Source organism: Theropithecus gelada, chromosome 15 (genome assembly GCF_003255815.1).
Source record: "Theropithecus gelada isolate Dixy chromosome 15, Tgel_1.0, whole genome shotgun sequence".
NCBI classification, from domain to species: Eukaryota; Metazoa; Chordata; class Mammalia; order Primates; family Cercopithecidae; genus Theropithecus; species Theropithecus gelada.
This window is the reverse complement of record NC_037683.1, coordinates 88,380,278-88,524,456: the sequence shown is the minus strand read 5'-3', so window position 1 is coordinate 88,524,456 and position 144,179 is coordinate 88,380,278. Positions and strand designations below refer to the sequence as shown.

The window sequence follows — 144,179 nt, the reverse complement described above, 5'->3', positions numbered from 1 at the left end:
GTGAGCCGTGCTTGCGCCACTGCACTCCAGCCTGGGTGACAGAGCAAGACCCTGTCTCAAAAATGAAAAAAAAAAAAAAAGATAAAGAAATAGAGACTAGGCTGGTTGTGGTGGCTCGTACCTGTAATTCCAGGGTTTGGGAGGCTGGGGTGGGAGGATCACTTGAGGCTAGGAGTTTGAGACTAGCCTGGCAATATAGTGAGACCCCATCCCTACAAAACAATTAAAAATTAGCCACCCATGCTACCTCGTGTCTGTAGTCCTAGCTACATGGGAGGCTGAGGCAGGAGGATCACTGGAGCCCAGGAATTTGAGGCTGCAGTGAGGTACAATTGCACCATTGCACTCCAGCCTGGGTGACAGTGACCTTGTCTCTGAAAAAAAAATGAGAAACTAAAACTCATACAAAGAAGTCCTATTGACTCTTCCTGTCAAGCTCGCACAAGCAGATTCCTGGAACTTCCTGCATATAGCAGTGTTTTCCCAACCTTAGCATGTGTCAGCATCACTTGGAGAGCTTGTTAAAACGTAGATTGCTAGTCCCCAATGCCAATGCCAGAGTTTCTGATTCAGTACGTTCGGGATAGGGCCCTAAAATTTGCATTTCTAGCATGTTTCTAGGTGATGCTGATATTGATTACCCAGGGACCACACTTTCAGAATTCCGGCTCTATAGTGGACAAATAGCAGCTTCCAGGCCCTGAAGGGCCCACACTGAATTGTTATTTGGATACTAAAAGCCTGAAATTATCAGTATTATCAGCCCCTAAAATATTGCAGAATCGCTCTTATACCAGTTATTGATTTTACTGACATTTAGTTCCAAATTCTCCCCTTTTGCCTCATCTGTGAAAATGAATCCGGGCCCTTTTGCCAAGTGGCATAATGTTGAGCATTGTCAGTAGAAGGCACTGGAGAGACACTGCAGGAGGGAAAGGTTTTGACTTTTGTTTCCTGTGTGCTGGCTTGCCAGGTGACTGCAGCAAGCATGACTTCCCCAGTTTTCAGTTCCTGCAGTGCAGGGCAGAGAGCAGCACCCCAGGGCCAGCCGCTGCAGTGGAGCCCCTATAGAGAAACACCTCCCCGTGAGCAGCCTGTCCATGGCACCCCAGAGGGCAGATTTCCCCAAAATTCCAGAGAATAGATTTCCAGCAAATTATGCCAACATGGCACCAGAGCTACTTTCTTTTTTTTTTTTTTTTTTTTTTAGTAGAGACAGGGTTTCACCGTGTTAGCCAGGATGGTCTTGATCTTCTGACCTCGTGATCCGCCCGTCTCGGCCTCCCAAAGTGCTGGGATTACAGGCTTGAGCCACCGCGCCCGGCCCAGAGCTACTTTCTTTAGTGCCCTCTCTAACAAGGTCTGGCTCTCCTTCCTACCAAGGCTCTTCTTTCGGTGGCTGTTACTTTTATTTTGGAGACAGAGTCTTCACTCTGTCACCCGGGCTGGAGTGCAGTAGCACAATCTTCACTCACTGCAATCTCCGCCTCCCAGGTTCAAGCGATTCTCCTGCCTCAACCTCCCAAGTAGCTGGGATTACAGACATGCGCCACCACACCCGGCTAATTTTGGTATGTTTAGTAGAGACAAGGTTTCACCATGTTGACTAGGCTGGTCTTGAACTCCTGACCTCGGGTAATCCACCCGCCTCAACCTCCCAAAGTGCTAGGATTACAGGCGTGAGCCACTGCACTCGGCCAGCTGTTCTTTTATCTCTTCTTAGAGTTCCCTCTTTACTTCTTACTAGCCAATCCTTTGTTTATATTTTATATAATATTTAATTATATTTATTTATTAAATTGTTTATGTGTATCTATATATTGTATTTTTGTTATATATTTTCTACAGCCCTTTTTAATGCATGAATGTTTTATATTTTATCTATTTAAGTAGATTTAAATAAATCTACTTAAAATATATTTTACACATGTATATATAATTTATCTGTTTATTATTAAATTTATATAGACTATATTTTAAAAAATAATTACATTTATTTTATAGAAAGATTTTATATACTTCTTTTTGTTGTTGTTTGGTTTTTTGACACAGAGTCTCCCTCTTGTCACTCAGGCTGGAGTGTGTTGGCACAATCTCAGCTCACTGCAACCTCTACCTCTCGGGCTCAAGTGATTCTCATGTCTCAGCCCCCTGAGTAGCTGGGATTACAGGTGTGCACCACCACACATGACTAATTTTTGTGTTTTAAGTAGAGACGGGGTTTTGCCATGTTGGCCAGGCTGGCCTCAAACTCCTGACCTCAAGTGATCCACCCACCTCGGCCTTCCAAAGTGCTGGGATTACCGGCATGAGCCACCATACCCGGCCTATATAATTCTTTATATTAAACTTCCAGTTCACATCATTATTGACTGGCTTTTCTCTCCTGATTGGACCCAGACTAATACACCTATTTGGTGAATTATCCAACTGAATTATAGAAGATGGATTTGGGCAACTGTATGGCTCTCCTTTCCTTTAAAAAAATAAAAATAAATAAAATAAAAAAACTTTTGCCACCTTTTACTTCTCAGATTCAATGCACATACCATTTGCTCATAGAATAAAAACGTTTTTGCCAGTCACAAGTGCCACAGACTACAGTCCTGAAATTTTACCTTACCATACTTGTTCTACATCAGTCAACGGGTTTCCTAAGGATACGCTGGATATCCTCAATTTGAGGGTACAGTTTCTCAGGCAGAAAGAGAGGCTTGGATTTTTTGAGTCCAGGATTTCAAGATAATTTTAAAATATGGCTTGCTTTTTAGACATGATCTACCATCTGTTTGTCTGAAGGTTATACTGAAGGACTTTCTTAAAACCTCAAAGTTACTATGATGGAATAATCTAACAAAAATAATTTCCAACAGTGCTACGGCCACTGTAGTGCACTTCACAGACTCAAGTCTAATAATGTGCTTATCTTATTGAATGGAAATTTGGCCTTCTACCTAGTGGCCTGTAAATTTACAATAATAACTAATATTTACTCAGCACCTATCATGGACTAGGTACTGTGTCGAATGCTGTAGGAAAATTTTCTAAAACTTGGGGTCTGGCGTGGTGGCTTACGCCTGTAATCCCAGCACTTTGGGAGGCCAAGGCAGGCAGATCACTTGAGGTGAGGAGTTCAAGACAAGCCTGGCGGACAGGAGAAACCCCATCTCTACTAAAAATACAAAAAAAGAAAATTAGCTGGGTGTGGTGGTGGGCACCTGTAATCCTAGGTACTCAGAAGGCTGAGGCAGGAGAATCTCTTGAACCCAGGAGGCAGAGGTTGCAGTGAGCTGAGATAGTGCCACGGTACTTCAGCCTGGGTGACAGAGCAAGACTCCATCACACACACACAAAAAAAAAAATTCTAAAACTTGGAAATAAGCAAAAGAGGTCCTTTCAGGGTTATCTGAGCATTGTCTAACCAACTCACCCAATGGTTATCAAATTCTTCATAAGTGTATACCTTTCACTTGGAGTTTTCTCTTAATTAGCATATTTTAAATCTCATAAAGGTAGATATTAACTTGCAGAAGCTGACAGCCTGGGTTTCTCAACCTCAGTACTGTTGGCTGGATAGTTCTTTTGTGGGAGGCTGTCCTGTGCATCAAAGGATGTTTAGTATCATCCTTGTTCTCTACCAACTACTACCACTAGATGCTAGTAGCACTCACCTCCCCCAACTCCAACACAGTTGTGACAATCAAAAATACCTTCAAACATTGCCAAGTGTCCCCTGGAGGGCAAAATCATCTCCACTTGAGAACTGCTGATTGTGATACAAATTAAATTTGTCCACTAGAGATGCAAATGATTTTTTTGGTAGAAAATATCATTCTAAAAGTTACTGTTTTATTGCTCTATACCTTAACCAGTTTTATATCAAATTAACGATCTTATTCAAACACTCTTCTTTCTGCCACCACGGATACTTTGCTGTCTCCAATTATCTTTGAACAAGATTTGCCATCTTGCCAGGTTAAATGAATGAATCTTTGAGTCATGTTCTCTTTATATTGGTATGAGAGTCATATTTTCAACTTTTGAAAAGTATATTTTGACAATACTTTACGTACATTATTTAACCATTATAACAACCATATCAACATGAGGCTTTGAGTGGTAAAGTAACTACCCAAAGTCTCATGGCTTACAAGTTTTAGAGCCAGATTTGGAACCCAAGTTTGCATGGCCCAAATAGTGAGTTCTTAACCACCCTGCTATACTGTATTATGAAGTTAGCCCCAAAACTCTATGACCCAGCCTGCGACTATCATGCATGTAGCTTGCAATTACACCTCTGTCATCTTGGCTGCCCACACTATATTCTATGAAGAGGCTTCATAGTTCAGAATCCAAGAACCAATCAGAGAAGCCCTTTAACTTTGGAACATGCTGTGCTCACTTAATTGTATTATCACAGGAGGCTGATTGAGGAGTACCTGGAATCTGTAGCTAGTCAATTCAAGACACTCCTTGAACTTATCTCCACGAGTGAGTTGCTGCTTTCTCCAGGCAAAAGAGAGACCCAGCAGGAACTCTGCAGATGCTCACTTATTCTGATACTGACTTTTTTGTCCCTCTTCCTATTTTACAAAAGGTGGATGGATAGAGTAGTGTAAAGCACAAAGGCATCAAAGATTGATGATATCAGTACTTAAAGATATTTCGTTTAGGTCTATGCTGATCTTCATGTCTTCTCTATCTAAGTTTTTTTTTTTTTTTTTTTTTTTGAGACAGTGTCACTCTGTTGCCCAGGCTGGAGTGCAATGGCCCAATCTCAGCTCCCTGCAACCTCTGACTCCTGGGTTCAAGCGATTCTTGTGCCTAAGTAGCTGGGACTACAGGCTTATGCCACCACTCCCGGCTAACTTTTGTATTTTTAGTAGAGATGGGGTTTTGCCATGTTGGCCAGGCTGGTCTTGAAGTCCCGGCCTCGAGTGATCTACCCGCCTCAGCCTCCCAAAGTTCTAGGATTACAGGCGTAAGCCACCACACCTGGCCTGTGAATGCTTATTAGACTTTCTACTTAAACAGCCATTTACCTGAGTCTTGAAGTTCTGAGGAGGTAACTCAGATTATACTTCAAGTAGCTGTATCTCAGGTTATACCTCAAATAGCTATAACCTGTAGAGTGCTTATCACATACCATTCTAAGCACCCTACATAGATCTCATTTAATACTCATAAAATTCTATTAGGATTGTGCCACTGCACTCCAGCCTGAGTGACAGAGCGAGACTCCATCTCAAAACAAAACAAAACAAATAAAACAAAAACTCTATTGGGAGATACTATTATTTTTCAGATGAGGAAAATGAGGCACAAAGATGTTAAGTAACTTGACCAAGGCCACATAAGTATTGGCAGAGCCAAATTCAAATTTGACTTCAGAGTCCATGCTCTTAACCACTGGACCCTACCGGTGGAAGTGGTTGTCTACCAGATTGGCAGGAGTACAATGAGAGGGTCAGAAGAAGAAGATTTTGTCGTGAGTGAAAGCCAACTATGGGGTTGGTGGTGTGGGTAGTAAGAAGAATTTACCAAGACAGTTGTAGATAAAGAAAGGTAGATGTATTAGAGAAAGTATGAAAGTTATGTTGCAAGGAAGTAATGGGCAAGTCAGCAAGAAAGGAGCTGACTACAAGGAGACAAAGACTTGCTGGGGATTTTATAGGACAGCGCTTGTGCTGGAGAGAGCTATGTGCAGTACTGGTAATGCCAAGGCTGAAGTGAGCTAACTTGCATTTTTCTATCAGCCAAGGGTCTGGTGATAGCTGGGCACAGGAAGATTGTGAGTTATTTGCATAGGAGGGCTATGTGTCCTGGACTGCGAAGAAAGGCAGACTTAGAGCTTATCTGCTTTTTCTTTTTGCTTTCCTCTGCTCCCACTAGCTTGACTCCTTTTCCCTAATTAGGGCTCCGCAGACTTCACTGAGGATATGACTGGCTGAGTGTTTGGGAGTCCCAGATAGGTGGAGCATGTAAGGTGACGGCTCTTCCAGACCTCTATTTTTATGTGGTCCTTACTGTCCTGCAGAGGTGCTGCAAGGCTCAGAAGAGAAGGTCCCCTGTTCTCGCCTATGATCACCCTGATAATACTAGATTTAGGACGTGTTGTTCAGCTGGTCTACAGCTGCTAGAAATAGCAGATTCATTTGGTGGGAAAGTTGACATCTATATTGGATAATCTCAGGTATTATTATTATTAATCTTTTTTTTTTTGAGTTGGAGTTTCACTCTGTTGCCCAGGCTGGAGTGAAGTGGTGTGATCTCAGCTCACTGCAACCTCCACCTCCCAGGCTCAAGAGATTTTTGTGCCTCAGCCTCCCGAGTAGCTGGGGACTATAGGTACTCGCCACCACCCCCAGCTAATTTTGTATTTTTAGTAGGGATGGGGTTTCACCATGTTGGCCAGGCTGGTCTCAAACTCCTAACCTCAACTGATTCACCCACCTTGGCCTCCCAAAATGCTGGCATTACAGGTGTGAGCCACCATGCCCAGCTATTACTATTATTGCTTTTAGTAAGCCGCAAACCATGTGAAGAAGTAATGTTTACTTCTTGCAGTTGGAAACTTTGACTCAAATCACATTTAAGCATATTTGTAAGGTAAAAGAGTGATTAAAAAGCTTGAGACATTAGTAATAGAGATGATATATGCTGCCTGAAAATGATTTATTTCACCCAAATACCTATAGGAATACAAAGTGCTTTCCACCATTCATGCCACCTATTCTACTATATCCATGAAAGGTAGGGCAACCCTGAGAAGTGTTACTATACTTGACAACAAAGGAAAATGAAGCACCAACATGTTATTTGAGGCCACTCAAGTAGTCAGTGTTAGAGCTAGACTTGTTGGGTTTATTTCAGTATAAACTGTGAACTACTTATCCTTTCCAATCCAATATACTTCCTTCTGTCTCTCTCTCTCTCTTTTTTTTTTCTTTCCAATAGGCTTGCAATAAAGCAGTCACCAAAACAAAAGGAAAAAAAAATTGTTTAGGGCATAATAAGTGTGGACCTGTCTGGAGGCCAAAGCAATTCCATCTTCAATGCCTAATCCACCATGTTGGCTTCTGATTAACCCCAGGTCTGAGAAGGCCTCTAAGATTTTCAGTTTATCTACTGTCCCTACGTAAGACCAGGTACGTACTATAAATCCTGCCCTTAGATCGAACAATCTTGGTGTTATCATACTTCAATTGTACTACATGTCCCTTCTGAACCACTCTTTCCCTAGGGAATATGAGCTGTGGATCTGGAGAGTAACTGCCCAGGGATCCACCATCTTGTTTTGCCACAGCCCAAGACACAGACAAGGCTTCTGTTCCTAAGTCCTTATTAAATACTTTTTTCTTTTTTCTTTTTTTTTTTTTTTTTGAGATGAATTTTGCTCTTGTTGCCCAGGCTGGAGTGCAATGATGCGATCTCAGCTCACTGCAACCTCTGCCTCTGGGTTCAAGCAATTCTACTGCCTCAGCCTCCTGAGTAGCTGGGATTACAGGCTCCCCCCACCACGCCCAGCTAATTTTCTGTATTTTCAATTGAAACGAGGTTTCACCATGTTGACCAGGCTGGCCTTGAACTCCTGACCTCAGGTGATCCACCCACCTCAGTCTCCCAAAGTGCTGGGATTACAGGCGTGAGCCATGGCGCCCGGCCTAGATGTTTTTTTTCTAAGAAACGAAATTCGTCAGGCTATTCCTTTGGCCTCTCAGCTTCCTTGGACTTTGGCGGCAAACTTGCATAGACGTGCCCACCATGGAACGGTCTACGTTTTTAGGGTCCTCTGTCTTTTAGGGAGTCCTTTGCTGCCAGAAGAGGAAGAGGAAGTCAGGGATGGAGCGTAAGGGAAGTGACAGCAATGACTGGTCATGCTGAAAAATGAAGCAGCTGAGTTGAAAGCACATGGGACTGGGAAAGCTGGGTTCTCAGTCCGACTCTGATGCTTGGCCATGAGCATGTCATTTAACCTCCCCAAGCCTAAGGAAGCTGAGCCTCCCTCAAAATTAAAATTATTCATTTCTACCTCTTGGTATTTTATTTAAAGAGTTCATGAATATAAAGCATCTAGCCAAGTGTCTGGTACCTGGTGGGTGTTCACTATTATTAGCTCCATCTTTCAATCCCAACTCTCCTCATTCCATCCTACAAACCTAAGATTTGTTCTTAAATTCAAATAACAAGTTATGAAATCACCTGAGAAACTCTAAAGGATTCTGCAAATATTAAAGATGTTAAAGATTAAAAGACAGAGCTAAGCCTATCACCACGGCTAAAGGCAGTCATTCATAACCCTTGGAGTTTTAAAAATTATTATTCTTTCCTCTTCAAGGCTTCCCTTGATATTCATTTTAATTATTTAATAATTTTCACCTTATTAAAAAACAAATGGGTACAGTGGAACATGTATATTTTCTTTTAGTACCTAAAACTCCATATAAGGGTGGCCCTCAGCCTTTGCAACATTAGATCATCCAACCTATGCATACCACCCACCTTTTCCTATGCAAGGACTCCTGAATCCCAGCTGTAAAACTGGATTGAGCTGCTCTGCCTTGCTCTCTTGGATTGCTTGCTCTGGGAAAAACCAGCCAACCCATTGTGAGAATACTCAAGCTATTCTGTGCAAAAACCCATATGGCAAAACAGCAGGACCACCTGCCAACAGCCAGCACCAGCTTGCCAGCCATGTGACAGGCACCATCTCAAAAGTAGGTCCTCCAACGCCAGTCAAGCCTTCAGATGACTGAAGCTCAGCTGACACCTTGATTTCAACTTTGTGAGAGACCCAGAGGTAGAATCGCCAGCTAAGTCACTCCCAAACTCCTTCTGTACTGCTCTTAGAACTTTCCTAAAGTCCTAAATTATTTCACAAAGTGATGGAAAAGAGAGCAGGAAAAAAAAAAAAAAGCATATCCCATTGCATCAAATTCTAATCAACTACATAGGCTTAGAGGAAAGAGAGAGAGAGTAAGAAAGAGAGACAGATAGAGGGGCGGGGAGCGTTGGAGAGAATATGAACGCATACCTAGCAGGTACATGAGATGAGAAGTGAATTTACAAGACAAACCATCAGCTCCCCCAAATGCACATATAGTATGAACATCCCACTGTGCTAAATGTGGTTTGACTCTTGAGAGAATGTGATGCCTAATTGCAAGTCAGTTACTTTATCTGGCACTCAACTGAAGAAACAGTGGTCTGTTCCAGCACGACAGTAAAAAATGATTGTGCTAATTTATTGGATGTGGCAGAGAAGCCCTCACAATTTCCATCAGCCCTTTCTTCTTTAGCAATAGAAACCCTAGTTTTCAGATTAGAACATTGTCACCCTGCAAAAAGAAATTTCAGTATTTCTCTATGTGTTTGGAAAAGAGTATAATGTAATAATAAAATGCAGAACTTTGGTGTCCATCATTTAGAACAGAATCAAATCTAGCTGTGTGATTTCAAGAAGCTAAGTCTTGAGACTTAGTCACCTTGTCTGTAAAACAGAGATAATGACAAACTTGCTTTATAAAGTTGCTTTGAAGATTAGACTTTTTAACCTACGCTTTACATTTATCACAGTAATCTGGCACAGGACACATGGCCTTTATATATTAGTTATTATTATCTAAAGATGTAAACAAAAAGTCTAAAGTTTGTAGCAGTGGAACGCTAAGGGTAAGACATTCAAGTACAGCTGTTGGCTTATAGTTCTTCGGATATTGAGCTAATGTGTGCTCCAGTAATCCAGTAATCAATAGTTTTGAAATTGTGAGCTGGTACTCAGCTTTCTTTTTTCATTGTAGACTTTACTTCTTTGCTCGCTCTTACATTCTCTACTTTCTATCTACCAAATCATCTAATCACTTTAGTTTCCTAAAATGAAGAATCTATCCTTCTGATTTAGTGCCCGGAGAAGGGAAACTAGGAAAGAAAGATGAATATCTTTGTCTGAGTGCCAATGCCAGCTCTCTCCCAGTCTAGAGACATCTTTACCTGATAGACTTTTCATCTTTCATTTTCTCTCTCTTTTCTTCCTTCTGCCTATATATAATTGATATCCCTATCAAATAGTTTAATTACTAAAATTAGGTAGATATATGTGTGTGGGGGGGTGGGCAGGCTGTCACTCTGTCGCCCAGGCTGGAGTGCAGTGGTGTGATCTCAGCTCTCTGCAACCTCCAGCTACCAGGTTCAAGCGATTCTCCTGCCTCAGCCTCCCTAGTAGCCGGGATTACAGATAAGCACCGCCACGCCTGGCTAATTTTTGTATTTTTGGTAGAGATGGGATTTCACCAAGTTGACCAAACTGGTCTTGAACTCCTGACCTCAAGTGATCTACTCACCTCAGCCTCCCAAAGTGCTGGGATTACAGGCGTGAACCACTGCACTCGACCTAGATAGATACACTGGTTTTTTTTGTTTGTTTTTTTTTTGTTTTTTTTTTTGAGACAAGAGTCTTGCTCTGTTGCCAGGCTGGAGTGCAGTAGCACGATCTCAGCACACTGCAACCTCCTCCTCCTGGGTTCAAGTGTCTTTTCTTTGAAAATATTATCTGGATTTTTGCTTTAATCTCTTCCCTTTGCTATTATTGTCTAGCCTAAACCTTTATCATGCCATTTCAGGATTCTTTAAACAATTTTCTCATCTACTGATGACAGTTAATCCCCTGGTTCTTGTCTAATGAATCATTCCATAATACTACTTTCATCATAGGACTCTAGTGCTTTAGAATCTAAAAAACAATCTCCATTGCTTAGTGATTTATCCAAACTTTTGGTCTGACTTGTAAAGTTCCTAATAGTTTTATACCACCTGAATTATTGAATATGATTTCTCCTGCTTCTTCACATGGTTTATAATCAGACAGGTCTTTGCTTTCCTTTCCTCCTTGCTCATATTGTTATTCTTCCACTACACCAAAGATGGTTGTATTTTGCTGTGCAGAATCAGTTTTACCTTTTGGTAATATTTCTCAGAATTTTGGGGGGAACCATCAGACCCTTACTTAGAGTCCATAAATTTGGAAATGGCTGACTCCGCAGCCAGCTCTAGGGTAGCATGTGACCCAAACCTGGCCAATCAGAGCACCTCAGCCTTTGGTTATAGCACTTGAGTCAGTGAAGGGCACAAGATCCAACTTGGTCCAATTTGGCCCCACCTAGAGCTTCTGTTAGAATTTTTAGAAAAGAACAGTGTTTGGGAAAGCCAAGAAATAGCAAGGGACAAGTTCCTGATGATGATATAATTTGAGCCTCTAGATCTACCTATGCCTGATCTTTTTAGTTACAAACAATAAATCCTTTTGCCTTTTGGCTTAAACCAACTTGAATTGGTTTGCAAGGAGTACTCCTACCTCTTTGCTTCTTTGAGTTAAGTTTACTCTTCGAGATCTAGCTGTCACGCCACTTTCAAACTGTTCTTTCCTTTTTTTAATTCCCATTACATCCTGCTTAACCCATACTGTTTTAACACTAAATTGTCTCAACTGTTTAACATTTTCCAGTTTTGCTTTCCCAATGGGCCATAAGTTTACTGAGGGCTTGGACCATGAATTACATTTCTCTTAGTTCTCAACACTTAAGAATGTTTCATACTTGAGATGCAGATTGATAAATTCTTAAGATAAGTTATCAGCAGTAAGAATCTCAAAAACAAATGAAAACTGGGCAAATTATTGCTAATCAGGACCTAGATAATTAGGTAATTCTGTTCCATCTTCTTGATTTCAAAAGAAACACATCAGGAGTGAAGGGAAAAATGGTATCTGTTGGGCCTTTGGTGGAGCCCAGTAACAACAGCTTGTTTTAAAATGTAGATGTTATTATTTAGGTATGGTGAGGCCAGCAGATGATGAGATGACTGCCACTGAAGAGATGGCTTGTGACTCACAGTTCCCAAGAGGGAGGGGGCACAACATGCCACACAGGGCCACACGGGGAAGCACCAGTGTTGGTCAGGAGGCAGAAGAAGCAAGAGGAAACCACGGGCATGAGCCTTTATCATCGTTTCTACAGGACAGAGAAGAGGAGGGGAGGGCAAGGGAGGAGAGGGAAGGGGAGGGGAGGGCAAGGGAGGAGAGGGAAGGGAAGGGGAAGGGAGGGAAGAGGAAGGGAAGGGAGGGAAGAGGAGGGGAAGGGAGGGGAGGAGAGGGGAAGGGAGGGGCAAGGCAAGGAAGGAGCAAGGCAAGAAAAAAGGCAAGGCAAGGCAGATGTAGGATTGGTTAGTTTTAATAATTTCAGCTGTCTCTGGGGTGTAGGGACTACCCTGAGTTGCGTGGTACCTGGCCCTAGGTTGATTAGGGCAGGGGAAAGTTGGCTTGTATATAAAAGTTCGATAAAGGAGGTGGTTGGGAGATATGAGTTCTGCACTGTTCAGTTTGCAAATGAAAAGCACAGAGGAGTTGTTGACTATCTCTAGGAACTAGCTAGTCCTGGGAGAGTCAATCTCTCCCTGGACAGTGAGGCTGCAGATGCCAGGATATCAAGAATACCGAATGTAAGAAGGTATCTTTATACACTCCCTTCTTTCCCACTGGGCTCAGAAGAGATTAAACAATAAGACAAAGAACAAACTGATGGTGGCCAAAATGTCTGCTTAATCATAGGCAATAAAGCTAAGCTGGAAGAAATATGTTAATGTGAGAGTAAAAGGAGCCTCCTAACTCTATCCAGAAATAGTCAGACTTACATCATGATAGGCAGCACTAAATGAGGACAAGTAGGAAGAATTTTATGGAATGAGTAACAGAGAAGAAATTGCGCTTGATGTAAGCAAATGTAATCCTAGGAGGAAAAAATAAGGTCAGGGGCTGAGCCAAGCAAGCCCAGTTTATTCTTTCCAGATGTACCAATCAGACGATTTGCTCTACCTTTCCCAAACAGGATGAGTAAAGAATAGAAGACAAGGACAGTTGCTTGATTGAACTCCCTTTCTGTAGATAGAAACCTCAAACATGAGAAAGAAACATCACTACCCCCCAACACACACACACCAGGAAACATTGACTTTTCTAGAGATTTTAGGAAGATAAAATTCTGACACATTCCTAGTTATGGTTCCAGCTTCAACGTTTTACATTTTAAATCCAGAGTTTTAGCTAATTGACGTTCAGAAGAGAAATGATTCAACCCACATAGAGGTCCATAGGTGGGTTCCTACACTATAAAATTTAGGGTGAACTTTCAGACTCTCTGGTATGTGGGAAATATCCTGCTGTGGCTGTTGGTTTTATACTTTCCCTATTTAGACTTTTTTGAAAGAGCCAGGGGAAGGGCCAATAGGCCCAGACACTGGGGAACTATCATCTGGCAGATATGTTAGTAATGAATGACCCAGACATGATGTTTGAGGCCTAGAAAGGCCTCAAGGTGGTATGGGAAAACAGGAGAAAGTCATTTACAGTAGCATTCATGTTTACTGTCAACATTTATTCATCTGTGTTAGGGTCAGCAAATTATGTCCTATTGGCCAAATTCAACCAGTCACCTGTTTTGTTTTGTTTTTTAAGTTCTATTAGCCGGGCACTATGATTCATGCCTGTAATTCCAGCACTTTGGGAGGCAAAGGCGAGCAGATCACTTGAGTCCAAGAGTTCAAGACCAGCCTTGGCAACCTGGCAAAACCCCGTCTTTATAAAAAATATGCAAAATTAGCTGGGCATGGTGGTGTATGCCTGTGGTCCCTGCTACTCACGAGGTTGAGTGGGAGGATTGCCTGGGCCTGGGAGGTTGAGGCTGCAGTAAGCCAGTATCATGCCATTGTACTCCAGCCTGGGTAACACAGTGAGACCCTATCAAAAAAAAAAAAAAAGTTTTGTTGAAACGCAGTCATATCACTCCTTTTTGTGTTCTCTGTGATTGTCTGCATGCTATAACAGCAGAGTTGAGTAGTTGTAAGAGGTCTCATGGCCTGCAAAATTGAAAATGTTTATGCACTGATTCTCTGTAGAACAGTGGCCACCAAGTTTTTGGCATCAGGGACTCGTTTCATGAAAGACAATTTTCCCCACAGACCCCGGGTTGCAGGGGGATGGTTTTGGGATGATTCAAGTGCATTACATTTATTGTGCACTTTATTTCTATTATTATTACATTGTAATATATAATGAAATAATTATACAGCTCACCATAATGTAGAATCAATGGGACTCCTGAGCTTGTTTTCCTGCAACTAGACGGCCCCATCTGGGGGTGATGGGAGACAGTGGCAGATCATCAGGAATTAGATTCTCATAATGAGCACACAACTTAGATCCCTCGCATGCGCAGTACACAATAGGGTCCATGCTCCTATGAGAATGTAATGCCAAAGCCGATCTGAGAGGAGGTGGAGCTCAGGAGGCAATGTGAACGATGAGAAGTGGCTGTAAATTCAGATGAAGCTTCACTTGCTTGCCTACCACTCACCTCCTGTGTGGCCTGTTTCCTAACAGGTCACCGAATGATATTGGTCCATGGCCTGGGGGTTGCGGACCCCTGCTATAGAAGTTCGTCAATGCCTGCTCTATACATGTTCATTGTATGTTTACAGGTTGCCCTCACTGTGCAAGGCACAGTGCTGACCAAGGACAACCTATGCCTTAAATGAGTTCACATTCTACTGGGGAACCAGATATTTTAGCAGTGTGAGAAACTTAGTAACTGAGGAGTGACTCTTTGGGGGATGATAAGGTAAGGGGTTGAGAGGGAAGTCATGGGATTGACTGGAAAGATGGCCCGTGGCCCACATGGGAAGGACGTTATATGTTATGTCAGGGAACTTAAGACTCTGCCCAATAAACAGTGGAACACCATGGAGGGATTTGAATCAGAAGAGTAACATAATCAATTCACATTGGACAAAAAAGTTATTTATTGAAAAAAGAATAATCTGGAGTCACTCTATATCTAGTGGCACTGGAGGAAAGTCTGGAGGCTGGCAGATTAGTTAAAAAGTGTTGGCCCAATGACTGGACTATACTAAGCCCTGACCCAAATAATTTTTATGCAATGTATTTATTAGCAAGTAAAGCACACACCAGCATTTCATTGGGCATAGAGCATAGAACACAAAAAAGTAAACCAGGCCGGGCGCTGTGGCTCAAGCCTGTAATCCCAGCACTTTGGGAGGCCGAGACTGGCGGATCACAAGGTCAAGAGATCGAGACTATCCTGGCTAACAAGGTGAAACCCCATCTCTACTAAAAAAAATACAAAAAAACTAGCCGGGCGAGGTGGCAGTCGCCTGTAGTCCCAGGTACTCGGGAGGCTGAGGCAGGAGAATGGTGTAAACCCAGGAGGTGGAGCTTGCAGTGAGCTGAGATCGCGTCACTGCACTGCAGCCTGGGCGACAACGCGAGACTCCGTCTCAAAAAAAAAAAAAAAAAAAGTAAACCAAAGCCAAACATTAATTAAATATACATATTTAGTTAATTATGCTTATAGTGTGGGTATATATTAAATCAGAGAGAACTCATTCCTTGAAGAAGATTTAGTTGGTTTTTTTTTTCTGTTTAAACACGAAGATAAAGTTATTTTCACTTGTCTTCTTAGAAGCAAACTCTCCCATCTCTACCCCACTGTTTGCCTTTCTTCTTTCATGCTTTAATTTTTTATTAAAGACAGGGTCTCTCTCTGTTGCCCAGGTTGGAGTACAGTGGTACAATCATAGCTCACTGCACCCTTGAACTCTTGGGCTCAGGTAATCCTCCTGCCTCAAGCCTCCCGAGTAGTTAGGGCTAATTTTTCAATTTCTTGCATGTTGCCCAGGCTGGTCTCAAACTGTTGACCCCAAGCAATCCTCCCACCTCAGACTTCCAAAGTGCTAGGATTACAGGTGTGAGACACTGTGCCCAACCCACCCTTCTTCTTGATAAGAGATGAGAGAGATTTGATTGGATTAGGTATCAGGTATCATGTGTTTCAGAACCATGAAGATGATATTTAGTCTAAGCCAGATAAGGTAATTCTATATTTTTTGTTTATTATTTAGAACGTGATACACTTCTGGGAAATCTGCTGGGGGCCTTCCAAGAAAAGTATCCCTACAGAAGAAGAGACATATGGAGGAGGAAACACACCTTCTTCTTTGCTGGATTTGCTGTATCTGGGTGTGATGCCTGGAACTGTGGCAACCATGTTTTGATCATGGGAGACTAAACTAACATGCTAAAAATACCAGAGCAAAAGCCTGAGAAAAACTGGGTCCTTGATGGTACTGATGACCCAGCCTAGGGTTATTACAGCTTGAAACTTCATTTTATTTTACATAGTAAATGTCTATATTGTTTAAGCTGGTTTTAGTTGGGTATTCTGTTCATATTGTTTAGAGCATCCTGACATAGGTTCCCAGAGAAAACAATACATATGAGGGTTCTTTTTTGTTTGTTTGTTTTTGACAAAGTCTCACTCTATTGGCCAAGTTGTAGTGCAGTGGTGCAATCTTGGCTCACTGCAACCTCCACCTCCAGGGTTCAAGCGATTCTCCTGCCTCAGCCTCCCAAGTGGCTGGGATTACAGGCCAGCGCCACCATGCCTGGCTAATTTTTGTATTTTTAGTAGAGACAATGTTTCACTATGTTGGCCAGGCTGGTCTTGAACTTCTGACCTCAGGTGATATGCCTGCCTTGGCCTTCCAAAGTGCTGAGATTACAGGCATGAGCCACCATGCCTGGCCATATATGAGGTTTTAATCTATCATATATGGACCGAGATGTATATGTTCTGAGATGTATATGGACTGAGATGTATATGTTCTGCTGGAGCAGTGCTTTTCAAAACTTTAACGTGCCTGTGAATCACCTCGGGATCTTGTTTAAATGCCAATTCAGATTCAGTAGGGGAGGTGTGAGATACTGCATTCCTAAGAGTATCCCAGGAGATATAAATGAGCTGGTGCAGGGTTCATACTTTGAAGTAGCAAAGGTGGACTGCAGGTATCACTCATTAAGCGTTGGGTAGAGGGGAACCTTCCAGAGACTGAAAGGATTTTAAATAGAGAGATAGGAGTCATGATAGGGTGTTAGAGTGATTCTGCTAATTCAAATAGGATAGCCCACTCTTACCTTTTATTAATAATTTCAGAAAAGGTCAGGTCCAGATCATAAAACCAGGCCAAGATCTTGGAGACTGGCTTTGCAGTGAAGAAGGAAGTAGAAAGTGCCTTTCTTACTTGTATGAGGGCCTCAGACAAAACACAAATCTGTGCTTCTGGCAGAGCTTTCAGATGAATTTTATAGGGCTTTTGCCCTGGACATCCTGTGGTACATCTTTGCCACTAAAAGTAATTTAAAAAAACAAAAATAATCTGTAAGATAAATATAAGGAAGTCCAACCAAATTCTGACATTTTCCCCCATGATTATTATTTTGATGCTTCTTGGGGAAGTAAATTCATAATTCAGCCGAGCACAGTGGCTCACACCTTTAATCTCAGCATTTTGGGAGGCTAAGGTAGGAGGTTCACTTGAATCCAGGAATTGGAGACCAGCCTGGGCAACATAGTGAGACCTCGCCTCTACAAAAAATAAACAAAATTAGCAGGGCATCGTGTTGCATGCCTGTGGTCCCAGCTACTTGAGAGGCTGAGGATGGAGGATGGCTTGAACAAAGGAGGTCCAGGGTGCAGTGAGCCATATTCATGCCACTGCACTCCAGGCTGGGCAACAGAGCAAGACCTGGTCTCAAATACATACATACATACATGCCCAAAATGTTTTATTAGGGTGCAGTTGCTTGGCTAATACCCTAAGCATGCACGGGAAAGCATTGAATAATGTCAGTTCAGAGTATTCTTTTAACTTGAAATGTTCCCCAACAACAAAAAGATGTAAAGGTTATGGGATGTAAAGATATCTTTGTAGGGACCACTGTAGGACCCCTAGAGAGACTTATTCCTGACAGTACATACCCTATGATGTTTCTCTGTGAACTCACTTAGCACTAATCAGTTACATAAGATCCATTTCACTTCACTTTTTAACCATCCCCTCGAAAATTAACAAAAATAATAGAATTTTCATTCCAAGTTTGAGAATAACCACTGAGCGCGTTAAAACTACGTGCATACAAAAACTGCAACTGGATTCTGGTTCCTGTGATTAAGAAAGAATATAAAAATTCACTAAAGGTGTTCTATGAGTCACCAGGAGTAATAAGACAAAAAACAATTTAATTATTGTATAAAATATTTAAATGGAAAAACTCACTAAAGGCACAAGGTGACTATTTACAGGAATCATATCCCTAGCTCCATAGTGGAGAGCATTCTTATTATTTTAAGAGCAAATTACAATATCCTTCGTGTGGATCCAGGGACAAGAACAAAGAATACAAAGGCAAAACTAGCTAGTTCTCAGTCAAAGACAGTTTTGCATAAAGAACAGAATTAATAGAGGAATCCCAGGAGTAAAAATAATAAATCCTAGAATGATGATGAGAATTGTAAGGGAGCCCTTGTATTAAGTGAAAAAAGCCCCTACTTGCCTTTGCCTTTTTCCTTGAGGTTCTAGATCAACAGCAGTTTGAGTCATTGTTGATATATAAACTAGATTTTTAACATAAAGCGTAAGAAATTGTTTATTTTCTCTGTAAACAGACTCCGTGGGCAATCTAGTCTTTCAGTTTTGGTCAGAAAAATATGTATTTTCTTACCCAACTAAAATGCTAAATCACTACAAACAACAATTATTTACAAATTAATAAGATTTCCAGAAGTAAAACAACTTAATGAAACTTATTTAAAGATAGACAAGACCAACTTTAGCAGAGGCAGTAGATCCAGTAATCATTTCTTGGGCTTGCTTTCAAATTGAGGCTTTGCTTATTAATCAAATGACTTTGAGCAAGGTACTTAATTATAGTGTGCTCATTGGTTTTTTAAAAAGTGTGTGTCGGGGGCTCCCAGCTATTCCAACCCGGGCAACACAACAAGTCCCGGTTTAAAAACAAACAAACAAACAAAAAACCAAAAAAGATGATACCATTGCATTAAGTTATATGCAATGATACATTACAGGGTTTAGTGCAGCGTCTGGCACTTGTAAATTCATTTATTCATTTCAAAAAGTGGTTATAGAAAAATCTCACTTTGCTAGATTCTGGAGATACAAGCACGGACAAAACAGATGTGCCTCCTGCCCTCAGACATATAGTCTACAAGGCAAGGCAGTTAAAAGGTCAGCTAAAACCAACATAATACATATTACAAACTTTCAATGAGGCATTTAACCGAGAAATGTGAGGCTAATAAAAATATATTTAGTAGCTGCTAAACGTTGATGTTTAAAAATATGTATATATACTTAGGATTAATAGATGAGTAGACTTGCACATTTCAAAACCCTTACTTACAAACATTTATTGATTATGAACCATCCTTGAAAATAATGATGGAGTAACTTCATTGGTATGACTGGGAAAACAAGTTGAGTCTTCCTGGTTCAGACAATAGAGCATGGAGTTTAGTGAGTTAACACTGATATAATTAATGGACCTTATTTGAATTCACCAGATGGATGAATCTGTGTGTGGTGTTCATTTGTATGTGAGTTGGTGTGTATATTAATTTTAAAATTTTATTTTATATTTTGTGAGGCGGTCTCCTGAGCCAAAGTGGACTGAGAGAAACGCCTTCATTTTCATGCAATTGTATCTCGTGTATAGATTTCTGTGACCACTGCTGTAGCCAAGATACAGGACAGTTCTACTACAAGTTTCCTGTGAGTTACCCTTTCATAAACACAGACACTGCCCTTATTCCCCACCACCCCCAACCCCCAGTGACTAATCATGTTTTTCATCTCTATAATTTTGTCATTTTGAAAATGCTATATAAATGTAATCATATTACTTGAAGCCAGGAGTTCGAAACAAGCCTGGGCAACCAAGCAAGGCTCCATCTCACAAAAGAAAAAAAAATCAGCCCGATGTGGTGGCACACATCCATAGTCCCAGCTACTCACAGAGGCTGAGGCAGGAACATCGCTTGAACCACGAGCTCAAGACTGCACTGGGCCACTGTCACACCACTGCATTCCAGCCTGGGTGAAAGAGTGAGACCCTATATCTAAAAAAATAAAAATAAAATAAAATAAATGCAATCATACAGTATGTAACCCTTTGAGACTGCTTTTTTTTTTTTTCCCATTCAGCATCATCCCTTTGAGATTCTTCCAAGTTATTACATATGTCAAGAGTTCATTACTTTTCATTGCTGAGTAGTATTCCACGGTACGGATATGCTACAGTTTGTTTAACCATTCATCTGCTGAAGGACACGTGGGTTGTTTACAATTTCTGGCTTTTACAAATAAAGCTGCTATGGACTTTTATGTACAGGTTTTTGTGGGTACATGTCTTCATTTCTCTGAGATAAATCTCTAAGAGTGCAATTGCTGGGTTGTATGGTAAGTGTACATTCAGTTTTGCAAAAAAAATCACTATACTTTTTGCATGACAGTTCACAGCGGACTTGGACTGATCGAATTCTCCCCAGTTTCTCACTTGTATTAATAGTTCTCAAGAATAACTGTAGAATGTGCTAGGAATGCAATATCCTGAGATGAGGTACTGGCTAAAACATCCCAGGCTCTGTTCCAGTCCCTCCTAGAAACAGGATGTCCTTCATCATTTTAGTCCAGCATGTCATGTTGCCTCCAGAATGTAAAATCCAAGATGGTCTGCTTTCCAGGGTCACTCAGCTGTGGTACCAATGGGGTACACACAAATGAGACTCCATCCTCCTGGGGCAGCTTTCCTGAGTCTTGGGAGATTGGCCCACAATGAATCCTATGCTTCTGTTGTCCCTTGTTGCCTAGCTGTAAATAATAAATTCACTTCGTGTAACTTGTACACATGGGTGTTCTGTCTCACCAGACTCAGCTGGTAACCAATGCACAGCAAACCTGCTTTGCACTCTTTTCCAGAGTGGCTGCACCATGTTACGTTCCTAGCAGCAGCATACAAATGCATGTAAGCAGTTTAAGTGCTTAGCCAACAGTTCTTCAGAATAACTAACAAAAGTATAATGCTGCTTTTTACTTATTAATTCCTAGAGATTAATTAGTCTCCTCCTGATAAAAAACATTCCAAATCTTGCAGCTCAAATCACTCTACAGTTTGGGAAGATATTAATGGAAGAAACTCACTACAAAGAACTTAGGTCAAGGAAGTCCTAAGAAAAGTGTTTTAAAACAAGGCTAAAACTTTATTCTAAAGACAACTGAGAGCAGGGAAGGTAACTAACATTTATTGAGCCTATATACCAGGCATTTTTCAGTCTTTATCTCATTTATTCCTCCCAATGACCCTGTAAAAAGGGTAATATGTCTATTTTATAAATTTTACAATTGGCGGGCTTGGTGGCCCATACCTGTAATCCTAATACTTTGGAGGCCAAGGCAGAAATATTGCTTGAGCTCAGGAGTTCAAAACCAGCCTAGGCAAAATAATGAAACCTCATCTCTATTAACAATTTAAAAAAACATTAGCCAGGAGTGGTGACGCATGCCTGTTGTCCCAGATACTCAAAAGGCTGAGGTGGAGGGATCACTTGAGGCCAGGAGATCGAGGCTTCAGTAAGCCATGATCACATCACTGCCCTCCAGCCTGGGTGACAGAGCCAGACTCTGTCCTCCCCACCTCCCCCAAACAAATAAACACAAAAAAGAAAGAAAAGAAAAAGGAATATAAGAAACATTGCAATTGAGGCTTTACATAATGTTTCATACAGGTCATGGAGTTACTAGGTGGCGAAGTGAGAATGAGAGGCCCATACTTCCAGCTTCTGCTGCCTTCAGCTCTGGGCAAAGAAACACAGAAGGCAATCAATACATTTGTTGAAAAAAAGAAAAAAGAATAAATGAATGAATGAGTTAACTTCAGCCCTGCTATTTATGTGTCCCTGGGCAGGAAAATTAATTTCTTTGAGTCGATTTCTTCATTTCTTATAGCAAGATAATAATGACATCTAGTTCACAGAGCTAAGGGACAAATAAGGTGATAAACTGGGAAAACAATTTGAAAAATATTAAATAAACGAATGTTAGCTTGCATAATATTTAAAAAGTACAGTCACAGTCCTAAACAAATACTGATAAAATATAGGTATGAGACATGGGTGGGTGTATGAAGATCACTTAATATCTCTGATTCCCTGGTTTCGCCACCTGTAAGATCACAATTGAGTTTAAAGTTGAGCACCTTCATGACACAGACTCTAAGACTTAACAAGTTAGGAAACAGAGTCAAGCAAGCCTCTGCACATGACATCAATTTGAAAATGTTTATTGTACCTCCGAGGATATTGCAAAGTATGGAGCTGATTATCTTCATCCATGACATTCCGGCCTTTATCAATTAGGTCATTGAGACCTATATCAATACATGTAACGAATTACATGTATAACTTGCGTGCACGTGTATATGAGAACAGTATTAGAAAGTTACTACTATTAGTGTTTGGAAAAATAGACATTAGATAGAAAATCTGGAAGAATCGACAAAGAATTGGTATATTGTGTCTGGAGAGGAACATAGTTGGCTAGGGACGAGGTAAAGCAATTATTCACATTTGGCCGAGCGTGGTGGCTCATGCCTGTAATCCCAGCACTTTGGGAAGCCCAGGTAGGTGGATTGCCTGAGTTCAGGGAGAGCAGCCTGGGCAACATGGTGAAACCCCATCTCTACTTTAGTATTTTTTTTTTTTTTGAGACGGAGTCTCGCTGTGTCGCCCAGGCTGGAGTGCAGTGACGCGATCTCGGCTCACTGCAAGCTCTGCCTCCCGGGTTCAGGCCATTCTCCTGCCTCAGCCTCCCGAGTAGCTGGGACTACAGGTGCCCGCCACCACACCCGGCTAATTTTTTGTATTTTTTAGTAGAGACAGGGGTTTCACTGTGTTAGCCAGGATGGTCTCGATCTCCTGCCCTCGTGATCTGCCCGCCTCGGCCTCCCAAAGTGCTGGGGTTACAGGCGTGAGCCACCACGCCTGGCCAGTACAAAAATTAGCCAGGTGTGGTGGCGCATTCCTGTAATACCAGCTACTCGGGATGCTGAGGCAGGAGAATCGCTTGAGCCTGGAAGTCGGGGAGGTTGCAGTGAGCTGAGATGGTGCCACTGCACTCCAGCCTGGGCAACAGAGCGAGATTGTCTCCAATTCATATTTGTAATCCTTTGCACTTTTTTGAATTTTGAAACATGTATTACTGCATTACTATTAATAGACTCACATTTTAGAAAACTTTTATATAAAAATGTTAATATAAGTCATTTTGAGGGTTACTTTTATTTCAACTATTAATTTAAATTATGAAAATATGAAGCCACTTCACTTTCAATATGGCTGTAACTTTTTAACAAACTTTGTGGTCACTGGGCATATTTAACCCTTTGAATAAAGCAATCTTTCCCTTTTATCATTATTTTGTAAGACTCATTTGCCAGGTGGTGGATTAAATTGAATAGAATAAGTTATTTCTTAAGAATAACTTAGTTATTTCCCAAGAGCCACCCTTAGATGCTGGTAGGTGTCACGGTCTTCCCAAGACCAGCAGCTGGATAGAAAGTCCTCGCATTTTTCTCATCTGCTGCTATCCTCAGTAAGGGAGGAATTAGGACTGTCGCAAGCCCCTAAAGACTGGAAAGATGGGACGGGAGCGATGGCTCACGTCTGTAATCCCAGCGATTTGGGAGGCCAAGGGGGGTGGATCACCTGAGGCCAGGAGTTCCAGACCAGCCTGGCCAACGTGGTGACACCCCATCTCTACTAAAAATACAAAAATTAGCCGGGCGTGGTGGCGCGCACCTGTAATCCCAACCACTCGGGAGGCTGAGGCAGGAGAATCGCTTGAACCCAGGAAGCAGAGAGGTTGCAGGGAGCCGAGATCGCACCACTCACTGCACTCCAGCCTGGGCGGGAGAGGGGGGGGGGGGGGGGGGAGAAGAAAAAAAGAATGAAAAGATGGCGCTCACTCCCCACCCCCTTAATTAAAAATAGGAATTTATTTAGGAAGCGAATTAAAATTTAAATTAGGATGGATACAAGAGGTTCCTTCTAGACTTTCTGAAATAAAAATTCCTAATAAATTCATCAAAGCCGAACTTTTCCTTTTTGCCTTTCCCTTCTTTACTAGTGCCTGGGCCTGCGTTCAGCTTCCCGCTCCGCAATCCGGCACTCGCAGGCTCTTAAGGCCCACCCACGCGGCCGCGCACAGGTAACTGCGGCGCCAGCCCCACCCCACCTACGAGCTCCACCTACGAGCTCCTCCTCCGTCCACCGCCCTAGGGCCTCGGCCCCGCCCTTGGAAGCGTGGTCGTGACGTCAGCGCGCTGTCTCCGAAGCCCGGCAGCAAATGAGCGCAGACCGCACGGGCCCTCCGCGTACCGCGGCACACGCATGCGCGTTGGTTCTGGGAGCCCTGAAGACCTGGCGGAGCCCAGCGCGGATGGAGGCCTGAGGGTGGCGGGGGCGGAGCGCGCCGCCAGCTGGGGGCATGTCCGCGGCGGGCGCCGTCTAGAGGAAGGCCAAGCAGCCGCCACCACGCTGTCGGTCGCGGCGAGACGCAAGCGAGCCAGGCCGAGGGCCGCGGCGGCGATGCAGCGACGGCGGCGCCCTCCGCCACCCACCTCCCGGCTGCCCGAGGGCTGCGGGGGAGGCGGCGGTGGGAGCGAGGAGGTGGAAGTGCAGTTTTCCGCTGGGCGTTGGGGCTCGGCCGCGGCGGTTTCGGCGGCGGCGGCGGCGGCCACGCGCAGCACCGAGGAGGAGGAGGAGAGGCTTGAGCGTGAGCACTTCTGGAAGATCATTAATGCCTTCCGCTACTACGGGTAAGGAGCCCGTGGCGGACCCCGGCCCAGACCGTCGGGGCGCCCACTGGTGGCGGCGGACCCGCCGGAACGGGGGCGCTCGCCGTCCCGCCGCCACGCCTCCGAGGCGTCGGGACCCGGCTGCTGCAGCTGACCTCCGGGCCCCGAGTCACCTCGCACCACCCCAGCCCCTCCCGGCCCTGCACACCCGCGTGTCCGCCGCGCCGTCTGCTGCACAGCCTCGTGTCTTCTGACCTCAGGATCAGATTAGCTCTCCTGCCTCCGTCCTCTTAAAGGTTTGGCTTTGAGGCCGGTGGGGGTGACCGGAGAAGCGCTGTAACAATTTCAGATACAAGACGATGGTGGTAGAATCGTCCACTGCTGGGCTGATTGGTGTGTGTGGTCGATGTCCTTCAAACTGAACACATGGAGAGCCCAAGTTCACCTACGCGTGGGATGCTGTAGGACATATTTTCCCAAACTGTTACCAGTGCTTGTAAGAGCAGTTTAAGATTTCCACCCACCCCTTCTTTGGCGCTGTGAACGCACTTGCACATTTGTGTGAGCGATTGAATGATGCTGCTCAGTGTCTTTGGTGGGTGATTAAGGGCGGAAGTGGTCCTGATATTCTAAAATTTGCTAATTATTAGGAGAGAAATGAGAGAAGTCACTATGAGAGCTGCCTTTACGTTCTTTTTTCCTGCAAAAATGTGTCTAATTCTCCCTGGTGTGCTAGGCACTGTGGTAGGACCTTTTAAGTACGCTCCTCATTCATAAAACCAGCTCCCTAACTTCCACGTTTCTTCTAGATAGATGTAAAAGTAGTTTAATCACAAAATTATAATTCCAAGAGCTGAAAGGGACTTAACTGGATTTTCAGGTGAAGATAACACTTTTATTCACGTAAGAGATATGAGTCCACCGGTGACTATGTTCTGAGTCTGCAATTGGAATCAGACAGACATGACCTCCTACGCAGGTAAACCTGTTGCCATAAGTGGGTTCCTGCTGTGCTTTATGCAAACTTTTAAAATATTGTTCATCTCATGTATTATATTTGTTTATATAAATCTCTTGCTTTGCTGTGACCTCCTCAAGGGCAGGGGCTGATTCTTATTTATTTTTATGTCACTAGTGCTTGGCATATGTTGTTTAAGCTCTATTTTTAACAAAACAAATGGTAGCAAAGAAATACATTTCTCATTCCCAAATAGTCTGTCAAGTTTTTGACGGATAGTTAAATTAGTTTACTAGTCTGAATTTAGAAGCTTGCTTAATGAAAGCTTAAAGTTATTTGGAATCTGATTGTACATGTGATAGGAACTTTTGAACTTCGAAGATCTTGATGAAATAATTTACTGATTAAATCCAGAAATAGGGACCAGGGACAGCATTACTTTACAGAGCCCAAAAGAGTAGTTTGGATATTTTATTTCTCCGGATTTAGTAGTAACAGAGGGAGCAAGGCAGACCATCAGAGAATTGAATTTGATGCAGGAATTGTGACTGAAATAACCATGCAGTTAGGGAACATCAGATAGCTAACATCAGCTAACATCAGATAGCTAAGACTGGGAGATACAGAAAAGTCTGGTACATTTTGCTCTTGAAAAATCTAGAAAGAATATTGGGAAATGTTTTGGGAATATAGTGGACCCATTTAGTTAAGTGTGTAGTCGTACTTACTTTTAATATATTAGGACCAATTTAAAATTGATGTTTGTGGGTAAGTATGGGATGGGACTTTATTGGGGTAGGGGTTGATCAGGAACAGAAGTGTGGCAATATAGAGAAGAGTTCTTGTGTGAATATTCTAGTGTTTGTGATACTATTTCCTATACTCAATTCTTTACTGGTGTAATGTTGGATTCAGGGCATCTCATTTTTTAAAAAAATCGTTTTTATTTGTATAGACTCTCTTGAAACACTTCATATACTTGGACTGAAAATAGTATAACATCAAAAATATGCTTTTTAAAATCTCACTTAAAGGCTAGGGGTACAGAAAACGTTATGTAGCAGAAAACAGTGGATTGTTACATTCTAATATTTTGTGATCTTCTAGACTTAAACTGCTTGTAGCCACTAATCATATCTGGATAAATTTAAGCTAAAATTAATCAGTATTTAATAAACTTTAAAATCTAGTTGCTCAGTTTTACTACCCACATTTCAGGTGCTCAATAGCTACATGTAGCTAGAGTCTGTTGTATTGGACAGTGCAAATAAAAGCTTTTCCATTATCGAAGTAGATTGTGATGGACAATCCGGTTCTACACATTTAGCAAGTACAGCTGACCCTTAAACAATATGGATCTGACTGCACGGGTCCATTTATACACAAATTTTTTCAAATAAACATTGGAAAATTGTTTTGAGATTTGCAAGAATTTGAAAAACAGCAAACTTGCATAGCCTAGAAATATTGAAAAAATTAAGAAAAAGTTATGCCATGAATGCATATGTGTAGATATTAGTTTATCATTTACTACCATAAAATATACACAAATCTATTACAGAAAGTTAAAATTTATCAAACCGTACACAAACACAGATCTTACATGGAGCCATTTGCAACTGAGATAAATGTAAACAAGCAAAGATGTAGCATTAAATCATAGTTGCATAAAATTATCTGTAGTAGATATGGTACTACTGTAATAATTTTGTAGCCACTTGCTGTTGCTTTTGCAGTGAGCTCAAATGTTGCCAGTATCTGCTTGAAAAAATCACTCTGCTTTTGTCTGTCCAGTAAATTGCCTATAGCAGTAAACAGATTTCATCAAACTTAATGCAATACCATAAACCTTAAATAACACCATGGGTCCCGTATGAAGTGCCACTGGTGATGCTGGAAGTGCTCCCAAGAAGCAGAGAAAAGTCAAGACATTACAAAAAAAAGTCGATTTGTTCCATATGTACTGTAGATAGAGGTCTGCAGCAGAGGTTGCCCCCCAACCCCATTTCAGACAGAGGATTTATCTTGTAGTCAAACAATGTAAATTTGCAGTATTGATAAATGCAGTGCAGTAATGTAAATGTATTTTTCCTTTCTTATGACTTTAATATTTTCTTTAGCTTTATTGTAAGAATATAGTACGTAATATATTAACATACAAAATATCCGTCAGTTGTTTATGTTATTGGTAAGGCTTTTGGTCAGTAGTAGGCTATTAGTAGTTAAGTTTTTGGTGAATTAAAGTTGCATGTGGGTTTTCGACTGCACAGGGGGTTGGTGTACCAACCCAAGTATTGTTCAGGGGTCAACTGTACGTCCAGATTTTGCAGGGAACAATTTTACTGCTATATGTCTTTTAGTTAATACATAGGAGATTTAGATAAAAGCTCATAAAGCAAGGAATGTCTTTTGATTAATACTTTCTAATGGGTTCCAATTTTGTGATTCCTACAGATTTTGCTTAGATGACATTCTGATTAAGGTAAAAATGGGTATAGCTCATTTGTATTGAATAGCAAAAGTTAGTTTTATAACCCAGTGTTGTTATGAATGAAGCACCTTAGCACATAGACAATACTAGAGTTGAAAAGCTGAAAGTCTTTTCAGAAACTTCTTACTTTTAGAAATAACAGGATGAGATTTTTAAATATCGAGATTCGGAGCCGATTTTTGCAGGTGAGGATGTGGATAGACACAAAGCAGTAAGCAACTTGCTCAGGGTTACACAATCCGGTTGTGGTAGAATCTGACCTAAAATCCAAAACTGTTACCTAAAATTTTATGGTGCGTTAATGCAGAGTTATACTAGTAAGACAAATTTAATGTTAGGTATTTAATAAAGATTTAAAATGAATCAAGACAGGCTTTATTTCTAACAAGTTACGTTTTTTTCTATTTGGATTTCCCAGAGTAGTTCAGCTAAGTGCAGAGGAATGGGCCTATGACCATGGCATTTAGCTCAGACCTGGTGTGGGCTCACCCTGATGACAGGTGACTAAATCTGAGTTGAGGTCACTGCTGACATCAGCTTTCTAGAGAGAGTTGGAGGCAGAGATACCACCATTGAGGAAAAATGGCTATTAAGTTTACTTTCTCCTCTTATCAGCAAGAGAATGTCGCCTCCTGATGCTGACTTAGTTCGGAACCAAGGAGAGTCTGATTTTTGTAAAATATTCCTTCAAAGCAGGTTTGACAGAGTTTCTTAAAGGGGCCAGGCAGTAAATATTTTAAGCTCTGAAGGCCAAGCGGTCTCTTGTTACAACTCATCAACTCTGCCCTTGAATGGAAGGAGCCTTAGGCTTTGTGTAATCAAATAGTGTGACTGTGTACCAATAAGACTACAAAAAAACCAAGTAGCCAGTGGGCCCCTGCCTTGAAGCAATACCGATAGGGTAAGCATGTGCAGGATAGTGAAGTTAGCCCCAGTTATAAGGGTATAGTAAGGATTGGACTATATTCTCAACTTTAGGAAGATCCCACCTATTTTAAGAGTCACTGGTGGATGTATGTTATGGCAGCTTTGCACACCAGTAAGTAACCAGGGGTTTAAGAATCTCATCCTGCTCTGTGGAGTTACTTCTGTATCAAGAATTGACAGCTCTTCTAACCAATCTATAACTCATCTCAACTCACCCTTGCAATCTTGATACTACTTGGTAATAAGTAATATCTCTGGAAAACCAAAAGTGGCACCTGTGGGAATGTAACTGAACGTTTATTGCTTTTTACATTTGCTGAAGTACAGAGATACTGAATAATGACCAAGATGACACTTGTGTTTTAGAAGAATTCATCTGATTAGAGGTGGGGCAGGAAGGGTAGGGGAGGAGTTAGGAAGTAGAATTGGAAAGTATCCTGGGCTTATTGATTATGGGACTAGGAGAAGAGACATTTAGGATGACTCCTTAATTACTTTTATTTTTTTTGAAACGGAGTCTCGCTCTGTTGCCCAGGCTGGAGTGCAGTGGCACGATCTCAACTCACTGCAACATCTGCCTCCCAGATTCAAGCAATTCTTCTGCCTCAGCTTCCCAAGTAGCTGGGATTACAGGTGCATGCCACCATGCCCGGCTAATTTTTTGTATTTTTAGTAGAGACAGGGTTAGCCAGGATGGTCTCGATCTCGAACTCCTGACCTGAGGTGAACTGCCCACCTTGGCCTCTCAAAGTGCTGGGATTACAGGCGTGAGCCACCATGCCCAGCTGATGACTCTTTAATTTCTAACTTGGGTGCATTTGTTAATATTAGCCATGAAGGAAGGAGTGCAGGTTTTTGTGGGGCATGTGCTAAGTTCACTTTGGGTATGAGTTTTGAGGTGTGGTGAGAGGGAAGTTGTGGGGCATCCAGTGCCCAAGAGTAAACACTAGGAAGAAAGGCTGTTCAATCTGTTGACGGTGAATTGTAAACTGTCAAAGCTCTGCTGTTTACCTAACTTGTTGTGGCCATTTAGTTCCTTTAATGTCATACTCTGTTGTTAGGAATGTAAATTGATGGAGTCTTTCTACACATCATTTTATATCAAGAACCTTAAAAATACTTACTCCTGGCCAGGTGTGGGGGCTCACGCCTGTAATCCTAATACTTCGGGAGACCGAGGTTGGCCGATCACTTCAGGTCAGGAGTTCGAGATCAGCCTGACCAACATGGTGAAACCCCATCTCTACTAAAAATATAAAAATTAGCCGGGCATGGTGGTGTGCACCTGTAGTCCCATCCACTTACAAGGCTGAACCAGAAGAATCGCTTGAAGCTGGGAGGCAGAGCTTGCAGTGAGTTGAGACTATGCCACTGTACTCCAGCCTAGGTGACAGAGTGAGACTCCATCTCAAAAATAAAGTTTTCCTTCTCACCTGGTAATTCTGCGAGAATTTATGCTAATTTTTCCCCTAAATTATAGACAGATTTTGAATACAAAATGTTCATCATAAAAACAGGTGAGTGTCTAAATGACCAGTAGTTGGGAAATAGCTAAATAACTGTTGGTTACATAAGATGGAATGAAGAACATCCACTTTGTACCCCACAAATATATACAATTATAATTTGTCAGCATTCAGCTTAAAAAAAGTAAGATGCTAGATTACTTTTTTTTTCTTCTCTATTTTGGAGACAGGGTTTTGCTCTGTTACCCAGCCTGTAGTGCAGTGACACAATCATGGCTCACTGTACCCTTGACTTTCTAGACTCTAGCAGTTCTCCTGCCTCAGCCTCCTGAGTAGGTGAGACTACGGGCATGCACCACCACACCTGGCTAATTCTGATTTTTTCATTTTTTTTGTAGAGATGAGGGTCTTGCTGTATTGCCCAGGCTGGTTTTGAACACCTGGCCTCAAATAGGCTTCCCACTTTGGCCTCCCAAAATACTGGGATTACTGGCATGAGCCACTGCAACTTTGTATTAAGCAAAACAGAAATGTGCCAAAAGGTTAGAAGTGGTTCCCTCTAGAAGAGGAATTATTAGGCCTTCTTTCCCTGAGTACTTTTAATTTCTACATTTTTCACACTTTGAACATTTTAGTAATATAAATGAAATATACCTACCGGTTTTTTGAATAGTAGGTGTATATATAGTATATGTATTTATACTGCATATACTATTTATACTATATATACGCTGTGTATATATACTATATATAGTATATATTTATACTATATATACTATGTATATAGTGTGTATATATAGTATATTGAACAGTAGGTATATGTGTAGTATATATATTTTGAGTGCTTGCTGTGTTTTCAAGCTATTGGGCTAAATCTTTTGAGTACGTTATTTCCAATGAAACGCTGTCTGGTAAGCAGAGGAACATAATGCTACCTATCTAATTATGGAGATGTTTCAGAATAATCAGTATTAACTGACTTGGTTTAGTCCTTGGCATTTATTAAATCTCAATAAATGGTAGCTTCCATGGTCACCTCATTGTTGTTCATTCTTTATCTTGCTTCTCTACATGAGAGAGTTGCACAAAAGAAGGAAGTAGTTTTCCTGGTGTCGTGGCAAATAGGTGTTATAACCCGGATTTCATCCCTGATCTTTCTGACTTCAAAGCTCATTATTATACTCTCCCCAGAGGGGGATGTCAGTGGAGCTTCTGCCAACTTGATCTCTTCACCTTATCCCCAAGGGCCCCCCACACCAAGCCACCACACACAAGCTTGTAAAAACACGACCAGCCAGGTTTTTGCTTGTTCGTCAGGAGCTTCTTCTGAAGTTCATTACTGTTTGGCAGTTGGAATAATTTGGCAGAGGGTAAAAATAAGAAAATCGTTTGGATGAATAAAGATTTAAGAAACCAAACGACAAAGGTTTTGAAATTGAAAATGAAAATAAGGCCGGGCACAGTGGCTCAGGCCTATAATCCCAGCACTTTGGGAGGCAGAAGCGGGTGGATCACGAGGTAAAGACATCGAGACCATCCTGGACAGTATGGTGAAACCCCGTCTCTACTAAAAATACAAAAATTAGCCGAGCGTGGTGGCACATGCCTGTAGTCCCAGCTACTTGGGAGACTGAGGCAGGAGAGTCGCTTGAACCTGGGAGGGGGAGGTTGCAGCGAGCTGAGATCGTGCCACTGCACTCCAGCCTGGGCAAGACAAGACTGCGTCTCAAAAAAAAAAAAATAGAAAATGAAAAATACTTCCATTTTTATTTAATATTGAATTAATACCAAAGAACATTTAAACACACACACATATATATATAGATATAAAATGTAAGGAATGATACAGTGAACACTCATCAATCACCTAGTTTTTAAAAAACATTATCCTGTCTCTTTCACCCTCAGAATCATTAACCTGAATTTTTACTTCTTGACTTTGTAGTTTTTCCACATATGCTCAGTCCCTGAATAATAATATTTAGTTTTCTATGAAATGCAATTGTACATTATGTGTTTTCCTGCAATTTTTTCAACAAATGTGTATGTTCTTGAGTTTTATCCACCTGGTGATGGGAGTAGCCAGTTTCTGCCCAAATATATTTAGAGGTTTGTTCTGGGCCAATATGATAGTGACCGCAGCCTGTGGTTACACGATCTCAGAGGACCCTGACAAAGTGCGCTCTAGGTGGTCAGGTTACAGCTTGGTTTTATACATTTTAGAGATACAGGATTACATGGAAGGTATATATTGATCTCGCACAAAAGGCAGGACGTCTTAAAGAGGGGGTTACAAGTCATAAGTGGGTTTTAAGGATTCTTCAGTTGGTACTTGGTTGATAGAGGTAAGCTGTGGTAAGTAGAAAGGAATGCCTGAGTTAAGGGACTTGTGGAGGCCAAGGTTCTTGTTAAGTTAAATGAAGCCTTCTAGGTAGCAGCCTTCAGAGGGAAGAGATACTAAATGTCACTTTTTAGACTTTAATGTTGTCAGGCTCTCAGTTAATCTCTCCTGGATCCAGGAAAGGCCTAGAAAGGGAAGGCCTGGTTGCATTCATGGAGATTCTCCACAGATGCACGTTTCCCCTAGGAAACATGGCTTTGCAGGGCCATTGAAATCTGTTGGCCCTGTGGCAGCCATTTCAAAATGTCAAAGAAATATATTTTAGGGTAAAATATTCTGATTTCCTTCTGAGTCTGCTATTTGTCATAAGATGCCATACCAGAATTAGGTTGGAAAGTAAGCCATATTATATAGGGTTAATAAAAAACCTGTCTAACGAGATTTTATAATTTGTAAGGCATGATGCTCCAGGCCTCTTAGTGAGGAACTTGGAGAAGAGAGAGAGAGAAAAAAAAAATCAGTGTTTAGTCCTTACATATTATTGTATGAACTGTAATTTACTCATTTTGCTGCATTCCACTGTATATACTGTAATTTCTTCATTCTACAGTAACTATACGATAATTTCTGATAATAGACCTTCGGGTTGTTTCCAGATATTTTGTTACTTTTTTTTTTTTTTTTTGAGATGGAGTCTTCCTCTGTCGCCCAGGCTGGAATGCAGTGGTGCAATCTCGGCTCACTGCGACCTCTGCCTCCTGGGTTCAAGCGATTCTCCTGCCGCAGCCTTCCAAGTAGCTGGGATTACTGGTGGGCACCACGATGCCCAGCTAATTTTTGTATTTTAGTAGAGATGGGCTTTCACCATGTTGGCTAGCTAGACTGGTCTTGAACTTCTGACCTCAAGTGATCCGCCCACCTTGGCCTCCCAAAGTGCCAAGGTATTAGAGGGATGAGCCACTGTGCCTGGCTTGTTTGTTATTTCTGACAGTACTGTGACAAAAATTGTTCATATTTCATGGGGCCCATTTGCAAGAGTTTCTAGGAGTATAATTACTAGGTCATAAGGCAAATACTATGCTAAATTGTACTAGGTAATACTCTAATTTGCCAAAGTGGTTGCACTAATGTATACACTTACCATTAGTGTATAAATGTCCTAATTATACCATATTTTCACCAAAATTTGATATAGTCAGGCTTTTACATTTTGGCCATCTTGTCAATGTAAAAATAATATACTATGAGTATATATTTAACTTTAAAAAATGATGTTCTTATGGCTAGGCGTGGTGGCTCATGTCTGTAATCGCAGCACTCTGGGCAGCCAGGGCAGGCAGATTGCATGAGCCCAGGAGTTTGAGACCAGCCTGGGCAACATGGTGAAACCCATCTCTACAAAAAAATACAAAAATATTAGCTGAATGTGGTGGCGCATGTCTGTAGTCCCAGCTACTTGGGAGGCTGAGGTGGGAGGATGACTTGAACCTGGGAGGCAGAGGTTGCAGTGAGCCGAGACTGTGCCACTGCATTCCAGCCTGGGTGACAAGAGCGAAACTCCCTCTCAAAAATAATAATAGTTAAGTAAATATAAGTAAAAATGATGTTCTGTTTTCTGGTTTTATGAATAAGTGGTCCCCAAAGTGACCTTTGGGGTCATTTTTGGAATGCAAATTGTGGATATTGTTAAGTAAAACACTATAGAATTTCAATTTTTATTTGCTTGGTAATTTGTAGTATATAAGATCTTCTGTGATATTTTTAAAAATTCGACTTGGCTTGCTTTTAGTTAATTTCGGGACATTTTGTGTGTATTATAATTTCACAGCAGTATTTATTTTGCTACTTAAAGATGGAAAAATCTAAAGCATTAAGTTGGTTTTGCTGAAAATTTTAAGTTTAATACACAAAAGTAAATTAATTGTACATCAGTCTTCTTTTCCCCCTTCTAATTGGTGCATATGTTTACTTTTACTAGTGATAAACCATTTGTATTTTGCTTGCTTAGAGAAGGATTTGTAATAAAGTAAAAACATATACAACTTTCTAAGTTAATGCCTTTTTAAAAGCCAAGAGATTGTAAATGATAGGACAGTATCCAGCGTAAGAAGGAAATAATTGTACAGAAAGACAACCTTAAAATAAGATTGGCCTCTGGTGAGAATTCTTTTGCGAATTTAAAAAACACCTTTTATGTTTTAGCACCAGTATGCATGAGCGAGTGAACCGAACAGAAAGACAATTTCGATCACTTCCAGCTAACCAACAGAAACTACTTCCTCAGTTTCTTCTTCACTTGGACAAGATCCGGAAATGCATTGATCATAATCAAGAAATACTACTGACCATTGTGAATGATTGCATACATATGTTTGAAAATAAAGAATATGGAGAAGATGTATGTGAAAGTTTGTTCTATTTGTGTTTATTTTAGGGTCAACCTCTGTATTTTGAGGTCTTTTAATATTTCTGGATTTCATTTTTATATCTGGCACAGGCTATTTGCTCTACTCAGAAAGTTATAACTTAAATGTTCAGTCATTTGATTAGGCTTAATAGAACAGTATGCCAGAGACTGGATCTATTCGCTGGTTTTCCTTTTTTAAGTACTAATGTAATTGTTGGGATTTTGATGCATTTTGACATAATGTTCTGTTTTGGGATATAAAGTTAGTGACTTAAATTTTTAAAAGCAACTTTACTAGCTAGAAATTAACTTCCCTTGCTTAACTCATATTTTTTCACTGTCTTGTATCTATTGCTGTTCATCTTTTATTGTAAGAAATTATTTTCACTTATAAATCTCAAGGGACTGGCAGTACATAGAAACTGAAGTCCTCTTTTTGTATCCACAGGATGGATACAGTTGGGCCACTCCAGTGTGAGCCTCTCCATGCTGCCCCATCAATGACCTGGAGGGACTTTCTTCCCTCTCTTAGAGAGGATGTTCAGTCTCCATAGCAGCTCAGTGTGGTCCTCTCCTGAGTAAAGACTGCTTAATTATATGGTGGTTTTATGATTAATGGACCTTAATCTTTTGAGGGTAGCAGTGAGACCACCAAACTCTTTTCATTTAGGATCTCAAGCTGCACTTGAACCCCGGTTGAGGTGAGAGGCTAGTGATTTATCCACTAAACCACCTATATAGCCCCTTAGTAGCATGTCTATTTAACCATAATAAAAGTGGATTACTGTCTCAGAAGCTAATTGATGTCTGTTTTTTAAACAGGGGAATGGAAAGATTATGCCAGCATCTACATTTGACATGGATAAGTTAAAATCCACATTGAAACAGTTTGTGAGAGACTGGAGTGAAACTGGGAAAGCAGAAAGGGATGCCTGTTACCAGCCAATCATTAAAGAAATTTTAAAAAATTTTCCAAAAGAGAGATGGTAAATAGTACCTTGTTTTTAACCAAGTTTTTAAAGTGTATAAACACTTGAGTTTCTTGATAAAATGTTTCACAGTCTTGCTTCATTGTTATAGTTGCTGTGTGCCTGTATGTTTTACATGTGTAAGTGTTACATTTGTTATTGGATACTCTGTGTGAGGTTACAGTTATTATTTTGAATAATTTTTGTGCTGGTGCTTAGGGGAAATTACTTAGAAATTAAATAATAAGGTTGTATGGAAAATTATCAATGATGTGTATCTTTTTATAATTTGCTTTATGGCGAAGCAAAAAGAACGTAAACTTTTAATCCCCTCATTGTGACATAGTTGTAAACAAGTGAGGGACCTGTACCTCTGAGCAAGCAGAGATTCTTAAGTTTTTTGTGCCCTGGAACCATTGGTCAGTCTGAAGCCCATGGTCTGCTTTTCAGCATAATTTTTTTCTTTTTTTTTTTTTTTTTGAGACAGTCTCACTCTCTTGCCCTGGCTGGAGTGCAGTGGTGTGGTCTTAGTTCACTGCAACCTCTTGTCTCCTGGGTTCAAGTGATTCTCATGCCTCAGACTCCCAAGTAGCTGGGACTGCAGGCTTGCACCACCATGCCTGGCTAATTTTTGTGTTTTTGGTAGAGACAGGGTCTCACCATGTTGACCAGGCTGGTTTCAGACTCCTGACCTCAAGTGATCCGCCTGCATCTTCCTCCCAAAGTGCTGGGATTACAGGTGTGAGTTACCACACCTGGCCCAGAATAACAATTTTAAGTGAGTAAATTTAAGTGCATAGGATTACAAAGAAAACAGTGATTTTGAAATACAGCTATCAAAATATTTAAAAAGTAAATTTGTGATGCATTTTTTAAAAATCATATATCACTTTAAATACAATTTAACTGCAAGTGTAATTACTGTATTATGAAAATGCTGAAAGGGAGATACACTGTTTTGAGAACCTCAGCTAATGTGAAGTGAAAATATATGTGATTTATCTTCCTGATAAAGTCAGAGGTATTGCTAAAACTGTTGTTTGTTGCCTGCATCTGTAATTGAAGAAAAAAAAAATCAGTTTCTGAAATTAAAATGTAATTTTTTCCTATTCTCTTCAGAGACTCAGTGAATTCTATCCACAGACCTCTTGATGGATAGAATTTAATCCACCTAACCTCAGTCCCAGATTAGGAACCCCTGATTTAGGGGTATATATTTAACGAAAGCTACTGGATGGAATTCAGTCTTATTTAAAGATATTTTAGAGCGGCTCCTTTTCCTCTCCTTCGCCTCCTTATTGATTGACAACTTTACGTTTGAGTATATGCTTTCAGAAATTTCAATACATATGTGTCTCTTCTCTCTGTTTTTTGTTGGGACATTTTATTTTATTGGTTATTATTTATTTATTTATTATTTTTATTTTTCACTCTATTCCCAGGCTGGGGTGCAGTGGCGCTGCTCACTGCAACCTCCGCTTCCTGGGCTCAAGTGATTCTCATGCCTTAGCCTCCCGAGTAGCTGGGATTGCAGACACCTACCACTATGCCTGGCTATTTTAACTATTTCGAAATAGCTTTAAAATTACAGATAAGGTGCATGAATTATATGGAGACCTCCTGAATTCACTTATACTTTTTACCTGAATTCACCAGTTTTTAACATTTTGCCACATTTGCTTTTATTGTTTCCTCTTCCTGCTTCCCTCCGTTCCTCTTTCCCTTGCATTATGTATGTGTATGTCTGAAACCATTGAGGAAATTTAACCCTGAATACTGTTATGTAATTTACAGTCTACATTCAAGTTTCATAATTTACTGTGGTTCATACTGATAACTCTTAATTCCAATCCCAACTCTATAGGATTCTCCTTGGTTTTCCCTCTTCTCACTTTGCTTCCAACAACATCAGTACATTTACTTACTCGCCCAGTTGTCTACAATACACACAGAATGGTTTCAGAATTGCTTCATTCATACCTCTGTGAGAAAGAAACCTACTAAAAAGAGTTCGGGATTTGCTAATAGTTATTTTTCCCTTAGACAAGGTGGTATAGTGAATTTATTCATTGCAATTTACCCAAATTAGCTCTCCCTTCAATCCCCAGCCCCCTAGTGTTTTATCCCTTCCCTTTATTCTATACCCCATTTGGATAATCAGTATCATTGGCATCTTGTTTATTCATGCTTTTATTCTTTTTTTTTTTTTTTAAAGAAAGTAAGTAGATGTGTTTTTTTTCCTCTCTCTCTCTTTTTTTTTTTTGGACACAAAGTGTTGCTCTGTCATCCAGGCTGTAGTACAGTGTTGTTATCATAGCTCACTCTAGCCTTAAACTCCTGGGCTCAAGTACTACTCCCACCTCAGCCTCCCAGCTAATTTTTAAATATTTTTTGTAGAGACAGGGGTCTTGCTATGTTGAACAGGCTGGTCTTGAACTCCTGGCCTCAAGTGATCCTCCTACCTCTGCCTCCCAAAATGTTGGGATTACAGGCATAAACTACCATGCCTGACTTTTTTGTTTTTCTTTATAGTTACCCCCTTTGGTCATCCACAAAAGATAGTGCACCATACATTTATTCTGTACCTTGCTTTTTTCACTTAGTGTCTTCTGGAAATAGCTATACTATCAGTTCATAGAGCTCTTCAGTCATTTTTTTTCCCCAGCTGAAGATTATTCTGTTATTTGGATGTATCATAGTTTATTCAACCAACTTTCTCCTACATTAGGCTATTTAGGTAGTTGGCAGTATCTAGCAATTATACATAATGTTAAAATTAATAACTTTATGCATATGTATTTTTATATTATTGGAGGTATAACTTTAATTATTTTAAAATAACTTTATTTGATAATCTTTTAAAAAATCCGTAATATAATTTCAGAACTAATTTATTCTGATTTCCCCTTACCAAATTTTAGAATATAAATAATGCCAAAGGGTTTGTTTATTTTTCTTTGCAGCAGTTCCTGACCAGTCCATGGTGAGAAATATCAGTTGGCACTTAATTGCATCATAACAAATTATACCCAGTAAGGATGATTTTTCAGGTCTCAGTGCGTGGGTTATGGAAATTTTCCATCATGCATTTTTTTCTGCTGCAATTATAGGGCCTATATGTACTTATGAGAATTGGAGCTAATATCAAAGACAAAAAATGGTGGGGCCCTTTCCCCAACAGTCCACCAAGTTTTGAGGAAAAGAAGTATCAGTTGAAATAGCTCTGAAGAATTTATCTTCCTGGTTCTGATAAGTAGATCTCATGGTCTCTGATTTAACAATACATGTAGATAAGATTTTTTAAAAACACAGTGTAACAACTTGAACTTTCCCATGCAAACTCTGTAACCCACTGTCAACATGGTTCTGTATTTGGGCATGGATCATCCTGAAGAAAAATGCAGCTCTAATTTTTAAAAAACTCTTAAAACTTGAAGACCTGGCCAGGCGTGGTGGCTCACACCTATAATACCAGCACTTAGACTGAGCCGGATGGACCACTTGAGGGCAAGAGTTCAAGACCAGCCTGGCTAACATGGAGAAATCCCGTCTCTACTAAAAATACAAAAATTAGCTGGGCATGGTGGTGCACACCTGTAATCCTAGCTACTCGGAAGTCTGAGGCAGGAGAATTGTTTGAACCGAGGAGGCGGAGGTTGCAGTGAGCCAAGATCATGCCACTGAACTCCAGCCTGGCCAATAGAGCAAGGGCTGTCTCAAAGAAAAAAAAAAACAAACTTGAAGACCTTTGGTGCCTGGGCTCTTAACTGACCCAGCATATTAATGTACATTTAGAGCTCAGATATAAGTGATATTCAATCACATCTCAAATGGTCAAGGATATATAGTATTTGGCATCAAGACCTTGAAGCTCTCATTTGCTAGCAGAAAAATCCTTAGATAGTTCCTTTCATCGGGTATGTGTGCCGGAGAGTGTATCTTTAATTTAAATTCCTAGAAGTGGGATTGCTGCATAACACATTGATTTCAGTTTCTATAGGTCAGGAGTCTAGGCTTGGCTTAACTGGTTCTTCTGGGTAGGAGCTTACAGGGCAGCGATCCAGATGTCTGCTGGGCTGTGTTTTCACCTGGAGACTTGACTGGGGAAGAATCTGTCACTCATGTTTCATTTTGTTTAACTGCAGTTGTAGTACTGAGGCAGAATTGTTTTCATTGTGACTGTAGGACTGAGGGTCTTAGCTGCTCTCTGTTCGTCAGTTGGAAGTCTGCCTCATCTCCTAGAGGCAACCCACAGTTCCTTGTCTTTCCCAAAAGGACCACTTCATCAAGCCAGCAAGGATGGTGTCTATATCAAGCAAGCTGTCAACCGTCTTACAGTGTTGAACAGTCATAGAGCTGGGTGTCAAGGCTCATGTCTATAATCCCAGTACTTTGAGAGACCAAGATGGGAGAATCACTTGAGGCCAGGAATTCAAGACCAACTTGGGCAACATAGTGAGACCTCATCTCTACTAAAAATTTAAAAATTAGCCAGGTGAGGTGGCATGCACCTGTATAGTCCTAGCTACTCTGGAGGCAGACACCAGGCGAGGGGATCATTGGAGCCCAGGAGTTCAAAGTTGCAGTGATAACCTTACTGCATTCCATCCTGGGCAACAGAGCAAGAGCCTGTCTCAATAATAATAATAATGACAATCATAGGAGGGACATCTCATCACCTTTGCTATATTCTGTTGGTTAGAAGCAAGACATGGGGACCAGGAGGTAGGGAGCGTGGGAGTACCACTACAGGGCCTGCCTGCCATAGTCATTACTATATTCTTCTATAAGGGTTTTACTGTTTTTTCTGTTTACTGGCAATGTGTGAAAATGCCTGTTTATGCACAGCCCTAACAAATACTGTAGTTTTAAGCTTTTGACCTTTTGCCAGCCTGATGGGTGGGAAATTGTATATTTACATAGTCTTAATTTGCATTTCTCTTATGAGTGAAACTGTCTTCATATGTTAAAGGGTCATGTTAACTTTTTTTTTTATTTTGAGAATTATATATTTATGTCTTTTCCCCTCAGTTTTTTATTGAGGCGAATTGCATATAACAAAAGTAATCATTTTAAATAAATCAGTGGCATTCAGTACTTTCACAGTATTGTACATCTACCACCACTGTGTAGGTCCAAAACATTTCATCAACCTGGAATAAAACCTCATACCCATTAAGCAGTTACTCCCCATTCTCCCCACTCTACCTCCACCTTATTTATTTAGCAGTTTGACTGTGAGGTGTCTTAAATGTGGTTTCCTTTGTATTTATCTTGGTTGGGGTTTGCTAGTGTCTTGGGGTTTGGGTAGATCTATATCATCAATTCAGAAATGCTTTGCTATTATCTCTTCATATTATTTCTCTATCATTTTCTCTAATTCTTTCTCTTCTGGTACTCCAGTTACATGTATATTAAGTATTAAACCATTTCATGTCATCTCTTAGGTTTCACATGACTTTCCACACACTCTTTCTCCTCCCAGCCCTTTATAGTATAATTTGGGTAATTTCTGTTAAGCTAACTTCAACTTCACTGATTATTATGCTAATCTGCTGATAAGTCCTTTGAAAGAGTTCTTGGCCTGGGGTGGTAACTCACACCTATAATCCCAGCACTTTGGGAGGCTGAGGTGAGTGGATCACTTGAGGTCAGGAGTTCAAGACCAGCCTGGCCAACATGATGAAACCCTGCCTCTACTAAAAATAGAAAAATTAGCTGGGTGTGGTGGTGTGCCCCTATAATCCCAGCTACTTGGGAGGCTGAGGCAGGAGAATCCCTTGAACCCAAGAGGCAGAGGTTGCAGTGAGCTGAGATCATGCCATTGCATTCTAGCCTGGGCAGCAAGAGCAAAACTCCATCTCAAAAAAAAAAAAGAAAAGAATTTCTTCTTTCTTTCTTTTTTTTTTTTTTTAATAAGAGAGTAAAAAAAAAAAGAGTTTTTTTTTTTTAATCTCTTATACTCATTATTTGATTTTTTTTTAAATTTCTAGCGCTTACATATATATCCGCAGCCATACACATATACTCTCTGCTCTCTCTACCGAAATTCCCTTTTTGTATATGTGATCTACATTTTGCACTAGATGCTTTAACATACTTTTCATGGATATTTTAAAATCCCTACCTGATGATTCTTACATTCTGTTTATGTGACTGTTTTCTTGAAGCCTTCCTTATAACAATGAGTTCCACATTATCTTGCTTCTTTGCATGTTTCTTAATTTTTTTTAATTGAATACCAGACATTGTATGTAAAGGAATAGTAGACAATAAAGTAATATTAATGACCAGAAAAAAATCATTTCTCCTTAGTCTTATTAGGCCACTAGTGGGCTGGGGGATGGGGGGAAGGGGTGGTGCTGACTGAATCATTAAGTGATTTTAATTTCTAGTATATTTGCTTGTATTAGCTGCTTCTAATAATCACTTATTTGTCCATAAGTCTTGCATCTAGAAATATGGCAATGCAGGAATATTATTGCTTTCTGAGGTTTCATATGCATCTCACCTTTTATGTTTGATGATTTTAACATTTTTCCTGCATCAGAGTAGTAGGAATATCTTTGCAACGTTAAGAAATACTTGGTATGGGTTACTTACACCGAAAAAAAAAAAAAAAAAGAAATACTTGGGCTGGGCATGGTGGCAAACACCAGTAGTCCCAGCTACTCAGGAGGCTGAGGCAGGAGGATTGCTTGAGCCCAGGAGTTCAGGGGTGTAGTGTGCTGTGTGCTCTGATTGCACCTCTAATAGCCACTGCACCCCAGCCTGGGCAACATTGCAAAGACTTATCTCTAAAGTTGAAAAGAATTTAAAAAATAAACTAAAGTTTTTATAGTTTTAATTCCCAAGTTTAGGTCTTTGATCCATTTTGAGTTAATTTTTATATGTGGTTAAGGTAGTAATCCAACTTCATTTTTTGCATATGGATATCCAGTTTTTCCAGTACATTTGTTTAAAAAACAAAAACAAAAAGAAAGACTGTCCTTTCCCGATTGAATGGTCTCGGTAGACTTGTTGAAAATTAGTGGACCATATATGTGGGTTTTTTCTGTACTCTGTATTCTGTTTCATTGGTCTGTATGTTTATCCTTATGCCATAACATACTATTTTGATTGCTGTAGATTTATAAATTTCAAAGTCAGGAAGTGTGAGTCCTCCTTTGTTGTTTTTCAAGATTATTTTGGGGCCCTCTTGTAATTCTTGTGAATTTCAGGTTTTTTCATTTCTGCAGAAAAGGTTGTTGGAATTTCGATTAAGGATTGTGCTGAATATATAGATTGCTTTGGGCAGTACTGAGGTCTTGACAATGTTAAATCTTACACATTATCACAGTATGTCTTTCCATCTATTTAGAGCTTAATTTCTCTCAGCAGTGTTTTGTAGTTTTCAGTGTATAGGTCTTTCACTTTGGTTAGATTTATTTGTATGTGGTCGGGCATGGTGGCTCATGCCTGTAATCCCAGCACTTTGGGAGGCCAAGGCAGGTGGATCACAGGGTCAGGAGTTCAAGACCAGCCTGGCCAACATGGTGAAACCCCATCTCTACTAAAATACAAAAAGTAGCTGGGCATGGTGGCATGCGCCTGTAATTGCAGGTACTTGGAAGGCTGAGGCAGAAGAATCGCTTGAACTCAGGAGGTGGAGGTTGCAGTGAGCCGAGATCGTGCCATTGCACTCCAGCCTGGGCAATAGAGTGAGACACTGTCTCAAGAAAAAAAAAAAAAAAAAGATTTATCTGTATGTATATAATTCCTTTAAATCAAACTTATCCAACCCATGGCCAGTGGGCTGCATGCGGCCCAGGACAGCTTTGAATGTGGCCCAGCACAAATTTGTAAACTTTCTTAAAACATTGTGAGGTTTTTTTTTTATTTTTTATTTTTTTAAGTTCATCAGCTGTTGTTATTGTTATTTTATGTGTGGCCCAAGACAATTCTTCCAGTGTGGCCCAGGGAAGCCAAAAGATTCGACATCCCTGTGTTAGATGCTATTATAAATGGAATTGCTTTCTTAATTTACTTTTCAGAATTTTTGTTGCCGGTGTAGTAGAAACACATCTGATTTTCGTGTGTTGATCTTGTACCCTGTAATCTTGCTTTTTAGCTCTATTAACTTTCTTAGGGATACTTTGTGGATCACATTATGCAAAAAGAGATAGTTTTTACCTTTTCCTTTCCATTTTGAATGCCTTTTGTTTCCTTGTTTCTGTTCTTAGGGAGAAAGCTTTCAGTCTTTCACCATTGAGTAGCTGTGGGACTTTCATAAATACCCTTTATCATGTTAAAGAATTTTCCTAGTTTTTTTTTTTTCTAAAGGCAGGGTCTCGCTCTGTCACCCAGGCTGGAGTGCAGTGGCATGATCTTGGCTCACTGCAACCTCTACCTCCTGGGTTCAAGCGATTCTCCTGCCTCAGCCTCCCGAGTAGCTGGGATTACAGGCGCCCACCACCACACGTGGCTAATTTGTGTATTTTCAGTAGAGACGGGGTTTCACCATATGGTCAGGCTGATCTGAAACTCTTGACCTCAAGTGATCCGCCCACCTTGCCCTCCCAAAGTGCTGGGATTACAGGTATGAGCCACCACGCCCAGCCAAATTTTCTTAAATTTTCTAAAGGTTTTTCTGATAAGAGTGCTGAATTTTGTCAAATATCTTTTTGGCATCAGTTGAGATGATATATATGTTTTTTATTCCATTAATATGATATATTTCATCAATTGATTTTCTTATGTTGAACCACCCTTGCATTCCTGGGATAAATTCCACTTGGTCATGGTAAATAATCTTTTAAATAAATATTGTTGTTTCCAAAAAGATGTTATATTCTTAAAGTTTCTAGTTGGTATTCTCTCTCAATAGATATATTCAGTGCCCTACTTTATAAAGTAATAGATACTAGTTTAATACTTTCTATAAAGTCTAGGTATACCTCAAAATTCAAAATATCTGTTGTTGAAATATATGTAGGTTTTAATTGATAAGGCTTTTAATAGAAATGTACCAAAGTTTGAGTGAATGTTGGAGGCTGAATGTGAAATGTTTATATCAACATCATTTCTGGCACTTAAAACATGACTTTGTTTAGACTCAGTGATTATAGAATCATGTATGAGACCATTAATTAGTGTAACTGTCAGCAATACTAAAAGGGCATGCCATTGTTAAAGATAATTAGTGAACTAGCACACACACTTACTTTTCCATTGTTATTGTTACTTGACAAAATGTAAACTGGTGAGGAAAGGATGAGTTAACTCTAAATGGTAACAATAGGTTATTTTTTAAATAAAAATAATTTAAAACCATTCTAAATAAGTAAAACATTTTACAGGATTTAAAACTTAAAAGGTTTCAAGGGATATATACTCTTCTTCCCATAACTGTTCTTCATAACTGTTCCTCAGTTACCCAGTTTCCTTTCCTGAAAGTAATTGTTATAAAAGTGGATAGGTATATATAAACTTTAAATGAAGTACCCTGAAATGTAATATCTATTGCACTTTTTTTTGGTTATATTTCTTTGTATGTTACTTGTTTTACTTACTTGATTTAGATTGATTTCCTTATAGTAGATAAGGTAAGCTATCAAAAAAACCTAAACAGGAAACCTAATAAAACACAGTAAAGGCTGCATCCATATTGAAATCATAGCTTTGCCAGAATAAGTAAAGCCTAGACCCTGGAAAAGGGGTATTAGGCGGGGTCTGGTGGCTCATGCCTGTAATCCCAGCACTTTGGGAGGCCAAGATGGGTGGAACACTTGGGGTCAGGAGTTCAAGACCACCCTGTCCAACACGGTGAGACCCCGCCTCTACTAAAAATACAAAAATTAACTGGGCGTGGTGGCGCACACTGGTAATCCCAGTTACCTGGGAAGCCAAGGCAGGAGAATCGCTTGAACCTGGGAGGTGCAGGTTGCAGTGAGCCGAGATCGAGCTACTGCACTCCAACCTGAGCGACAGAGTGAGACTCCGTCTCAAAAAAAAAGAAAAAAAAAAAAAGAAAGAAAAGGGTCATTAATTGTAGCCCTTCAGAATCCAGGTTGATGCTAGATAAATTCTGGTCAACTTTATGTCTTTCAGATAAATTTCTAGGACTCTGTTTATGCCACAGTAAGTACCTGGGGAATTTAATGTGTTTATACTCAGGCTGGAGTTAACACAAATTTATGTCAGCTAGCCTTTTATTGTGTGTGTGTGTGTGTGTGTGTTTAAATTTCACTGAAGGCCTTTTCTGATTGAACTGCCTATAGAAGAACATATACTTAATGAAATATGTGTAGAATTGACTATATTTGTGGTCATTAAAATATTTTTCCTAAGGAAACACATACATCAGTTTCTCCAATTTGTCTATGTTTAGAGTTTTTAATATGCCTGAGTTTGCAAGCACAAGCAGCTTTGAAGCCACAGATTGACTTGCTTTTGTGTAGAGTCTGTTTGTTAATTAAGGAAATGCTGTTTTCGTTGTGCTGAATGCCAAATACTTCAGTAATTATTATCCTCTGGTTTGTTTTTGTTTTAAATAGGATTTGAACACTAGTGAGCAGTTGCTTATTGAAATTTACAATATATATGTTTTTAATTTAAAGAATGAGCTTAGGGTTTAAACCTTTTTCTCACATGTGAGCATAAACATAATGAAATAACTCTTCTTAATTGATGGTCAGACCAGTATGTATTGAGATTTAAAAAAAAAATTTTCCAAGTGAATGTCTAATCATTTAAATATAAGAATTCAGTGTTGTAAAGCTTATAGTAGGTAAGGAAATATAGATTCTTAAGTTTGCATCCTGTCTGGAAGGAAGGCTAACATGTCAAATCACATTTTTTGAGTCTAAAAGTTGCTGGACTATATTTTTTAGATCTTAATTTCATTAGCCCCTTCAATTTTAGAAGACTTTGAAGTGATTTGTGGGGGGAAAACTGTTATTTCTTTGCATTTTAATATATATACACAAACACTCCAAAAAGATACTGATGCACTACTGACTGGTTGAATTCATTTTTTCTTTTATATAGTTGAGCATTAGGAAAAAAATACTCTGAGCTCTAAAGAAGCATTTTTTCCCACTTAAGATAAAATAAATAATGTAAATTATAGTTCATGAAAAGATTATTTTAGCTAGGAGAACTCATTTTAAAAAAGAAAATGGAGGAAATTGGAGGAAATGTAGACTGCCAAATAGTGCAGGTGGTAGTTTGGAGACTAAAGATAGATCTCTCCCTCATCCTGAAAGCCTTCCTAGACCAAAGACAAGTATGTGTTTCATATTTCTTTCATGTCAAGATTTCAAGTGCTTACAGATCTAGAGGAATAACACAGTAGAAAACCACTCAGCATTCATAACCCAGTAGACAAATGCTGTAAATAAATCACAGAAAAAGGTATACAGGACACTCAATCTCATAAGCAAATGCAAATGTAAAAACCACCTTAAGATGCCAATTTTTACTTACTGCAAAGGTTTAAAAGTTAGATAACTATTAGTGAAGGTGTGAGGAAGCATAAATACGTTGCTGGTGGAAGAATAAATTAGCAAAAAATTACATAGAACAATTTGGCTTATTTGTCCAAATTCAAATGCAAATCTTGGCCAGGTGCCATGGCTCACGCCTGTAATCCCAACACTTTGGAAAGCTGGAGTAGGTGGATCACCTGAGGTCAGGAGTTCAAGACCAGCCTCGCTAACATGCGAAACCTGTCTCTACTAATAATATAAAAAATTAGCTGGGTGTGGTGGCATGGGCCTGTAGTCCCAGCTATTCAGGAGGCTGAGGCAGGAGAATCACCTTAACCCTGGAGGCGGAGGTTGCAGTGAGTCAAGATCGTGCCACTGCACTCTAGCCTGGGTGACAGAGCGAGACTTTGTCTCATAACAAAACAAAACAAAAAACAAATGCATATCTTGATTCCTGAAGTTCAATTTAAGGGAAGTTGTTCTACACATATATTTCTGCCTGTGAAAGTTACTCATGCCACTACATTAGTGTAGTGTGGGAAGTACAGTTTTTCAAAATAAAAAGGAGTTATTCATTCTAAGGGTATTAGTTTTAACATTATGATAGTGAAAGATTGGAAACAATGTAAATGTCCTTAATTAGGAGATTCTGATAAATTATGTTACAGTCATGCAGTGAGTTAAGGAAGCTCTGTGTACTGCTATGAAAGAGATTTGGGGTATTGTATTAGATCAGGGGTTGGCAGATGTTTTCTTGAAGTGCCAGACAGTAAATGTTTTAGGCTTTGCCGGCAATGTGTTCTGTTGAGACTGCTTAGCGCCTTGTTGTAGGAATGTAGCAATAAACAATTCTTAGATGAGTGAGTATGGCTGTGTTTCAGTAAAACTTCATTTACAGTGACAGGTGACTCGCCTGCAAGCCATAGTTGTGGTACGTGTTAAGTGAATGATGCAAAGTGAAGAACCTTGGTATGTAAACTATAATAGAAGTATGAATGAATTGTTGAAAGCATAGAGAAGAGAGTTCAGGGAACTTTGCCTGGGATATTTAGGAAATATAGATGAAGTGATAATTTATAATGATAAGGTAATAATTTGAGTTTCTGTGGGTAAAAGCTCTAAAGATTAACATGAGGAAGTCTTTTCGGGGATCAGTGAGAAGTTATCTGGCTGAAATAAAGAGTTCTTTGTTGGGAGTTGATGAAGAGGTAAGTTAGGAGGTGTTAAACACTCTTGATTTATAGTCCATTTTCTATGATGAATAAAAAAAATTTTGGCTGGGTGTGGTGGCTTACGCCCGTAATCCCAGCACTTTGGGAGGCCATGGTGGGTAGGTTGCTTGAGCCCCTCAGGAGTTCAAGACCAGCCTGGGCAACACGGCGAAACCCCATCTCTTAAAAAATATAAAAATTAGCTGAGCATGGTGGCACACACCTGTAGTCCCAGCCACTTGGGAGGCTGAGGCAGGAGGATCGTCTGAGCCTGGGAGGCAGAGGTTGTAGTGACCCGAGATGGCACTATTGCACTCCAGCCTGGGCAACAGAGCAAGACTGTCTCCAATTTAAAAAAAAAAAAAAAAAAAGAACTTCAATACTAGCTCTGTTAAACCTTGACATTTTGCCATATTTGCTTTAGATCTTTTTTTCATATTTAAAAAAAATTTTTTTGACTGCTTCAGCAGAGCAGGGCTACGCCACAGGCAATGTGCTCAGGGCAGCCATATTTTTTAAAAGAAGTAATTTTGTTTTTATTTTAAATTTTTTGATGTAATAGATTATTGAGATGTTTTTCATTACTTTTTATACTGTCTTTAAATTTGGTGTTTATTTTACACTTACAGCACGTCTCAATTTGCACTAGCCACATTTTAAGTGTTCAGTAGCCACATGTCGTTAGTGGCTTTTACTGTACTGTACTGTACTGTACCGTTTGACAGTATTCTACTGTGATTCAAAGAGAACCACTGTAGGTACTTAAAAGTTGTATTTACTTCTACCACTAGGGGTCAGCCAAGTGTCATAATATTGACCCAACAAGACAGCATTTTGTGTTGGAGTTTTAAAATTTACAACTGCAGTGCAAAGATTGTTCTGTGTGCAACAAAGGAAACCTCTGTCAAGAGCAATATTTACTGCTGGTGAAAAAGCTGGAGCAGAGAGGGTGATGGAAATGTGATCTGTGGCCTCTTTAGACACATGGGCTCCATGTCCTTACAGATGTATCCTTTCTTCTCCATTCCCGTTTGTCTTAAATAAACTGTTGAAACTTTTCCTCCTGTTATTAGGGAGATCACATTTGTAGTAAATGTACTGCTTCTCCGTATTTGTACCTTATTAACTAGGTAAACTTGTTGGCTTATTTTCGCTAAGAATCTCAAGTAGGCACCATTTGATTACTGAGCCACATATTGTATGACTCTCTATTCCTGCTTAAAAAACAGTTCAGCCTGGTTTAAGGTTGTCTCACCATTAAGGTCTGTATTAGATTTATATTTCTTGTTCTCCACAGAAATGACCTCATAGAAATGCCCTAGACTTTATGCGGATTCATAGCAGAAATTCCCACTTAGAGTGCCTTAGTTTCATACACATCATACACATTATGCTGTTAATATCCCTTGTGTAAAGACCAAATGAAGAAAATCTAGCTAAGAACAAAGATTTAGGGAAAAATTTTCTCCATCTTACCCATTCATTGCATAGTTCTTGATCATTTTTTCAGTTCTAGAGGGTTTGTTTTAATGCATTTCTTACATGTCCACTTCCTCTTTGTCATAATGCCAGTAATTTAGATCTATATTAGTGTCTGTTAACTCTTAAGATAGGACTTTGATATATTCTGCATTCTGTGACTTGATGATAGCCTTTCAATAGCAGTTTTAATACAAGGTACTGTTAATATATTTTCTGCCATTAGGTTGAGGTAGAGAGTTCTGTGGCTCTGTTTAGTTAAGGATAATTTGGTAAAATCAGTCATTAAGTTAACTTTCCATAAGTTAGCAAAATAATTGTTGTTAACATTATTGGCACAGCTTTCCCTTCAGGGTAGCATAATTTCTAACTTCTGTGTGGTAATATTTTACTGGGGTCATCAGCCATTTGGAAATTGATTGCTGGTTATTTTTATATAAATATTTAAATACTATATGAATTTACTTCCAAATCCTTTCGCTTTCTGTTGCATGACTTTGATCAGATAATTAAAAAAAAAAAAAAAATTCTAAGCTGAGAACAGCCACTTGCTGGGGTAGGGCTGGAAATGCATGTTATGATTGGGCAGATGGGAACTGAGAAAAGAAAGGTAATTCTGCAGAGTAGGGGTTTTGGTGGGCCTGGTAGGGAGTGAGAAGTGAGAGAGCATTAGGTCTGAGTAGCAGGCCATCATGGCAGGTCCCTTATATAAGGAATAGCACCAGAGTCCTAGAGCTATGAGTTTTCAAAAGCCCCATAGTGTTCTTTCTTTTTTATTTTGAAGTGTGACATGCAGAGGTTATATGGGCTGCTAGTAAAGTGCCCTGTTGCTGCTTGGAGCATGCCAAACTTAAAGGCCATGTAGTTAAAGATAAAAAATAATTACTAGGAGTAGATTTGGAAATTGGATTTGATTTGTGAACCAAATTTAGGAAATACAGTAGTGAAGTTTCTTTTTACTTGACGTGATATTAGCTGATTGTATACATTTTCCTTTGGCTTCTTATAAGACTACAATTTTAGTTTCCTCGGGATTATATTGATTTGCCAAAATTCCTAAGAAAAAGCCTTGTTTTGGTAAAGCTTTTAGTGGTTTGAAAATGGAATGATGGATCTTATGTGAAGGAAATATGTAATGGCAGTGTGGTGCTAGTAGGTAGAGATCAATTTGGTTGTGAACCTCTGGTTTGGTGTAATATATTTGTAATCATGTATGTTTAATTAGAGGGCCGTTTCCCATTTCCCCCATGAAAATATCCCCTCCCTCACATTCTTGTCAACTAAAACATATAAGGATTTAGAGATATACCCGACACATTAAACTCTACATCTTTTTAACATAAACAATTGGGTTACATATACAATTCAGAAATAAAGTTATGTTGTATTTATTGTCCCGTATGATGAAGTACTTTTGTTCAAACTCTTCATGTTTAATTGGGATCCCTTGGAATAATTTGTTTTTCTAAGATGGTTGTTCAGGGTGTCAGCTTATTAGGAATATGAGTGACTTTATAAGTCTTCAGATGTAAGGGGACTCCTTTTTTCTGAAAAATAATTTTTGAGGGCTAAAACCCTCATTTGATACCGGAACATACATAATAATTCCTTATACCTCTTATTTTTGATATTTAGAAGTATTTCTTGATTGTGAGAAGTCAGAGTTTTAGTGAGCTTATTCTTATTGAGTAAATGAGTAAGTTTTTAGTTGTTAATATGGATTTTGTCTTTTTCTTTTTTTCTTTGAGGGGTTGGACATAATTGCCTTATTTCATTTCAGGGATCCTTCTAAAGTAAATATTCTGGTACCTGGTGCTGGACTAGGAAGACTGGCCTGGGAAATAGCTATGCTAGGTTATGCTTGTCAAGGAAATGAATGGAGTTTTTTTATGCTCTTTTCTTCCAACTTTGTACTCAACAGGTATTTAATTTATTTTTTGCTGGAAATAGTAATTTCTCAGAATCAGATTGACTTACCTATTTTCTTGAACAATTTTGAATTTGAAGATAAGTACATAGCATTTGATTATTATATCTATCACAAATGTTTCTTATGTTAAAATCAAAGTACTTGTACAAATTATCACTTGAACCAATTGCCTAGTTATTAGAATGTTGAAACAGGATGGGTAAGTGACTTTATAGAAGGTGACTGGGCATTCCATGAAATGATTTCTGTACAAAATCTTCAGGACTAAGTATGAACCAGGAAGGAGTATTTTTAAATTTATTCCTTAAGCTTCTTTACCTCCTTGTTTCTTTAGTTAAATAAGAGTTTAGTTTAGCAATTATAACTTTTTCTCCTTAATCAAGTTCTTATAAAATGGCCAAGTATGCTCTCATGACTGAGTTGGAAAGATCTCTCAGAACTTGTGTGGCCTCTTTTGGAAGGCAGTGGAAAAGAATTGTTATTTTTAAAGCCAGAAGATGTACATTGAGTAGCTGCCTTGTTTAAATAATATGTTGTCTCGGATGGCAGTATGAGTTTTAGGGGGTTGGTGAAAAAGGGAAAAAGAAGAGGGTTATACAAAAAATAGATCGCAAACTGTTTTAGTTGAAACCAGTACCATTTTAAAAAACCTCGTTGGACTGTTTTAGTTGGTTTTGAAGTTTAGAAATACATTTTTAAAAATTTGAATGAACAGCAAATTTATATCTTTGAATTTACTTTTTTTCTGTCTTTAATCCATAATTGGTTGCTCATCTACATGTATATGTACATTTTCAGATAATTAGGGAAGTTGTAATAGTGACTCTTTAAATATTAATTTTATGTGCAAATCTTCAATTAAACAGTATATTTTAGCATTTAAAGTGGATTTTCTTGGTAAAATATTTAGTTAACACCTGATTTTATACTCATATTTTGCAGATGTTCTGAAATTAATAAATACAAACTTTATCCTTGGATCCATCAGTTTAGCAATAACCGGAGATCAGCTGATCAGATTCGACCCATCTTTTTCCCTGATGTTGACCCCCATAGTCTTCCTCCTGGTTCTAACTTTTCTATGACAGCAGGAGATTTTCAAGAGATTTATTCAGAATGCAGTAAGTCAAAATCAAGCATTTAAAAAGTCTTGTCCTTTATTCTAAATTTAATGAGCCAATTTTATCCTAAGCCAAGGTTTAGATCATTTATTTTGACGGTAGAACATAAGGCATATGTCAGTGTCAATTTAGAATGTTTTTCAAGGTCATGTACAAGGCAGTGATAGGAAATAAGAAGTGTAAGATATCTACAGTCAAGAAATTTAGATATGGGCCCTATTGGGCCCATTAATACTAAGAGATACCATGTAAACAAAGTTTAAATGAGTAATGAATACCAAAAAAATGAAAGGTTATTAGTGTAAGAAGGAAGCTGTTCATAGTGAGGCTATGACTTGAAGGTTGAGAGAAATAGCATTTGAGGCAGACAGAAGTACAAAGGTATGAATAAGGTGATTGGGGATGGCAGCACAGCTGTACTGTCAGGGAAAGGAAATATTTAATGGGAGATTTAATGGGATTTAATGGGAGCTATTGCTAGAAAAGTAAATTTGTTCCAGATCATGGAGGACTTTTATAGTCAGGCTGCGCAGTTGACTTCAACCTGGCAAACTGTTGAAGAAATCTGAGCTAGGCATGAGAGAAAGGGAGATGATAATTGGGAAAGAGGAGAGGGAGATTGGCAGTAAAAGGAAAACAAAATAGAATAGTGAGGGTTCAGCAAGATCATTGAGTCAATAGGTATTTGTTGAGCACCTACTAAGTACCAGGTATGTTCTAGGTGTCAAAAGAGAACAGTGAACAAAACAAAGTCCCTGTCCACAGAGAACGTCTATTCTAATAGAGAAAGTGAGGCAATAACAAATCTAATATTGTAAGGAAGAAAAAATAAGCAGGGAAGAGGGGTTACAGAGTGACTGGGGAGAGGCTGCTGCTTTATATAGAGTTGTCAGGAAAAGCCTTTTAGAAAGCCTTTTAGAGTAGAAACTAAAAAAGAAAAAAAGTGTGGCAGAGAACCTTGAAAGAGTACAGAGGCAAACCACTGAAATATTTGAAGGGAAAATGTTGCAGATGGGGAATGGCAAGGGAAGAGGATTAGGGAGTATAGAGAGTACTTGCTCTGCTCAAGGAGAAGCTAGGCTGTAGTAAGCAGTGGGTACAGTGGTGAGAGGTCAGCCTCAAGAAGATTTGTTGAGGCAAACTTGTTGGCAGGCAGGCCATAGCAAGGACTTGGAATTGTACTCAGAGAAACAGGATGCCATTGGAGGGCTTGAAGCAGGGGCAGCAACAACACAGATTGTTTTTATTTATTTATTTATTTATTTATTTTACAACATAGAAAGTTTTTGTTTATTTTTCTCTGAACTCTGAGATTGGGACAACCTGTACTCTGAAGGAAGAAAGGGAGAGATGGAAGATGTTAGGTGTTGTGGATAAGGAATGAAATGTTGGAAAACATCACTGGGGCAAGGTTTGAGAGAATAGATGATGAAGGTAATCCTCCATGGGATCAAGTGACTTTATTGCACCAGCATTTGTATAGACACCATACCTCCTAGTGGCAAATGGTGTTCTCTGGTGGGTTCCCACCCACTGCTTCTGCCTGCCCCTGGCTCCCCTTTTTCCCTGGTAATTATTCGAAGTTGTGGTAGATGTTGAGGTATTTGAATGTCATTCATTTCTCAATTGGCAACTGGTGCCTGCAGTCTTCTGAAACCTGCCAGAATTGGTGGTTAACACTAGTTTAAATTTGAATGACTATTGTTTTGTTTTAAGTGATTTTAAATGAAGGCTAGTAGTTGAATAGAGGATAAACAAAGCTCTTACAAATATAATTTGGTAATAATATGTAGAGATTAGATTATAATATCAGTGTTATTGGGGATGATTTCCAAATTGATTACTTAATTAGATTATTGATATCAGTATTTCTCATAAGTGATTGTTTGGTTACTGTGACTATCGTGTTGATCAGAAGTTTAGCTTCTGTATCTCTGTCAAACATTAATACTCTGTAAAAGGTAACTGGAAAATTTAAATAATTAAAAGAAAAAAGCAAAATAACATAACAGATGCAGTAATTTGATTTTTCTTCATTAGATACCTGGGACTGTATTGCTACCTGTTTCTTCATAGACACAGCTCACAATGTAATTGATTATATTGACACAATATGGAAAATACTCAAGCCAGGTGGAATTTGGATAAATCTAGGTAAGTTTTTTAGTATTTACTAAAATTTTATATATTAATCTGAGTACTTACAGCTGTATTACATTTAACTTCACAATCTCAAATGTTCATGTACATCAGAATTATGTTGTAAATGTTTTAAATCCGCTATAGTTTCCTTTAGACTGCATCCTGGTGGTGATCCCTCCAAAGGCAGTGGAAGCTCAAAAGTTGTATATTCATACTGAGGTCAGTCTCACAGTCGTTGTAATTTCAGTGTATACTGATTGTTGATCTGATGGTAGGTAATCATTCCCTCACTATCTCCATCCCACATGCGGAGACAGTGGTCCGTTCTGTTAGGAAGAGAGCGTTCTGTTTTTCTTTCTATAATGAGGCATAGGGGAGAGATTTTACCTCTCCCGTGGACTCTTCCTCCCTAGTACATCCATATACTGGGAAGAGTGTAGGTGTGATAACTTCTGTGATTACCTTGAGTTAAAGAATAGAAACATAATTTTTTTAATGCAAAAATCTTTTTTTACTGCATTCTACTTACTACTCGATGCTAGAAATTAAATGATGAGTATAACATGGTCCCTATAGTCCAGAATCTAAAGGAAATTGCTGCTTTTCTCCTTTTTAAAATAAAGGGGGTATAATGACAGGTAGATATACATGTGTTCTTTAATGAGATATATAATCTGTGTTCAGAAAGACATCCAGACTAGAACATAAAGGTTTTCAAGATAAGGATTATTATACTACATAAAAGGACATAACGTACATGGTTTTGAGCCCTTGACCTTCCAGATGGGTCTAGTTTTGTGACTGATTTCTGTTACCTACTCTCTTTTTAATGATTTTAATTTACCAGAAATTTTGCCATTTGGGACTAAGCCCTGGAGGTCGTAATAAGTCTTTTGCAAACTTCTCTTAGGAATTCCTTAGGACCAGATGAAAGCAGCTGTACGGTGCAATCATAATAAAATAAATATCCCAAACCTTAAGACTTCTTTAAAAGTAGTTACCTTGGGAAATTTTTCCCAAAGAAAAATGGAAAGATATTACCTACTGGGTATTTGCTTACTGTGGGTTAGGTACTGTGTTGGTCCCTTATGGAGTCTCAAAGCAGCCCTGTATTGAAATGGCACTATGTTATAGTTGAAGAAACTGAGTCTTGGTTTAAATAACTAGCAGAACAGTCCTGTAGCTTACATGTGGCAAAGACAGGCTCGAAGCCCAGAGCCAATTTCTTGATTACCCTGGGTTAATTTATAAGTTAGCATTAAGATGACCCTGTGTTTACATAATTAAATTTTTTGACCCCCATTACTGAGTTATGATAAGGTTTTATGTATTTCCAGAGCATGCGACTTTCATAGAAACAGCTTTTTTGTTTTAACATTTGTTTTATTGGTTTATGAATATTTTACTAAGTTATATGATACAATAATTGTAACTACCTGAAGCACATACAGTTGGCTCCTGATAAGTATACTGTTTGATAAGAGTAGATGTACTATAGTGTGACTTACGATCTGTCATGGGCATCAGAAGTAATGGAGCACGTTGGTTAACAGGAAGTCAGTTAGGAGAGCTAATTCCACTATGGAGTTTCAAAACAATTTTGAAAATTGTAATAATGGAGAAACACAGTCCTTAAAAATAGTTATTTGGAAGGTTAATAATTTACAAAGTATTAACTTACACATCTTTTGCATGTATAAGTTAAAGAATGTAAAAAGTCTCAGAATCAGTTTTCTTTTAAATGTTATGTTCTGGGCATCTAATCTGTGTTTTTCATTTTTTATGCTATGTACTCAATTTTTGACTCCATATTCCTCCTACCTAATCTCATGGCTTTTCCTGCTCTTTTGATTCCCAATCTGTATCTCTGGTCCAAACATCTCTCTCGTGCTCCAAGCCAGTATGTCCAACTTGGATGTACCACAGATACTTCAAAATCTTTGTCTCAAGATCAGCCTGGGCAACATGCCCCAAGACCCCATCTCAAAAACAAAACAAAACAAAACAGAAAACGATTCCATGCCTCCCAATATCTTTTCTATTCTTCATCTACTCAGATTCCCCCAAACAAAAATACTGGGAGCCTTTTGTTACGCCTTTTATTAGGTCACTCAGGCTACCATAACAATTCCACAGATTGGGTGGCTTAAATAACAAGTTTATTTTCCCACAGTTCTGATGACTGGAATTCCAAGTGCTCACCAGGTTGGTGTCTAGTGAGGGCTCTTCCTTTGATTTGCAGGGGTTACCCTCTTGCTGTGTATTCACATAGCCTTTCTTTGGTTGTGCGTAGAGGGAGAAGGAGTGAATGAGTGAGCTCTTTGGTGTCTCTTATAAGGACACTAATCCTATTGAATGAGGACCCCACCCTTACAACCTCATTTACCTTAATTACTTCCTTAGAAGTCCTACCTTCAAATACAGCCACACTAGGGATTAGGGCTTCAACATATGAATTTGGAGGCAGGGGGACACAAAACAGTCAATAGGACCCCTCTTTTTCCTCACTGTTTGTCTCTAGTCAGTCTAAAAGTTGTATCTCCTAAAGCTACTTAATCGCTCTTGAATATCCTTCTATTCCAGGGTTTCTCGATTGTGATACTGACATTTGGGCTGGCTCATTCTTCAGTGGGAGTGATGAGGGAAGTGGGGGTCTGGCTTGTATATTGTAGGATGGTTAACAGCCTTCCTGGCCTCTAAGACCCCAGTAGTACCTCCCAGTTTTGACAACCAAAATGTCTTTAGATATTGAAAAATGTTGCTCTCTGGGGCTGGAGGGTGTTGGCAAAGGCATCCCCAGTTGAGAACCATTGCTCTAATTTCTGGGTTTCTTGCCTGGATTAGCATTAGGATTACTGTAGTCGTTTCCTTAAGGATGCCCCTGCCTTCAAGTTGTCTTCAGCCTTTGTCATTTCTCCACATAATCACCAGTTACCTTCCTAACATGCAAATCTGTTCCTGTAAGACTCCCTGCATGAAACTCTAGCTTTCTGGAAAACCTGAACTCTTCAGGATTATGTGCGATGCCCTTACGATATTTCTTCTGTCTCGTGTCTCAGCTTCTTCTTATTTTTTGTTTTTTTATCACCCCTTCTCTGACCTTAAGTGCCAGTCCTTTGACTTAGCTCTTTCTTTCTCTTCTGTTTTCCCTTGGCTAGTCCCTGTGTGTTCTTAAACACTTAGCTCAGGTGATCCTTTTGGGTTGGGTTAAGTATTCTGTATTTCTTATGTTCTAAGAGACTCTGCTGTAGCATATATTTCAGTTTGGTGTTAGCACTCATATGCTTTTGTTTTCACTGCTAGTCTCTAAGCTCCATAAGGGCAAAGATCTAATGCTTCCTAGTCACCTGGTACAAAGCCTGGCAAACAGTAGATATTAATGACTGTTACATCTATGTGTGAATGTATTGTTTCAAAATTTGAAAAAGGGAACATACTCAGATGTCCCGAAGACATGATGAAGTGCCATCTATATTGGTAAATTCATAACATTCTTATGGTTTTGGCTTTAATTGTATAGACCTGGAGGCTTAAGTTACTCTGTAAACTGAGAGATCAACCTCTTGGGGATGGTTTTACCCTAACCATGCTTATGTAGATTAGAACGTCAGTATATTCATATATAATGGGAAATGTAATGGCCAGCCATTCTGGAACAAATGACAGAGGTAAAATTATATATGAAAATGTTGCCCAAATTGCATGAAATCAGATTGGGGGGGGATCATTAATTTACAAAATGCTTTAATTAAGGAGGATGTGATGGACTCTTTAACACTATCCAGTTTAAGGAAAGCTAGTAAGCCTTTGAAGGGGACTGTTATGCATATGTCCTTTGGGTAAGGCTATGATTTAGGCAAAGAACAGAAGAATGCCTGTCAATTCCCTTTTTCAGTTTTTCATCCTGACCAGCACTCCTTAAACACATTTATTTATAATCTCTTCTAAAAAGAGAGTGTGTGTGTATGTATGCATTGATAAATTTGGGAGTCAGGTAGTGGAGGGCAGGCATTTAGCTACATCTGGAAGAATTTAATAAAATGAATCTGACTATATCTGAAAAATTAAAATGTAACTACATCTGGTAAAAGTACCAAAGGATATCTTCGTAAAGTGTATTGAAAGACAGGTCTTATCAGATTTTAGAGCATTATGAAGCTACAGAATTTTTTTTTTTTTGAAACGGAATCTCACTCTGTCGCCCAGGCTGGAGTGCAGTGGTACCATCTCAGCTCACTGCAACCTCTGTCTCCTGAATTCAAGCGATTCTCATGCCTCAGCCTCTCAAGTAGCTGGGGTTACAGGTGTGCGCCACCACACCTGGCTATTTTTTGTATTCTAAGTGGAGATGGGGTTTCACCACGTTGGCCAGGCTGGTCTTGAACTCCCGACCTCAGGTGATCCACCCACCTCAGCCTCCCAAAGTGCTGTGATTACAAGTGTGAGCCACTGTGCCTAGCCTAGAATTTTTTACAACATGAGATTCCCTTTAAAAGGTAGATGACTTAACACATACAGCCTTTCCTCATTATAGGAGTAGTAAAATTATAAAAAGGTATAAAACACATGGACAAAGAATGGCAGGCATGTTATTGGGGGACAAAACAATGTACTAATTTTTAGAAGTTGGGGTAGATAGGTTAGTTTTGCAAAGAAAAACATGTGAGAGCCACGTTACCTGAATAACTCTGGAAAATGAGGTGCTGTATGGAAAAACCTAAGTTGAAAATCTGTATATAGAGAACAGTTGACTCCTCTACAATCAAGATGCCTACCTTATATGCCCATTTCCACTCCATGCTCAGGTGGGAGACCAGAAGTTTAATTCCCTAGAAAAAGTAAATAGGAAAGGAGCAAGATTTAGGAAAGCATGTCCTCGTGTAGAATGGAGGCAAAATGTAGGGCAGAAAAGAAGGGGATTAATGGAAAACTTTGGAAAATGCTCAAGCAGTGACCACCAGTCCAAGCTATCTCCAACCCCTACCCTGCTTATAAAACTTACCGAGGTTTGGCCGGGAGTGGTGGCTCACACCTGTAATCCCAGCACTTTGGGAGGCTGAGGCAGGCGGATCACGAGGTCAAGAAATTGAGACCATCCTGGCCAACATGGTGAAACCCAGTCTCTACTAAAAATACAAAAATTAGCTGAGTATGGTGGCGCATACCTGTAGTCCCAGCTACTTGGGAGGCTGAGGCAGGAGAATTTCTTGAACTCAGGAGGTGGAGGTTGCAGTGAGCTGAGATTGCACTCCACTGCACTCCAGACTGGCGACAGAGTGAAACTCCATCTGAAAAAAAAAAAAAAAAAAACTTACTGAGGTTTAAATTCCAGATGTTTTGCACAGATGCATGTCATGTTTCTTGGAGTGGGCACGTCAATATTGCTATATGAGCTTATTTTAAAATTATAATTGTTTCTTGTATCTTTTTCTGTCTCTTAAAATCTTTATGCCTAACTTTTTAGATTTTTCAGACTTTTTGTGGCAATCTTTATGTTTTAGGTGTGTCTCTTACAAACAGCATACAGTACATTTTTATTATCCAGTCAAACAATCTTTATCTCTTAACCAGAACTTTTAGAGCCTTACATGTTTGTAAATGGTTTAAATCCACTTGTCACAGATTTGGCAAGTGGTTTGGCCACCTTTAAGCTAGTTCTTGTTCTTTCATGAACCCTGTCACTGTTTGGTACCTCCTTTGTGAAACAACCAGATATTCCAGGCCCATCTTGTACTTTCTCTGACCAGCCATTGTTTCTAAGGATTCCTGGTTCCTTTTAATGGGGAATGGTTTGTAGAAGTGGAAAATCTAATTTCTGCCACTGGAGTGGTATTGTATCTAGGCCTTTTTGGCAAACAGCGTAGGAAATATATGTATATGTCTGTCTATAAAAATCATATGTATATATGTGTTTGTAAAAATCATCAAAGGAGGGCCTTAAGAAAAACTAAACACACACACACATACATACACACAAACAGACAAAATCGTAAGTTCATACTGATAACCTTAGTTCCAGTTCAACACTCAGTATAAAATATACTAAGGTGGCAGGTAGCTTTCAACACTTAGAATATATCACACCCAGTCACCTCTAGCTTCTATCTTTGCTGTTGAGAATTCAGCTTTTTAAAATGTTGCTCCTCTGAAGGTATTCTGTTTTTTTAAGATTTTTTACTTTGTAGTTTTTAGCAGGTATAATATTACATCTAGGTGTGGAGTTTTCTTTTTAATACTGTGCACAGTTTGTTAGGCTTCTTCAGTCTGTGAATTGACCTTATCAGTTGTGAAAAATTCTCAGCTTTGCGGGGGGAGTCCCCTCTTACCAATCATACATTTAGCCTTAAAATATGTAACAATAGCCATTATTTCTTCACATACTGCCTCATTCTTTTTCTCTGTTTCTTCTGGAAATGCAATCAAATATATTTTAGAACTTCTCATGGTAGCGTTCCTATATCTTAACCACTTCTCTTGCTATCTTTCTTACCATGCTGCACTGTGGATAGTTTCTTCTGACCAATAGTCTTTTATTTGAAAATACTGGGCATATTATTTCTGATAATTCTAACATCTCAAGTCTTTGCGGGTCATTTTCTGCTTTCTCTTGCTTTTCTTGGTTCTTGTTCATGATTCCTTGTTTCTCTGTGCTGTTGACTTTGAGTGGTTTATTGGTGATTGAGAAATCACACTTTGGATTTCTTAAGGCCTGGGTTGAAGTGTTTTTCCCCAAAGGAATTTGCATTTGCTTCTGCCAGGAGATGAGAGCATTGTCAGACCAGAAGTGTTTTAAACTAAATTAGAACTTGAGGTTTATTGGACCACCCATGTTATATTAAATTAGGCTATAAATCTACCCTAGGATTAAACCATGATATACAACCACCTTGTCCCTTTAGTAAGCACTAGATCAACTTTCATGCAGTCTCATGGGGTTAAAGGATAGAAGTAAGTTTATTATTTCTTACTCTCACCTTAAAGATAGCCCAATAGGAAAAAAAAAAAAAGGAAAAAAAATCAAATGAGGGCACAAGAATTAATAGGGGGAAAAACATAAAGAGAGCCCCTACTGTTCCTGTCATCATGTCAAGTGATCTTTCAGACTCTCTACCTGGAGCAGGCCCAGGACTTTGTCTTATGTCCCCTTGGTCCAAAGAGTTTATCAAATTGCAGATCAGTTTCTTCTTGGTAGTGATATATTCTCAGGGTAAAAATGGCATCTAGGTGTACCTCTAGGTTCCTGGTAATTTCTTACTAACTTCCCAACCTAACTTAAGTTTTTAAAATAAGTTTAATGCACCAACTTTCATTGTTTGCAATAGGAATGTCGGTCTGAATAACCTAACATACCTGCCTTTACAGGAAGCAAAAGTTCCTTTATATATTTTTATTTCTTTAACAGTTGTATTAATTCGTTTCCACACTGCTGTAAAGATACTACCCGAGACTGGGTAATTTACAAATAAAAGAGATTTAATTGACTGACAAGTCCATATTGCTGGGGAGGTCTCAGGAAACTTACAATCATGGCAGAAGGGGAAGCAGGCACCTTCTTCACAAGGTGGCAGGGGAGAGAGGGTAAGGGAGGAACTGCCACTTTTAAAGCATCAGATCTTGCGAGAACTCAGTATCATGAGAACAGCTTCGGGGGAACTGCCCCCATGATCCAGTCCCCTCCCACCAAGTCCCTCCTTCCACGTGGGATTACCACTGGAGATGGGATTTGGGTGGAGGCACAAAGCCAAACCATATCACCAGTAAACTATATTTTTAAAAAAATTCTTTAGAGGGGGAAAACAGAGAAAACTACCCAGCAATGAAATAGGCTATACAACATAAATATGCAAGTTATTAAAAAAAAAAAAAAAAAAAAAAACTGGATGACATAGCTCATGCCTGTAATCCTGACAGCTCCTGAGGTCAAGCCAGGCAGACTGATTGAGGCCAGGATTTCTAGACCAGGCTGGGCAACACAGCAAGACCCCTCATCTCTAAAAAAATGTTTAAAAATTAGCCAGGTGTAGTGGCATGTGCCTGTAGTCCCAGCTACTTGGGAGCTGAGGTGGGAGGATCACTTGAGCCCAGAAATTCAAGGCTGTAGTGAACTATGCCTATGCCATTGCACTTCAATCTGGGTGACACAGCAAGACTCCAACACTCAGTAAAAAAAAAAAAATGAAAAAAAGAATAAATGTAAACAGCCTATATACAGAAAAAAATGTTCATTCTCACTGTTAGTCAAATAAATCAGTATAAATGTGCTACCATTTTTCACCTATCATATTCACTAAGTTTTAAAATTTGCTTACTTAAAGCTTAGGTAAGTACAGTGAGATGGGATATGCTCTTGTTCTGCTACTGGGGATGTAAAATGATATGACTTTTTTCTAGAAAAACAGTAACATCTTATAAAATAATGTATGGGGAAACCTTAAATATTCGTACATTTAGTCAGGGGTTGGCAAACTACAGCCCATAGATCAAATGTGGCCTGCAGCCTATTTTTGTATGACCCTACCACTACAAGTATCTCTTACATTCTTAAAGGGTAATGGGGAAGAACACAAATAAGAATATATGCTGGAGACTGTAAGTGGAACACAAAGCCTCCATTATTTGCCATCTGTCCTGTTACATAATTGTTATCTTTTGAAAGTAGCACTAACATATACATTATATTCATGGTCATTTTTTCTAGTCAGTTACGTAGGATAGAGAAAGGAGAGAGAAAGAAAAACTTTTTTATCCTAACTGTGATCTACAGAATGGTAAGCCTCTTGGTAGCAGAAACTTTGTCTTGTTATTAAATACTTTTATCTTCCATGATTAGCACATTGTATGAGGAGTAGGAGTAGAGAGCTGGTTGCAGGATTTTTAATTAACCCAATGAAAAGTAAAGAGAAGATTGTCTAGATTAGCCTGAGGTATATATAACTGTGTGTTACGGTTCCTGGATGAGGCTGATATATTGGGCAAAATGATAGATTGAAAGATTTGAAAATCATGCTTTAAATCATATGTTCGTTTCTTGAATGTATGGAAAGGAATGAGCAAAGAGTAAAGGGAGGATGTCATAGAAATAGTATAATACTTGTCATTTACTTAGTGCCTTGTTTATGACAGGTGTAATACATATTATCTCACCTTAAAGTCATATTACAGGGCACACACGGTGGCTCACGCCTGTAATTGCAACACTTTGGGAGGCCAAGGCTGGTGGATCACTTGAAGTCAGGAGTTCAAGCAGCCCGGCCAGCATGGTGAAACCCTGTCTCTACTAAAAATATAAAAATCAGCCTGGCGTGATGACAGGTCCCTGTAATTCCAGCTATTCAGGAGGCGGAGGCAGGAAAATCGCTTGAACCTGGGAGGTGGAGGTTGCAGTAAGCCCAGATCGTGCCACTGTACCCCACCCAGCCTGGGCAACAGAGTGAGATTCTATCTAAAAATAAATAAATAAATAAAATAAAAATAAAAAGTATATTATAGATGAAGCAGAGTTAGTGAATTGCCCACAGGCACACAATTACTAGATGTTAGAGGTGTGATATGAACAGTGCACTTTAAAAAAAAAAGCCAGCTCTAGTGTTACTTCCTTCTTTGAAGAAACTTTCTCTATAACTTCTGTCCACCTTTTACTACCTGGGTTAACTTGAGGCTCCTTCTTTGTTTTCATATGATACACAGTTGGTAACTGCAGTTTGGCATTTACTTATGGAATTATAATTGCAGAATACATTTGGAATTTGAGGACTTAGCATTATCTGATTCATCTACTCCTTCAATAACTTGAAAGTTAAAAGGTGAAGGCCTGTGGTGTGAATCACAGTGCAAGGCAGGTAGACCAGAGGGACTCACTCCTCATGAGTGTAAGCCCATCTCTTGAGGGTGTCAGATACTAGGCCAAATTTTCAAATGCCCAGACTTTTTATGTTTATCTTATCCAGTACCTAACTTATTCAACTTGGAATTCAGTGTAACACAGCTATGAGTGTGTGTTTATATTCAAGTAATTCATAGTATCTTTAAACCATAGGTCCTCTGCTATACCACTTTGAAAATCTGGCAAATGAACTTTCCATAGAATTGAGCTATGAGGATATAAAAAACGTTGTTCTGCAGTATGGATTCAAGGTAGAGGTAAGAATGGAATAAAATATTGCCGAAGTTTAACTCCCAAAGCACCTTGACAGAAGTGTTGATATCATGGCTGTTAGTGACTATTTGAATTCTGTTTTCTTATCTATAAAGGGAAGATAACACAGGTTGAGTACCCCTTACTCAAAATGCTTGGGACCAGAAATGTGTTGGATTTTGGATTTTTTTCCAATTTTGCAATATATGCATATACATAATGACACATCTTGGGAGGGGACTGAAGTCTAAATATGAAATTCATTTATGTTTTATATATGCCTTATAAGCATAGCCCAAAGGTAATTTTATACAATATTTTAAAATTTTGACCACCTGCACATGAAGTCAGATGTGGAATTTGTCACTTGTGGCATTATGTAGGTGCTCAAAACATTTTGGATTTTGGAGCGTTTCAGATTTTCAGATTAGGGATGCTTGACCTGTGTTACTTAGCTTCCAGAATTATAAGGATTTGGGATAACGTGTACATAAAGGGAAAACTATACTTTCTGGTGAAATAGCCTTTCAGTAAATGGTAGCTGATCATTATAATACTGTTCTTACAGACTCTCACTTATAGATAGAAAGTAGAGTAGGCTCTGGGGAAAACAAAAAGGGGCGGGAGGGCAAGTATAAGAGGGATATTCACAATATGTCCTTGTCCTTGTGTACTGCTTCATCTTTTTTTAATTATGTGCATTACTATAAAGTTTTGTGATATTTTGGCTATTGTGTTTCAGTTCATTTATTTAGAAGCCTTCCATTTTAGCAACAATAGATTTGTTTTTAAGAATGACGAGAAGCAATATGTTATAGTAGTTCAAAGTTCAAGACTGCCAGAGTTTGAATCTTAGTTCCGTCACTTATTAGTGTGACTGTTCTTTGTAAAGTGAGACTACTAATATTAATAGTACCTCTCTTATGGGGGTAGTTGTATGTAATAAATGAATATGTTTAAAATAGTGCCTGCCACTGATACATATGTGCTCAGAATTTGTTAGTGGTGTGGTCATCATGACTGTCATAGTCAGTATTATGATTATTGTTTGCATTGCAGGTGGAAAAAGAATCTGTATTGTCAACATATACTGTGAATGATCTCTCTATGATGAAATACTACTATGAATGTGTCTTGTTTGTGGTCCGTAAGCCACAATAATGGTCTCAAGTGATACCACCTGGAAAAAAGTTTAGTAAGAACAAATGCTGAAATAAACGACTCAAAATCAACTATCAGTGATGACAGGACACAACCTCAAATCAGTGGTGCCTTCTTATTCCTAACAAAATTTAGAAATAGTGTCTATTTTCTTAATATGTCTATTGCTTTTTCAGAAATATACTATGCCATGCAGATTTGTACTACACAAGTAAAAATGGAGGAAATGTCTTGAAGTATACTTTTTCCTTGAAGCCCAGATTGTGTTTCAGTAGGAAAAAACCTAATCTCCAGTGTCTTCATGATGCTATCCATTGCAAGTCTGCCGTATTAATGACTAATAGTATTGAAGTCCATAATAATCTTCCTTTTTTTGTTGTTTTGTATGCATTGCACATGTAACTTTTAGAAGTCTAAGGATCCTCAGTCATATTCAACATCTGGAGTTGGGACTTTGTTCACTTTCAATCTAAGAAAACTACGCGTAAAATGTGTCTTTTTTTTTTTTCTTCAGAGACAGGATCCTGCTCTGTCTCCCAGGCTGGAGTGCAGTGGCACGATCATAGCTCACTGTAACCTCAAACTCCTGGACTCAAGCGATCTTCCTGCCTTAGCCTCCCGAGTAGCTAGGACTATAGGCATGTACCACCGCGCCTGGCCTGTGTCAATTCTTCTATCATTCAGATTAATTTAATTTTGTATTTTCTAGCTCAGATGAACTTAAAGAAGCGTCAAACATTTCTTTTTTATGAAATGTTAAATTTAATAGCATCACAGGCCGGTAAAATATATTCAAGTAACTGAGAAATTATCAAAGTCTTTTGGCCACAATAAACTGAACACTTTATGAAAGCATACTCATCATGGATCTCAACATTCAAAGTGAGAAATAAAAAGCCTTTATTAAAAGTAGTGCTAGGAAACAGAGAAAATAAGAATAAAATTTACCCATTTGAAATATATGATTTTCAGACTCTAAATGAATACAGAGTTTGACAGTGTGATGTTTACAATAATGTCTTTTCTTTAGATTATCTGGATTATGAAAGCAAGCACTTTTTTCATTAAAACAATTATATACTAGGAAAAACTGTCATAATAGTATTAATGTGGGGAATTTTGATTATGAAATTCAGGGATAAATTACTGCCCATTGTCTGTGTCTTCAATATTGTAAGCAGCAGCCATCATGTAATTTCAGATTAATGCCAATTTTGTTCCCTGATAGATGGAGCTTAAACAGTATATGCTGCTTTAAATTTCTACCTCTAGCAGATCTTTATTGGAGGGAGTTTTCCTTTGTATTTTTTAATGTATGTTATTCTGTTTCCAGTAGCTTGGAAAGTAGAGATGACTAATGTTTTAGCCTTTTCTTGGAGAAAAGGAAGAACTCTTCTTGAATATTTTCACAGATGATTGTGATTGCTTTAAATGACCTCTGTGGCAATTTAAATTAGATGGATTTAATCTCAGTAATGTGCTGGTCGCATAAAAGTCATGTTTTAATAGGAAAACTTACTTGTAAATGTTTAGACCTTTGTTGTCACTTAGGCTAGGGAGTCACTACCCTATTTGGCATCTTACTAGTTGGGGGGACCTTTTCCGTGTACAGTGATGGGACTTTCATGACCTTTACTCTCACTATGCAATAGAGGGTTTCATGCAGTTGATTTGACATGTCAAAATTGGGAAAACTGTTACTTTTTTTTTTTTTAAAGATATCTCTTTTTTGTGTCCCTCAGTACTTAGCAGATGTTCATTTGGTGGAAATTCTTATTACTTACATGAATGAGTTTGAATTTAGTGGCAAGGAAGAAAAAAACTCAAACTATTGTTTTTAAAGAAGAAAACTTGCAAAGTACATAAGTATTTTTAAGAAATCAATTGAACAGAAAGGAATGCATGCTGTTTTTGAATGACTTAGACATGCTTTTTATTCACTGACTAGTGTACACTTTTTTACAACTTGTATCAAAACAAATGATCTTTGTTTTTGTCACAGGCAAAAACAGGTTGACACTGGTGGGTTGGCTTTATTAATTTTTTTACTATTAGGTTTTCTTTAATAATGTTACATTTCTAAATTATAGCATATGTTTTAGTTAATTCTGAAATCAGTTACTTCATTTGTTAATTTATCCCTTGTATCATGAATATTGTTTTTTAAATGTTCTATACAAATTTGCATCACTTTTTTTCTTACAGCTTTTGCAGTTAATATATTCTAAACTTGAAAATGTGGTATCAATCAGTAATAGAAGTATCACTGGAGGTTTTATTTAACTTTGTATTTCTTAATTTTAGTCCTAGCTACTAAAGTATGTAAGCCTTAAAGTTTAAAATGTTTTTCTTAAATTAGCTGTATACACATACATTTTCATTTACTTTGTGAAATGCGAGGAGATAGTCCATTGTGCTTGTGTTTTTTTTCTTTAATTTCCATATTCTGAAGCAGTGCAGATATAGGGTATGCTAATCAAGTGAGCAAGGTGGAATATGTACAATATAAGGAGAAGCTGTATAAATCACAGTATAAAATTATGAAGTTTGGTAACTGTAAAATGTACTGTATTTATATGTAACTCTCATTCTAAAAGTTGCCACAAAAGCTGAATTGGAAGCTTCATGTCTGCATGAAATTTCCTATATTTTTAATGTGTATGATGAAATTAATTTTTCTTGAATATTAAAGTCTGCCAATTGCTACGAAACGATAGTTGCTTGGTTGTTTTCATCTAAGTTAGTGTAACCATAGATGTGGGGATTTTAATGAGTTGAGCATGTATACTTTTGAACTCTTGGATTAGCCTGTTTTTATATGCTTCTAGGAAGTCAGTCATATGAATACTTGGTCTTATAATGTACCAGGCCTTATACTAATTATTTTCACTTTGTTTCATTCAGGTTCACCGTAGTAAAGTTAGAATCCACTGAGGAAAAGGAATAATCTTGATTTTCAGTTTTGTTAAATAATAGAAAAAGAATTCTATAAAAGGAACTAGTAGAAGAAAGTTACAGGACCAGCCATTAGTGGGATGAGCACTTAGATCTTCTGGGTTCATTTTCCTGAATGATTGTGATCTCAGGCAAGCCACTCTTGGCTTGTTTCCTCATCTGTAAGAAAGGATTGATACCATCTATTTCAGATAGTTTATTAGGTCATATGAGCTTTTATATATATTTTTGTGTGTATGAAAGCACATGATAGACAGTTACCATAAATGTAATTTCAGTCTGTGTTGACTGCTATCTAGTGATGGAAAAAATGAGGATTGTTAACAGGACATTTTAATTATCTTATGGTGACCCTTTGAAAAAGGTTTCCGTGGAATCCTGGGGAAAACAGTAAAAAATGGTAGGTACAGATACAGATTCCAAAAGTTTGTTGGGAATTACAATGAAATATATAGTAGGTAATGGGAGAGGGTATAATTAAAATTTAATGGCATGTTACTCCCACTTTTATTAACCTGCTAGCACATCCCTCTTATATATGTTTGATTCTTTCTCTGTGATACCTATTTAGATGTGGGATCTTTCAGTCAGTGTATATGTGCATTTTCAGTTAAAAGTTGCCTTTCAGAAGGGACTGCACCAATTTACATGCCAGGAACAGTGTTTAAAAGTAACTTACATCCATTCCCTGGCCAGTACTGGGTATTGCTGAGCTTTTCATTTTTGTCAGTACAGACATACCTCATTTTATTCTACTTTGCTTTATTGCACCTTGCAGATACTTTTTTTTTTTTTTTTTTTTTTTTTTTACAAATTGAAAGTTGGTGGCAACCCTGCATCAAACAAGTCTATATTGGTGTCATTTTCCAACAGCATGTGTTCATGTCATGTCTCTGTGTCAGCATTTTTTAGCAATCAAGTATTTTAAAATTAAGTATGTACATTGTTCTTTTAGACAAAATGCTATTGCACATTTAATATGCTACAGTATATTGTAAACATACTTTTATATGCACTGGGAAACCCCAAAATTTGTGTGACTGTCTTTATCATGATGGTCTGGAACTGAGTCTGTAGTATCTCCAAGGTATGTCTGTATAAGAAGTGTTATCTAATTTGAATATTCATTTACTTAATTGTTGGGAAAGTTAAGCAATTTCTCTGAGTTTGATGGCCAAAGAAAAGTGTTTTTAATCTGCCAGTCTATATGATTTAATGTGGCAGACCTGACAGGTCATTGGCAACAGCTCCAAACCTAATTAAAACATAGTGAGGTTCATCAGGGAGAGTACTGGCCAGAGCCATCAGGACTGTCTTGAGTTCTAGTAATTGAGAGGAGCAGCCACATCTGCTTTTGGTTTTACATAGCTGGCACTGAAGCTGAACAGCAGGAGCAGCTCATTGGACTCCATTATGTTTCATTGTAGCCAAACAATTCGGGAAGTAGGCCCAGAAATTTAGGGGAAACTAAGTCAAGGGCCCCACTGAACCAATGGGATTGCTTTGTGCAGTGGAGTTGGCCGTACAGTTTACCTCCAAAAGGATAGCTGCCGTTTTTTCATGTAGGAACAAAAAGCTGCCACAGTCAGGCCAGCTATGCTATTTCTCTTTGACTAGCGAGGCTTGTTAGATTCTTTTCACCTTGTTAGTCATTAAGTCCAACCACCACGAAATGGGGATGTCAAGCCAAAGAGTCACAAGAGCTACGTTAAATCACATTAAGTTTCAACAAAAGCTTAGCAGGTTAATAGCTGCCTTCTATTGTTAACATATAAAGATGTATGTGGTGGCTGGGTCAGGCAGCTGTTGCGATTGTTGGTATTGAGCTGTTGCCTCTCTGAGTACTCAGGCAGCCATTAAGTCTTTGAAACTTCTCCTGGAGGCCTATATTACTTATACTGGACCATCCGGGGAGCGGGGTCAGTCTGTGTAGTATTCCTTGAGAGTGAGATGGAATAAGATATAGACCAAGAAGTGCAGGCATAAAATCCATGAATTCTATTATACATATATTGAATCTGTCCAAAGAGCCCTGGTGACATTATTTTTGAGGGGTCCAGCTCCTCGTCAAAAACTTGGGGGCTGGGATAGGACAGAAGGGAGTTGGCGCTTCCTCTAGTTTAACCTCTTGCTATTTCAGTAAGTGATTAAAGCTTTGACTGTTCAAACTGCCAGCTCAACTCTCCCTGGCCCCTAACAATTTCAGGTTTCCTTCCCCACTCCAAGCCTTGTCCAAACCCTATCAGTTGAATTAAGGTGACTTTTTTCCTGTAGGAACACAGACCAAGAAGTTTAACATGCAACAAGTGCTACAGCACAGATGCCAAAAGATCAGGTTATCCCCCAGCTGGGAGTTCCAGGTGGCAGAGGAAGCTAGTCTACAATGACAGAAGGAGCAATGGTGGTGGGGAATAGAGTTCATCTGCTCATAATTGTTATATCCACGCAATTGTCGTTAGTATACCTGAGTGTTTATGCTTACAAAAAAATAGTGTTGCCTATTTTATTGTGTGAAGTGGCCTACAAAGTGTTCTCTTGTGTTTTTATGTTTCCCAGTGGTGGTGGGGAAGAAATTTGATTGTCAGCGTTTTTTTCCATTGACCACTGTCTCCAGGTTCAGTGCCTGAGCACTGCTGCTACTTCTTCCCCCATCTATCTCCAGCATCCAATGAGTGTCCAGCTTCTAAGACCCCTTACTTTGGTGCTGATCATAATCTCAAAATACATAATCCTGAATGTCAAAATCCTGAAATAACAAAATCTTTAAGGTCTAAAGTCCCTAACATCTAAAATTTCAATAGATTAAAATCTTTGAAATTCTGTGAGACAAATTCTGGGGAAGGGATTAATGTGTTTTCAGTTGTATGCAGTGTACTTGCATCATGACAGGCAGAACTATTACCTTGTTACTGTCTTTACTAGGAAATTACGGTTTAAGGAGATTCGTATGGGTGCCAAGTTGACAAGAAGTAGACTTGGGGACATAATTTTAGGTGGCAACTTGCCTGGATTAAGGCATACTAGAAACCTAGTAAGACATTATTTTCAGTGTATCTGTGAGAGTCTTTCTAGGGGAGACGTGTGTGTGAGTCTCAGTGGACTAAGTGGGAAAGATCTGTCCTCATGTTGGCAGGGGCCATCCACTCAGCCAGGGGCCTATAGAGAACCGAGAGGGCAAATTAGTCCCTCTCAGAGCTGGGACAAATTTTCTGCTGCTGCCTCGGACATCAGAAATTTGACACCACAAAGTACATTATCACAGCATTAACTGTGTGTAAGCATTGTGCATGTATGTAAAAATGTAGAAACTTCCTCAATAAAGGAAGCGATGTACTCTTTGTATGTCTGCATTTGTCAAAGATAAAATTTCTGAGAATCTTGGCTCTTTGGGCTACTGTGTATGTGGTGGTGACCCATTGAAGGGTTTTTTTGGGGTGTGTGTGTGTGTGTGTTTTGTTTTTAAGACAGAGTCTTGCTCTGTCGCTCAGGCTGGAGTGCAGTGGCACCATCTCAGCTCACTGCAACTTCTGCCTCCTGGGTTCAAGCGATTCTCTTGCCTCAGCCTCTCAAGTAGCTGGGACTACAGGCATCCACCACCACACCTGGCTAATTTTGTATTTTTGTAGAGACAGGGTTTCACCATGTTGGCCAGGCTGGTCTTGAACTCCTGACTTCAGGTGATCCGCCCATGTTGGCCTCCCAAAGTGCTGGTATTGCAGACGTGAGCCACCATGCCCAGCCAAGTTTTGTTTTTTGTTTTTTTGTTGTTGTTTTCTTTTGAGATGGAGTCTTGCTCTGTTGCCCCAGCTGGAGTGCGGTTTTCATGATCTCGGCTCACTGTAATCTCCACCTACTGGATTCAAGCAATTCTCCTGCCTCAGCCTCCTGAGTAGCTGGGATCATAGGTGCCTACCACCATGCCCGGCTAATTTTTGTATTTTTGGTAGAGATGGGGTTTCACCATGTTGGTCAGGCTGGTCTCAAACTCCTGACCTGAAGTGATCTGCCCGCCTCGGCCTCCCAAAGTGCTGGGATTATAGGGTAAGCCACTGTGCCCGGCCCCCCATTGAAGTTTTTGATTGATCTCATCAGAAGACTTATGTTGTCTATCACAGTATTTCAGATGACTGCAGTTATAAAGCTGGGTGTATGCTTTTATATATTTAGCTTTTTCACCCATTTCTTTGTGAATACAGTTCATCTGCTCATAATTGTTATATCCACGCAGTTGTCATTAGTATGCCTGAGTGTTTATGCTTGCAAAAAATGTTATTTCCTATTTCATTGTGTGAAGTGGCCTACAAAGTGTTCTCTTGTGTTATGTTTCTCAAATAAATCCCCTTTTAAAAATGTAAATAAATGTTTTTGAGATAATTTTTAAGATTTTTTTCCCTATGTTATATTTTCAAGATTTTGAGATTTTGGGATTGCAATATTCTGGATTTTTAGACTTCAGGGATTTTGATCTTTCAGTATTTCAATATTTGAGATTATGGCATTCAGAATTGTTTTTCAGGATTATGGTCCAAACTTCTTTTCTGTCCATGCTCACGCCACTGTGTTCTGCCCTGCAGTCTTCCAGCTTTGACCGCTCCAGCACCCAGAGCCCTGTCCTCATTATAAGCCAGGTTGGACTGTTGACAGGAACCAGGTGTTTGGCTTTATACTATTAGGCAAGGCATTTCCTTCACTCACTTTTAAGTGGCCACCCATGCTCAATTCAAACAAATTAACTTCTGTTTTCAGGTCACTCAAAGCTCTATATTAAATAGCGAAGCCTTCATTCCTGACAACGTTAATTTACCTTTGAGGACTCTCCACCTCAGCAGTCACAGCCATACCGCCTTTTAGCTGGTACCATGGGACTTGCTGCTCTGTTGTCATAACATTTCTTCTTTCTGCCTCGAAGAGAGTGAGCAACAATGAAGTTATTATTTGGGTAACTTATTTCAGTCCTGCTTCTAGCAGCTCAACATATAAACAGGAAGAAGTAGGGTCTCCTGCCAACTGGGCAATAGTATTCATTACTGGATCTTCGGAGTCTTATTTTCTTGAACTGGCCTGCAGATCCTTGTTCTTCCTAATCCAGAAATCCATGTCTGTCAGCATCCTTTCTTTCTCAACAAAATTGCTAAGTCTGCTATTTGAGTTTACCCTATTTACAATCTAATGTGTTAGTCTGTTACAGTTTCCTAGATGCTGGTAAAGACATGAAAAATTACACAAATAATACAGAGAGTTCTGTTCTCATCCAGCTTCCCCCAAAGATAGCATTTTAAGTAACCATATTATTAAAACCTTGAAGTTGACATTGGTACAATACTATTACTAAACTGTTGATAGACCTTGTTTAGAGTTTACCAGTACTTGCATGCACTGTTTTTTTTTCCCTTATTTTTTCACTTTTAACCTACCTTAATATTTAAAATGGGTTTCTCATTAATAGCACATACCTTGGTCTTGCTTTTTAAATTTTAATTAATGCATAGTATTTGTACATATTTATATAGGGCACATGTGATATTGTTACATGCATAGAATGTGATGATCAATTTAGGGTATTTGGGGTATCCATCACCTTGAATATTAATTCCTATATATTAGGAACATTCCAAGTCCTCTCTTCTAGTTATTTTGAAATATATAATACATTGTTGTTAACTATAGTCACCCAACTTTGTATCAAACATTAGAACTTTAACTGTATGTTTGTACCCATTAACCAACCTCTCTTCATAGCCACTCCCACCCATATGCCCTTCCCATCCTCTGATAGCTATCATTCTACTCACTACCTCCATGAGGTCAACTTTCTTAGCTCCCACATATGAGTGAGAACATGCAGTATTTGTCTCTGTCTGCCTGGCTTATTTAATGTCCTCCAGATCCATCCATGTTGCCGTAAATGACATGATTTCATTCTTTTTTATGACTGAATAGTATTCCATTGTGTACGTAGACCACATTTCCTTTGTTCATCTGTTGATGGTCACTTAGGTTGATTCCTTATCTTTGCTGTCAGTAGAGCTGTCAGAAACATGGGAGTGCATGTATCCTTCTGGTATACTGATTTCCTTTGGATAAATGCCCAGTAGAAGAATTGCTGGGTGGTATGGTAGTTCTATTTTTAGTTTTTTTCTCTATTGTTTTCCATAGTGGCTAAACTAATTTACATTTTCACCAACAGTTTGAGTTCCCTTTTCTGTATATCCTCACCAGCATCTGTAATTTTTTGCTTTTTAACAATACTTATGCTAATGTAAAGTGAGACTGCATTATGATTTATTATTATTATTGCATCAGCCAACCTTTAATGTTCAAAAAAGGCATGGATGCAGAGCATAGGAGATGTGGCAGGGTCTCAGGCCTTGGTCCAGAAATGAGGGAGAGATGAACACAAAGCAGACACTTTCAACTGGCCACACAGTCTGGGAGGGCAGGGAGAAACACAGATTTGGACATTCATAAAAAAAAAAAAAAAAAAACGTAAAATCAAGCACTCCATTTTGTACCCATTGAAGAGTTTGATATAGGAAACTCAGTCACCACCCTGGAGACTGGAGGGGAGATCCCCCCCTCCCCTGCCAACATCAAAAAGCAAGCTTGGCACACACAAAGGGCTTAGGGAGGGGCATTCTGCCTCCCCACCAGCCCCAAGAAGGGACTTGAAAATAAAAGAATAAGCTGGATCCCCTACCCCTACATTGTCAACCCTACACATGAGAGTTTTGAAGGCCAGCCAACTAATGACAGGGGCTGCTCTAAGAGAACACCAGAGGAATGAGAAAATGGAGGACTAAGCAGGGAGCAGACAGGAGAAAAATGTAATGGAAAAAAAAAAAATTCAAGCTAATCCTACCCCCAACATCCTCCTATCATGATCTCAGGCAGGAAGAACAAAAGGTAATCCACAAAGACACAGCCCTTACTTAGAATTTCTGACAGCAAGACAAGTCTGCTCCCCACTCCCACACACCACACACAGACACATTTCAGGGCGCCCTAAAGAATGCATCCCCACCCCACCCTCTGCCCCAAGCCATAGAATCACAGTTCAGTGGAATATTCTGCTGGTGGTAGATCCATCCCTCCACCTTCCTTCCTATCCTTTTCTCCTTGACAGTCCCAGCACAGTCCCCCTGCAGCCTCCTGGCCCTCCCAGCATCCCCCTGGGCCAGGAAGAGGCAGCTGCACAGTTTTAGTTCCACCTCCAGAGACCTATTTCTTTTCCTCAGCCCTCCTAGTCTTTTGGCCTGGTAGTCTGTTGAGGGCTTTTTCTTTTGTATAGGGAAAAAAAGAGAAAAGGGAGAGGTGGGAGAGATTTTCCTAGTGCAATACAACCAAAAAATATTTTTAAAGTCTTGAAAAACAAATATAAAGCAGCCTTCTTCCCCAGGCAACTGAACAGAAAGGTTTGGTTGTGTTGACTGCCACATACACATGAAAACGAATATACAGTCCATGCAGTAGCACAGCCATTGGAGAAGACATCCTGATGTCCTGATTTGCCCCAGTGCAAAACAGTCCTAGCAACGCCCCCTGCTTGCCATCGCTGCCACCGCCACTGACATCTTCACTGTGGCCACCTAGCCTGACTTGAAGAGGAGGATTGCAACTTGACTTAAGTAAAAATAGATGAGGTGCTTTGTCTTGTGTGTGACGTAGCTGCCAAATTTCGGCCCACGATACAATGCCAGGTAGGGCTGTATTTCTTGTCAAATTCCTTCTTGATATAGGCTGCAATGTCCTTCTCTATGTTGTACTTCTCCATGGCCTGCGTGGCGCAGTCAATGACATCCTGTTGCATATCCTCAGACGTGTCTGCGGTCTTGATCACTGCCTTCCAGTCAGACATCGTGACACTTCACGGAGGCGAGTCCGCAGGGGCCCGTGGGGAGCAGCGATGGCCCAAGGCAGAGCGCAGGCAGCGGCGGTGACTCCTGGGCTCCTCCTGCAGCCACTGCCACTAAGGTCTCCCGCTCCCGCAGCCCCAGGCCAGTCGCTACCCGCCACGGTCCGCCCTTGGAGTTGCCCGCGCGGCCTGCCAGCCTGCCCGGTCCGCGCTGGCGACGCACAGTTCCGCTCTGCTCTGCCGCTCTCTTTTTATTTTGTTTTTAGATGGAGTCTGGCTCTGTCACACAGGCCGGAGTGCAGTGGCGCGATCTCAGCTCACTGCAACTTCCGCCTCCCGGGTTCAAGCGATTCTCCTGCCTCAGCCTTCCAAGTAACTGGGACTACCGGTGCACGCCACCACGCCTGACTTATATATGATATATAGTATATGTTTATATGATATATAAGCATATGTTTATATATATTAATATATAATGCTATATGATATATGGTATATAATCTGTATTACATATAATCTAGATTATATTATATAATATATATTATAATATCTCTATATAACTATAATTATATATAAATGTAATATAGTTATATATAGATTATATTATTTTATAATTATAACTATATGTGATATAGATTATATTATAATATGGCTTATATATAATATAGATAACTATATTATATATAATTCTATATAATATAGATTATATTATATACCTTATATAATATAGCTTATATAAATATATTACATATTATATAAAATATATAGTTTATATATATATGTATATATTTTTTTGAGACAAGAGTCTCACTCGGTCACCCAGGCTGGAGTGCAGTGGTGCGACCTCAGCCCACTGCAGCCTCCGCGTCCCGGGTTCAAGCGATTCTCCTGCCTGCCTCAGCCTACTAAGTAGCTGGGATTACAGGCACCGCGCCACCACGCCCAGCTAATTATTTGTGTAGTTTTAGTAGAGACAGGGTTTCACCATGTTGGTCAGGCTGGTCTCAAACTCCTGACCTCGTGACCTGCCCGCCTCAGCCTCCCAAAGTGCTGGGATTACAGGCGTGAGCCACTGCGCCCCGCCTTGTATTTTTAATAGAGACAGGGTTTCGTCATGTTGGCCAGGCTGGTCTTGAACTCCTGGCCTCAGGTGATCCACCCACCTCAGCCTCCCAAAGTTCTTGGATTACAGGCGTGAGCCACCGCGCCCAGCGCCTCATTATGATTATGATTTTTCTCTGATGAAGAGTGATGTTGAACATTTCCTGTTGACCATTTGTATGTCTTCTTTTAAGAAATGTGTATTCATAGACATTTACAGAACTCTCCACCCCAAATAAACAGAATATACATTCTTCTTAGCACATTGCACTTATTCTAAAATTGACCATATAATTGGAAGTAAAGCACTCCTCAGCAAATGTAAAAGAACAGAAATCACAACAAACTGTCTCTCAGACCACAGTGCAATCAAAGTAGATCAGGATTAAGAAACTCATTCAAAACCACACAACTACATGGAAACTGAACAACTTACTCCTGAATGACTACTGGGTAAATAACAAAATGAAGCAGAAATAAAGATGTTCTTTGAAACCAATGAGAACAAAGACACAATGTACCAGAATCTCTGGGACACATTTAAAGCAGTGTGTAGAGGGAAATTTATAGCACTAAATGCCCACAAGAGAAAGCTGGAAAGATCTAAAATCGACACCCTAACATCACAATTAAAAGAACTAGAGAAGCAAGAGCAAACAAATCCAAAAGCTAGCAGAAGGCAAGAAACTAAGAGCAGAATTGAAAGAGATAGAGACACAAAAAATCTTTCAAAAAAAAATAATGAATCTAGGGGCTGGTTTTTTGAAAAGATCAACAAAAATGACAGACCGCTAACAAGACTAATAAAGAAGAAAAGAGAGAAGAATCAGATAGATGCAATAAAAAAATGATAAACAGGATATCACCACCGATCCCACAGAAATACAAACTACCATCAGAATACTATAAACACCTCTACGCAAATAAACTAGAAAATCTAGAAGAAATGGATAAATTCCTGGACACATACACCCTCCCAAGACTAAACCAGGAAGAAGTTGAATCTCTGAATAAACCAATAACAGCCTCTGAAATTGAGGCAATAATTAATAGCCTACTAACCAAAAAAAGTCCAGGACCAGACGGATTCACAGCCGAATTCTACCAGTGGTACAAAGAGGAGCTAGTACTATCCTTTCTGAAACTATTCCAATCAATAGAAAAAGAGGGAATTCTCCCTAACTCATTTTATGAGGCCAACTTCATCTTGATACCAAGCCCTGGCAGAGACACAACAAAAAAACAGAGTTTTAGACAAATATCCCTGATGAACATCGACGTGAAAATCCTCAATAATATACTGGCAAACCGAATCCAGCAGCACATCAAAAAGCTTATACGCCACCATCAAGTCGGCTTCATCCCTGGGATGCAAAGGCTGGTTCAACATACGCAAATCAATAAACGTAATCCATCACAAAACAGAACCAATGACAAAAACCACATGATTATCTCAATGGATGCGGAAAAGGCCTTCAACAAAATTCAACAGCCCTTCATGCTAAAAACTCTCAATAAACTAGGTATTCATGGAACGTATCTTAACATAGTAAGGGCTATTTATGACAAACCCACAGCCAGTATCATACTGAATGGGCCAAAATCGGAAGCATTCCCTTTGAGAACCTGCACAAGACAAGGATGCCCTCTCTCACCACTCCTATTAAACATAATGTTGGAAGTTCTGGCCAGGGCAATCAGGCAAGAGAAAGACATAAAGGGTGTTCAATTAGGAAATGAGGAAGTCAAATTGTCCCTGTTTGCAGATGACATGGTTCTATATTTAGAAAACCCCATTGTCTCAGCCCAAAATCTCCTTAAGCTGATAAGCAACTTCAGCAATGTCTCAGGATACAAAATCAATGTGCAAAAATCACAAGCATTCCTATACACCATTAACAAACAGAGAGCCAAATCATGAGTGAACTCCTATTCACAATGGCTACAAACAATAAAATACCTAGGAATCCAACTTACAAGGGATGTGAAGGACCTCTTCAAGAACTACAAACCACTGCTCAATGAGATAAAAGAGGACACAAACAAATGGAAGAATATTCTATGCTCATGGATAGGAAGAATCAATATCGTGAAAATGGCCATACTGTTCAAAGTAATTTATAGATTCAATTCCATCTCCATCAAGCATCCCCATCAAGCTACCAATGACTGTCTTCACAGAATTGGAAAAAACTACTTTAAAGTTCATATGGAACCAAAAAAGAGCCTGCATTGCCAAGACAAACCTAAGCAAAAAGAACAAAGCTAGAGGCATCACACTACCTGACTTCAAACTATACTACAAGGCTACAGTAACCAAAACAGCATGGTACTAGTACTAAAACAAAGATATAGACAATGGAAAAGAACAGAGGCCTCAGAAGTAATGCTACACATCTACAACCACCTGATCTTTGACAGACCTGTACAAGAAATGGGGGAAGGATTCCCTATTTAATAAATGATGCTGGGAAAACTGGCTAGCCATGTGTAGAAAGCTGAAACTGGATCTCTTCCTTACGCCTTACACAAAAATTAATTAAAGAGGGATTAAAGACTTAAATGTTAGACCTAAAACCATAAAATCCCTAGAAGAAAACCTAGGCAATACCATTCAGGACATAGGCATAGGCAAGGACTTCATGGCTAAAACACCAAAAGCAATGGCAACAAAAGCCAAAATAGGTAAATGGGATCTAATTAAACTAAAGAGCTTCTGCATGGCAAAAGAAACTACCATCAGAGGGAACAGGCAACCTACAGAACGGGAGAAAATTTTTGCAATCTACCCATCTGACAAAGGGCTAATATCCAGAATCTACAAAGAACTCAAAGAAATGTACAAGAAAAAAACAACCCCATCAAAAAGTGGGCAAAGGATATGAACAGACACTTCTCAAAAGCAGACATTTATGTAGCCAACAGACACATGAAAAAATGCTCATCATCACTGGCTATCAGAGAAATGCAAATCAAAACCAAATGAGATACCATCTCGTGCCAGTTAAAATGGCAATCATTAAAAAGTCAAGAAACAACAGATGCTGGAGAGGATGTGGAGAAACAGGAAAGCTTTTACACTGTCGATGGGAGTGTAAATTAGTTCCACCATTGTGGAAGACAGTGTAGCAATTCCTCAAGGATCTAGAACTAGAATTACCATTTGACTCAGCAATTCCATTACTGGGTATATACCAAAAGGATTATAAATCATACTACTATAAAGACACATACATATGTATGTCTATTGTAGCACTATTCACAATAGTAAAGATTTGAAACCAACCCAAATATCCATCAATGATAGACTGGATTAAGAAAATGTGGCACATATACACCATGGAATACTATGCAGCCATAAAAAAGGATGAGTTCATGTCCTTTGCAGGGACATGGATGAAGCTGGAAACCATCATTCTGAGCAAACTATCACAAGGACAGAAAACCAAACACCACATGTTCTCACTCATAGGTGGGAACTGAACAATGAGATCACTTGGGCACAGGGTGGGGAACATCACACACCAGGGCCTGTTGGGGGTTAGGGGGCTCAGGGAGGGACAGCATTAGGAGAAATACCTAATGTAAATGATGAGTTAATGGGTGCAGCAAACCAACATGGCACATGTATACCTATGTATCAAACCTGAATGTTGTGCACATGTACCCTAGAACTTAAAGTATAATAATAATAATAAAAGAAATATTTACATACATATGAAGACACAGAAAAAGGAAAGGGAGTCGCACAGAAAAGAGGCCAGTAACTGCACGCACTTTCTTCCAAACTCAGTACCTTGGCTATATTAATTTACCTTCTATATTATTAAACAATTATTATGTAGTATGTGTCCTATCTACTATGTTCATATTTTAAATAAAATCGGAAATGTAAAAAAAAAAAAGAAATGTCTGTTCATGTTCTTTGCCCACTTTTTAATGAGATTATTTGTTGTTGTTTTACTCTTCTTGGACTTCCTATATATTCCGGATATTAGTCCCTTGTCAGAGAAATAGTTTGCAGATATTTTCTCCCATTCAACAGGCTGTCTCTTCAGTCTGTTTATTGTTTCCTTTGCTATGCAGAAGCTTTTTGGTTTAGTATGGTCCCACTCATCTAATTTTGTTTTTGTTGCCTGTGCTTTTGACGTCCTAGGGCCATAAAATCTTTGCCTAGATCAATGTCCTGGTGTTTCTCATATGTTTTCTTCTAGTAGTCTTATGCTTTCAGGACTTATGTTTAAGTATTTACTCCATCTTGAACTGGTTTTTGGTTGTGGTGAGAGGTAGGGGGTCCTCTTTCATTCTTCTGCATATGTATATCCACTTTTTCTAGCACAATTTATTGAAGAGGGTGTTCTTTACCCAATATTCTTCACACCTTTGTTGAAAATCAGTCAGCTATAAATACACGGATTTCTTTCTGTGTTCTTTGTTTTGCTCCACTGGTCTCTGTTTCTGTTTTTAAACTAATACCATGCTGTCTTGGTTACTACAGGCTTGTAATATATTTTGAAGTCAAGTAGTATGATGCCTCAAGCTCTTTTTGCTCTGGATTCCTTTGGCTATTTGGGCTCTTTTTGGTCCCATATGAATTTTAGGATTTTTTTTTCCTATTTATGTGAAAAATTGCATTGGCATTTTGATACAGATTGTATTCAGTCTGTAGAATGCTTTGGGCAGTATGGTCATTTTAATAATACTAATTATGATCCACATGCTTCGGATGTTTTTCCATTTGTTTGTGTCCTTTTCAGTTTCTTTTATCAATGTTTGGGAGTTTTCCTTGTAGAGGTCTTTCACCTCCTTGGTTAAATTTATTCCTAGGTATTTAAAATTTTTTTTAACTATTTTAAGTGGGATTGCCTTCTTGATTTCTTTCTCAGCTAGTTTATTATTGGTGTGTAGAAACACTACTGATTTCTGAGGCCGGGCACTGTGGCTCATGCCTGTAATCCCAGCACTTTGGGAGGCCAAGATGGGGAGATCACTTGAGCCCAGGAGTCCAAGACCAGCCTAAGCAACATAGCGACACCCCATCTCTAGTTTAAAAAAACAAAAACACTACTGATTTTTGTATGCTGATTTTGTATCTTACAACTTTACGAAATTTATTCATCAGATCTAAGCATTTTTTGGTGGAGTCTTTAGGTTGTTCTTCTAGATACAAGATTATGTCAACTGCAAAGAGGTACAATTTGACCTCCCCTTTGTTAATGTGGATTGCTTTTATTTATTTATTTAAAGTTTTAAAAAAGTTTAATGGAGCCAATAAGGCATATAAATTGTGTTCTGGCTGGATGCGTTTTATTTCTTTCATTCGCCTGATTGCTCTGGCTGGGATTTCCAGTACTGTGTTGACTAGGAGTGCTGAAAGTAGGCATCCCTGTCTTGTTCCAATTCTTAGCGGAAAAGCATTCAGCTGTTCCTTATTCTGTATGATGTTAACTGTGTGTCATATATGACCTTTATTATGTTGACGTACATTTCTTCTATGTCTAGTTTGTTGAGAATGTTTATCATGAAGGGATGTTGATTTTTATTAAATCCTTTTTCTGTATCTATTGAGATGATCATACAGTATTTGTCCTTCATTCTGTTGATGTGATGTAGCACGTTTATTGATTTGCGTATGTTGAATCATCCTTGAATCCCTGGGATAAATCTTAGTTGATCACGGTGTATTATCTTCTTGATATGTTGTTGGATTGAGTTTGCTAGTATTTGTTGAGGTTTTTTTTTTTTTTTGAGATGGAATCTCTCTTTCACCCAGGATGGAGTGGTGCAGTGGTGCAATCTTGGCTCACTGCAACCTCCACCTCCCACCTTCAAGAGATTCTCCTGCCTCAGCCTCCTGAGTAGCTGGGACTACAGGTGCTAATTTTTGTATTTTTAGTAGAGACGAGGTTTCATCATGTTGACCAGGATGGTCTCGATCTCCTGCCCTTGTGATCCACCCACCTCGGTCTCCCAAAGTGCTAAGATTACAGGTGTAAGCCACCCGCCCAGCCTTGTTGAGGAGTTTTGTGTGCATGTTCTTCAGAGATATTGGCCTGTACTTTTTTTTGTTGAGTCTCTGTCTGGTTTTAGTATCAGGGTTATGCTGGCTTTGTAAAATGAGTTATGGAGAATTCTCTCTTTAATTTTTTGGAATAGTTTGAGGAGAATTGGTGTTAGTTCTTAGAAAGTTCGGTAGAATTTGGCAATTAAGCCATCCAGTCTTGCACATTTCTTTGTTGGGAGATTTTTTAAATTACCATTTCAACTTCATTACTTGTTATTGGTCTGTTCAGGTTTTCTATGTCTTTTTTATTCAATCTTGGTAGGTTGTATATGTTCAGGAATTTATTCATTTCCACTAGGTTTTTCAGTTTATTAGTGTTTACTTGTTAATAATATCTGATAATCTTTTATGTTTCTGTGGTATCAGTTGTAATGTCTCCTTTTTCATATCTTATTCTATTTCTTTAGGGTTTTCTAGGTATACAATCTCTTTTTTTCTTGGTTAGTCTAGCTAACAGTATCCATTTTGTTTATCCTCTTTTAAAAGCCAACTTTTCTTTATTTCAATAGTTTCTGGGGTACAGGTGGTTTTTTGGTTACATGGAAAAGTAACCAAAAGTATCCATGGTTACCTGGATAAGTTCTTCAGTGGTGATTTCTGAGATTTTGGCACACCCATCACTCAAGCAATGTACACTGCTTTTATCCCAATATGTAGTCTTTTATCCCGCACTGCCCCCTCCAAATCCCCAAAGTCCATTATATCATTCTTCTACCTTTGCATCTTGATAGCTTAGCTCCCACTTATAAGTGAGAACATGCCATATTTGGTTTTCCATTCCTGATTACCTCACTTAGAATAATGGCCTCCAGCTCCATTCAACTTGCTGCAGAAGACATTATTGTATTCCTTTCTGTGGCTGAGTAGTATTCCATGGGGTATATATACCACATTTTCTTTATCCACTTGGTTGGTGGGTTACTTAGGTTGGGTTCATTATGTTTGCAATTGTGAACTGTGCTACTATAAACATGCATGTGCATGTGTCTTTTTCATATAATAACTTCTTTTCCTTTGAGTAGATACCCAGTAGTGGGATTGCTGGATCAGATGGTAATTCTACTTTTAGGAATCTCCATACTGTTTTCCATAGTGGTTGTACTAGTTTACATTCCCACCAGCAGTGTAAAAATATGCCCTTTTCACCAAATCCACACCAATATCTACTGTTTTTTGACTTTTTAATTATGACCATTCTTGCAGGAGTAAGTTAGTATCATTGTGGTTTTAATTTGCATTCCTCTGATACTTAAGGATGTTAAGCATTTTTCATATGTTTGTTGGCTGTTTGTATATCTTCTTTTGAAAATTGTCTATTTGTGTCTTTTACCCACTTTTTGATGAGATTGTTTTTTTCTTGCTGATTTGTTCAAATTCATTGTAGATTCTGGATATTAGTCCTTTTTCAGATGCAGAGTTTGCAAATATTTTCTCCTACTGTGTGTTATCTCTGCTATTTCTTTTGCTGTGCAGAAGCTTTTTAGTTTAATTAGGTCCCATTTATTTATATTTATTTTTGTTGCATTTGCTTTTGGGGCCTTAGTCATGAGTGTTTGCCTAAGCTAATGTCCAGAACAGTTTTTCTGATGTTCTACAATTTTTATGGTTTCAGGTTTTAGATTTAAGTCTTTGATCCATCTTAAGTTGATTTTTGTGTAAGGTGAGAGATGAGGATCCAGTTTCATTCTTCTACATGTGGCTTGCCAATTTTTCCTGTACCAGTTATTGAATAGGGTATCCCTTCCGCAATTTATGTTTTTGTGTGCTTCATCAATGATCAGTTAGGTGTAAGTATTTGGTTTTATTTCTGTGCTCTCTATTCTGTTGCATTGGTCTACGTGCCTGTTTTTATACTGGTTCCATGCTGTTTTGGTAGCTTTAGCCTTACAGTACAGAGTACAGTCGAAGTTGGGTAATGTGATGCCTACAGATTTGTTCTTTTTGCTTAGTATTGCTTTGGCTGTGCAGGCTCATTTCGGGTTTTATATAAATTTTAGGAGTTTTTTCTAGTTCTGTGAAGAATGATGATGATATTTTGATGGGAACTGCATTGAATGTGTAGAAAGCTTTAGGCAGTGTAGTCATTTTCACAATATTGATTCTACCCATCCATGATCATGGAATGTGTTTCCATTTGTGTTATCTATTCTTTCTTTCAGCAGTGTCTTGTAGTCTTCCTTATAAACATCTTTCACCTCCTTGGTTAAGTATATTCCTAGGTATTTTATTTTATTTTATTTTATTTTATTTCTTGCAGCTATTGTAAAAGGGATTGAGTTCTTGATTTGATTCTCAGCTTGATTGTTGTTGGCATATAGCAGTGCTACTGATTTATGTACACTGATTTTGTATCCTGAGACTTTACTGAGTTTGTTTATCAGATCTAGGAGCTTTTTGGATGAGTCTTTAGGGTTTTCTAGGTATACAATCATATCATCAGTGAACGTCTATGGTTTGACTTTCTCTTTTCCAATTTCGACGTCCTTTACTTCTTTCTCTTGTTTGATTACTCTGGCCAGGTTTTTTTTTTTTTTTTTTTTTTTTTTTTTTTTTTTTAAGATGGGGGCTCGCTATGTTACCCCGGCTGGTCTCAAACTCCTGGGCAAAAACAATCCTCCCTCCTCAGCCTCCAGATTAGCTAGTATACAGCCTTGCACCACTGTGCCTTACTCTTTTATCTGTTTGTTTAGTTCTCCTCTGATCTTTATTATTTCTTAACTTCTACTAATTTGGGGTTTGGTTTATTGCCTTCCTATTTCCTTGAAGTACATCATTAGATTGTTTGAAATTTTTCTACTTTTTTGATATAGGTGTTTATTGCTATAAACTCCCTTCTTAGCACTGTTTTTGCTATATCTCATAGGCTTTTTTATGTTGCTGTTTTAGAGACAGGGTCTTGCTCTGTCACTCTGGCTGTAGTGCAGTCATGTGATTGTAGCTCACTTTAACCTTGAACTCCTGGGCTCAAGTGACCCTCCTGCCTCAGCCTCCCAAGTAGCTAGGACTACAGGTGCACACCACCATGCCCAGCTAATTTAAAAAATGTTGTTTGTAGAGATGGAGTCTTGCTGTGTTGCATAGGCTGATCTTAAACTACTGACCTCAAATGATCCTCTGCCTCAGCCTCCCGAAGAACTGGGATTACAGGCATGAGCCACTATGTCCAGCCAATATGTTGTGTTTTAATTTGTACTTGTTTCAAGAGATTTTTTGGCCATGTGTGGTGGCTCACGCCTATAGTCCTAGCACTTTGGGAAGCTGAGGCAAGATGATCACTTGAGCCCAGGAGTCGAGACCAGGCTGAGCAACATGGCAAGACCCCATCTCTACAAAAAATTAAAAATTAGCTGGGCATAGTGACACACAGCTGTGGTTCCAGCTACTAAGGAGGCTGACGCTGGAGGACCACTTGAGCCTGGGAGGTTGAGGCTGTGGTGAGCTATGTTCGTTCCACTGCCCTGCAGCCTAGGCAACAGAGTGAGATCCTGTCTCAAAAAAAGTTTTCTTTTTAATTTCCTTATTAATTCCTTCCCTGACCCAGTGGTCATTCAGGAACATATTATTTATGTTCATACAAATCTATGTATTTGTACAGTTTCCAACGTTCCTCATGCTACTTCTTTTTTTTTTTTTTTCTTTTTTCTGAGACAGAGTCTCACTCTGTCACCCATGCTGGAGTGCAGTGGCACCATCTCAGCTCACTGCAACCTCTGCCTCCTGGGTTCAAGCAATTCTCCTGCCTGAGCCTCCCAAGTGGCTGGGATTACAGGTGTGCGCCACCATGCCTAGCTAATTTTTTGTATTTTTAGTAGAGATGGGGTTTCACCATGCCGACCAGGCTGGTCTCGAACTCCTGACCTCATGATCCGCCTGCCTCGGCCTCCCAAAGTGCCGGGATTACAGGCATGAGCCACCACGCCCAGCCCATGCTACTTATTTATTATTTTATCCCATTGTGGTCTGAGAAGATAATTGATATGATTTCTATTTTAAAAATTTGTTGAGACTTGTTTTGTGGCTTAACATATGGTCTGTGCTGGAAAATGCTTCATTTGCTGATGAGGAGAAAGTGTATTCTACAGCTGTAGGATGAAACATTCTGTTTAGGTCCATTAGTTCTAAAGTGCAGTGTAAATGTCTCTTAATTTTCCATCTAGTTGGTCTAATTCTGAAAGTGGTACGTTGAAGTCCCAAACTCTATGTTACAGTGCATCTCTCCCTTTAGATCTAATATTTGCTTTATATATCTGGGTGCTCTAATGTTGGGTACATATATAATTGTTATATTCTCTTGCTGTGTTGATCCACTTATCATTATATAGTGACCTTCGTTTCTTTTAACAGTTTTTGACTTAAAGTCTGTTTTATCTAACATTGGTATAGCTACCCCTGCTTTCTTTTGATTACCATTTGATTGGAATCTCTTTTTCCATGTCTTTGGAAAGTATATGTTCTTACAAGTGAGACGAGTTTCTTTTAGGCAGCTTATAGGTGGGCCATGTTTTTTTTAATCCATTCGGCCACCCTGTAACTTTCAAGTGGAAAGTTTAATCTGTTTACATTCAAGGTTATTATTGATATGTGAGAGCTAATTCCTGTAATTTTATTACTTGATAGCTACTTGTTTTATATATCCCTTGTTCCTCTCTTTCTCTCCTATTATTGTGATTTGGTGGTTTTCTGTAGTGGTAATGTTTGAGTCCTTTCTCCTCTCTTTGCTCTACCAGTGGGTTTTGTAATTTTTGTGTTTTTATGGTGGTGTGCATCATTGTTTTCCTTCCAGGACTCTCTTAAACTTATTTCTTGTAGGGCTCACCTAGTGTGATGAATTCCCTCAACTGTTGCTTATCTGGGAAAGACTACTTCTCCTTCATTTATGAAGGATAACTTTGCTGGGTGTAGTGTCCTTGGCTGGCAGATTTTTTTCTCAGCTCATTGTCTATACCATCCCATTCTTTCCTGGCCTGTAAGGTTTCCACTGAGAATTCTGCTTAGTCAGTTGGGAGATCCCTTGTAAGTGACTAGACATTATTCTCTTGCTGTTTTTGCAATTCTCTGTCTTTGACATTTGAAGACCATGTGCCGTGAAGATCTCTTTGAATTGCATCTGTTTGGGGACCTCTGAACTTCCTGTATTGGATCTTTAAATCTCTTACTTGGGAAGTTTTCAGTTACTGTTTCATTAAATGGATTTTCTATCCCTTTTCTCTTTGCCTTCTGGAACACCAAAAATTTGAATATTGGTCATTTTATGGTGTCCCATATGTCATGTGGGCTTTGTTCATTCTTTTTTCTTTGTTTTTATCTGACTGGGTTATTTCAAAAGACCTGTCTGCAAGTTCTGTAATTCTTTGTTCTACTTGATCTACTCTATTTTTGAAGGTTTTAAATGTGTATTGTATTTCATTCAGTGAATTCACCAGTTCCAAAATTTGGTGGTTTTTCTTCATGATTGTTATGTCTTTGGTAAATTTCTCATTATTTTTTGTATTTGTTGTGTGCTCTTCTATCTCACTGAGCTTCTTTAATATCATTACTTTGAATTCTTTTTCTGGGACTTCATAAATTTCTTTTTCATTGGAATCTGTTGCTGGAGAATTATTGTGTGCCTTTGAAGGTGTCATATTTCCCTGCTTTTTCGTGTTTGTTGTGTCCTTACATTTTTTCCCGCACATCTGGTCTAACAGTCACTTCTGACGATTTTTTTGGATTTGCTTTCATAGTGGAGGACTTTTTCCTAAAGATGTATATGTGGTGTTGGTTGGGTAGGGCACTGTGCCAGTCTAGGCAAACCTGTCCCCAGGCTGCCTGGTGGCGCATGGAGGTGCTGGCTCTCAAAATGGTACCCTGCTGTAGCTGCTTAGAACTCAGGGTGTGCAAGACTCAGCCTTAACTCCCTTTCTGGAGCAATACCATCACATGGTCTTCAAGCAGCTCCCTATGTTAGTCTCAGGGTCCACAAGGATTGAGGGGGCTTTCCTGTGGTTAGGATTGTAGGAGTCTACAATAAAGAATGTGGACTGCGGCCGGGCGCGGTGGCTCACGACTGTAATCCCAGCTCTTTGGAAGGCCGAAACGGGCGGATCACGAGGTCAGAAGATCGAGACCATCCTGGCTAACGCGGTGAAACCCCATCTCTATTAAAAATACAAAAAATTAGCCGGGCGTGGTGGCGGGCGCCTGTAGTCCCAGCTACTTGGGAGGCTGAGGCAGGAGAATAGTGTGAATCCGGGAAGCAGAGTTTGCAGTGAGCCGAGATCGCACCACTGCACTCCAGCCTGGGCGATGAGCGAGACTCCATCTCAAAAAAAAAAAAAAAAATGTGGACTACTGGGGGGGTCTATCCCTAACCCTTTCCCTTCATTGGGAAGTCTCTACAGGGACCCAGCCAATCCCAGCTGAGCAGGCTGCCTCACTTCCCTCTCCTTCCTTGTTTTAGGTGTTTCCTGATCACTTCTCTGTTGAATTTTAGTGTTCTCTCCTAGATAACCTATTCCAACTGTGATTATCTATTCACTACTTTGGTTCTTTATGGAGAAGGTGAGTACTAGATGCCTCTAGTCAGCCATCTTGAAGACTGATGGGTCTTGTTTTTTTATTCAATCTGATGTCTTTTAATTGGAAATTAGTTTACATTTTACTGTAATTATGGATATGGTTGAATGTAATCTCACCATTTTGCTATTTTCTACTTGTCCCATTTTCTATTTTCTCACTTTCTTTTGGATTGAGTATTCTCTTGATTTTATCACCATTACTGGCTTGTTATAGCTCTTTATTTAAAAAAAGGTTTCAGTGGCTTCTCCAGGTTTTAAAATATGCATGTTCAACTTACACAAACTTCAAATAGTATACCACTTCACGTATAGTTAGAAGAACCTTGCAACAATATACTTCCAATTTCTCTTGCATCATTTATGCTATTGTCATACATCTTAATATGTGTAATAAACCCCAGAATACAGTGGTAATATTTTTGCTTTAGACTAAATTCTTTAACAAAAAACTTTTATATTTATCGTCATTTTTGAATAATTTTCTGGTGTGGGTTGCTTTAAAAATATGTCCACGGCCGGGCGCGGTGGCTCAAGCCTGTAATCCCAGCACTTTGGGAGGCCGAGGCGGGTGGATCACGAGGTCAGGAGATCGAGACTACCCTGGCTAACATGGTGAAACCCCGTCTCTACTAAAAATACAAAAAACTAGCCGGGCGTGGTGGCGGGCGCCTGTAGTCTCAGCTACTTGGGAGGCTGAGGCGGGAGAATGGCGTGAACCCGGGAGGCGGAGCTTGCAGTGAGCCGAGATCACGCCACTGCACTCCAGCCTGGGAGCACAGCGAGACTCCGTCTCAAAAAAAAAAAAAAAAAAAAAAATATGTCCACACATTCTTCAATACTCCTACCTTGGGAACAGCCTAATTCCCATTCCCTTGAGTGTGCGCTGTAGTAATTTACTAAATGAATAGAATGTGGTAGAAATGTGTGATTCTAAGGCTAGGTCGTAAAAGACATTGCACCTTCCATTTTGTCTCCGATCTCTGGCAGTGGGGGAAGCCAGATGACATGTCATGAAGATACTGAAATACCCCTATGGAGAATCCCACTTGGTGAAGAAGTTAGGCCTCCTCCAAAGAGTCATATGAATTGAATGAGTTTGGAAGTGGATCCTTCACCCCAGGCAAGCCTTCCTGTAATTACACACCCAGCCAACCACATAATCGTAACCACATGAGCGACACTAAAACACCCAGCCAAACTGATGGTGAATTTCTAACCCACAGACTTGAGAAAATGTTGTTTTAAGTCACTTAAGTTTGGGGATAACTTGTTATAAAGCACTAGTGATTTCTTCATTATGTATCCAAGTATCTATCTGCCATCACACTTCTACCATAGGTCTGCTGACAGTGAATTCTTTCAGCTTTTGTCTAAAAAGCCTTTATTTCATCTTTTATTTTTCAAAGATTTATTCACAGAATACAAAATTGGGGGTTGATTTATTTCTTTAAATATGTCCTTTGTCCTTCCGAGTGTGTTTTTTTCCTCTGGCTGCTTTAATTGGTTTTGGTATTTATCCTGCTTGGTGTTCTCTAAACTGGTTAGATCTGTGGTTTGATGTTTTGTTATTATTTCTGAAAAATTCCTTGCCATTATCTTCTAAAATATTATTTCCTGTTTTCTCTTCTCCTTCTAAGACTTTTATTACATGTATGTTAGACTGCTTGTTATTATTCCATAGCTCCTGGGCACTGTTTTTATTGTTTTTGTTTTGGAGGCGGAGTTTCACTCTTGTGCCCAGGCTGGAGCGCACTGGCAGGATCTCAGCTTACTGCAACCTCCACCTCCCCGGTTCAAGCAATTCTCCTGCCTCAGCCTCCCGAGTAGCTGGGATTCCAGACACCTGCCACCATGCCTGGCTAATTTTTGTATTTTTAGTAGAGATGGGGTTTTGCCATGTTGGCCAGGCTGGTCTCAAACTCCTGACCTTAAGTGATCTGCCCATCTTGGCCCCCCAAAGTGCTGGGATTACAGGTGTGAGCCACCACACCCGGCTTTTTTTGTTGTTGTTGTAATTTTTTTCTCAGTGTTTCAGAATAAGTGTATCTTCCAATACATTGACTCTTTCCTCAGCTATTTCCATTCTACTAATGAACCTGTTGAAGGGATTTTTATCTCTGATATCATGCTTTTTATTTCTAGCATTTCCATTTATATTTTTATAGTTTTCACCTCTGCTAAAACACCTGGCATCAATGTGTTGTCCTCCTATTCCACTATATCCTTCAATACAGTATATTAATGTTAGTCCTTAACTGATAATTCAAATTTTATGAGTCAACTCCAAGTCTTGTTCTATTAATTGCTTTATCTCTTAACAAGGTGTTTCTTTTTTTTCCTTGAGTCTTATAATATTGAATTTAATTTATTGTGTGTAGAAAAAAACAGAAACTGAGGTAAACAGTATTTATGTCTGGTTATAAATGCATGCCTGTTAGGCTGGAATGGTAAGTTGTCAATATTGTAAGAAGTTGAGTTTATGTTTTCTTACTGTTATCTGCAGCACATCACATATTTCAAATTCCTCTAGCAGTGAGCTGTTCCTGTGCGCTTAAGGGACAGGATGCCAGAGGGTATTTTTCTCAATGTTCCAGCTCCCTCTCCACCTTCCAGCTGTCTCTGTATGCCTTTGCTCCCAAGATGTTCTCTCTCCATGCTCTTGCCCCTCCCTCAGAGGTAGACTGCATTTTCTTGTTAGTCTGTGTTAGGCTCATGGTAGAGACAATAAGGAATCTTTGTTGTCTTAGCTCAGCCTCAGTCTTACGCAGGCTTTGCACACCTGGCCTCAGAATTGTGTCTTTCTTAGCATTCCTATCCCTGCTCCTCATGTATTTATGCCTGGTCTTCAGCAGGAATTTCCTACTCCTCTCCCAGTAGTAGTATCAGTGGAGGATGCTAGGCACCAAACTATTTTCTGTCTCTCTCCTCTAAATTAAGATTTGTGCTTCTACTTTTTCTCCTTAAATGAAAGATCTTTGCCTTTGTCCTTCCTTCTGAGGCAGAGGGGTTTTGCCTCTGTTCCTCCCACTGAAGCATTTTCTGCCCTGAGAAAATGTTAACCCTCCATCAGTGGCTTAAGGCTTTCGTTTATAGCAGAAAATGAACCAGGGAAACAGGTGGGTTTTTGTGCCTATCCCCAACTCAGGGGCAGCTATAGTATATATCTGTGCTTTCCAGGGGGGATCGCAGCAGCCTCCTGCTATGTATGCCCCCACACTCTCTTGAGCACCCAATGGAATGCCATGAGAAAAGCTTATGAGTGAAGATGTGACGACTGCTACAATCTTATGGTAAAACTTGAAAGGTGAAGAGTTGCTTCTTATAGTTAGGCAAAAAAATTCTTGATGGAATCTATTCCTGATAAAGATGCTGTGAACACTATTGACATAACAAATAATTTAGAATAATACTTAAATGTAGTCAATAAAGCAGTGGTAGGGTTTGAGGACTGACTCCTGTTTTGAAAAAGTTCTTCTATGGATAGAATGCTATCAAACAGCATCAGATACTTTTGTGAAAGGATGAATCAATTGATGCAGCAAACTTCATTGTTGTCTTAAGAAATTGCACAGCCACTCCAATCTTCAGCAGCCACCACCCTGATCAGTCAACAGCTATCAACACTGAGGCAACATCTTCCATGAGCAAAAAGATTATGGCTCACTGCAGGTTCAGATAACTGTTAGCATCTTGTAGCAATAAATTACTTGTAAGTAACAGTATGTACTTTTTTTGATATGCTATTGTATGCTTAATAGACTATAGTATAGTGTAAGCATCACTTTTTATTTTTTGAGACAGGGTTTTGCTCTAGTGCCCAGGCTGGAGTGCAGTGGCACCATCTCGGCTCACTGCAGTCTCTACCTCCGGGGTTCAAGCGATCCTCCTGCCTCAGCCTCCTGAGTAGCTGAAACTACAGGTGTGCACCACCATGCCCAGCTAATTTCTGTATTTTTTTTTTGGGGATGGAGTCTCACTCTGTCGCCTAGGCTGGAGTGCAATGGCATGATCTCGGCTCACTGCAACCTCCGCCTCCTGGGCTCAAAGAATTCTCCTGTCTCAGCCTCCTGAGTAGTGGGGATTACAGGCACACACTGCCACACCTGGCTAATTTTTTTTTTTTTTTTTGTATTTTAGTTGACACAGGATTTCAGTGTGTTGCCCAGGCTGGTCTCAAACTCCTGAGTTCAACTGATCCACCCACCTCAGCCTCCCAAAGTGCTGGGATTACAGGCATAAGCTACCGCACCTGGCCAGCATAACTTTTATTTGCACTGGGAAACCAAAAAATTTGTGAGACTCACTTTATTATGATAATTGCTTTATTGTGTTGGCCTGGAACTGAACATGCAGTATCTCTGAGAAATGCCTATATATTGTACCAATAAAGTCTATTGTGCACCTTTTTTGTTATATTTTGACAATTATTCTATATCCATAAATACAAATCTACTTCATTTAAAAAGCACAGGCTGGGCACAATGGCTCACGCCTGTAATCCCAACAATTTAGGAGGCCGAGGCAGGCAGATCACCTGAGGTCAGGAGTACAAGACCAGCCTGGCCAACATGGTGAAACCCATCTCTACTAAAAATACAAAAATTAATCAGGCCTGGAGGTGCATGCCTGTAATCCCAGCTATCTGGGAAGCTGAGGCAGGAGAACTGCTTGAACCCAGGAGACAGAGGTTGCAGTGAACCGAGATCGCACCACTGCACTCCAGCCTGGGTGACAGAGCAAGACTCTGACTCAAAAAAAAAAAAAAAAAGCACAGCATTCCATTATACATAAAATACATATTATATTGATTATACTAAAATTATTAATACATAATATATGCCATACTTTACTAATAACTAACATTCAGTTGTTTTCAATCTTCTGCTATGCAGCATTATACCACAATGTAATAATCCTGTACACAGTTGTTTATGTCTATTGTCAGTAGATATCTGGAGTATAAGTTCCTAGAGTTAGAGTTTCTGAATGTGTGTGTGCATTTTTTAATTTTCACAGATATTGTCAGATTGCTCTTTGTTTTGAGACAGAATTTCGCTCTTATTGCTGCCCAGGCTGTAGCGCAATGGTGCGATCTTGGCTCACCGCAACCTCCGCCTCCCTGGTTCAAGCAATTCTCCTGCCTCAGTCTCCCAAGTAGCTGGGATTACAGGCCTGTGCCCCCACGCCTGGCTAATTTTGTATTTTTTAGTAGAGATGGGGTTTCACCATGTTGGTCAGACTGGTCTCGAACTCCTGACCTCAAGTGATCCACCCTGCTCGGCCTCCCAAAGTGCTGGGATTACAGGCGTGAGCCACTGTACCCTGCCCAGATTGCTCTCTTAAAAGGTTATACCAACTTACACTTTAAAACAAAGACAGCACCTGTTTCTGCATAGCCTTACCAACACAATCACACATTAAAATTTTAATAACCAATATGATACAAACATTGGTAGCTGCATATAGAACACTGGAGATATGAGGACAGTCCCCCTTGAGTAATCTTCAGAGTACTACTGATCAGCGCATGTGTGAGAAAGCGAACCATGGCCAGAGAAAAAAAGCACCTGAAGTATTAGAACAGTAGCCAGGGCCCACACAGCGCCAGAAGAGTATTTGTTACCACACCCAGACTATAAAACCTCAAAAGGTGTAGGGCGCTAGGTGTGGTACAGAGAAGTCTTGCCTTGGTAATGTGGAATCATTAGCCCTAGACTAAAAAAGCTCAGGTCCCACTTGACAAATCTTGTAAGCAAGATCCAAATGGGTCAAACTATGTCTATGTACTTAACAGCATCCTAGAATAAATTTCAAGAATACTTATTGAAATACAAAAATACTTAGCACCCAACAAAGTAAAACAACATCTGGTGTCTGATCAGAAACTACCAGGTATGCTGACAAACAGGAAAACACGACCCACAGAGAGGAGAAAGATCAGATGAAACCCAAACTAGAACTGACACAGATGTTAGAATTAGCAGAGAGCATTAAAACAGAGTAACTGTATTCCATATGTTCAAAAAGTTACCTAGACTTGGAAGATAGAAAAAAAGACCCAAATTGAACTAGAGATGAAAAGTACATCATGTAGGATGAAAAAATAGTGTGTGGGGTTAACAGCAGATAAGGTACAAGAGAACGAACTAGTGAACTTGAAGAAACAGACACTACCCAAAACAAAACATTGAGAAAAAGGCAGCACTGGCTTTTTTTTTTTTTTTTTTTTTTCTGTCCTTTGCTCATGCTTTTGCTATTTTGCACTTTTGGACATTCATACTTGCTATTACATCTGACTAGGATCACATGATTTGCCCCTCACTTTCCTCAGGTCTTGGCCCAAAAGTCTTGTCAGAGATGCCCATCTTGACCTCTTATCCTGCTTTATTTTTATTTCTCCTCAGCACCACCTGATAGATGTACTTATTTATTGTCTGTCTCCCCCAAGATTCCTTGGACAGTCATGGGGTACGGATTTTTGTTTTACTGTTGTAATCCCAGTGCCTAGAAATTCTGTCTGGTCTGTAGCAGATGCTTAAAATATGTATTCAAAGAATAAATTGAGTGAATGTGATTATTAAAGAATACAATTATATTTCTGGTATGGGTACCTGTATAGATGACTGATGACACTGGAGGATGGAATATGAGATGTCTACGGAACACCCAGGTGGAAATAATGGACACTCATTCAGGCAACAAATATTTACTGAGCACCTAACATGCTAGTCACTTTGAGTATATAAGTGGGGACAAAACCCAAAAAACAAACCAGAACCCTACCTTCAAGGAGCTTACTTTCTAGAAAGGGAGACAATAAGAGTAATAAGTAAGTGAAATATATAATAGATTAGAAAGTAATCATGCTATGGGGGAAAAGAGGGGAATCAAGAGTCAGGAGAAAGGTAGAGTGAGTTGCGATTTTAAATAAGGTGGTTAAGGTAGACTCATGAGAAGTCACATGGATCTGATGCTCAGAGGAGAGGTTTATCTGTTAAGCTGGCAATAATTTGCCCCAAAGTTTTTGGGATCAAATGAGACATGTAAAAGGTCTGGCAATTAAAAAAATTTAAACTACTTCCCCACCCTATGCTGCTGTGAGGCTTCAGTTAGTCTGAAACACACAAGTGTAAAGATAAGCAGAATAAGTTTGAGTGTATTCCTTTTTCAGTAAGAAGAAAAAAAGTTTCCCTTCTTTGTTGCTTTGTTGTAACTAGTGATTTCTGAGTTATTATCCACAAAATTATGGGATATGTAGAACAGGTAGAAGACCCTATTATGTCAATAAAAAATGCATTTGGATAGGGCAGGGGGAGGGGTGCAAGGTGTTTTATGTTTTACATAAAGTGCTACAATGTTAGCTTGAAGTAGATTGTGAAAAACTAAAGATGTATATGAACAGTCCTTACGGCAACTACATTATTAATTCAAAGAGGTATAGGCAAGTAAATACCAATAGGTTAACTTAAAAGGAAATTCATAATGATGGGAGGAGGTAGAGTAACAAGAAAAGAAATTTTGAAAGTATTTCTTTTTTTTTTTTTTTTTTAAATTAATTTATTATTATTATACTTTAAGTTGTAGGGTACATGTGCATAACGTGCAGGTTTGTGAAATTTTGAAAGTATTTCAAACTGAAAGATAATAAAAATACAACATACCAAAATTTGTAGGATGTAGCCAAAGCAGTGCTACAGGGAAAGTTACAGCTTTAAATGTTTATTTTAGAAACTAACAAAGACGGCTGGACGCGGTGGCTCACGCCTGTAATCCCAGCACTTTGGGAGGCCGAGGTGGGTGGATCACCTGAAGTCAGGAGTTTGAGACCAACCTGGCTAGCATGGTAAAACCCCATCTCTACTAAAAATACAAAAATTGGCCGGGTGCGGTGGCATGCACCTGTAGTCCCAGCTACGCGGGAGGCTGAGGCAGGAGAATCGCTTGAACCTGGGAGGCAGAGGCGGCAGTGAGCCAAGATCGTGCTACTTCACTCCAGTCAGAGCGACTGTCTCCAAAAAGAAATTAACAAAGACTAAAATCAGTGACCTTAGGTGCTATCAGAAGAAGCTAGAGAAAGAAGAGCAAAGTAAATCCAAATGTAGTAGAAGCCAATGAAATGGGAAAAAGAGAAACTAAGAAAATATTCCAACAAATTTGATGAATGAAATGGACAAATTCCTTGAACAAGTGGATCTGGTACTATTTACAACTTAGGGTAAACTAATTTCAAATTCTACTTCTGCGGCCTTTAAAAAAGAACCCAGAACAGCAACCAAAACTCAGAAAGTGTTATTTAAAAATATTGTCTACAAAAATTATAAAGTGCCTAGGGATAAACTTAACAAAGATATAAGCTCTTTATGGTGAGAAACATAAAACTTTGTTGACAGATATGTTTAAAACTTAAATAGTTATATTCTTGAACAGGAAGTAAGCTTGGTATTGTAAAGATAACAATTCTTCCCAAATTGATCTATAATTTCAATGCAGTTATAACCAAAATTTCAAAAGGGTAACAAAATGTTACAGAGGATGCTATTACGGAAGAACAAAGGGCCAAGTATAGTTGTCACACTCCTGAAGAACAAGATGTCAAAGACTGCTCTCAAAACTTTGATCATCTTGATTGTGCTTATGGTTTCACAGGTGTATTAATGTCAAATTGTACACTTTATATGCAAATTATTGTATGTCATTTAGACCTAGGTAAAGCTGTTTTACAAAAACAAAACAAAAACAAAAATGAAAAAAACCTGGCAAAACAAGCCTGGGCAACATAGTGAGACCTAAAAATAAAAAATTAGCTGGGTGTGGTGGCACAAGCCATGGGCCAAGCTACTTGGGAGGCTGCGGCAGGAGGATTGCTTGACCCAGGAATTTGAAGCTGCAGTAAGCAGTGATCACGCCACTACATTCCAGCCTGAGCGACACAGCAAGACCCCGTCTCAAAAAATGTATTAAGCCGGGCGTGGTGGCTCATGCCTGTAATCCCAACACTTTGTTTGGGAAGCCAGGGCAGGTGGATTGCTTGAATTCAGGACTTTGAGACTAGTCTGGGCAACATGGCAAAACCCTGGCTCTACAAAAAAATTTTAAAAATTAGCTGGGTGTGGCGATGTACACCTGTAGTCTCAGCTACTCAGGTGGCTGAGGTGGGAGGATTGCTTGACCCTGGGAGGTCAGGGCTGCAGTGAGCTGTAATCATATCACTGCTCTCCAGCTGGGGCAACAGAGCAAGCCCTGTCTCAAAAAAAAAAAAAAATAAATAAAAAATAAAAAAGTTATTTAACAATATACATACAGATGGAGAAGTTAAAAAGCAAAGGAATGATTAACTCAGCATTCAAAACAGTAATTACTGGGAGTGAGGAAACGGAAGGGTATGTGCCAGTGGGGAAGGGGTGCATAGGCAGCTTGTCATGTTCTAGTACAGGTAGTATTCTATTTCTGAAACAGAATGCTGTGTGTCTTACTATCACTCTTTTAACTACATGTGTATTTTATACAGCCTTTTGCATATATGATAAATTTCACAATTTTGAAAAAAATGAGCGTCTGTAAAGAGGAACACAAAAGAATCAACCATTAGCTAAACTATACTCATTATTTTGGGGCCCTCAAAACCTTTCAAACAGCACCTGACGGCTACAATTAAGATCTTTCCTGCTCATTTAAAAATGGCAAAACTCTTCCTCTGTTTGAGACAGACGGGTTTTCAATTTATTTTTTTCTGGAGACAGGGTCTCACACTGTCACCCAGGCTGGATTGCAGTGGTGCAATCTTGGCCTCTGCCTCCAGGGTTCAAGCGATCCTCCCACCTCAGCCTCCCCAAGACTACAGGTGCAAGGCACCACCTCTGGCTAATTTTTGTATTTTTTGTAGAGATGGGGTTTCACCATGTTGGCCAGGCTGGTATGGAACTCCTGGGCTCAGGTGATCTGCACACTTCATCTTCCCAAAAGTGCTGGGATTACAGGCGTGAGCCACTGCACCCAACTAACTGGTTATCAATTTCAAACAAGAAAAGTAAAAACCAAACAGAAAAGCTATTGCTTACTACCCTAAGTTGGTACATTTCTGTGCTTAATTACTAAATAAACTTGTCCTCTCACAACCACCTTGAGGTGCAGAGGTACAGGGTAATTAGTACTGAGATAGTATCTAGCACTAAAATAGAATTATCTTCCTTGCACACTTTTTCTACAGAGGATGATAGTTTTTCCCTTCAAAGCACTGGTAACAGTCTTATTTTCTTCCTTCCATTTTTGCTTACTTGGTTACTGTCTTTATCAAACTATTAAAATAGTGAATACTACCAGATGCGGTGGCTCACACCTGTAAACCCAGCACTTTGGGAGGCCCAGACAGGAGGATCGCTTGAACTCAGTGGGGCCTGGCTGCAGTGAGCTGTGATGGCACCACTGCACTTCCACCTAGGTGGCCGAGAGAGACCCTGTACCAAAAAAAATAAAAACAATAGTAAATATACTGCAGGAAGGAAATATACTCCACCTCACTTCACCTGACAACACTGTTTTGCTGTAATGGTCTTGGAATCTTGATCTGACCACCACCCAGAGTAAGCAGGGAACTCAGGTTTCCAACATAATTTAAGAGCCCAACAATTGTAGGTTTCACTTGGAAAGGACAGCTGTGCTTCAGGCTTGGTTCTTGCCAACTACTCAGCTATTTTGGATGAGCTGCACATCTTGTCTGTAACTTCCTCCCTAAGTTTTTAATCAAGAGATCTTCCAGGAATGTGGTGCCTGCTTCACCGTCCACAGCAGCTGCGCAAAACATACACTTCGATTTGTGTGTGTGTTTTGTATACTAGCTTTAACTACTTCCCTCAGCCCGGACTCCCCTTCAGTCGTTTGTTTTGAATAACAACCTATTGTGAAGCCTCTTAAACACTAGTTTACTTAAAGTTTGTATTATCCTTTCTTTCCTTTTTTTTAATTTTTGATACAGAGTCTCACTCTGTTGCCCAGGCTGGAGTGTAGTGGTGCGATCTCTGGCTCACTACAGCCTCCACCTCCCAGGCTCAAGTGAATCTTCCTCCTCGGCCTCCCGAGTAGCTGGGACCACAGGGAGAGGCAGGCCAACAAACCTGGCCTATTTTTGTATTTTTTGTAGAGACGAGGTCTTGCTATGTTGCCCAGGATAGTCTGGAACTCTATTATATCTTTATCTTAATCTCATGGAGACGCCCCCGTGGTCACTGACTGGAGGAAGGAAATACACATTTTAAAGGCCTTAAATTTCCTATAGAAGGGTCTAGAACGTACCGCGCTATACCGAACTTAGTAGTGAGACCACCGCCACACCCCTGAGGAAACAAGGTTACGCCCCTCTGCGGGCCGCTCGATCTGGTCTTTAATTAATCCCGCCGCCGCCTTCCCGCCTACCCCCGGGCGCGCACTTCCGGTCGCGAGGGCGCTCGGGAGCGCGCCCCGCGAGCCTCCACCAACCAGCGGCTCCGCCTGGCCAGACAGAGTGCGCGCGCGCACGTTGTGCGCAGGTTCGAATCTCCGCCGCTTCGCGGTTGCTTCTCAACGTCCGGGCCGCATCTCGGCGGCGGCGAGGGCTGAGCTCTGGAGCTGCCTCCGAGCCGGAGCCCCAGCCCTAGCTCGTGCGCGAGACGCCCCGCCCCACCCCCTCCAGCGTCCTGCCGCCTCCTCGCCCGACTTCGGCCTATCCCTTTCTCACGCGCTTAGTCTTCGCTCTTCGCCCCCGCAGCTATCAGCACTCGGTCTCCCGCGCCTGGCGGGCTCCGCCCGAGCCTCTGGGCCCATGGCCAAGCGGCGTGCGGCCGAGCCGGTGACGTTCCACGTGCCTTGGAAGCGGCTCCTGCTCTGCGACTTCGCTGAGCAGCCGCCGCCACCGCCTCTCTGGATCCGGCCGCCCGGGGTCGCGCATGCTGGGCAGCCCCTCGGCGTCCCCGGGCAGCACCGAAAGCGCAAAATCGACGCAGGGACCATGGCAGAGCCCTCGGCTTCGCCCAGCAAGCGCCGTGACAGCGGGGACAACAGCGCCCCGAGCGGCCAGGAGCGTGAGGACCACAGCCTGGAGACAGGCGATCCGCCGCTGCTGCCGCCGCCGCCCGTGGGGCCGGGGGAGGAGCTCCCGGGCGCCCGGCCCCCGGGGGGCGGTGGCGACGACGGGGCGGGGCGCGCAGGACCCCCGCGGGGAGACTGGGGGGTCGCATCGCGCCAGGTACGGGCTGGGGGCGGGTGGGCTGAGGGGAGAAGGGGCTTGCCTTTTCCCCTCACACACAAAGCGTCCCAGTTCCCACTCATGACTTGTGTAGGTTAAGACGCCTGAGGGGGGGAAAGAAGGGGTCACCGCTCCGGGAGAGGATGCCGACTGCCAGAAGACACCCCGAGAGTCCGATGGGCAGAAAGCACCGGGCTGGGCGAGGGGGAAACAGACCGTGGTCTGGAGCGGTAGAAGTGGCCTTACGGCGTCAGCGCCGCGCTCTGTAAAAGGAAAATGGGACCGTGGGTTGTGGCAGGCTGTGAGCACTGTGAGGACGCTGACCGTGAAGGGATAGGTTCAGTCCAACGACAAACGACAGACAAAGGTGTAGAGGGCCTTCCTGGGTTTAACGATGATTAGTCTAGAATTCGGGATAGAATTCTTTTTCTAGAGGAAGACCAGTGTGGTAGCCGTCGATTAATTGGACGTCCTGGAAGCTGGTACAGCTTCTGGAGAAAAGGATGGACCACCATACCTTGGGCAAAGCTTTGTTTTAACTCATAATGTTAAATCTGATCCTAGGCAAAAGTATCGTTGAAAATTAATTTGGGGGTGGGGCGTGGTGTCTCACGCCTGTAATCCCAGGACTTTGAGAGGCCATGGCGGGTGGATCACCTGAAGTCGGGAGTTTGAGACCAGCCTGGCCAATAGGGTGAAACTCTGTCTCTATTAAAATACAAAAATTAGATGAGTGTGATGGTGCACACCAGTAATCGCAGCTACTCGGGAGGCTGAGGCACAAGAATCATTTTAACCTGGGAGATGGAGGTTGTAGTGAGCTGAGTTTGGGCCACTGCACTCCAGCCTGGGCAACAGACTGAGACTCTGTCTCAAAAACCAAAAAAAAAAAAGACAATTAATTTGGGACTTAAGGCATATATGAAAATCATTGGGGGGTTCCTATTCAAGACATGAGCCTGCCTCATCTCTGCACCTAAGAATCCTGAGAAGATCTAGGCATGCCTCGATTTGCCTAGATCTCTGCTGCCCAGCCGCTAGCCAGTAAGAACACTTGAAACGTGACTAGTCCAAATGGGAATGTGCTCTAAGTTTAAAATATGCACGAAATTTCGTGGATTTAATAAGAAATAAAGATAAAATAGCTCAAAATTTTATATTGATTACACATGAAATAACTTGGCTATATTGAAGAAAATATATTTAATACCAGAAGTTTCTTTTACTTTTTAAATACCGCTGCTAGAAAATTTTAAATTATGTTTTTAGAGCATTATATATTTATTGGACAGCTTTGGTCTAGACTTAGGAATTCATACTGCTTTTTCACAGTCCTGCAATGACTTACCAGAGGACTTGGAAGATGAAGAACCAAATGCGGGTTTCTCAGAATTCACCACATTCTCTTCAGCTATCTAATAGCATCCACCCAACGTTCTTCTGTTTTCTTAAGTATCTTATGTCAGGGTTTTCAAATGCTTTTCCAAAAAAAAAAAAAAAAGAAATGAAATTTCTTAGGCATGACTTGTTCATGTGAAAAATTCAATAAAATAACGAGAGTTTTATAGTTGGGAAAGACTTTTTTTTTTTTGGCCTATGATTGAAACATGACCCTTATTTAAACTTTTTTTTCAAATTGCTCTCAGATATTCAAAATCAACTGAAAACAGATGGATAATCTTCTAAACCTAATGGATATGGAGATTAGGGACTGTGTAGTTTGAAAACTTTTTGAAAGCTCTTCACACCATTTTAGTACTCCACTCATGCATAGGCTTGTCACCTACCAGAATGCAGTCTATGGTATGCCACACAGTTGATAAGAGGGAAATATGGAAATGACAGTAGGCAAAGAGTAAGAGTACTCTAGTAGCCTGAAACGTGATGCTTACTTAGAGTCTTAGACTCAACTGTCTTTTCTCCTGCAGCAGTGACTAGATCTGGCACCTCTGTACTTCTATAGTCGCTGCAAGCACATGACAGGGAAAAAGGTTGGCTCCAGGTGTTCTTTCTTCACCAAGACTAGTCCCCTTGTTCTCTTTGTTGTTTTTAAAAAAAGAGTCTTGGAGTCTCGCTCCCATGCCCAGGCTGGAGTGCAGTGGCACCATCCCGGCTCACTGCAACCTTAGCCTCCTGAGTAGTTGGGACTACAGTGCACGATACCACGCTGGACTAATTTTTTTTTTTTTTTTTTGGTAGAGATGGGGTTTTGCCATGTTACCCAGGCTGGGCTCAAGTGATCCTCCCGCCTCTGCCTACCACATTGTTGGAATTACAGGCGCAAGGCACCCTCAGGCCCTCTTTTGAGGAAAGCTCAGTAACACTCCTAGTTTCTTCTTTTTGTTAGATTTGTTCTGGAGCCACTTCTCTTTTGCAAACATGCTCTCTCCAGCTTCTGTTTTTCCTTCCTGCCTCCAAAGACACAGGCTTTTTGTTTTAAGGATTTTATACCTGATTACCAAGGGAAAATTGAATATAACAAAAACAGAGACGTAAAACAGTTAAATACAGTAAATGCCTGGTTTCTTTTGTGCTCAGAATAGGGCTTAAGTCCCAGCCCTCACCCTTGGGACCTCATTTAGGAAATACTACCTCAAATACCTTTTTTCTACATTAAGAATGCAATCTAGGCAGGATAATGTTACGTCATTTCTGTCCTGGAACTTCAGGGTATTTCCTGTTTCAGATGTTTTTTGACTAGAGAAATAAAATCAGGTATTTATTAAATATTCATGTATTTTTTTCATGTTGGTGTCACTATGTAGACTCACTGCCCTGTCAGTGTTGACTCAACTGTTAGTTTTTTGTTTGTTTGTTTTTAATAAATTGAGATGGAGTCTTGCTATGTTGCCAGGGCTGGTCTCAAACTCTGGGGCTCAAGCGATGCTTCTGCCTCCCAAAGTGCTGGGATTACAGGTGTAATCATGCCCAGCCAACTGTTAGATATTCTTAACAGAAAGTAAGCAGAAATGCTTTAAGGAGACAGTGATTAATGATTCATTGGCTTATTGGGATATAATACCTCGCAATATTGAGAATTACTATACCAAGCCTGAATTTTTACCACAGTCCTCCATTTTATCAATAAAGTCAAGATCAGATTTAGTGAGCGGTGGAGTTATCTTGCAAACCCAGGTCTGTCTGGTGGCAAAGTTTGTGTGCCCTTAGTCACTAGGTTTTACTAACATAATTAAAAGACTTTTTTGGTCCGTGTTTATAAGTAGATAATTTGTACAGTAGATTTCCCAAAAGGCAGAGAACTAGAACCTTGTTTTTAACTCCATTTTCTTATTAAAGTGAAATTTTTCTTGATATCTTTTGACTTATTATGTGTTTATCCCAATATTAAGAAATTCCCCCAAAACTTAATTCTTTAAGGCTCAGCGTAGAAGATGCTGAACTTCCTAATGAGACTTTCTTACAGACCTGTGCTATCCAGCACAGTAGCCACTAGGTCATGTGGCTATCGAGCACTTGATTTTTTTATCTTTAACAAAATGATCAGTTTAACATTTTCTTGCTATTCATCAAGTTTACAACCTAATACTTTTTGGAAGATTTCAAAATATTTTGGGCTATGTAAAGTAAATCTCTTAAAATACCAAACCTTAAGAACAAGACCAAAAGTAAGTTATAAGGAGTGTGTGTTTGTATTTTTAAAATAAATTCTTATTTTCCTTATTGAAAGATAAAAAATTTTAAGACTGTTCTTAGATAATTTTCTTTAGGTGAAAAATGGGAGAAAAACTGTGGAAAGAGATGCTCTTGGAGGAAATTCCTTTAAATTTAACGAATACTTTCACAAATTGTAAATATTAAAATGCACAGATTTGATTGAGTACATGAAGTACTTAGATGAGACAAAATTTAAAATGTATATTTGTTAAAAATACAAAATAGAAGACTACAAAATCTTATATGAGTTTGCCTTTAAAACACATTTGTTTTGTGAAAAAACCTAAATTTTTTTCTAAGCTACTGATGCACTTTCATCTCTCTCTTTTTTTTCTCTAAAGCACAATGACGAATTTTGGCAGTATAATACCTTCCAGTACTGGAGGAATCCTTTGCCGCCTATTGATCTGGCAGACATTGAAGATTTAAATGAAGATACCCTGACAGAAGCAACACTTCAGGGCAGGAATGAAGGGGCCGAGGTTGACATGGAGTCCTGACGTAAGGAGCTGATGGAGTACTGACGTAAGGAGCTGAAGCAGTGGGATTGGCTGATTTCAGGAGATGTCTCTAAATGAATTCTTGTATTCTTAAGGGAAAAGTTATTTTCCATACTTGAAGTTATATTTCCAAACCTGAGAAATGAAGAAAGATTCTTCTGATATTAAATACCTACAGTTACTACTGAACCTCTTATTAAGGATTTGTCAAGGATAGAGTACAGTTGTTGGGGAAGTATTTTATGTATGCATTCTTAGAGCAAAAAGTTTTGTTTAAATTCTAGAATTGAAGGTACTGATCTTATAAAAAGAAATTCTAGCAGTTTTAGAAATACGTGGGAAAAACTCAAATATTCTATCTGCACCAAAAAGTTTATTTGTAGTACATAAAATGAATATGTATAAAATGTTTTATAATAACTTGTTAATAAAGTACTTTCTAATACATTCTATTGACTCTGTTAGTTGAACAAATAGCTGACTTGAACATCTATGCAAACTTAAGATGGGCGGGATTGTTGTAAATGCTATTGTTTTAAAAGAGCTTTCTAAATGTAAAGTAGTGAGAATTTCAATTTGGGTAGCATGTTTGCATAAGTTCCAATATTTGATGTTTGTTAAGCTCTACTATGGGCAACTGAAGATGGATAAAGAACAATGAAAACTGAGTCGGTGCCTGCTTCCCCCTCTTTTCCCAGGATTAGAGGAAAAAATTTATTATATGATCAACTTCTTGGTTTTCAATTGCTTCGAGGCATGGTGTTATTCCTTATTACTTTAGACCTGTAGTTCTCAACACTGACAGCACTTGAAAAATCTTTGCCTGGGCCTCACTCTTGAGAGATTCTTGTTTAATAGTTCTAAGGTGGGTCTTGGATATAACTATTTTTTTAAGCACCAGCCCTGTTTCCCTCCATTTCTCTCATGTGCAGACAGGGTTGAGAACCACTAGACTAATGGTCGTTTTTCCTGTTTAAAGGAGATAACTAATTTGAGCTGAAGCAATGCTTCTTAATTAGCTTTGTTTTTGTTTTGCTCTGTTGGTGGCTTTGTTACAACTGAATTATTGTGTTATTACTATTTCATTGTTAAAGAAATAAAGTAAGCAATTCGTGATGTGAGTATCAGTGATTCAGTTAACTAACTTTTGTACTGCATCCAGAATGTTGGTTTTGTAATTGAATAACTGGTTCTTGCTTGTGTTTTTTGTTGCTGATGACATTAGATCCAAAATTCAAGAAAAGTGGTAAATGCCATTGAGAGGGAAAGAGAAAAACTTGATTTTTTTGTGTGTACTGAAGGATTTAAGAATGGGTTGACATTAATAAGAATGTTTTAGAACAGAAGACAAACTGTATAGCATTGTGGTCAGACATGGTTCAAAGTCTTGTACTGCCACTTCCTACCTATGTAACTTTAAGCCAGTTATTTTTCATTTCCAAGCCTTGAATTTCTCACCTGTAAAATGAGAAATAATAAATAGTATCTACCTCAGAGAGACTGTTTATTGTCAAGCAATGTTATAAGTACTTTACTTGCATCATCTTGTTTAGTTCTCATAATAACCTTATGTTAAGGTAGGTTAAAAAAATCATTAGAATAAATATGCTCCCTATAGTTAAAGTTTTTAACTGCCTCTAGAAGTTTCAAGATAGAAATTGGAATTGAAACTTTCAGCTTATGATATTTTCAACTTATGATGGGTTTATCAGGACATAACCCCATGGTTAGTCAAACATACTGAATTTATATCACTTTCACACTGTGGTAAAGCTGAAAAATCCTGTCAAACCATCAAGTCAGGGGCAATCTATATATTGAAAAGAGAAAGAGTTAAAATAATTCCTTTAAAAAAGTTGTTTACTAAGTAAACTTAAGGTAACAGCAAAATTTCATTGTGGATAAATTGAGGTAAAATGTAGGTTTTTAAATGTTTTATAACTTTTCACCCCAATTCCCTAATGTAACATCTTAAATTACCACAGTGCAATTATGAAAATCAGGAAATTAACATTGATAAAATTATCTTGTATGATTATGAGGACATGGAAAGAATGACTTCAGATAACTCTTAAAGTATATATGTCAAAAACCTTGAAAAGTTATAAAATTTATAGACTATTCAACTTTCACCATTGTCCTATTTTTTTTCTAGCCCAGCATCCAATTCAGGCTCACATGCTATATTTAGTTACAGTATCTCCTTAGTGGTCTTTAATCTAAAAAAACTCAGAATTTCTTTGCTTTTCATGACCTGGGTACCTTTTGAAGAGCACTGTTCAGGTATTTCATAGGATGGCCCTCGATTTTGGTTTGTCTGATGTTTCTTAAAAATATGCCTCGGTAAGAACTCTGTGGAAGTGATGTTGATATATCCGTGCGTCATGTCAACAGGCACAAGAATCTCAGCTTGTCTCATCGGTAATCATAATGTTGATTACTTGGTTAAGATGGTGTCTGCCAGGTTTCTGTTTTGTAAAGTTACTGTTTTCCTTTTTGTAATTAATTATTACCTTCTGGGAAAATACTTTGAGACAGTAAATACTCCATTCCTTATACTCTGCCCACAAATTTTAGGATTGATGAGTCTTGCCTTACTGCCGTACTGCTCTGGTATATGTCAAATGGTAATTTTCTTTTTTTCTTTTTTTCTTTAGAAAAATAGCTTACTTAAAAATTATTTAACTACCTGACAGATCTCTATAATGCTTTCTCTCCTTACCTCTCTTGGCTGATTACTCTCTAATTATCTTTTCATAGGATGATAATTTTGTAACATCCTTGTCTATAGGAGTATAGAAAGATACTCTGTTCTGGCCTGGCATGGTGGCTCACGCCTGTAATCCCAGCACTTTGGGAGGCTGAGGTGGTAAATCGCCTGAGGTCAGGAGTTTGAGACAAGCCTGACCAATATGGTGAAACCCTGTCTCTACTAAAAACTCAAAAATTAGCCAAATGTGGTGGTGTGTGCCTGCAGTCCCAGTTACTTGGGAGGCTGAGGCAGGAGAATTGCTTGAACCCGGGAAGTGGAGGTTTCAGTGAGCTGAGATCGCGCCACTGCACCCCAACCTGGGCGACAGCAACAGTCCATCTCAAAAAAAAAAAATGAAAAAAAAAAGAAAGATACTCTATTTCTTCTTGCATGCTGATAAAAAAATTTTTTTTAACTTAATTTCAGGGGTACATGTGCAGGATGTGCAGGTTTGTTACATACGTAAACACATGTCATAGGGGTTTGTTGTACAGAATTACTTCATTTCACCCAGGTATGAAGCCTAGTATCCAGGAGCTGGAGGCTACTATCCTTAGCAAACTAACACAGGAACAGAAAACCAAATACCACATGTTCTTACTTATAAGTGGGAGCTAAATGATGAGAATACATGGACACAGAGAGGAACGATGCACAGAGGTGTATCGGAAGGTGGAGGGTGTGAGGAGGGAGATAATCAGGGAAAATTTTCTATTTTTATCATGCCTTCTATATTAATTGGAATTCTGTAAAGCAGTGGTCCACAACCTTTCTGGCACCAGAGACTAGTTTCATGGAAGACAATTTTTCCACAGACCTGGGGGTGGGGGATGGTTTTGGGATGATTCAAGTGCATTATATTTATTTTGTACTTTATTATTATTACATTGTAATATATAATAAAATGATTATACAACTCACTATAATGTAGAATCAGTGGGAGCCCTGAGCTTGTTTTCCTGCAACTACATGGTCCCATCTAGGGGTGATGGGAGACAGTGACAGATAATCAGGCATTAAATACTCCTAAGGAGCCTGCAACCTAGAATATGCCTTGCATGCACAGTCACGATAGGATTAGCAATCCTATGAGAATGTAATGCTGCTGCTAACTTGACAGGAAGCAGAGCTCAGGCGGTAATGCAAGGGATGGAGAGTGGCTATAAATACGGATGAAGTTTGCTCACTTGCCTACCACTCGCCTCCTGCTGTGCAACCCACGTCCTAACAGGCCATGGACTTGTAGTGGCCTGTGGCTTAGGGGTTGGGGACCCCTGCTGTAAAGGAAGAGCTTTCCTTTTGCCCCATTTCTTTATTTAGGTATTTATTGACATCAATATAGACTAATGGGCAATAATTTATTCTGAGTTACCATTGCTATCATTTTGTGGCACAGATCCCAGAGTTAGCTGTTGGAGGCCCTTCGAGTTGACTCTTGTTCCTTCTTGCTCCACTTTTCAATATATTTTATTATTTATTGTGTGAATACTGGTTAACATTGACAGTGGACTTTACATGTTTCATGGCTGGAAATCAGTGTTAGCTGTGCAACACTGTCATTTACTAAACAATTTGAACCTTGGAATTCTCAGAAAATGAGGACATTGATATCCATCTTAGGAGCAGAATGGGGATGGAATGACATGATGGCTGTAGGGAACTCAGAGTGAACACTAAATAACATTTCAGGCCCTCTTCCTTCTCTGTAGTAATTGAAATGTGTGTATTTGCTATGTCTCTGATAAATATATGATTGACAGATAACTATTAGTGATATCTGGCAATACCTGACGTGAACTGAGGCAAACATTCTGATTAAGGTCACTTTTAAAGAAGTTTAGCTATTGGAGTCTCTGGAGTCCACAGACCTAAACAATAATACTCTAGCAATTTATATGTATTGATTGTTGTATCTTGTGTCTTTCTGATGTGACCCTGTAGTGGCAGAATCCTAAGATGGTCCCTAAGGGATGATTCTCATTCCCTGGTGTAACATCCACTTATTTAATCAAATGCTAGTTGAGGCATTATTGTGAAGAATTTTGCAGATGTAATTAAAGACCCTGATACTGTTTGGATCTGTGTCCCCACCCAAATCTCATGTTGAAATATAATCCCCAATGCTGGAGGTGGGGCCTGGTAGGAGGTAATTAAATCATGGAGGTGGTTTCATGGTTTAACACCATCCCCCTTGGGGGATGATAGTGAATTCTCATGATATCTGATTGTTTAAAAGTGTGTGGCACCTCCAGCCTCCTTCCTCCTGCTCCTGCCATGTGAAGTGATTCACTCCCCCTTTGCCTTCCGCCATGGCCTTCCGCCATGACTATAAGCTTCCTGAGGACTCCCCCGTAGCAGAAGCCACTGTGCTTCCTGTACAGCCTGTGGAACTGTGAGCCAATTAAACCTCTTTTCCTTATAAATTACCCAGTCTCAGGTGTTTGTTTATAGCAGTGCAAGAATGGACTAATTACTGTTCCAAACCAGTTGACATTCAGATATGGAGATTATCCGGGTGGGTCTAATCTAATCATATGAGCCCTTTCAATAAGGATGGATTGGTCAGAGACAGGAAGACAGAGAGAGGGACAGTGTGCAAGGGATTTGATGTGAAAGTAATTCCCCTGCTGGCTTTGAAGATGGAAGGAGCCAGGGGACAAAAACCTGAGCGTGGTTTCTAGGAGCTGAGAGTTTCCTGGCGGCCGGTCAGCAAAGAAACAGGGACTTCAGCCCTACAATTTCAAAGATCTAGATTCAGCCAATAAACTCAATGAACTTGAAAGTGTATTCTCTTTAAGATACTCCAGAAAAGAACACAAACTAGCTGGTGCTTTAATTTCAGCTTTGTGACTTTTTTTTTTTCCTTAAGAGACAGAGTCTGGCCAACTCAAGGGAAACTAAAAACAAAAACAGTCTTACTCTGTTACCTAGGTTGAGTGCAGTAGTCCCATCATAACTCACTGCAGCCTGGAACTCCTGGGCTCAAGCTGTCCTCCTGCCTCAGCCTCCTGAGTAGCCATAGGACCACGGGTATGCACCACCATGCCCAGCTATTTTTTTTTTCTGTAGATAGGCCCAGATTGGTCTCAAACTCCTGACCTCAAGTAATCCTCCTGCCTCCGCCTCCCCAAACACTGAGATTACAGGCATAAACCACTGAACCCAGCCCATCTTTGTGATCTTTGAACTAGTAATTCTGTATCTAAAAATACATGTTAAATAATCAGAAAACGATGCAAATTTATGTCACAGTGTTATATGTAATAGTAATATATTAGAAGTAAACAAAAAATAGCTTTTGGGCTGGGCATGGTGGCTCCCTCCTATAATCCCAGCACTTTGGGAGGCCAGCGTGGGACAATTGCTTGAACCCAGGAGTTTGAGACCAGCCTGAGCAACAAAGGGAAACCCCGTCTCTACAAAATAACAATAATAATAATAATAAATTAGCTGGGTATGGTGGCACATGCCTGTGATCCCAGCTACTGGGGAGGCTGAGGTGGGAGGATCATTTGGGCCTAGAAGGTCAGGGATGCAGTGAATTGTGATTGTGCCATAGCACTCCAGCCTGGATGACAGTGTGAGACTGTATCTAAAACAACAACAACAACAACAACAACAACAAAGGTTTTAAGAGAATGGATGCATAATTAAAATACATATAATGGAATATAATGAAATGATAAGATGGCATTTTTAAAAATTTTAATGGCATAGAAAAATGCTTAAAAGTAAGCGTGAAAAAAGGACTTTCAGAGTTGATCAAGTAAGTTACTATACCCCATGTGTCTCTCTACTTACAAGTAAAAGTGGCCGGGCACAGTGGCTCAAACCTGTAATCCCAGCACTTTGGGAGGCCAAGGTAGGTGGATCACTTGAGGTCAGGAGTTCGAGAACAGCCTGGCTAACATAGTGAAACTCTGTCTCTACTAAACTTACAAAAATTAGCTAGGTGTGGTAGCGCTATTTGTAATCCCAGCTACTTGGGAGGCTGAGGCATGAGAATCACTTGAACCCAGGAGGCAGTGGTTGCAGTGAGCCAAGACTGCACCACTGCACTCCAGCCAGGGCAACAGAGCAAGATTCAGTCTCAATACAAACAAACAAACAACAACAACAGCAACAACAAAAAACAAGTAAAAGCTCTGGCTAGAGTATACTTGTAGTCTCTGAAAAGTAAATGAAAGCATTATTGGATTGGGAATGGAAGTCGAACTGGGCAAAGAAACTCATGTAGAGTTCAGTTTTCTGGTTTCATTTTTTTCCTGTCTCTCCCAGCTCTTAAGCAAGAGTGAACACCTAGCAGAACTGCAGTGGGCAGTATGAACAGCAGAAATTGATAAAAACCTATCTTCTTCAGCCAGGAGACTAAGAAAGGGGGGACTACGTTGAGCAGGAGAGATAAGGAGGAATTCCGGAGCAGAGAGGACTGGATTACGGGTCCCATGGCATTCTGTGTATAAACTGGCAATGGTCCCAGCCTCATCCCTGAGGTACAGATACAGGAGATAGATTGAAAGCCACCTAGCGAAGCCTTTGAAAACTCTACTGCAATACAAACTTCTGCCCAAGCTCCATACTAACGCCAGAGTGTGATACATGCATGGGACATTCCCAAGGCAGCATAGCCAAGGCTTTGGGAACTTAAGTAATGTTAGAACCTTGTTCACAGAAGAACAGACAGAACTTAAAGCCTGAACCCAACTGGGTTGATTACTCATTTAAAAATTGATACTCTCCAGAGGATTTTAAAAAGACCCAGATTCTCACAACATAATATTCAAAGTGTCCAGGACACAATCCAAAATACTTGACACACAAAGAATTAGGAGAATGTGACTAGTTTTCAAGGGAAAAGACAATCAACAGATGCCAAACCCAAGATGACACAAATGTTAGAATTATCAAAGATTTTAAAGCTATTATAATTATAATCCATAAGGAAAATAAACTTAATGAAAAGATACTATTTTTCAGAAAAATCAACTATAAGAAAAAATCAAATGGAAATTTGAGAAGAAAAAATTACAATATATAAAAGATTAGTACATGCAGTACATGTGCTAAGTAGCAGAATTGGGAAGACAGGAAAAATCAGTGAACTTGAAGATAGGCCAATAGAAATTATTTGAAAACCATTTGAAAACAAGAAGAAAAAAGATTTTAAAATGAACAGACCCTTATCAACCTTTAAGACAATATCAAAATGTACAACATTCATGTCATTGGTGTCCCAGATATTACAAACAACTTTTTTCCTATAAATTTGAGTGGACAAATTTCTTTAAAGGTGTAAACTGCCAAGACTTATTAAAGAAACAGATAACTTGAACAGTCCTATGTTTATTTTAAAAATTGAATTCATAGCTTAAAACCTTCTAACAATAAAACTCCAGACTCATATAATTTCATTGGAAAATTCTACCAAACATTTGAGGAAGAAATAATGTACTATTTCTCAGAAAAATAGTAGGAAATACTTTCTAGTTCACTTTGGGGAACCAGCATTACTTTGATACCAAATCCAGATAAACATATTACGGAAGAAGAAAGCCGAGCCCAGTGGCTCACTCCTATAATCCCAGCACTTTGGGAGGCCGAGGCAGGCGGATCGTGAGGTCAGGAGTTTGAGACCAGTCTGACCAAAATGGTGAAACCCCGTCTCTAACTAAAAATACAAAAATTAGCTGGGCATGGTGGCGTGTGCCTGTAATCCCAGCTACTCAGGAGACTGAGGCAGGAGAATCGCTTGAACCCGGGAGGCGGAGGTTGCAGTGAGACAAAATTGCGCCATTGCACTCTAGCTTGGGTGACAGAGCGAGACTCTCTCAAAAAAGAAGGAGAAGGAGAAGAAGAAGACTACTATAGATCAATACAATATCCCTCATGAACATAAACACAAAAATCCTCTACAAAATATTGACAAATCTAACAATATATTAAAAGAACAGTATATAAAAATACATGTATTCCTCTCTGGACTACTAGAATAAGTGTAATACATATAAACATTATTATTTTGTCATAATAAGCTAATTCTGTTTTCTGTTTGCCTGCTCATTTTGTTTTTCAGTCCAAGATTTTATTATTCCTGGACATTTTATTAGAATATTTCTAAGGCTTAATGAGTCTTTTGAACACTTAGAATTTTAAAAATAGTATTGCTTTTAATATTTAGAATTTTTAAAATAGTATTTGAGTACTTAGATCAAGTGGACAAATTTCTTTAAACGTGTAAACTGCCAAGACTTATTAAAGAAACAAATGATAACCTGAACAGTCCTATGTTTATTTTAAAAATTGAATTCATAGCTTATTCCATATAATAGTTCATATTTTTAATCAACTCATTAAAATATGTTGGCTTGCTCTTTAGATGAAAGATGGTAACTATCAGAATTATAGAGAGCATTAACACATAATACATAATTCTGTAATGCTTATTAAAAGTTGAAGACAATATTTTAATTTTTAATTTTTTTTTACATTACCGGTATGATGCTTTATCTTGTAAGTTTTCTTGACTACAACCTATGATAAGAAATCATTATACACAGTACATATACACTATATGCTCACACACCAATAATTGCCACAAAAGCTTCACAAACCAGTATTTACCTTTATCATGAGCAGTGTATTCTGTTTTTTTCTATTCTATTTCATTTTTCAAAAAAATGGTTAACAATTCACTAGTGATTTTGTAACACCCTGTGCTATTAGCCTGAAAACTCTCTCCCTAGCGTCAGGCTCCATGCTACGCAGACCTGCCTTTCCCATCCTCTGCTATTCTCTTCAAAGACTAGACATTAACAAGAAGCGCTGCTATTATTGTTTTTTCATTTGTTTGTTTAGTGACAGGGTCTCATTCTGTTGCCCAGGCTGGATGGAGTTAGGTACAGTCATGGCTCACTGCAGCCTGGAACCCCTGGGCTCAAGCGATCCTCCCACCTCAGCCTCCTGAGTAGCTAGGACTACAGGTGTGCACCACCATACTCGGCTAATTTTTTTTTTTAAGTCTTTAAGAAATGGGAGTCTTGCTATGTTGCCAGGCTGGTCTTCAACTCCTGGCCTCAAGCGGTCCTCCTGCGTCAGCCTCCCAAAGCACTGAAATTATAGGCATGAGCCACTGCACGCACTATTGCTTTTAGGAATTGTAAGCCAATGGGATGTGGGTTGAATATCTCAGTTTATGATCTCTGAAAATGAGAACAGATAAAGATTTAATTTTGACAGAGAGGGTCACTGAAACCTCATTCAGCCAACTCCAGATGCATGGTGTTCTGCAGAGCTAAAAAGATGAACTTGGTGCAAACATGGGAACAAAACAAAGCCCACATGCTTTCTGACACAAAGGAGAGTCCTTTCCTTGTCTCAGTCAAGAGTTGTATAAAGGGTTTACCAGCACTATAGTGGCTGTATGAAAACGGGGTGGCCCTCAATTTGGGGACATATTACCTAGCCATGCCAAGACTGCTTTCTCTATGAAAAGTAAAATCTTCAAGAAAGGATGTTCCAAAAATTTCTCTTCTTCTTCTTCTTTTTCTTCTTCCTCTTCTTCTTCTTCTTCTCCTTCTTCTCCCTCCTCCTCCTCCTCCTCCCCTCTTCTTCTTCTTCTCCTCCTTCTTCTTCCTCCTCCTCTTCCTCCTCCTCCTCTTCTTCTTCTTCTCCTTCCTCTTCCTCCTCCTCTTCCTCCTCCTCCTCCTCTCCTCCTCCTCTCCTCCTCCTCCTTCTTCTCCTTCTCCTTCTCCTTCTCCTTCTTCTTCTTCTTCTTCTTCTTCCTCTTCTTCTTCCTCCTCCTCCTCCTCCTCTTCTTCTTTTTGAGACAGAATCTCACTCTGTCACCCAGGCTGGAGTGCAGTGGCATGATCTCGGCTCACTGCAACCTCCGCCTCCTGGGTTCAAGAGATTCTCCTGCCTCAGCCTCCTGAAAAGCTGGGATTACAGGCACACACCACTACCATGCCTGGCTAATTTTTGTATTTTTGTAGAGATGGGGTTTCACCATGTTGGTCAGGCTGGTCTCAAACTCCTGACCTCAAGTAATCCGCCTGCCTCGGCCTCCCAAACTGTTGGGATTACAGGTGTGAGCCACCACCCAGCCAGAAACATATGATTTTCTATTATTTTTCTGTGCTTTCAGAAAGACAGCATAGGCTTCTTTTTGCCAAACTCCAGCTAAAGTCATTGTCTATCATGTTATATAGTGTCTTCTATAACAGGACCCATGAAATAACTGACTCCTCAATTTCAGTCATGGAAAAAGTTATTTCTCTTAAGATATTTTTATGTTTTTATTCTGTCCTCCCCCACAACAATAAACAGCAAACAATAAATCCCAGGAGGACTTCCTCTTTTAAATACTGGGCTTCTCAAAGCAAAACATTCAACTAGATTATTCATTTCAGGTAATTTATAACAGTTATTTCTCTGTTCGTGTCAACTATTTGCTTTGACTAATATGTGAAAGTATTTATTATCTCATTTGAAACTATATTGAATGTTGAAAATTACTTCAAATCCTTTCCTGGAAGGAAGTAGAAAAAAAATCCTAAAGAAAAATAAGAAACGGTGTTTAGGAAACTTGCTTCCAAGTCTAAGGAATGGCCCAAAGGAACAGAGCCTAGGGACATCTCTGGCCGTATCAGCTCCCTCCTAAGAAACCTGATGCACTGTGCTGCTAGATCTAACAAAAGAACAAAATGAGTTGAGCTTTTTCTTTTTGGATCTGCCATGAATTCAGGTTTTTACGCTCAATGTCATCTCGGACACTTAAATACTGAATTTCCCAGGTTACCCCAAAGCTCCAGCAAAAGGAAAGGGAGAGTAGTACCTGCACAACGCTTCCATCCTTCACATCCTGGGTTCAGAGAAACCACACAAGAATTGAAACCATTCCGGAATCCAACACAAAAACGTATTCATTAATTCCTAGCTTCAGGATCTGAGGATGAGTAAAGGTATGTATACCTTTCTAAGGGGTGTCAGCCACACTGTAATAAAAACACAGCCAAAATTAAACAGGCTCAGGGGTTACTTTTCAGAATCAAGACTTAAAGACAGACATTCTAACCTGTTTTCTGATAGATTCAGAAGTCTTCATCAAGTTTAAAATATCTTTAATGTTGATGACTATCGACATTAAAGATCCTCTTGCCTCTTTTCGATCCTTTCCAATTTAATCAACATTTAAGCACAAGGCACCGTTCTAGGTATTATGCAAGATACAAAGGTTACCAAGGGCTTGAGTTTGACCCTTAAATTGTTATTAAAGGAGAAATGCAAATTGTAGCAGAAAAATTCCCATAAACCCCTTAAGGATGAATAAAAAGCCGGGCGCGGTGGCTCAAGCCTGTATTCCCAGCACTTTGGGAGGCCGAGACGGGCGGATCACAAGGTCAGGAGATCGAGACCATCCTGGCTAACACGGTGAAACCCCGTCTCTACAAAAAAAATACAAAAATCTAGCCGGGCGAGGTGGCGGGCGCCTGTAGTCCCAGCTACTCCGGAGGCTGAGGCAGGAGAATAGCGTAAACCCGGGAGGCGGAGCTTGCAGTGAGCTGAGATCCGGCCACTGCACTCCAGCTCGGGCAACAGAGCCAGACTCCGTCTCAAAAAAAAAAAAAAAAAAAAAAAAGGATGAATAAAAATACCCCCTTAAACCTGAAGAGGATAAAAAAGCAAGGCCCTCTTCCCCTGCTGCTTTTGGAGTCTGTCTACCCTAGTGTGTCATTTCACCGCTCCATGCACAGTTGCCACAGGCTAATAAAGGCTTATCTGTCTGAAGGGTTACAGTATTTTTTAATTTGATGAAGAATTTCTAGTCTGTTTTATTTTTAGTGGGTTTTGTTTTGTTTTTTTTTTTTTTTACAGTTTCATTCTTAGACTGGACTTAGTACTAGTCCTCTTTTTCAGTTTCCTTAGACCAATAACTAAATCTTTTATAAACTATATTTTCATGTTTTATTGCCTGTATTTTGTTTTTATATGTATCATTAATTCTTAAAAATTAAGATTTTGAATCCCTTTGAATATTTTTTAGGCTTCAAAGATCTTGATGAAGAAGTCTGAGTTGACTGCCATTTCTCTTATGTTGGTGGTAAGGCTGGCATGCAACACACGCTGGTTTAGCGTGGGCAATGATCACCAAACACAAGAGCCATGGCCACCCCCACTTCACCTCGTTCACAGACAGAACTGGAAGGTTGGTCCTGGATGGCTGCCTGGTCCTGGATGCTTTTAGTGGTCTCTTGGTCTGTGGAAAGTCTTGTTTTGGAACAAATGTTTCCATTGATATAGATGAGAAATGCCTCTTTCACATTTTTATAAACAACTTAGAACCCAATAGATTTGGTTTGTCGGTCGCTCCTGTGAGTACCAAAGGATTTCATGGTTGGAAGGTGTGCTTTTTCATCTTGGCAATGAGCAGCATTTAATGGAGACAGCATGCTAGTATTTGATTTTTTTTTTTTTTTTGGTCCATTTCCAGGATCTGAGATGTATTCAAACCACCAGCTGTTTTATCAGGAAGGAACAAATCCAAGTTTTGACGTATTGTCAGTGTGCTGCATGTTGTATTTTCAAATTTCCTTAAGCAGTTTTAACATTAGATGACCAATTATTTGGCACTGATGTGCTTTTGATAATATACAGTGAGATCTGGCCATGCATGGCTCTGAGAACTGTAGGTGGCATTAACCACATCCCAAGCTTTCCACCCGAACAGAAGAAGGAAGCACCCGTGACGCACACGTCCTCGGCAGGACTGCAGGGAAAGAGCCGCGGCACCAGCCTCTCACTATGGCAGCCACTCCCTCTCCTGGAAGGGCGCTCCCTCCAATATTTTTATTTTTATTAACATGATAGGTTTTCTAATTTGAGCTTGTAAAACTGCAGGTGCAAAAGTGTGGGTGTATTCAATAGTGTCTAAAAGCATTCCCACCCTAAGCTTTCCGGGCATTCTTTGATTACTGTGTTCCATTGTTAAACAAGCAGTTGTAAAGTCTAGCAGGCAAAGTTGTTAACCTAGTACATAACTCTCTATCTGTACTTAACTAATCCATTGATTAATTTTTTTATATAATGAATATTGGTTTTATGATTATTTAAATAATATGTGCCCATTGTGGAAATTTACAAAGGCACAAAAAGATACAGAAAAAATCAAAATCTCGGCCGGGTGCGGTGGCTCACGCCTGTAATCCCAGCACTTTGGGAGGCCGAGGCGGGAGGATCACTAGGTCAGGAGATCGAGACCATCCTGGCTACAAAGGTGAAACCCCGTCTCTACTGAAAATATAAAAAATTAGCCAGGTGTAGTGGCGGGTGCTTGTAGTCCCAGCTACTCGGGAGGCTGAGGCGGGAGAATGGCGTGAACCCAGGAGGCGGAGCTTGCAGTGAGCCGACACCGCGCCACTGCACTCCAGCCTGGGTGACAGAGCAAGACTCCGTCTCAAAAAAAAAAAAAAAAAAAGAAAGAAAAGAAAAAGAAAGAAGAAAAAATCAAAATCTTATTTTTCAGAGACAACCATAGTTAATATTTTAGCTTATTGTTTCTTACCTGTAGTTACACACATATATTTGAATTCATCATTATTTTTTGTTAAATCAAAGTAATATATGAACATGGCTAAACCTGTATTTATTTTTTTCCAAATTCACATGATTTTTAGAACATTCCTTTTTTTTCTTTTAACTTTTTTTTAGATTCAAGGGCTACATGTGCAGGTTACCTGAGTATATTGCATGATGCTGAGGTTTGGGGTGCAAATGAGTCCATCACCCAGGTACTGAGCATAGAACCCAACAGTTATTCAACTCTTGCCCCTTGCCCCTTGCCCCTTGCCCACCCTCGCCCCAAGAAGTCCTCAGTTTCTATTGTGCCATCTTTATATCCGTAAGTACTCAGTCTTTAGCTCCCACTTATAAATGAAAATGTGGTATTGGTTTTCTGTTTCTGCATTAATTCCCTTAGAATAATGGCCTCCAGCTGCGTCCATGTTGCTGCAAAGGATATGATTTCATTCTTTTTTATGGCTGCATGGTATTCCATTGTATATATGTATCACATTTTCTTTATCCAATTCGCTATTGATGGGCACCTAGATTGATTCTGTGTCTTTGCTACTGTTAATAGTCCTGCAAAGAACATGCAAGTGCATGTGTGTTCGGTAGACAGATTTGTTTTCTTTTGGATATATACCCTAATGGGATTTCTTGGCTGATTGGTAGTTCCGAGTTCTTTGAGAAATCTCCAAACTGCTTTCTACACTGGCTGAACTAATTTACATTCCCACCATCAATATATATGCGTTCCCTTTTCTCTGCAGCCTTGTCAAGCATCTGTTGTTTTTTGACTTTTTTTTATTTTTTATTTTTATTTTTTTTTGGGGTGTGTGTGTGTGGAGACAGAGTCTCGCTCTGTCGCCTAGGCTGGAGTGCAGTGGCACAATCTCAGCTCACTGTAACCCCCCAGGTTCAAGTAGCCCTTGTCCCTCAGCTCCCAAGTAGCTGGGACTACAGGCATGTGCCACCATGCCTGGCTAATTTTTTGTATTTTTAGTAGAGACAGGGTTTTGCCATGTTGCCCAGGCTGGTCTCAAACTCCTGAGCTCAGTCAATCCACCCACCTCGGCCTCCTGAAGTGCTAGGATTACAGGCATGAGCCACTGCGCCAGGCTGTTTTTTGACTTTTTTTTTTTTTTTTCTCTTGAGACGGAGTCTCTGTGTCACCAGGCTAGAGTGCAGTGGCGTGATCTTGTCTCACTGCAACCTCCGCCTCCCGGGTTCAAGTGATTCTCCTGCCTCAGCCTCCTGAGTAGCTGGGACTACAGGTGCTTGCCACCATGCCTGGCTAATTTTTGTATTTTTAGTACAGATGGGGTTTCACCATTTTGGCCAGGATGGTCTCGATCTCTTGACCTCGTGATCTGCCCGCCTTGGCCTCCCAAAGTGCTGGGACTACAGGTGTGAGCCACTGCAGTTGACCTTGACTTTTTAATGATAGCCATACTGACTGGCATGAGATGGTATCTCATTGGGGTTTTGATTTGAATTTCTCTGATGATTAGTGATGTGGAGCATTTTTTCATGTTTGTTGGCCACTTGTGTGTCTTCTTTTGAGAAGCGTTTGTTCATGTCTTTTGCACATTTTTAAATGGGATTATTTGGTTTTTGTTTGTTCAATTGTTTAAGTTCCTTATAGATTCTGGATATGACACCATTGTTGGCTGCATAGTTTGTGAATATTTTGTCCCATTCTGTAGGTTGTCTGTTTACTCTGTTGATAGTTTCTTTTGCTGTGCAGAAGCTCTTTAGTTTAATTAGGTTCCACTTGTCAATTTTTGGTTTTGTTGCAACTGCTTTCGAAGACTTAGTCATCATAAATTCTTTCCCAAGGCTGATGTCTAGAATGGTGTTTCCTATGCTTTTTTCTAGAATTCTTATAGTTTGAGGTCTTACATTTAAATCTTAATCTATCTTAATTTTTGTATATGGTAAAAGGTAGGGGTCCAGTTTCATTCTGCATGTAGCTAGCCTGCTATCCCAGCACCATTTACTAAATAGGAAGTCTTTTCCCCATTGCTTATTTTGGTCAGCTTTATCGAAGATCTGATGGTTGTGGCTTTATTTCTAGGTTTCCTATGCTATTCAATTGGTCTATGTGTCTGTTTTTGTACCAGTACCATGCTGTTTTCTTTACCTAATCCTTATAGTGTAGTTTAAAGATGGGCAATGTGATGCCTCCAGCTTTGTTCTTTTTGCTTAGGATTGCTATGGTTATTTGGGGCCTGTTTTGGTTCCTTGTGAATTTTAGAATAGTTTTTTCTGTTCTGCAAAAAGATGTTGGTAGTTTGATAGGAATAGTGTTGAATTTGTAGATTGCTTTGGGCACTATGGCTATTTTAATGATACTGATTCTTCCAATTCATTAGAAATGAAGTGTTTTTCCACTTGTTTATGTCACGTTTTACATCTTTCAGCAGTGTTTTCTAGTTCTTCTTGTAGAGATCTTTCACCTCCTTGGTTAGATGTGTCCCTAGGTATTTCATTTTGTGTGTGTGGCTATTTTAAATGGGATTGCATTCTTCATCTGGCTCTCAGCTTGAACGTGACTGGTATATACAAATGCTATTTATTTTGTACATTGATTTTGTATCCTGAAGCTTTACTGAAGTTGTTTATCAGTTCCAGGAGCCTTTTGGCAGAATCTTCAGGGTTTTCTAGCTATAGGATCACATTTTCCGTAAAGAGAAATAGTTCGACTTCTTTTCCTATTTGAATGCCTTTTATCTTTCTCTTGCCTTATTGCTCTGGCTAGAACTTCTAGTACTACTTGAAATAGGAGTGATGACAGATTCTTGTCTTGTTCCAGTTCTCAAGTGGAATGATTCCAGTTTTTGCCTGTTCAGTATGACGTTGTTTAGAATACTCTTGTATTGTTTTAACATACTCTTGTGACCTTTTGTGAGCTTTGACTTTACTGAAAAGAAACATACTTGTAAAAATTTAAGCAACACAGATATATGCAAAAAAGAATTTTATTATGTCACTGTAATTTAGAAGTAATGTTTAGTAACACTAGATGAGCATCACATCTAGAACTTCTTGATGGACAGAGGGATCGGTGAATTGAAATATTTAGATGCATAGAGGAAAGGTAGATAGAAAGAATTTTATAAAATGCTTATTGGCTTATCATCCAATAAGCCACTTAAAATAAAAGGTATTATATGCAATTTTACTTGAATTTAATAGAAGGTAAGAAATTAAAGTAAAATAGAAGAAACTGCTAAACCTCAGATGTTTCTCTTTCAAATTTGTATTTATTTCTTATTTTCTAATGCCCTCTAGTGTTCCTACGATGTTCTTTTTTTAAACACTTTTTTTTTTTTTTTTTGAGACAGAGTCTTACTCTGTCGCCCAGGCTGGAGTGCAGTGGCGTGATCTCGGCTCACTGCAACCTCCTCCTCCTGGGTTCAAATCATTCTCCTGCCTCAGCCTCCCAAGTAGCTGGGACTACAGGACCATGCCACCATACCTGGCTAATTTTTTGTATTTTTAGTAGAGATGGGGTTTCACCATGTTGGCCAGGCTGGTCTTGAAGTCCTAAACAAAATTGAGAGGAAGGTACAGACATTTCCTATGGACTCCCTAACCCCACACATGCATTGTATCCCCCAATATTAACATCCCCACCAGAAAAAAGTGGTTCTTTTTTTCACCACTACATATTTTAATTAATAAAAGATTATTTGAAAGTTAAAAAGGAATGATCATGAGGGATACTCTGTGACCTAGGTGTTTCTGTTTTAGACCATATTGACTGATTTCCTTAAGTAAAAGACAAGGACATTAACACTCTTATACTTTTTTCTATTTCCCTTCTCCAATTTTTTGTTACTTATTTTTACTGTCAATTTAAAAACATTTATATTCCCACTGTAATTATAATTCTCATATTTAAATAGATTAAATGCTTAACATATTTTTGCCATATCCCATTTATTCTAGGCAATTTTATTTTATTTTATTTTATTTATTTATTGAGACGGAGTTTCGCTCTTGTTGTCTAGGCTGGAGTGCAATAGCACGATCTCAGTTCACTGCAACCTCCGCCTCCCAGGTTCAAACGATTCTCCTGTCTCAGCCTCCTGATTAGCTGGGATTACAGGCATGCACCATCACACCCGGCTAATTTTGTATTTTTAGTAAAGATACGGTTTCTCCATGTTGGTTAGGCTGGTCTCGAACTCCTGACCTCAGATGATCCACCTGCCTCAGCCTCCCAAAGTGCTGGGGTTACAGACGTAAGCCACCATGCCTAGCCCACAATTTAAAAAAAATTCATCTCCTGGCTGGCTGATTTCATTGCTGTATAGTTTTTTGTTTGTTTTTTTGTTTGTTTGTTTTTTTTTTGAGACGGAGTCTCACTCTGTCGCCAGGCTGGGGTGCAGTGGTGCAATCTTGGCTCACTGCAACCTCCGCCTCCCAGGTTCAAGTGATTCTCCTGCCTCAGCCTCCTGAGTAGCTGGGACTAAAGGTGCTTGCCACCACGCCTGGCTAATTTTTGTATTTTTAGTACAGATGGGGTTTCACCATTTTGGCCAGGATTGTCTCGATCTCTTGACCTCGTGATCCACCCGCCTCGGCCTCCCGAAGTGCTGGGATTACAGGCTTGAGCCACCGTGCCCAGTCCATAGATATGTAGCTTTTTAAAGTTCATTTTTATATGTGTTGCTTGGCTTGTTCAAGGTTCAATTCCTTCAGCTGATTATTTTATTTTATGGCTCTATATCCCTCAATAATATGTTTTTATTGTTATTTCTTGGTTAGCTTTAGGTATTATGTTTTGATAACTCACCATGGAAGCTGAGAATTTAGCTCATTTTGCCATCCCCACTACACATATGCACACATACATTTCTCCACACAGATATATTGTAACCTTGGGTAGTTCCATATTCAGGATTTTCAGTATTATGGAATGCTACTCACAGGAGAATAGGTGGTATACTATGATTCCTTATCTGCATAGAAAAGGAAAATGTAATATACTATGTGTATTAGTCTGTTCTCACGCTGTTACAGACATACCCGAGGCTGGGTAATTTATAAAAGAAAGAGGTTTAATTGACTCACAGTTCCTGAGAGCTGGGGAGGTCTCAGGAAAGTTATAATCATGGTGGAAGGGGAAGCAAACATGTCCTTCTTCACATGGTGGCAGCAAGAAGTGCCAAGCAAAAGCGGGAAAAAAAACCCCTTATAAAACCATCAGATCTTGTGAGAACCCACTCACTCTCACAAGAACACCATGGAGGTAACCACCCCCATGATTCAGTTATCTCCCACTGGGTCCCTCCCACGATATGTGTGGATTATGGGAACTACAATCAATTCAAGATGAGATTTGGGTGGGGACACAGCCACCCCATATCACCATGATTATTCCTTTCCTGGAATTAGTTTAGTTTTTTTTTTTTTCACTTGCTTAGTTGTCTGTGTATTTTCTAGTATTTCAAGCCCCATCTCCCCCCCGCCCCGATTAGTAAATTATTTTCAATATGCTCCAGGTATTTTATCATTTGCAACTTATTGAAGAAAATCTCCCCACATTCTCCATGCCTGCTCAATTCTGTCTAGCTGCTCCTTAGGCCTACTGAACAGCCCTTGTTTTGGGGCCTCTTCTCCCTCTCACTCTGTGGATTCCTTTTACTTTTTTCTCATATTGGCTCCTCTGTTCCCTGAATACCATACTTTCCATTTTCAGTTTATTCTATTGTTTTTCTGGAGCCAATCCTCTAGTAGCTCTTAAGAGATGAGCATGTTAGGAAAATTTCAGGTTCTGAACACCTGAAAATATTTTTATTTACTTTTGCATTTTATTGTCCAGCTGAATGTGTTACTCTACATTGGAAATAATTTTCCCTCAAACTTTTGATGCCGTTGGACCATTGTCTTCTAGTTTCCAGTACTGCTGCTGAGTTATCCAATGCTTTTCTGATTCTTCAGCTTTGTATGACATTTTTATCACAAAAGCATATAGGGGCTTTTATTTTTTGCCACTGTTGTAGAATTTCACAATAATTTATTTGAATTCCTTTTCATCCACTGTGATGGATGCTCAATTTAGAATTTAGACTTATATGCTGGGAAATTTTCTTGAGTCAATCTCTTGATAATATTCTTGACTCTGTTTTTTCCCTTCTCTCTATCTTAGGACCCTTGGGTTGGTCTACAAGTTTTCAAAGCTTTTCCATCTATTTTTCAAATTATTGTCTTTTGCCCTACTTTCTGGAAGATATTTATGGAAGATTAATTAATTAATTGATTTTTTTTTTAAGACAGGGTCATGCCATCACCCAGGCTACAGTGCAATGGCACAATCATAGCTCACTGCAACCTTGAACTCCTGGACTCAAGCAGTCCTCCTACCTCAGCCTGCTGAGTAGCTAGGACTACAGGTGCGAGCCACCATGTCTGGCTAATTTTTTCATTATCTGTGGAGACAGGAGTCTCGCTATGTTGCCCAGGCTAGTCTTGAATTCCTGGCCTCAAGTGAGCCTCCCACCTTGGCCTCCCAAAGCACTGGGAATACAGGAGAAATACAGCTCACAGAACTCAAAACACTGCAATCACTTTTGCACCAGCCTAATATGTATATATGTTTTCATCCACAGTTCCTGGCTCATAACTCCCATAGCCCTTGTTACAGTCTTTTGTTAAGACTCAGAAGCAGGCCTCAAGTGACAGAATCTCTCCCTCTGACTTTCTCCTGCCCTCTTTTCATTAGAGTCCCAAGGCAGCACTGGAATCCGATTGTGGGTCCTAAGACCCTCATTCCAGATACGGTCCTGCTCCATACTCTGGAGGAAGGAATGCTGCACGGAGAGCAAGAAGAATCTGAACTGAACAGACAGAGCTTGCTGGGTTTAAATCATACCCTTTTTGTCCGATCACATATCTTTTTTTTTTTTTTTTTAGACTAAGTCTTGCTTTGTTGCCAGGCTGGAGTGCAGTGGCGCGATCTCAGCTCACTACAACCTCTGCCTCCCGGGTTCAAGTGATTCTCCTGCCTCAGTCTCCTGAGTAGCTGGGATTACAGGCGCCGGCCACTATGCCCAGCTAATTTTGGTATTTTTAGTAGAGACAGGGTTTCACCATGTTAGGCAGTTTTCAAACTACTTACCTCAAGCTATCCACCCGCCTCGGCCTCCCAAAGTGCTGGGATTACAGGCCAGAGCCGCGGCGCCCGGCCATCCAATCACATTTCAACACGATTGTTTGTGCTTCAACCATGAACAACCAATGAAATCTCCGTAATAGGCCCAAAGGCGGGAGTTCAGAGAACTTCCGGGGAGCTGAACACTTGGAGGCCAACAGGAAGGTGAATAAGAACTCATTCATATGCTGGGAGGGTGGCACACCCCCACTCCACAGGGACAGAGCTCTTGCACTCAGGACCCTTTCAGACCTGGCCCTGTGTATCTCCTCATCTGGCTGTTTATATGTATCTTTTAAAATCTTCTTTGTAATAAACTGGCGAAGGTAAGTGTTTCCCTGAGTTCTGTGAGTAGCTCTAGCAAATTAAGTCAAAGAGGGACTCATAGGAACTCCCAACTTGAAGCTAGTCAGTCAGAAGTTCCGAAGGCCCGGACTTGTAACTGGAGGGAAGGAGGGGACAGTCGTGCGGAGAGAGCCCTCAACCTGTGGGATCTGACGCTATTTCCAGGAAGACTGTGTCAGAACTCAATTGTAGGACACCCAGCTGGTGTCTGCTGCTGAAATGCTTGCTTGCTTGCTTGCAGGTAGGGAGAAATCTCCACATATTTTGGGGTCACAGAACTCGTCTGTGTTGATCGTTGTTGGGGGAGAGCAGAGGAAAAACAGATTCGAAGTTTTTTCAAAACAATCGACCTCACCCTATTTCCACTCTACCTCCTCTGCCCCTGGGAACCACCGTTCTACTCTGTGTTTCTATGTATTCAGCTCTTTTAAAGATTCCACATAGGCTGAACATGTGACTCACGCCTCTAGTCCTAGCACTTTGGGAGGTAGAAGTGAGAGGATCCCTTGAGGACAGGAGTTTGAAACAAGCCTGGGCAACATAGTGAGACCAAGTCTCTACAAAAATACTTAAAAATAAGTGGGGCCCGGTGGGGCATTCTTGTAGTTCCAGCTACCTGAGAGGTTAGAGGGTCGCTTGAGCCCAGGAATTCAAAGCTGCAGTGAGCTTTGATTAGGCCACTGCACTCTAGCCTGGGTGACAGAGTGAGATCCTGTCTTTAAAAAAATAAAAAATAAAAATAAAACAAAAACGATTCCATATATAAGTGAGATCGTGCAATCTTGTTGTGTCTCCTGCTTATTTCACTTAGCTTAACGTCCTCCAGATTTATCCACATTGTCATAAATGACAGGATCTTTTTTTAAAGGTTGAATAATATTTCATTGTGTATATATTCCACAGTTTCTTTAACCATCCATCCATTGATGGATACTTAAGTCATTTCTATATCTTTTTTTTTTTTTTTTTGAGACGGAGTCTCACTCTGTCACCCAGGCTGGAGTGCAGCGGCATGATCTCAGCTCGCTGCAACCTCCACCAGCCAGGTTCAAGCGATTCTCCTGCCGCAGCTTCCCGAGTAGCTGGGATTATAGGCACACACCACCATGCCCGGCTAATTTTTGTATTTTTAGTAGAGACGGGGTTTCACCATATTGGTCAGGCTGGTCTCGAACTCCTGACCTCGTGATCTGCCTGCCTCGGCCTCCCAAAGTGCTGGGATTACAGGTGTGAGCCACCACGCCCGGCCCTATATCTTGACTATTGTGAATAATGCTGCAATGAACATATGAATGTAAATATCTCCTAGGTGTCATTTTATATCAGAGATGCTGATTTTATTTCCTTTGGATATATACCTAGAAGTGAGATTACTGGGTTCATATGGTGATTTTATTTTTAATTTCTTGAGAAACCATTTTTTTTTATGGTGATTGCACCAGTTTACATTCTTTTTTTTTTTTTTTTGAGACGGAGTCTCGCTCTGTCGCCAAGGCTGGAGTGCAGTGGCCGGATCTCAGCTCACTGCAAGCTCTGCCTCCCGGGTTCCTGCCATTCTCCTGCCTCAGCCTCCCGAGTAGCTGGGACTACAGGCGCCCGCCACCTCGTCCGGCTAGTTTTTTGTATTTTTTAGTAGACGGGGTTTCACCGTGTTAGCCAGGATGGTCTTGATCTCCTGACCTCGTGATCCGCCCGTCTCGGCCTCCCAAAGTACTGTGATTACAGGCTTGAGCCACCACGCCCGGCCCAGTTTACATTCTTATCAACAGTGTGGAAGCGTTCCCTTATTTCCACATCCTCACCAACACTTGTTATCTTTTGTATTATTGGTAATGGCCATCTTAACAGGTATGAAGTGATATCTCATTGTGGTTTTGATTTGCATTTTCCTATCTGTTGGACATTTTTACATCTTCATTGGAGAAATGTCTATTCAGATCTTTGCCCATTTTTAAATTAGATTATTATTATTATTATTATTTTGCTATTGAGTTGTGTGGGTTCCTTATATATTTTGGATATTAACTCATCAGATATATGGTTCACACATATTTTCTCCTCATCTATAGGTTACCTTTTCATTTTGTTGATTGCTTCCTTTGCTCTGCAGAAGTTTTTTAGTTTGATGTAGTCTCACAGGAATGATTTATTTTTTGACAATTTTTTCCTCCCTGCTTTATCTTCTTTACTTCACATTAAATTTTTTCTAAAATATCCAGTAGCCTTTGGCTATCTGAGCATATTTAAGATTTGCACATTAAAAAGCAAATTATTTGGGAGGCCAAGGTGGGTGGATCACTTGAGGCCAGTAGTTCGAGACCAGCCTGGCCAACATTACAAAACCCTGTCTCTACTAAAAATACAAAAAAAAAAAAAAAAAAAAAAAAAAAAAAAAAAAAGCTGGGCGTGGTGGTGCATGCCTGCAGTCCTAGCTACTCAGGAGGCTGAGGCACAAGAATCGCCTGGACCTGGGAGACAGAGTTTGCATTGAGCTGAGATCACGCCACTAGAGCACTCCAGCCTGGGCAACAGAGTGAGACTGTCAAAAAAAAAAACAAAAACAGAAAACAAAAAACAAAACCTAATTAATGCTGTGTGCATGTGGGAGGCTTGTGAGCTGGAGCCTTCATTACGGAGTGATCTGCTAAGCCTTATGTTGGAGAACTCCTAATATCAAGTCTTGTCTTTTCTTTTTTTTTTTTTTTTTGAGACAGAGTCTTGCTCCTGTGGCCCGGGCTGGAGTGCAATGGTGAGATCTCAGCTCACTGCAACCTCTGTCTCCTGGGTTTAAGCAATTCTCCTGCCTCAGCCTCCTGAGTAGCTGTGATTACAGGCGCCTGCCACCGTGCCTGGCTAATTTTTCTATTTTTAGTAGAGATAGGGTTTCACCATGTTGGCTAGGCTGGTCTCAAACTCCTGACCTCAGGTGATCTGCCCACCTCAGTCTCCCAAAGTGCTGGGATTATAGGCGTGAGCCATAGCGCCCGACCGTAATATCAAGTCTTTTCTCCTAGTTTGTCAAAGTCTCCAGAGAAGAATCACCTAACTTGTCTGGAGGGGAAAACCCTGGCTGACTTAAGTTCTGGGATTCAAGTAAAAGGAAGCCTGGGCCAGGCACGGTGGCTCACACCTGTAATCCCTGCACTTTGGGAGGCTGAGGCGGGCAGATCATAAGGTCAGGAAATCAAGACCATCCTGGCTAACACGGTGAAACCTGATCTCCACTAAAAATACAAAAAATTAGCTGGATGTGGTGGCACGCACTTGTAGTCCCAGCTACTGGAGAGGCTGAAGCAGGAGGATCGCTTGAACCTGGGAGGCAGAGGTTGCAGTGAGCCAAGATTGCACCACTGCACTCCAGCCTGAGTGACAGGGTGAGACTCCATCTGAAAACAAAAAGAAAAAAAGAAGACTGGTAGTTTTGACATTTATTACGTAAACTTTCAATTAATTTCTCTCTCCTCAATTATGCTTAGTGTTTCCTAGCATAAAGACCATTTTCTCATTTTTAAAGAAAACATTTTAATTGAAATATAACATACACACAAAAAGTATACAAATCATGGGTATATATAATTCAATGAATTCTTAAGCAGTGAAAATGTTGTGTAAGCACCACCCAGATTAAGTAATTGAACATTTCAGCACCCCAGATTCCGGCTTCGTGCATTCTCTGTCTCTCCTCCCACCTACAAAGGTAACTAATATTCTGATGTCCATTGGTCTAGATTAGTTTTTGTGTGTTAAATATATACATATACTCACACACATACACAAATATATATATATATAATTTTATTTCGCATTGCTTCTTTTACCCAACATTATGTTACTGAGATTTATCCATATTAATTCATATGAGTATTTATTTCCATGGCTTCATCGAATTCTACAGTATGAATTTACCACAATGTATTTATCCATCTTATTATTGAAAGATAACTAAATTAGAATCAAATAATTTTAGTTTTAAAGTACTGTGTTAAATGCTTTATGTGTGCTATCTTACTATCCTCATAATAATCATTTGAGGTTGATATTATTCTCCATTTATTTCTCAGTTAACAAATATTTATTCATATACCAGGCACTTTTCTAGTTCTTGAGGGATCAGCTAAATAAAACATATGGAAATGTAAGAATAATTAAATGAAACAAGAATCTGTGCCCTCCTGGAGCTTATATTCTCTAAGCAAAATATTTGCTATATTAGATATGGATAAATGTTACCAAGAAAAATAAAGCAAGGAAGAGGATGTGAGGACCTGGTGGTGAAGGTGGGATGTTTGCAATTTTAGATAGCATGGCTAAGGAAGATATGATTGAGAAAATGACCTTCAAGTCCACGTTTAAAGGAAGTGAGGGAGCATACCGTGCAACTATCTGGAGGAAGAGCATTTTAGACATAATAAAAGGCAAGAGGAAACCCTAAAGGAAGAAACCTGCTGTTGTTTTAAAAACAGCAAAGAAGGCAGCGAGGGCGGAGTGGAATAAGCAAGAAGGAGGATGCTAGGAGTTGCAGTCAGGGAGGTAAAGGATGGATCAGATCATGTAGGCCTTGCAGGCCAAGGTAAGTACTTTGCTTTACCTGAGTGAGAATGAAGGCACTGGGAGTCTTTGATCAGAGGAGGGACATGATCAGACTTACATATTAACAAAATCATTCTATCTGCTATATTGAGAATAGATTGAATGACAGCAAAGGTGAGGGCAGGAGGCCTGTTATCAGCTATTGTTCTCCTCATTTGATAGATGAGGAAGATGAGACTTGAACATGACCAAGGGCATAAATCTTCAAAACATGGTCCACGAGCCAGCAGTATCAATATCACCCGCCTCCCCCACCCCCGTGGAGCTGGGAATGCAGACCCTCAGGACTCACCACAGGCCAGTGGAATCCCAATCTGCATTTTAGAAAGAGCCCCAGCTGACTTGTGTACATGTTAAAATGTGAGAAGCCCCAGTCTAAACCCCTGTGATATACTGTTGTTGAAGCTTATGGATCAGAGGAAGGATACTATCAAAGTGGTGCTCTAAGGAAATTGCATTTGGTAACAACAAACAAAAAAAAATAGAGAAAAACAAAGGATACCATCTAGGAGAAAGTAATGGTAACCCAGAAATTTTGGGCTGAATGGCAGAAGTAAGATAACTAGAATGGCAATGAAAAAAAAAAGAGAAAATGAAGGAATGCAAGAAAAGCCCCCCCCCCCCTTTTTTTTTTTTTTGGCAGGATCTCTGTCACTCAGGCTGGAGTGCAGTGGTGCAATCTTGGCTCGCTATAACCTCCACTTCCCAGGCTCAAGTGATCCTCGTGTTTCAGCCTCCCCAGTAGCTGGGACCACGCACACGTAACACCACGCTCTGCTAATTTTTTAAGGTTTTTGTGGAGAGGAGGTCTCACTGTATTGTCCAGGCTGTATCTTGAACTCCTGGGCTCAAGAGATCCTCCTGCTTCGCCCTCCAGAAGTGCTAGGATTACAGGATTACAGGTGTGAATCACCATGCCTGGCAAGAAAAGCCTTTCTAATGCAGGAAAAAATCCACTGAAGTTTGGCAATGATTATTAGTAGATATACTAGGCCGGTGTGGTGGCTCATGCCTGTAATCCCAGCACTTTGGGAGGTCGAGGCGGGCAGATCACCTGAGGTCAGGAGTTCGGGACCAGCCTGACCAACATGGCAAAACCCTGTCTCTACTGAAAATAAAAAAATTAGCCAGGCATGGTGGTGGGCGCCTGTAATTCCAACTACTCGGGAGGCTGAGGCAGCGGAATTGCTTGAACCTGGGAGGCGGAGGTTGCAGTGAAAAAATATACTAGTGAGTGGGAAGGGACCATGAGAAAGAGAGTTGAATAAAATATGATATTGAAGTTTCAAGATTTGGTAAGATGGTATGTAATTGGATCATTGCTAGAAATAGGGACATGAGAATGGGAAGATAATTTGGTGAGAATAATTATAGGCAAGCTTAGAATTATTGAACTGGACTCAGTGGTTGTTGCAAATGTTTAGCACATAGGACTCTCAGGCTGGAGAAGTCTCTGGGTTGAAATAACAGATTTATTTTAGAGTTGTTAGGCTGGACATGTCCACTGAAGCAACCGGAGTTTTTGAGATATTAAGAGAGAAGACAGAAAGAAAACTATTATCACATACCTAGGACCAACACCTCATTTAAGTTATAGAAATGGTAGGAGGCAGAAGAGTGGTGAGAGAGGAAAGAAGAGAGGGCAGCATCTCTAAAGCCAAGGTAGGGGTTGGGTGCATGGGGAGAATTTCTACTTGGAGACATGTCATAGAGGTCAAGAGAAATTAAGGAAGATTGGAAAGATTTGTCTTAGTAAAAGTCAAATTAAGTTATTGATTTCAAGAATGATTTTTCTGTATTTCGACAATGATTTTTTTCTTTTTTCTTTATTTGTTTTTATTGGCTTATTTCTCCAAGAAAAAAAGGAATAGTTTTTTTTTTCTAGAATGAAAGCCAGAGGTTCATTAGAGATAGGTGATCAGGACACAGAATCCTCACCCTTAGGTGTGTCTCAACCACCAGAAAGATAGGCAAGATAACCCTATTAGGTAATTATCTGAGAACATGCACTTGTTGACAACTGCACAGTTATATATTAATATGTATGATTCATATTAGTTGTTGTTTTTAGGCCATCAACATATTATATTGATATATGCATGGTTCTAGGATTTAAAAATTCTAGAGAAAAGTCAAACTTGAGACCACACATATTCCTATTTGTTTTTTTCACAAAATATTATGAGCATTTTATTTGTCACATTTTCTCTGACCTGTGCACAATGTTGCTATGGATCTTGTTTTATTATTTTAATTGCTGGTCATTAAGTGTAAGAGAATTTTTTTAAAGCTCATCTTTGCTGTTTATCAAGTGTTACTCCACCTATGACTCCATTACTGTGGAGTACTGATAGTGCTATGAAACAAACTAGCCTGCAGAAAATGACCATCACATGACTGTGTTTATGGCCTCATTGGACCAAATGTCACTCAGTGATGCCAAGTCATAAGAAGGCTTCTAGAGCAGCCTTCCTGGCAGGAAAAATTACTCATGTGTTACACTCAACCATAATCACAATCATAGTAGATTTAATTTGTTCTAAGTAAGTACTTGACAATATTCAATGTGTTCTAAAGATTAAACATGCCAAAACACATTTTCCCTTTTAAAAACCTGAAAATTTGACTGAAAATATGAATGAAGCATGAGTATTAGAGTGTTCACAATCCCAGTCTTTTGTATTAAGCTAGAGAAGTGTTTGTTTTTGGCTACTCCAACCCCTTGCAGCAGTGGTGAGGCCTCTAGGCTGGCTCACCTTATGCTTCAGTGACTCTATGTGGAGGATGAGGAGGAACTGGATGTACATGATGGAGGATAGGAGACCAGGTAGGCAGGTCTAGTAGTTCAGAAGTGAAGAAATAAAGATTTACACCAAAGGAGAATAAATAAGAAATTATAGATGAGCCGTTGTAATTAAAATTACCGAGCTCTGGTGTAGTTCTCTTTAAACTGCACTACTTTGAGCTGAGAAGATACAGCCTATTGAATGGGAATAATCGTAGTGTCTACCTTATAGTGTTGTTGTGAGGATTAAATAAGAAAATGAAGGTAAAGCAAGTGCCCCATGTTTAATCGTTGCTCAATAAATGATGGTGATGAGGCTCTTCATACAGATTCTCGCCTTTGTAGCATGTGTTGGGGAGGAGCACACCTGCTTTCTCTTCTGTTGGAGGAATTTTGGGTGTGTGCAGGTAGGTGGAAGCTGATAAATCTGATGAAGTCTCTCTAGGAAGGGAGGGAAGATATAAGAGAAGAAACATTCCCTACCCTCCTCCAGATACCCCGTTCCACAAGGATCTGTGGTTACCCAGGTGTTGCGGGGATACTTGGAGCAGTGTGCTAGCATGAGACATTCCCTGCTTAAGTTTTGTCTGCCAGCTCCAGGCCTTCATTCCCTGTCCTGATGTTTTGCCCTGCCTGGATAATCTTTTGGACCTGGAAGGAATTCCTTCTCTCTCCTTAAATACCAGGTGTGTAGAGTTCTTTTCTTTGGGACTTCTCTGCTCCCTTACACCAATTTCCCTGTCTGGGTGAGGACGACATCATCTTAGGTAGGACTGTTGGCATTAGGGTTACCTGCAGCTATTACAAAAATTAAAGTATGAAGAGAGATATTTGATTCGACCATGTAAAAGTAACAGAGCTTTCAGGCATTGACATTTTATTATCCTCTCTGTCTAATTACCTTGTAACACTGTGAGTATGGCTATTATTAATTGACTCTGATTCAGTTAAACATGCACCACAATCATCTGTTCATGTGTGTTTATTATGCTGTAACACTAGTCATCTTATAATGTTTGTAATTGAAAAAAAAAAAAAAAAAAAGGCCAGGCGCAGCGGCTCATGCCCAAGCTCATCCCAGCACTTTGGGAGGCTGAGGCGGCCAGATCACCTGAGGCCAGGAGTTTGAGACCAGCCTGACCAACATGGTGAAACCCTGCCTCTATTAAAAATACAAAACTAGCTGGGCTTTGTGGCGCAAGCCTGGAATTCCAGCTACTCCGGAGGCTGAGGCAGGAGAATCACTTGAACACTGGAGGCAGAGATTGCAGTGAGCCGAGATCGCGCCATTGCACTCCAGCCTGGGCAACAAGAGAGAAGCTCCATCTCAAAAACAAAACAAAACGAAAAGCAGAAGAGTAATATTGCGCTCAAAATAGTTAATATTGATCTTTGCCATATTATGGAGATAATATATAATCTTTCCCTGAAAGATGCAATCCAAGTCTAGAGTGTACTTCCCAAGCTTATCCCTAGGAACTACATAATTTTTTTGGTTTTGATTTTTGGGATGGAGTCTCGCTCTGTCACCCAGGCTGGAGTGCAGTGGCTTAATCTCAGCTCACTGTAACCTCCGCCTCTAGGGTTCCAGACATTCTTCTGCCTCAGCCTCCCAAGTCACTGGGACTACAGGCTTGCACCAGCATGTCCAGCTAATTTTTAAATTTTTAGTAGAGACAGGGTTTCACCATGTTGGCCAGGCTGGTCTGGAACTCCTGGCCTCAAGTGATCTGCCCGCCTCGGCCTCCCAAAGTGTTGGGATTACAGGCATGAGCCACCACGCTTGGCCACAAGCACATATTTTACATACAATTTCAGGGTGTTCACAGAACACTTGGTCCCCTTAAAATCTAGACTGAAAACTCCCTTTGCAGAAAATTTTGGGTTTTTTTTTTGCTTTTTCTCATGTGCTTATGTAGACACCAGCCTTTAGATAACTGAATAATTAAATTGGCCCTCCATATCCATGGGATCCTTGTTCATAGATTCAACCAACCACAGATTGAAAATGTTAAAAAAAAGAAAAAATAAGATACTAAAAAACAATACAGTTATAACAACTATTATATAGCACTTACATTGTATTAGATATTATAAGTAATCTAGAGATAATTTAAAGTATATGGGCAAATATGCATGGGTTTTATGCAAACACAATGCCATTTTATATAGGGGACCTTAGCATAAAAGGATTTTGGTATCTGTGGGAGTTCCTGTAACTTATCCCTTGTAGATTCGGAGCGACAACTGTAATGGAAACATTATTCAGTGTTTACAAAGTGCCAGACACTGTTATCATGTTGAACAATGAGGTTGACTTAAAGCTTGTGTGTGTGGGTGTGTGTGTGTATGTGTGTGACTTTTCTCAAACTTTTTAGCTAATTGATGTAGCCCAACAAAAAGAAATGAGAACATAGTTATGTCTATAAAGTATCCCCATTTTTATTGATACATAATAATTGTACATATTTTGGGGTCCATGTGATATTTTGATACATGCGTCTGATGTGTATTGCTCAAATCAGAGTAACTAGGATATGCATCACCTCAAACATCTATTACTTTTTTCGTATTAGGAACATCTCAAATATTTTTTCTTGTTCTTTTAATATACACAATAAATGGCCGGGCATGGTGGCTCATGCCTGTGATCCTAGCACTTTGGGAGGCCGAGGCGGGTGGATCACGAGGTCAGGAGATCGAGACCATCCTGGCTAACATGGTGAAACTCCGTCTCTACTAAAAATACAAAAAATTAGCTGGGCATGGTGGCGGGCGCCTGTAGTCCCAGCTACTCAGGAGGCTGAGGCAGGAGAATGGTGTGAACCCAGGAGGCAGAGTTTGCAGTGAGCCGAGATCACCCCACTGCACTCCAGCCCAGGCAACAGAGCAAGACTCTGTCTCAAGAAAAAAAAAAAATTATATATATACACACAATAAATTACTTTCATCATCTTACTGTGTTAACAAATGCCAGAATGTATTTCTTCTATTTAACTGTATTTTTGTACCCATTAACCAACTTCCCTCTTTCTCGCTCTTTTTTTGTTTGTTTGTTTCTTTTTGGTTTGAGACAGGGTCTCCCTCTGTTGCCCAGGCTGGAGTGCAGTGGTGCCATCTCCGCTCACTGGAACCTCTGCCTCCTGGGCTCAAGTGATTCTCCTACCTCAGCCTGCTGAGTAACTGGGACTACAGGTACACACCACCACGCCAAGCTAATTTTTGTATTTTTTTGTAGACACGGGGTTTCACCATGTTGCCTAGGCTGGTCTTAAACTCCTGAGCTCACGTGATCCACATGCCTTGGCTTCAAAAAGTGCTGGGATTACAGGCGTGAGCCACAGCTTCCAGCCAACCAACCTCTCTTCCCCCTCTCCCCACCTACCTTTCCCAGCCTTTGGTAACCACCATTCTACTCTCTATCTCCGTGAGATCAACTTTTTAATGAAACTGATGTAAGTGAGAACAAGTGATATTTGCCTGGCTCATTTCACTTATATAATGGCCTCTGATTCCATCTACATTGTGACAAATGACAGGATTTCATTTTTATGAATTAATTCATGATGAATTAATCTGTTGATGGACACTTAGTTTGATTTGGCTATTGTGAATGGTGCTGCAATAAACATGGTTGTGCAGATATCTCTTCCATATACTGATTTTCTTTCTTTCAGATATAACCCAGTAGTGGATTGCTAGATCATGTAATACATCTATTGCCAGTTTTTTTTTTTTTTTTTTTCCTGAGACTGAGTCTTGCTCTATTGCCCAGGCTGGAGTCCAGTGGCGAATCTCGGCTCACCGCAACCTCCTGCCTCCCGGGTTTAAGTGATTCTTTTGCCTCAGCCTCCCTAGTAGCTGGGATCACAGGCATGCACCACCACACCCAGCTAACTTTTTTTTTTTTTTTTGTATATTTAGTAGAGACAAGGTTTCACCATGTTGGCCAGGCTGGTGTCGAACTCCCAACCTCAGATGATCTGCCTGCCTCGGCCTCCCAGAGTGCTGGGATTACAGGTGTGAGCCACCACCCCCGGCCCCACTTTTAGTTTTCTGGGGAACCTCCATACTATTTTCCATAGTGACTGTACTAATTTATCTTCCCATCAACAGTGAATGGAGGTTCCCCTTTCTCTGCAGTATTTATTTTTTGTCATTTTTATTTGGTTTTAGTTTATTAATTTAGATATTGCAGTGAATGCATATTTTTTGTATTTTTGATGATAGCTATTTTAATTGGAGTGAGATAATATCTCATTGTGGTTTTGATTTGCATTTCCCTGATGATTATTGATGTTGAGCATTTTTTCATATGCCTGTTGGCCATCTGTATGTCTTTTGAGAAATGTCTATGAGATCATTTGCCCGTTAAATTTTTTTTTTTTAATTTTTAAAATTTATTTAAAAGACAGAGTCTCACTCTGTTGCCCAGGTTGGAGTGCAGTGGTGTGATCACGGCTCACTGCAACCTCGAACTCCTGGGCTCAAGTGATCCTCCCACCTCAGCTTCCTGAGTAGCTGGGACTACAGGCACTTGCCACCATGCCTGGCTAATTTTTTAATTTTAATTTTTAGTAGAGACAAGGCCTCGTTATGTTGCCTAGGCTGGTCTCAAACCCCTGGGCTCAAACAGTCTTCCCTCTTTGGCCTCCCAAATTCGTGGGATCACAGGTGTGAGCCAGTGAGGCTGACCTTTTGCCTATTTTTAAATCGAATTGGTTTCTGAATGAGTTGAGTTCTTTATATTTTCTGGTTATTAATCGCTTGTTGGATAGATAGTTTACATACATTTTCTCCCATTCTGTAGGTTGTCTCTTCACTCTCCTTTGCGGTGCGTAAGCTTTTTAGCCTGATGTAATACCATTTGTCTATTTTTGCTTCTGTTGCCATGCTTTTCAGGTCTTACCCAAAAAGCTTTGCCCAGATAAAAGTCTTGAAGCATTTCCTCGATGTTTTCTTCTAGTAGTTTCACAGTTTCAGGTCTTCTATATAAGTGTTTAATCCATTTTTATTTCATTTTTGTGAAATAAAATAGATAGGAATCTAGTTTCATTTTTCTGCATATGGGCATCCAGTTTTTCTGGCACCATTTATTGAAGAAACTATCCTTTACCACTGAATGTTCTTGGCACCTTTGTCAAAAATCAGTTGGCTGTAAATATGCAAATTTATTTGTGTGTCTTTTATTTTGTTCCACTGGTCTATGTGTCTGTTTTTATGCCAGTATTATGCTGTTTTGGCTACTATACCTTTGTAATGTATTTTGAAGTGAAGTAGTGTGATGCTCCCAGATTTGTTCTTCTGCTCAGTATTTCTTTGGCTATTCAGGATCTTCTATAATTCCATCTGAATTTCAAGATTTTTTCTTTTCTATTCTTGTGAAGAATATCATTGGTATTTTGATAGGAATTACATTGAATCCGTAGATCGCTTTTGGTAGTATGGTCACTTTCATAACATTAATTCTTTCAATCTGTGAACATGGAGCATCTTCATATTTTTTTGTGAACTCTTTAATTTCTTTCAACAGTGTTTTATAGTTGTCCTCATAGAGATTTTTCACCTCCTTGGTTAAATTTATTCCTAGGTATTTTTTTTAAAGCTATCACAAATGAGATTGCTTTCTTGATTTATTTTTCCAGTAGTTCATTGTTGATGTATAAATATGCTACTGATTTTTCAATTTGTTTATAGAGATGTGATCTCACGATGTTGCCCAGCCTGGCCTCAAACTTCTGGCCTCAAGTGATCCTTCTCCCTTGGCCTCCCAAGTACATTAGTAAGCCACTGTGCCCAGCCAAATGCTACTAATTTTTGTGTGTTTATTTTGTATCCTGAAACTTTACTAAATTTATCAGTTCTAAGAGTTTTTTGATGGCACTTTCAGAGTTTTCCATACATAAGAGCATGCCATATGCAAATAGGGACATATGCAAATATGACTTCTTCCTATCCAATTTGGAACCCCTTTTTTTCTTGTCTAATTGCTCTGGCTATAACTTCCAGTACTATGTTGAATAAAAGTGGTGAAAGTGGGCATCCTTCTCTTGTTCCAGTTCTTAGAGGAAAAGCTTTTAGCTTTCCCGCATTTAGTGTAATGCTAGCTAGCTGAGGGTTTGTCCCATGTGGCTTTTATTGTGTTGAGGTATGTTCCTTCTACACCTAGTTGGTGAAGACATTTTATCATGAAGGAATGTTGAATTGTATCAAATGCCTTTCCTGTGTTTGTTGACATGATCATGTGGTTTTTGTCCTTCATTCTGTTGTTGTGATGTATCACATTTTTTGATTTGTGTATGTTGGACCATTCTTGCATCTCTGAGACAAATCCCACTTGACCATGGTGAGTGCTCTTTTTAATGTGCTGCTGGATTTGATTTGCTAGTATGTTTTTGTGGATTTTTTTTTTTCCAATCTATGTTCACCAGGGATATTGACCTATAGATTTCTCTTTTTGTTGTGTCCTTATCTGGTTTTGGTATCAGGGTTATGCTGGCCTTGTAGAATGAGTATAGAAGAATTCTCACTGGGCACAGTGGCTCACCCCTGTAATCCCAGCACTTTGGGAAGCCGAGGCAGGCAGATCACGAGGCCGAGAGATTGAGACCATCTTGGCTAACATGGTGAAACCCCGTCTCTACTAAAAATACAAAAAATTAGCCGGGCGTGGTGGTGGGCGCCTGTAGTCCCAGCTACCCAGGAGGCTGAGACAGGAGAATGGTGTAAACCCGGGAGGCGGAACTTGCAGTGAGTTGAGCTCGCCCCACTGCACTCCAGCCTGGGCGACAGAGCGAGACTCCCTATCAAAAAAAAAAAAAAAAAGAATTCTCTCTCCTTCAATTTCCTGGGAGAGTTTGAGAATAATTGGTATCAATAGCCATTTTTAAAATGTCTGGCAGTTAAGTCATCAGGTCCTGGGTTTTTGTTTGTTTGTTTTGTTTTAATTATGGGAGACTTTTCATTACTGATTCAATTTTTTTACTCATTATTTGTCTGTTCTGGTTTTCTACTTTTTCTTGGTTCAATCTTGGTAGGTTGTATATGTTTGGGAATTTATCTATTACCACTAAGTTTTCCAATTTGTT

The 144,179-nt window shown here is 39.8% G+C and overlaps 2 protein-coding genes and 2 pseudogenes across 3 annotated transcripts; 2 read left to right on the top strand and 2 right to left on the bottom strand.

Annotated features, from left to right (window-relative positions):
• The first annotated feature begins 24,333 nt into the window (after positions 1–24,333).
• CARNMT1 (carnosine N-methyltransferase 1) lies at positions 24,334–69,917 on the top strand. 2 transcript variants are annotated; one of them, XM_025360761.1, is made up of 8 exons: positions 24,334–24,793; positions 35,158–35,353; positions 36,185–36,348; positions 52,269–52,409; positions 53,361–53,539; positions 55,580–55,693; positions 65,718–65,821; positions 66,876–69,917. In XM_025360761.1, the coding sequence occupies exons 1-8, from the start codon at positions 24,366–24,368 to the stop codon at positions 66,975–66,977; spliced, it is 1,428 nt and encodes a 475-aa protein (XP_025216546.1). In that variant the 5' UTR covers positions 24,334–24,365; the 3' UTR covers positions 66,978–69,917. The 2 variants fall into 2 exon arrangements, with proteins under 2 accessions (XP_025216546.1, XP_025216547.1); XM_025360762.1 differs by lacking the exons at positions 55,580–55,693; positions 65,718–65,821; positions 66,876–69,917 and adding an exon at positions 54,852–54,939.
• Positions 69,918–77,518: 7,601 nt separating this feature from the next.
• LOC112608342 lies at positions 77,519–83,832 on the bottom strand (annotated as a pseudogene).
• A 19,146-nt stretch (positions 83,833–102,978) lies between these two features.
• On the top strand, positions 102,979–109,392 carry C15H9orf40 (chromosome 15 C9orf40 homolog). The gene is made up of 2 exons (XM_025360806.1): positions 102,979–103,723; positions 107,740–109,392. Exons 1-2 carry the CDS (start codon positions 103,301–103,303, stop codon positions 107,896–107,898), a joined length of 582 nt encoding a protein of 193 aa, XP_025216591.1. The 5' UTR covers positions 102,979–103,300; the 3' UTR covers positions 107,899–109,392.
• Positions 109,393–120,695: 11,303 nt separating this feature from the next.
• LOC112607745 lies at positions 120,696–121,345 on the bottom strand (annotated as a pseudogene).
• Between the last annotated feature and the right edge of the window lie 22,834 nt (positions 121,346–144,179).

What these genes read in the sequence shown, in the direction of transcription:
- CARNMT1 (XM_025360761.1), top strand. Translation starts at nt 24,366, where the DNA reads ATGCGCGTTGGTTCTGGGAGCCCTGAAGACCTGGCGGAGCCCAGCGCG. An exon ending in TCCAACTTTGTACTCAACAG is followed by an intron (nt 52,410 to 53,360) that starts GTATTTAATTTA and finishes CATATTTTGCAG; the next exon opens with ATGTTCTGAAATTAATAAAT. An exon ending in AGTATGGATTCAAGGTAGAG is followed by an intron (nt 65,822 to 66,875) that starts GTAAGAATGGAA and finishes TTTGCATTGCAG; the next exon opens with GTGGAAAAAGAATCTGTATT.
- C15H9orf40 (XM_025360806.1), top strand. Translation starts at nt 103,301, where the DNA reads ATGGCCAAGCGGCGTGCGGCCGAGCCGGTGACGTTCCACGTGCCTTGG. An exon ending in GGGGGGTCGCATCGCGCCAG is followed by an intron (nt 103,724 to 107,739) that starts GTACGGGCTGGG and finishes TTTTCTCTAAAG; the next exon opens with CACAATGACGAATTTTGGCA.